This window comes from Ochotona princeps, chromosome 6, assembly GCF_030435755.1.
Source record: "Ochotona princeps isolate mOchPri1 chromosome 6, mOchPri1.hap1, whole genome shotgun sequence".
Taxonomy (NCBI): Eukaryota; Metazoa; Chordata; class Mammalia; order Lagomorpha; family Ochotonidae; genus Ochotona; species Ochotona princeps.
Genome location: NC_080837.1, coordinates 59,245,537 through 59,389,715, shown reverse-complemented (window position 1 = coordinate 59,389,715; position 144,179 = coordinate 59,245,537). Strand labels below are relative to the sequence as shown.

The following is a 144,179-nucleotide window of genomic DNA, read 5'->3' as shown; positions in this document are numbered from 1 at the left end:
AGCCATCCCTGCTGCTACGCAGTGTTCACAGTAGCAGTCGGCTGGAATGGAGAGTAGAGTGAGATTTTGAACTCAGGCATTCTCATATGGATGTAAATATTCCATCAGCATCTTAAGGGCTGCACAAAATGCCTGCGCTGGTAATGTGTTCTTATATCTTCTGTTGTTCCGAAAATATTTTTTGTCTAATTATTATTTTCTTACTTTGCTACACATACTGGGAAACTAGTTGGTACTATATCGACAAAAAATTTTAATTTTGTAGCACAACTGTTTTTAAAAAGTAGTGTTTCCTAAGATTACTGGAAGCATTTACTTCTGTTTCATTATTTTACATGGTAATTATTTTAAGTTGCAAGAAAAGGGGAAAAATAATTTGATGTATCCTGAGAATTGTTGAATTATTTTAGTTACTGTTGCCATTTTTTTCAATCCAGAGAGATGAATCATCCATCTTTTAAAGATTCATTAAAACATTAGAGAACCTCCTATAGTTCCTTGCAGAAACAAGATAATTCACTTTCATATTGCAGGTTATTTACTCTAAGGAACTCTGAAGCCTGTTTGGATATAATTACAGTATTCTTCAAATCTTTGGGCAAAGGGAATAATTTAACTATGTGGATGAAGTAGAAACAGCTGAAGCTTAGTGCCTTTCAACAGACAAATTGAAGTAAGTTTTCTGTGTGTTATCCTGTTTATTTATACAGGCACTATCTAGAATTAAAATAATGGTTCTGAGCTTCCATTCATTCACTCATTTCAAAGATTTATTGTGTGTCAACTAAACTTTGTGTCATATTATAAGACAAACGCTGGGTTAAGCATGGATGATGTAAAGATAATAGATAAAATATTTCTGCCTTTAAATTATTCAGAGTTTTATGGAGACCAGATAAGAGTAGGTGGACCATTATAACATATTATATTAAAAATAAATTCAAGAAATAGAAGGTCATTTCTAGACTGAAGGGTGAAAGAATGTTTCCAGTAAGCACTGGAGCAATGTTTTAAAGTAATACAAGTTCTTTCTCAGCCATAGCATTGTCTATACATACAAAGGCTATTGATTTTTGTTTGTTAATTTTATATCCTACGACTTTACAGAATTCTGTTATATGCTCCAATACTGTCTAATTTTTGTTACAGCTTCTATTTTTGTTCTTCTATATATAGGATCATGTCATCTATAAACAAGGCTATTTTGACTTCCTCCTTTCTAAGTTTCAGCCATTGATTCTTTTTTTTACTCCAAATATCTCTGGTTAAAACTTACAGAATAGCAACAGTGAAAATTGACATGCCTCTCTGATTTCTAATCTTAACGAAAAATATTTCCCCATTCAGTTATGATAAATTGTCATACATTGCCTTGATTGTGCCGAAGAATATTTCTTGATTGTGTTGAAGAATATTTCTTCTATACCCAGTTTCTTTAAGAGTTTAATCATGAAAGGATCGTGTATTTTATCTAATTCTTTCTCTGTATCTATTGGGGTAATTGTATGGTTTTTCTTCTTCAGTTTGTTAATGTGCTATATCACATTTATTGAATTGCACAAGTTGGGCCATTTCTGCACACTAGGCATAAATTCTACTTGGCTCAGGTGAATGACCTTTCTAACGTTGCTGGATTTGGTTAGCTAGCATTTTGTTGAGTAGTTTTGCATTTATGTTTATAAAAAATATTGGTACATAGTTCTCTTTCTTTGTTATATTTTACCTTTTACAATAACTACAAAGAAGTTAAATACTTTGGAATAAATTAGACCAAAGATCTATACAATAAAAATTATAAAGCATTAAAAAAAAAGAAATAGAGGAACAAAGCATAAAAATGGAAGAATCTTCCATGTTCATGGATTGGAAGAATTAATATCAAAGTATTCATACCATCAAAAGCAATATAATTTCAATGTGATCCCCATCAAAATACCAAAAATATTCTTGTCAGATCTAGAAAAAAGCAATGCTAAATTTCATATGCAAGCACAAAACTCCAGATAGCTAAAGCAATCTGAAAAAAAAATAAAGCCAGTGACCTCATAATACCAGATTTCAAGATATACCAGAGAGCAGTTATAATCAAAACAGCTGACCCAGCAGGGTAGCGAATAAAGTCCTCTCCTTGAACATGCTGGGATTCTATAGGGGCCATCGGTTGTAATCCTGGCAGCCCCACTAACCATCCAGTTGTCTTCTTGTGGGCTGGGAAATCAATTGGAAAAAAATGGAACCCTTCACCCGTGTCGGTGACCCGGAAGAGGCTCCTGGCTTCAACTTAGCTGTTGCGGCTGCTTTGGGAGTGAATCAGAGAATGGAAGATCTTCCTCTCTGTGTCTCTCCCTCTCTTTATATCTGAGTTGGTAATAAAAATAAACTAACTCTTTGAAAAGTATCAAAACAGCCTCTTACACACACACACACACACACTAATCAAACAGAATAGGAACCCTAGAAATCAATCCACAGAGCTACAGTAAACTAATCTTTTACAAATCAGCTAAATCTAATCACTAGAAAAAGGAAAGTCTCTTCAATAAATGGTGTTAGGAAAATTGAATCTACATATACAGATGTATTGAAATAAGACCCTTCCCTTACTCCTGATGCAGAAAACAAATCACATTGGATCCATGAATTTAAATCCACAACCTGATGCTATCAAGTCACAAAGGAAAACGTTATGGGAATTCTGCAAGACATTGACATAGGCAAAGACTCTTTTGGGGAAAAAACCCAGTAGCACTGTAATAAAATCCTACGTAGACAAATGGGATTACATCCATCTGTGAAGTTTTGCACTGCAAAGGAAATACAAAACCAAGAGACAAGAAAAGGATGGGAGAACATGTTTGCAAACTATGAAATTGATAAAGGATTAATATCCAGAATCTACAAGGAACTCGAGAAACTCAACCACAACAAAATAAATAAATCAATTAAGAAGTGGGCAAAGGATATAGATAGGCTTTTTTCTACAGATGAAATAAAAATGGCTAACAGACATATGAAAGAATTCTCAGAATCAATAGTCATCAAACAAATGTAAATAGAAACCAAAATGGGGTTTCACCTCACCCAAGTTAGAATGACTATCCTATAGAAATTTGAAAAAATCTTGTGCATTCCAGATGAGGATTTTAGCCACTAGGCCAATGCGCCGAGTTCTTTAATTGCTTTTTTAAAAATTTCTTCGTTATTATTATTTTTGGCTTGCTGGGAATTGGTATCATTACCTAATAGAGTGTTAAACCTGTGAAATAAATAAATAGACTCTGAGATGATAAGATGTTGGTTTTATTTTACTATTGGCATTTATATCCATGAGCTTTAGTGCAACTCTGTATTAATATTGCTGAAATAAAAGAGACAAATTTGATGTTGAAGTCAATGAAAGAATGCAACTACTACTAAATGCTCTTGTTTTCATATCTTTTGTCTTATATCCAGCCTTCTTAATGACTGAATCTATAATAAGTAACAAGTTTTAACTGGAGTTTATGAAGATACATTTGATGTTTTATTTTGAAATTTTGGGACTATCTATGGGATCTTTTTTCAAAGATTATTTCTTTTGGATAGCCTGTGAAAATCTAAATGGCAAGATGAAACAAAAATAGGTTATCTTCCCTATTGTCTTCTTGATCATTAGCATCATCTTTATCAATAACAATCAATATGCTAATAAGGATAATAACCAGGAATTAAAGCCTTAAAAGTCCTCTACTGCACAGCAAGATCAAGCAGAGTGGGACAAAAACATTCCTGCTTCAGAAATGGAGTCTTCAAAGGAAAAGCAATGCATTCGTTGAAATCATTGTGGTAGATATTTTTTTGATCAAAATATAAGTCATTTGAATTATATCTTTCCCAAATCTCTTCTAAATGCTAATTGATCAAATAAAATAGCTGAACTCTTAGTATTTATCATAGATGTAATTTTGATTTTATATCAATTTTATAATGTTTTATTTATAAAATGTACTTGTATATAGATTTAGTGAAGTCCTCTAAATTATCTAGATAGGTAAGTAGACATAGATCACTGTATGTTTATGTCCATGTTATAGGACAGAAGTAAAATCATACAAGTAAAATGGGCATATAGTAGTACCTTTTATTTCATTATATGCCTAATATATATATTAGATATACATATTCTTTTTTTTCAACCTGGCCTATCCTGCTTTCTATTATAACAGTTTTCACTTTTCTGTGGAAGCACATTACCCATCTCAGGGTAACTCATTTATTGATGTGCTCTCTAGTTAAACACTGCTGAAAAATGTAGGATCCTCATGAGAGTATTTGCAACTAAGATAAACAGAAATTTTTTTTTTAAAGTGACAGTGACCTTTCTACTTTTTTCTTGTTAAACTCTTTACTTAGCAGAGCATTCAGACTATGACTATGAAGTAAATGAAAACTATGTAACAAAAATAAGAAAAGAAGGGAGCGGAAGGGAGGTGGGAGCAAGAGATGGAAGTATTCCATTTTTCTTAGAATTGTAACAATGAACCACATAAAATTTGTTATCTTTGTATTGGTAAAAAAATTAGTGAAAAATACTAGAAGCTGAAACAAGAATAACAGTAAATAAAACTTGATTATATTTATGACCAAAAAAAAATCTGTCCATCTTGGTCTTTGGAAGTCATTATTGGACATAAAGAGGAATATTACCTGATAGAGATGTATCTGTATGAAATTCCTGCCCAGTCTCAAGCATCACTACCTCCTATTACTCAAGCCACATGAAGCTACAGCTGTCTAGCAACACCCTCTTGAACAAGATTCCTGTTCTTTTCTGTCAGGTTCCCCCATGGACATATTGTTTGCCAAGGTCCTGGCTGTTGGTGTTGGTGTTGATTCACTTGGGATCTTGGTAGGTGGTGCTGAGAGGCACATGTTGCTCCTTTATCTGCAACAATGGGCTGCAGTTAAGGTCAGAGATGACCATCTTGGCTCTAAGATGTCAGGGTATAGCTCTCCTGCTTGTTTTCTGTAGAGGCAATGAGAAACTGGGAAACATTTCTTTCCTTCTATCAAGTTATCTTGTCACAGTGACTTACAGTGTTTACCTTTCCAGTTACACGAATGTTGTTGAAAGGCCAAGGCATTTGCTTGAATGTTCTTTCTGCCATTCCTTTTGTCAACAAGGGACATATGCCAGAAGGCAGCGGTAATCCGCAAGCCATGTACATGCATTGAACATTGGGGCGTATGTTATGTGACGTGCATTATATGTATTTACATAGGAACCTTGATCTTAAAACATAACATTGACAACACTTTTAGTATACGCTCCAAAATAGTGAATCTCCAACAGTTTAGTTTCTATGCAGAATAAGTGGATTTATGAGGGGTTCAAATATTTTCCTCACTGGATGCAGTCGTTTCTAGGCTAAATAAACATCTGGGAAATGTTATTGGGAAAGTTAATCTTAGTCTACTTGTTTTCCCTCAGCAGTTCTATGCAAGCCAGAGGGAGGGGAGGAGGGGGAGAAAAGGGAAGTTGGGTATCACAAGAGAGTTGCAAGTTTGTCAGAGATGTATTTCTGTGATTTTCACTGGATGCTTTGTTTTAAAATTAAGGACCATTCCCTCTATACAAAATTGGAACCAGAAAAAAAAAAAAAAAACAGGAGGGGGGAGCATTCAGAGATCCCTTTCTTCAATAAGGTGTTGGTTCTTGTGGAATTTTCAAAAAGTCTGCAAGGTCCAGCCAAGTAATGCAAATGTGCACGTCAGATCAGCTGGGGACTGTGGTGAACGGATTATCAGAGCATAGGTCCCGTTTTGAAGTGGCAGCAAGGCAGATCTGTGGAGTCAAGTGCTGCCAGATTTGCTGAATTTCCAAAGCAGTGAGCAATTTCCCCCCTGTGCTCTTTTTTTTAAAATTTTTATTAATTATTTATTACATTGCATTATGTGACACAGTTTCATAGGCTCTGGGATTCCCCCATCCCCTCCCCAAACCCTCCCCCATGGTGGATTCCTCCACCTTGTTGCAGTATTACAGTTCAAATTAAGTCGAGATTCTTTCGTTGCAATCATATACCAAGCATAGAGTCCAGCATCTTATTGTCCAGATAAATCCAACAGTTTCTTGAGGAGACCATCTCTGGTCTGAAGGCAGAGCTGGCAGAATATCGTCCCGACCAATTAGAAGCCCCAGCACATCAACAACAGTTTACAACATTATGGAATTAATTGACATGGTATTGAGTAATCAATATATAACAGTGCAAGTTCTTAACCACATCCTGTGACTACTTCATTGACCCTTCAATTTTTGTTTGTACACAGAACCAGCTGCTATACATCTTTAAGTGGCTATAGGGTACTATTCAGCTGTCTCGTGTCTCTCTCTTAAAGAGAAAGTCAGCTACATTTTTCACACCGAGAAGACCAGCCGATCCTCTCTGAGTTGTCATGAGAAATGCCAAGTACTACAGTTTGTATCAGTGAGGATGTTCCAGACTACACATTTGGTGAACAGCAAGGATACCAATAGTTGGCTTTCACAGTCCCAAAGTTGATTCACAGGCAGCTGAAAGATGTCTTCAGGGCTCAGACTATGTCTTCAGTTTTCTTCTATTCTCGTAGTCTTAACCATCTGATGTTTCCCCCCTTGAATTTACTACTTCAAGACTGACCATGACATCTTTGTCCATCCACATTGGAACAACCAAGAAAAGAGCTTCACTGTGATGCCTCTTCTCAACAAGGAACAAAAGAAACAAACTCTTATTTTCCAGTGTAGCTCAAGAGGATAGCTCTCATGTCTTAGGACTGAACTGGAGAGTGTAAGAGAAACTGGGAAAGTGAATACCTGGCCTTTTCCATCTTAAAATAGTGGGAGATGATAAGTTGAAGGTCTGCTGAGAGCAATGCTAGGTAGACAACTGCAGTGATGTCCACTGTGCTGTTCGTTAGGTATAAAGTCATTTATCAGTTGGATGCTTGTAGCTCAGTTAGGACTCATATGCAGAGAATGTGTTATAAGTTTCTTTATCTCAAAGAGATAATACTGCTGTTAAGGAAAATAATCTCAACTACAAAATTCTAGAAGCTTTGATGGAAAGGGTCAAGGCAAGTTTGCTGACATAATTTTATTATAATCAACTTGTACTTATTTAGAAGGCAGAACCACAAAAACAACCTGTTTCAAAGGCCTTGAGGCAATCTATTAATTTCTTTTTTTTTTTTTTTAAGTAAGTGGGTGTTCTGAGAAAGCACTTCACCTCTCTGGGGTTTTTTTCATCAAAAACACATGACCTTGAGCTAACCATTAGAAAAAGGCATCATAAAAATCCAAAGTGAGAGACATTCAAGAAACATTCAGCAGCAGCAACAAGGGCAGTGGCAGGAACAACAACAAAGAACAATGCTCCTCAAACCTGCCAGGGTCAGCAGGGACAAGGAAATTCTGGGAGATTGTCATAGCCCAGAGGAGGCTAAGGAGATAAGCTTGACAAGAGAAATCGCATCCTGGATGGGATCCTGGAACAGAAGAGAAGAGTGAAGAAAAACCATGAGAGTTGAAAAAAGTTGCAATTTATCAGTATTAGTTTCTTAGATTTGACACATGTACCAGGGTAAACTGGGCAAAAGGCATTTGAACGTTCTCTGTACTGTCTTTGCAACTTTTCCTTTTAAAATTATTGTGAAGAAAAGAGATTTTTTGAATTTCATAGGTACAATTCTAGCAAGATGACCATACGTCCTTCCCTCCATCACTCAATCCTGGCTATTCTCCCCTCAGCAACACCCGTTTTCCAGTAGTGCTTAGTTGTCAACATTTCTGTAACACAAGAATCTGGCATAAGCTTCATTTTGCCAGGAAGCTTCTGATCAACAAGTGCTTGTGTTTTAGGTCATATTTATTGGTAACTACTATCTTATGATGTAACTTCTGTTATCTGTCTGGATGATTTCACTTTAGGAAGTTTTATTGATATTCTTCTTTCCTACATCTTTTTCTGGTTTGAATTCCTATAAATCCCCTTAACTGCTTTATAAATCTAATTAATAGATGCTTAACTTTACCCATGTCATCTTTTATCCCTGGAACAGCTCTGCAGGTTTGCACATACCCCTGACAGATTTCAATGACAGTCCAGCAAAACAAATCATTTTCCACGGTCAGTTTATTTAACCAAAGTGACTGGGTTGCTGACCAAGGTTCTTTGCTTTCTTTTGGTAGAATCTAAAGCCACAAAAGATAGTGGCTGAATTTTATTAACTGAACATTCTGAGGTTCTAGGGGAAAATGGAGCCATAATAAACAAGGTAGCGTCGAAATAGAATGACTTAATATTTCTGAGGGAAAACATAATAGATTAACAAATGAGGGAAGGATACCAAAGAATATAATCAAATGTAAAATCCAAGTAATTTCTAAACGTCTTTGTTTTTAAAATCTGTGTCTCCCTTTGTCTACTTGCATTTTCTTCTTTATCCCAGAAGGAACATTCTTCATTTTCACTGCTTGGCGTAAGTGAACCTTACTGAAATGTGTGGGTAGTGAAAGAACTAGTCATTAGTAGAAATCACTCCTACAGGCTCCTGATTCTGACCTTCTCTTTCAAAATCCTCCGTAATTGGAGTAGACATCACCTTAAGAAATCAAATAGAAGGCAGGCATTTTTTTAAGCACTACACCAGACTGAGCAAGTCATTTAGTATGTGTGTGTTACACACAGACAGCAGTGAATGTGTGCTCCAGAGGACTTTTGTCCAGGTTCTCCGTAGTGCTAAACATTGCAGTTCTGTCCTCCTGGATGAATAGGAGGAATGCTACCACACTGGGAGAGCCTGCAACCTCTTCCTTCCCCTTCTTTGCAGATTCAGCTTCTATTGAAGTAACAAGGCTCAAAGTCCAGTTCTTTCCCAATGTGTTTGCATATTTTGGAGACCAACATCTTCTGTATGGATTGACTGCTTTCTCAGAGCATATTAGGTTGTCATTTTTTGAGGCTCCAAAATGGGTTTTCAACAGAATGAATGTCTCTTAGGAACGCTCACAAGTGATCACTGACAGGAAACATTGTCTGCCATTCTTGACTTACCTGATAAATCTGTCTGCGTATCTGAGACAATTTCAGCAGTCCTTTAAGTACACATGTGTTTTAATTTTCTGTGTACTTTACATGACATTCAATGTAGCTTTGTCAGTATCTTAATTTTTTTTTACTATGAGTGTGCATTTTAAATATAAATCATTGTTTCATATTAGTTGTCTTATGGAATCTTTAAAAAGTGTATTTAGCTATATGTATGTAAATATTAAAATCCTTAAAAAGCATATACATTTTGACTTAGCAATTTTGCATGTAAGGATATATACTGTATAAATAATGAAGCAGGTCCACAATATTTAACTATGGCAAGAATGCTTGTGATAGCATTATTGTGAAACAGTGAAATATCAAATTAATAATAACTCAAATCTCCAGTAATAGGGAAATACTGAAGTACACAGCAGAACAAAATATTAGTTGATACTTTAAGTTTCAGTTTAGATATTCAATATTATTTGTTTAATAGCATATTGACTAAAATGAAGATTAAAATATGTGTACATAAAGCACACATATAAAAACATGTAGAACATGGAATTTAAAGGGAAGTTTACTTTGGTTCAAGACAAGTTGAAATCCTTATAAACAAATAGTCTCCAAAACATTCATGAAAAATATGTATTATAAAAACACTAGTCATGGAATGAAATATTTTGCACCAAAATAAACTTACCTTTTAATTATGCACTTCCATAAGGTTTTTGAAGTACCCTCATATACAATTTCATTTTCTTTAATCTGGACAAAACAGAACACTGAAATAATAATGAAATTTTTATATTCTTTCAATGTGCCTGAACAAATGCAGTAGTGTTATTACGTGAATACAGTTTTTGTTGCTTACAATGGCTTTTAACAGACAGTGCTTTGTAGTTGCAGGTGATAATATTTATTAATTCTGTGACCTGGCCCTAGATTCCATTCATGAGCTGCTGGCAGTAATTCAATGATCCTCCTGGGGTGTGAGGTTCTGAAGTGCTCATTTATTTTAGAACTTTCTGTACTTACTGCTAGTACCTTGCTTTAATTAATTCACAGTTCTTGGCTGTAAAATCATTTGTAGCATAGTTTCGTCTTTTAGTGTAGATAGGCAGGAGTGATTGTTAGTTGGCTATCAGACTAAGCTGATTTTTCTTAGAATACGTAGGTTTTCTCTCTATGCCCATTCTTTTTTTTTTTGTTCCAACCATGGCTCTTAACAATCTGAATAATATTTCAAATTCAACTCAAAGCATATTTCCTCCAAAAAAGTCTTCCTGATCACACATTCCCTCGCTGTTATTAGATGTTACGTTTCTTGGAGAAAAGCAGGTAGGCAGTAGATCTCTGTTTAGGTCCCAACTCTCACATCTGTCCCATTATTTCATAAACATTTGCTCAATAATCATTCTGTGAATTAATTCTACTTGATGATGGCAATGACTGAGTGGTCAAATTAGAATAACCCCTTGAAAAGGGATGCACTGAATTATAGTATGTGTTAAATGTAGTTGCTGCTTTACTAATAATAAAAACTCTAAATGTGCCCCTGGAGATTGAAATATGATTTGTTCTTTGGGCATTAATGAATGGATATTTGGAACTTTTCATTCTGCTGAGATCCTGCCTTTTAGTGTTATGTAAAAAAAAATCTGGGAGGAAAGAGTCTATCTGCACTTAATAAAACCACATGCTATTATTATTACTTGGAAAAGATCCAATGATTGTCTTCACAACCTTTAATCCAAGATTCTCTTTATTTCTTCTAGCTTCTGGACTAAAATTACTCATGTCTCATGCTTATTTTAATATTCATCTACCAAAGATGGAACCTTAAACAAATGAACGGGGGCTGGAATCCCACTGCTTAATTATAAAAGTCAGAAAAATATGTCCCAATACCAGTCTGAGTTTTTTTTTTTAAATAACAGATGCATAATCACATTTAATTAAAATAATTATTTTTGTCTCACCAAATCCTTTCATCATCTGCTTCCCTATCTCACACTTACTCTGTCATTTTTAATTTTGTGTTCTTGCCACTAATATGCAGTTTCCTTATCCACCAATGTCATCTACCCATTTCCTTCAGAAGCTCATAGTCTCATCCAAGTCTCTCGCTAATAACACCATCTGAACAACTGTTATGAGATTTTTAATTTGGCAGACAGTCCGTATTGTTTACGTGATGGTGATAAGGAGCAAAGCATATGGTTGTGTTTCCTGAGGAACTTAGCTATTGAACACCTCCACAGGGCTGAATACTCTCAAGCACAGCTTACCCGAAGGTTTTGCTGTTCCGCTGATGTTTTAGAAAATGAGACAAGTTAAGTGGAAGTCATGGAATATTTTTGTAGTTTTGAAGCAGTGCTTGTATTATGTAGCTTCAAATAACTTAAGCAGATGCCTACGGTCTTTTGTCAGTTTTGGGGGGACATGTTATGTGAGATTAAAAATCAAAATGATAATCCATTCATTTTGCCTCTCAATGTTTTGGTTCCCTATGGACTGTACAATGAAGTCTGAATTCTTTGTCATCAGCCTCAGAATCCTTTGTTGTAAGTCATTATTTTCACTTCTTTCATTTGAAAATAATATTTATTTATTAGTACTACTATTAAAAGCAAACTACAGTTTAATATTATTCCCATGATAGCTACCTCTGCAGGGTCAGCAAATCCTATGAAACAATAGCAAATAAAATAACCATTCTCATTTTTAATATGTGCATTTTATCATTTTACTCTAGTACTATGTGGATGTAATATATGTCACAAAAAATAACTTTGCACTTCTGTAAACTAACATCTTTTTTCAATCATTATAGTTGATCATTCTGTTGAACTTGTAACAACCTCAACATTACGCATGTGTTATATGGATAATTCATTCTAAACTCCTTTACTAAAGAAAATTTTATTGTGTTTCTTCTGTATTAATTTACTGTAACATTATATGACACACTTCTGTGATGTTTAACTGTCTTCCAAGCTGAATGCTAATAATATTTAGAATTTATTTTGGACCACAATGGTTTATTTCATGACACTTGTGCTATCAATTACTACTTTGAGTTCCACTAAAAATTCAGACACTGGTAAAATATGATATTTAATAGGAATTTGGATCTTAGTTTTCTCAGGTGGGGTTAAGAAAGTAAAAAAATGGCATAAGCTGCATAAATAATATTTCTTTTGGGAGTGGTAGCAGAATGGTAATGAAAGCTAAGAAGTGAAGTATACTCTGTCTTGGTTTGAAGATGCTGAGTTAAAGAATGTGTGAATTTTTAATATTGTAACTAAGGATTTAATATGCTAACAACAAGTTAAAATTCGGATCTAGACATAACAGGCTAATCTGTGGCATTCCAATGAATTTCTTTCCAGATATCTGGTATCTGAGTAGATGATATGGACGTTTTTTTTTAAAAAGGTTTATTTTTTGAGGGGGAGTGGGCACAGTGCAATGGTGGTTCAGTGGCTAAATCCTCACCTTGCAAGCACCTGGATCCCATATGGCCACCGGTTTGTGTTCTGGCTGCTCCACTTCCTATCCAGATCCCTGCCTGTGGCTTGGGAAGGTGGTTGAGGATGGCCCAAAGCCTTGGGACCCTGAACCCATGTGGGAGACACAGAAGAGGCTCCTGGCTGCTGGCTTAGATCAGTTCAGCTCTTGCTAGGACACAAACCAGCACCCATACAGCATGCTGGCACTTGAAGAAGGAGGGTTAACCAGTTGAGTTATTGTGCCAGCACCAATGTGAAATGAAAATGTTTGGAAAAATATTAGTTCACAGTTTAATTTGGAGTTACATTCTGATCATTTTCATTATCTTGGGGATCTGCTTGATACACTTATTGTACTGAATACCTAGTAGGGTGGAGCCAATGACTACCTTCACAAATATAAGAGCTTATCCGAACTCATATGAAAATTTAAGAACATATTTTATAAAAGATTCTTTAGAAATAACACATTAGGATAAAAATGGATACATACTTACTAAAATGTAGTTTTTTTTCTGTGTGGATCATATTGTACGCATTTGTGCACTGAAAGAAATATTATAGTCTTGAGAATAAATATGATTCTCTCTAAGCTTACTGAGACTCACCCTTCAGCTTCAGACATCTTAACAGTCGTGTTTCTCAGAGACCTCAGGTTACATATTCTCTGACTGCTGACATACCAGAAAGGCTCAATTTCTCCTTATTTCCTTACTTCTTCTCGTTATCATAGGAGAAAGCTGTGGCTGTCAAATCCCAATTAGTTGTCAGAATTTAATAACTCACCTTGATGGTGCCAGGGGAAATTACAGGAGCTCGATGCATGTAAAATGTTCAAAACTGTGCCTGGAACTAACTTGTTAATGGTTATGAGGATTATCTGATACACTGACTTTCAAAACAATAAGCCAAACCAAAATGAAGCACATATTGGGAAGGACTGTAACAAAGATGTCTCTCACACCGAGGCTGCTGCTGTGAAGTGGGTAGGATAGCTTCATAATCCTGCATGAGCAGTTGCACATATCTGGTTTTCCTTCTAGAAGAGGAACTGCTCTGAAAATTAAAGCATTACGAACGCATTTATTCATTCCCACAATGGCTGGCAATCTGTGAGTAGCAAGTGAAGATGTTTCTTAGTTGGGAAAGTTGTAGGATAATGGAGTTTCTAGTCCAGCAATTTTATATCAGAAGGCCTGTACAATTTGCACGTGTAAAAATAGTACTTCTATTGAGTCCCAGAGGGGCTTAATTTCAGCAGTACCAGCAGTCCATGCAAGTGCACAGAGAGAGATTGTTCTAAGAAATGGGCTCTGTGGAAATGTCACAACATTCTCCTGCAGCATGGTCATTTGCCGACTTTTTCATGTTGTGTCTAGGCTTCTTAATACCAGGACCCTCTTTAAAATGCCAAAGATATTCCTCCAAAAATACACATGAATTGGTCATTTGCATTTGTTCATATTGCCTTTTCAAAGAGTGTGAAGTCTGAGACAAGGGTGCCTTTCTGCCTTTTCACTGAGAACCACTCAATAAGAACACCACATAGTTTCCCTAATTTATTTATGTGAGTGCCTCGTGGGGCACTGCGCCTTCCTATAGTTTCAAAGACTGAAAACCTATTAAGCATTTAAATATCATCTGTCTTGCCCCTTGATATTTTATGCACTATGTGGAAGACTATTGTGATTTTCTCCTAATTCTTTCCTATGTTCAGCTCTATGAAGTTACAAGTGTATGTCCATTTTCTCTTTAGCTAACCATTGCCTTCCCAAGCTTCTTTTAATTAGTTTCTCCTACAGAAAGAATATTTTTCTCATCTCTGTTTTAATCACCACCATGCCTCCTTGTATATCCAGCCTGGCTCTCATGTTTAGGTGTTCCATTCATCCTTCTTGCATTGATTTCTTGCTTGGTTTTTCTCTCAGCTATCACTTGTTTCAGTGATAGTTGCTCCATGACAAACGGTTGCTATTTGCAGCAGACCTGGAAAGCAGGAGCTTGCCCTCTGTGCCTATCCTGTACAGAGTGCATCTTCACCAATCAGTTCTTTCTTTATGAGCATCCAAGGCCCTGGAAAGTCATTGCTTGGAGAGCAGAGCAGTCTGCGATGCTCATGTGTGGCATAGACAGGGTTGATGTCTGCACTCTGCTGTTGGAATAGGGGTAGTGCTGGGGCTGAAGCTAGCAGCATTTGTTGATAAAACCGTAAGCAGTGATAAGGAGGTTAGGTGCTAAAGTTCCTCTGCCTCTCACAGAGACTTGGGGATTAACACAACAATGAAATAAAGTGTGAGGAACCAGTGCAATAGCTCAACTGCCTAATCCTCTGCCCTAATGTACCAGCATCCCATATGGGCACTTGTGGACTGGGACAGCAATGGAGCCCTTGTACTTTTATGAGGTTCCTGGAAGATGCTTCTGGCACCTGGCTTCAGATCAGCTCAGGTCTGGCCATTGCAGGCATTTGGGGAGTGAAGAAGTGGATGGAAGGATCTCTGCTTCTGTCTCCCTTTATCTCTGTAAATCTGCTTTTCCAATAAAAACAAACAATACATTTTTAAAAAATAATTAAATGAAGTTTGATCACAGAAAAGAAATGAGAATAAGATGAGAATAGGGTAGGTACAGAGACCACACAGGATCCATGGCCTTCCTTGGGTCTCCCAGAGGCAACGATGTTAAGCAAGTGTCCTACAGTTTAGGGGTTTGTCATGGGCACTACCAGGGCAGCACACTGGCTTACATCCCATTCCACACTTGAAAGGAATTTTGCTTTACAGTGAACCCCAGAGGGTGAGGACTGGCTTGGTCCAGAGATTGGCAGCCAGCAAGTTGGCTGTCTATAGCACTGATTTCCTTCCTTCTGACATCTGAAATACAACAGCCTGAGCTGTGAGTCACCCACACCAAAACCGAACTGTCAGCCTTTGCCCGAGTTCTGGTCCTGGATGACAATCACAGCTGTCTAGTAGGGTGTGAGAGACTGGTCATTTTCACTGTTTTCCCCCTATGTTATTTGACACATGTTAACTCTTAAAAACAAACTATATTGACTGAACAGTGAAATGATGAATGTGATTGTAAGGGTTTTTGCAAACATATAATTATTACTTTACACAAGTGGAAATGCTAATTCTTACATTTCAAAAATCAGGTAGTCACTGGATTTCAGGAAAGGAGATGACACAGGCCAGAAACCTGAAAATAATAATTTTAATCTGTGTGTGATTAGGCATGGATCTTATTGTAATAATAATAATAATTTATAATGTGCAGAAACCAAGATTTATGGAATTATGTTTTTACCTAAGAAGGAAGGCATGAAGATCATTTTTATTTTAACACTAATTCTTTATCATTTTCTGTGGGAAATCAGCCCCTGGATCTAAGCCTAATTGGTCTGTGTGGGAGGTCATAGGCATACAACACACGATGCCCCTGGGAGAACCCCTGACAATAGCTTTGGCTAACCAAGACCTCAACTTGGCCTGTTCAGTGTTCATACAGATGAGGGCAGTGGGTTGCAATCCAGTTTTTCTTCTCTGTCGTTGGACGAACTGTGCTGGGACTTCATTGATAAGCAACTCTGAGATGTCAGGTATAGCCCACGTTATCTGCCAGCCTAGCTGGTATATGGGACTCACAGCCTATCTGCCAACCATGAGTGTTGTACGTGACTGATGAGATGATTGGAGGGGCTAGGGAGATAGACATGACTTCTAGCCAATTACAGTGCCATTGTTAGGTGCAAGGACTGTCGGGAGACGCCCTTCTGCCTTCCTCTTTCTTAAGCTATGTAAGTTTGTTCTTGCATTACAGTAAGCAGACAAGCTGATTATATGCCTCCAGTGGTTCTTGTTGCTGAAGAACACCATTGCCTCACCCTTTCGGTGGTTATGGGGGCCTGCTGGCAGGAAAATCCCCTAGAAGTTCCCCAGGTTTTTTTTTTTTCAGATGGTTCATTCTTTTTGGAATTCTTGTCTCCCTACAAAAAATGTTCACCTTTGGGGTGCAGAGAAACCACACTGAATCTTATGGAACTCTTCTGCCCCTAGAATATTTACAGTGAACTCAGAGAACGGATACGTATTTTGCATTTTACTGCCTGCTGCTGTACATTTTAAGGATAATCCAATATATATATGAAATGTGTTTACAGTAAAGTACCCCTTACACTTGACATGTCCTTGGATGTCACTGAGTATGTCATTAATTTTTCTAATACCTACAGCTGAGAATACTCTAACCCCTGTGTAACTGTAAAACCTAAGTAATCCCTTTGATAATGTAAAGGGGAATGCAGAGTCATGTTAGGACCACTGCCCTTGAGGTAGATCTCTTTGCCGGGGCTTAGTACATGTGTAATGTAAGGTGTAATCAGACCAATTGAAGTCCATGTATTTTATTCATATGTAGAGAGGACAAGTTGTACCGTTGCTGTCTGAGCCCACTCTGCCCATCTATCCTCTAAGGAGAACATAACCAGTCATCTCCCTACCCCCAAAGCAACCAGTGCTGCTGTTCTTCTAAGGAAAGGCAACACTGACTACAGTTGGGGCACATCACCAATAGTCTTGTTTTTCCAAGTCAACAGAAGCATTACCCTTCTTCTTAAGCAAATGGCAGCTTGTGAATATGTAAGCAAGCATACAGGACCAGCACATAGAGAGGTACTCCCTGCTGATTTCTTGCCCAGATTATGGGGCTTTTGTATGGATTGCTTTTCTTACTTTAGCCAAATTGGAAAAGTATAGAAATAAGACAACTTTGTCTCAACATTGTTAAACATGTTTCTCTCTAGATGTTGGTGTATTGCTCTAGATTATGTGTCTTGTAGATACTGTGTAGTTAGATTAGACTTTGTGGTTTGATGGGAATTATTTTCTTTTCATAGGAAAATTCTGAGCATTGTTGACATGATAGAGATAATTGTTAAAGCTCTATTACTTTATTGGTGTCATATCTTCTATTTTTGTTGTATAGAAAGGACTCAATTCTTTCTTCCTAATTATTAAATTTGCATTAGTCACTGAATTCTCTACCTTTTTAGCTTCATATATAACCCCAAAATTATAACTGAGTATGAATTTAAGTTATGTCCATTTTGTTTTAGTTTGTTTTCCATGTTTATTAACAATATTTATATACATTTGTGGACTACAGTGTGACATTTCCTTTTTAAGGTTCTTTTAAAAATTTTTATTAATCTGTATCTAATAGCATTTTTTTTTAATGTGGACTTTTTCCAGTTGCTTTTCTCCCCTTTTTTTATTTTATTCTTACAAAGTGAGCAAATTTCACAGTACAGACTTAGGAGTATAGTGATACTTCCCACTCTACTGCCCCTTATTCCTGTAGAGAACAGAGTTCACGTGTTTCATAGACACAGTTTGAAGAAGATTCAGTACATGTGTATGATGCACACTGATCAAAGCAGAGTAATCAACATTTCTCCTTCTTTGACATTACGGTTGCAGGCTTAGAGCTTCTTTCTTCTATTTGTTCATACAATATCTAGTAGGTTACTGTGAACCATAGTTTCCTCACTATGCTATGTAACACCAGAAACTTAGTCCTTTGATCTCACTCTGATTTAATCTTTTTTTCCTGCTCCTCTGCTTTCAAAATATATATATATTAAAATATAGTTTATATTTTGTAATTCTATTCACTTATCTATTTTAAATGTCTCTGGTCTTATTGGTTATCTATTCTCACTTTTCCCTTCATTTCCCAAAAATTATGGTTTTTCTATTATGGGATTTAGATATTTACATTCTTGTGTGCAACCAAAAATTTATTATTTGTTTTGTAAATCCTGATGCAACATAGGGTTTGTGATCACAGCCATGCCTTTCACGGTGGAGAGCTAAGTTCAGTTCACTTTTACTTCAAGAAAAAGGTATATTCATGCATATTTTAAAAAGTTTATCTTCTGCCTTCATATCTGATATACATTTGCTTGGATACAAACATTCCAGTTTCTAATTTTTTTGACCGTTTTATATAGACTTTTCCTTTCTATCTTTGGGGAAGGGTTGGGAGTTCCATAATATACTTCCCCAGTTAATAGATCCAGAAATTGCACAAATAGGTAATAACCTAAGAGAAATGCAAACATGCACATGAAAATACTTGGGTATGAGTGTCCCATGTATGAGTGATAGCCTTTATTCAGAGCAGAATGGATGAACGAGCCAGCATATTTCTGTTACAGAATATTATTTAGCAATTACAAGAGTACTACTGCTAATGCATACATCAGTATAGTTGAATTATGCAGATATCATATATAGCAAAGGCGGCAGGCATAATAACAGAATGAAGTCTGATATCTCCTCATAGAAAGTTCCATTCTAGGCTTCCAGGGTCTTGGGTACTAAGCCTTCCAATGCAAGCTTAGCTAGAAATTTAACTTATGAAACCCAGTCTTGGATTTTGCTTTCATCATTTACAAATAGAGAGGATTATATGAAGCTATTTGCAACTTTCTTAAGATTCTATAATTCATATATTTTAGTCATTTGTAATCTACTGTAGCAAGCTAAGAATTTTGAAACTCACAAGAAAAAAAAATCCATCATTTCTTCCATCCCTTGTAATTTATGAGTTATAATCCCAAATTACCCTCTGGTTTTAACACTGTGGTTTCTAATTGCTACATACCCCAAAAATGAACAGTGCAGGGCTGTTAGTAATAAGAAATTAAATTATATTCACCAATCTATTTCATTATCATTAATCTTTCCTTTGCATTCTAATAATGGAAAAGCTTTTCATATAGTTACTCATTTATCAAGTTTGTATTGAATGTTTATCTCAGAAGTGTGTACAGCCCCATAAATCAGTCTGATTATTGGTTAAGGAACTGAGTTTATTATATCTGGGATCTTCTTAATGAGACAAGACAGATATGGAAAATTTCTACTCATTATAAATGATTTTAAAGTAAGCTCCCATTAATATAGTTTCTCCAAATGCTGAAACCTTTTATTTCAGTTTGTGAGATCTCTTATTGTATTATATACAACACACACATATCTATATCTATATCCATATCTATATCTATATCTGTATCTATATTATGAAAGATATAATTTGGGGGGAAAAAGAAATGAGAATAAATTAGCAACTAATCCTAAAATTTTAATGTCTTGGCCATTCACAAAGTACTATCCAAAGGTATAATTCAGATGAAATTTATGGCTACTTAAGTAAATTCTGTTTAGCTTTTAAAGTAGGTTTGCTTCATCCCAACAGCATTCTACTGTGGCCCGTGGGTCTGAGAAGTCCTACATTTTGTGCTGCTGCTCTTTTGCTCTTCAGAAACTAAAGACAGAGTCCAATTTTGGTTTTTTCACTGATGGTTAGTCTAGGCAACAGCAATCTCAATGTTCTTTGTGTGTCAGACTTGAGGATAAAAGCCTCACACAAAATAAGATAAAGAAATCAGTATCTTAAATCCTATATGGTTCTACCATAGAGGTTTCCCTCCAGCTTGGAAGTGATTTTCCTTCCGCACATTAGGACTTCATTTATAACTGTCCAAAAGTTACAGGCCAGTCCCCCTTATTCCTACTGAGGGCAATTAGGAGATAAATTCGAGGATTATAATTTTTCATTCTGACAGAGGATGAAATTTTCAGGGCCGACATCTAACAAAATACTTGAAAGATCTGTGGTGGAAGCTTCTTCCTGCTACAGAAATACATTCTGTAACATTCAGGCTCCTACTCTGAAGCTTTGGCAGTGACAAAGTATCATTTATTTCATTTGTGTAGATCTTCACTCCCTTCTGTCTGATTTATGACATGTTGGCTGTTCCATTAGGATGAGAGTCATCATATGCTTTGCTTTCCCATAACTCCTACCCAGTGGCTTATATGCCATAGGTAACTATTAATCAGTTGATTGACTTATATTCCCTAGTAACTGGTATGTATCTTTTAAATATAACCTAATTCTTGAGGATTTCTCACACAAAAAAGAAAATTTAGATTTCTGGGAAATATTTAATGAATGCTGTCAAACTTCATTTCTTTAATAATTAGTATCAAGCCTTTATTGAAGGTTGAATTTTTTTCAATCCATTCTGTCTTGTATTCTTGTCCCTTTCCCTGTGAATTTGAGTTTCTCCTCTTATTATATATAAATGAGGTGTATTTCCCTATTGAACTGAAGTTGTGAAGTGGTATGATGGGCAAAATGTGGGTGAAAATTACAATGGACCAATTTTGAGCAGGGAAGGTGATGCAGAGGTGCCCCGGGACATGTGAATCAGCAAGTGTGATTCTGTTTGCTTAGCATCATCTACCACGTTGCTTTGAATGTGGTTTATAACCAATAGATGACTGGTTGGGCTAGAATCACAGAAAAGACTGTCTTTTGAAGTTCATGTTAATGGGAAGTCCTCTTAGATATGGTACATATAGCAAGTAAATGAAAGGCATTAAACGTATGATCAAGACACTTTCATTATATCACGAAGGTAAAATATTCATTTTAACAAGAGGAAGTGATAGTATGATACTATCACTATGTAATTAAACATAATCATGATTTTTAATTAGCCATTCTTTAGATCAACACTAACCTAGTAGAATAAATCTCTAAGGGATGTTCACTTGACAAAACCACTGTCATGATTTTTCACTTTCCACTTTATTTTGCTGTTCTGGTCCTAGCTATTATCCATCCATACTTTTCCATGAAACAGGATGTAGTAATATATTAGGGATCTCATCTAATTCACACAAAATTACATTTTGCTCTTACTATACAATTAAAAGATATCTAGGACTTCTTACTAATTCTCTCACTCTGTCTCATTCTCCCTGGAACTTTTAGGAGTGCAATTTTAGATATTTTTATTATAACAGGTTTTCCTTAAAAACAATGTTTCATTTTACTTGAATGACCAGGAGACACAGAACAAGGGATGCAGGGGTAGAGAAAGAGACATAGAGAGACCTTCTCTCTACTGTTTCATTCTCCAAATGCTGTCAGCAGCCTGGTTGAAGCCAGGAGCATAAAGCTGAAACTGGGTCTCCCATGAGGTTGGCAGGAACTCATCGGCTGCTTCCTCCTAGGGTAAACATCAGCAAGAATCTGGAGTGAATTTTCAGAAAACTGTGGGAATTAAAAAAAAAAACCTCTTTTTCAAACTCATATACTCTGATACAAATGTGAGTGTCCCAAGTGGTGTCTTACCCACTGTGCCAAACACCTGTCCTAACAAACTCTTGATACCCTACCTTACAGCAAACATTATGCTTTCTATTCATTTATACAGTTTTCTGAACTATCGTTGATATATTTTAAGCCTTATTTTCCAAACCTAATTTTAGTAATTTTTAAATACTTCAATTAATCAAATAGTGTGGCATAATATTAAGACCACTAAATTTATGTTTATTTTGAATCCTAGAAACTGACTTTCTTATATTCTTACATTCATATGACTTAGAGATCAGTCAGCAGAAAAGCTTTTTATTATAATTGGGCCAGTAGCATTCACTTTATATTTCCTTACTGATGTGTTATTAATACTATTTACACATTTAACTGAGAATAAACTTTTTAAATGAAGGCAATTTGTGGTATATTAAATTACATTAGTCGTTCAGACACAAAACTAAAAAAGATCTCTCTAGGGGAAAAAAAGGCTTTTACTTCACCAATTGCATCGAAAGCTAAAGTTTTGCTTAAACTATTCCTGCGCAAACAAATAATTATTAATTACCTTGTCAGTATTGATAAAATAAACTTTATTTCAATATATGGGTAAATTGGGTAATATGGGTAAAATATTGAAATTTTTTCTACACCTCGAAATAAGGTATTATTTAACCTCTACTCACTGGACATAGCATTAAATTAGAACTGTACACATTGAAATGAAGCCAAGAAGAATCACTGTGTTTGCATTTAAGATGTACATATTCTATTGTCTCTTCTTAGGAAGATTCAAAACTATATTTTACACCTTTGTGGGCTGAAAACATGCCTCAGGCTTAGAGAAATTGATCTGACAATTTCAATTTCAAGGCAGGAACCAACTTCAAAGGAGACATCTGCAAATATAATTAATAAAATAAAAAAGGACTTTCCTATCTTTTGGATGGTTTAGAAAAATGTGTGTAGTTCAGAGAAAGAAAGGGACAGATTGATTTTAACAGGATGATGTACACAAATTTTAGCAAAATCTAAGAAACAGTCTTGGGAACTCTGATTGAAGAGAAAAAGAGGAATTAGCACAAAATGAAACTAGACCTTTGACAGTCAATGATACGTAAACAGGAAACAAAGGATAAAATGAGAGACTGCAAATACCTGACATGCAGGATAGCAGCAAGGATGAAAGCTTTCACTCGCTCATGGCTAATGGCAGGTAGCACAACTCATTAGTGCAGAAGAGAACATCAAAAGGGCCCAAATGTGGTCTAACATTCCTTGAGAGAAAGGTGCATCTCCACAGAGGCAGGGATTTAGAGAACTGTAAAAGACATGCACTGATGGGAAGAAAAGACTGTGCAAGATATGCTCCCCAGTTCGGTAAACAAAGACATTAGTGTTTATATAGGAAAGGAATTCATGTAACTGTAAGGCAATCAAAATACCAAGGACATTCTTCTCAGATCTAGGAAAAACAATGCCAAAATTCAAATGGATACCATGAATATCTAAAGCAATCTTAAACAACAACAAAAGCAAAAATACCTGGCGGTCTCAGAATAACAGATTTCAAGAAATGCTACAGGGCAAATTATAATCAAAATAGCCTGGTACTGGCACTGGAATAGATATGTAGACCAATGAACAAAACCTTGTATTAATCCATGCAGCTACAACCAACTAATCTTTGATGAGTTAGCTAAAATCCATCCCTAAAAAGGACACTCTCATCATTAAATGGTGTTAGGAAATTGAATCTACAAATATACACATATGAAACAAGACCCTTATCTTACTCATTATACAAAAATCAACTCAGTGGATTAAGGGTGTAAATTGTGATCTGATACCATTAGATTACCAGGGAAAACTTTGGGGAAACTATGTAAGACGTTAGCACTGACAAAAGTTCTTTGGAAAAGAATTCACGAGGAGCATAAATAGGCATTTTCCTATAGATGAAATACAAATGACCAATAAACATAAGGAAGAGTGCTCAGGAATGGTAGTCATCAAGGAAATGCAAACACAAAACAAGGGGTCTCACCACAACCTGGTTAGAATGACTGTCATCTAAAAGTCAAAAACTAATAAATGCTGGTGAAAATGTGTGGGAAAAAAAAAGATGTTTTAATGCACTGCTCATTAGAATTTAAGCTAGTACAACCATATGGAAGAAGGTATGGGAATTGGATCTAACCTATGGTCCAATATCCCACTCCTGGAAATTTACCAAAAGGAAATGAAATCAGCATATGACAGAGTTTTCTGAACCCCATGTTTATAATAGCTCTGGTCACAATAACTAGGACATGGAATTGACTCAGATGTGCATCAGCTGGTCACTGGATGTTGATATACATGATGCAATATTACTCAGCCATAAAAAAGAATGAAAATCCTGTCCTTTATAATAAAATGGATGCATCTGGAGACACTTAATGAAATAAGTCAGTCCCAATATCAGAAGTGTCATAATTTTTCTCTGGTTTGTGGTAACTAATACATAGTGTACAAAAACATTATGTCTATGAAGTTGACAATTTGAAATTTATTTTTTTATATAAATTTTGTCTATACTCCTGAGGTTTTTGGACTTACTACTTGTCAACTTGTTTAGTGGAAGATAAGGTTACGTTTATTTAGGAAATTGAAAGCCTGTTATTGCAAAAATTAAAATAAAAATAAGGAAGAAGTAGGAGGGAGAGTGGTAGTAAGGGGAGTATGGATAGAATAGGAAGTATCATTATATTCTTAAGACTGTGTGTGGAGGCTGGTGTCGTTCCTCACTGGGTAAAGTCACTGCAATATAGTGCCGGAATCCCATGTAAGTGCTAGCTGATGTGTTGGGTGCTTCACGTCTGATCCAGTTCCCTGTTAATCTGTCTGGGACTGGAACAGAAGATGGCCCAAGTGCTTGGGCCCATTCCATCCTTTTGAGAGACTAAAAGAAGTTCCTTGTTTTGGGACTGAACCAACAGCTGGTTGGTTCCCTCTTCTCTCTCCCTCCCTCTCTCTCTCTCTGTCTGTCTCTCTAACACTTCTTTCAAACAAATAAATGAATATTTATTTTAGAAATACCGTAGATATGAAATATTTCAAATTTATTCCCTTTATACAAATAAAGTAGAATAAGGAAGCAAGAAATTATTTTTGTGAACTGAAATGTTAAATAGGAGCAATATTCAAATAGCTATTCAAAGTTAGTAATAATGGATAAACAATATATATGGAAGACAACACAGCACAGAACTTTGTTATCAGTAGAAACATTAAAGATGTTTACAATAGAAATTTTAAACTTTTTTTTTTCAGAAAGAAATTAAGTTCTTACATCTCTTTGGAACATGTGTGATACTCTTTCCAAATATAATTAATACTTTTAAAACTTGCATCTATATCATCACTTTTAATGCCATATTTGTTATATTTGAAATTATTTATAAACAATAATAATATTTTGATTCTAAAGTATAACAATAAACTTAAATGTCCAAGTATATGTCACTCAGATAAATATATCAGAAGGCCATTGTAACTGCATCCACCAGTGGTGTTTCTTCCCCCTTTCTTCAGATCCCCATCATGGACTCACTTTATCTTGAACTTTCACGCTGCTTTTCTGCCCAATGTATTTCCAGTGTGATCTAAGAGTGTTCTAGGATTTATCTGCCATTTGATTTGGGTGCATTCTAATGTTTTTTATAGTTAAGAAAAGAAAAAAAATTAAAACCCAAGGTCAATCAGATATGTTCATATAAAATGCTTACATTCTTACTGTGTTCTGTTTAACTCACCATCCTTGTCCCTGGAATGCTACTATGGATATTGGCGAGGCTGTTCTACTGACCTTTACACAAAAGGAGTCCATACTTCAAGTGGTCTAATAGGCAGTGCCAAGCCCTTAATTTGAGATTTCACTGCTTAGTGTTGGCCAAGAAGAGTGACTTTTGGGAGTTAAGAATATTTCCTAATCAAATCAGAACAAAGTTTGTTTGTTAAATAGGGTCTTGCCATGGTTTGGATGTGGCTTTGATGATCCTCCATGACTTCTTGTTGAAACTTAATATCTCTGTGGCATATTGTGAGGTTGGAAACTTAATCTGACTAGGGCGATTGTAAGACAGAATGTTTGGGTGGTGATTAGGATTACATAAGGCCATCAGGATAGAGTCTCCTTGACTAACTACTGAGGGTTTCATAAGAAGGGGAGAGATCAGAAGACCCACAGGCATGCTCCTTCCATTCATGAGACACCCTGCCCTGCTTCTGGACTTGGCCAGCAAAAAGGTCATCACCAAAGGTGGCCTTGTGGTTTGGGCCTCCAGAAACGTGAGCCAAAATAAACCTCCTTTCTTTAGTAACTTACCTAGCCTCAAGTGCTGTATTGTAATCATGGAAAGCTGATCAATACTCAATGTAATTATTAAAAAGTGAATATTTGTTACTTTCTGTTATACATTTGATTCAGGTACATAAAACTAGAAAGTTCACAGCTCCTCAGCTGAAGACTGCTGTTTCTACATTTGCTGTACAGTTATTAAAAGCCTACATTTAAATCCATCATGTTTCCAATTGTCTGAGTTAAGCTTCTTAAATATTAAATGACTAGGCATTTAATAGTATTTAATACGTAATATTGTAGAGCTAGTAAAGAACTTCTCTAATAATTGTGAAAAAGAGCAAAAGAAAAGGAAGAAAAAGGAGTAAAGAGGGAGTGCTTTTGATATTTCACTGTAAGTTATTTCTTTTCAATTCAGTTGTTTTATATAATGCATCCTACTTTGCACAGTATTATGGTTTCTGGTATAGATGACTCACTTTTTCCAGAGTAAAATAGCGTTATTTCTGTTTATGAAATGTATTTGCCAAGAAGAGACTCAATTACACTGCCATTTTTCTCAGGACGTTTTCACTGATTAAATAATCACATTAGGTATGTCCATAACACGAATCAGATAACAAATATACAGTTACTACAATACATTTTCCTTAAGAGAATAATATTGAATCTTTAAAATATACAAAATGTGTTCCCCATACTTGCCTATTCATTCATGCTCATGCAGAATGTCAACTTCATTTTTTTGAGAATGTAAAAAGTAACTATAAAGTAATGCTTTTACAATAAATGATTATGTATTGCTTGCTAAAATGCTTAAAATTTAAAAATACATTTCTTTCTATATGCTTATCAGAAATAAAGTGCATTTCTCTGACAAAATAATCTCAGTATATTTCATGCATGGGTGTTCTAGCAAACCACATATTAGCCCAATATACTTTTGGTTCTATGCGGAACTTTTAAATCTCACCTTCTCGCCCTTGCCTTAATTTTTAGTGAGAGCGGAGTTGTTGAAACTCCAAGCTAGTGAAAATATAATAAACGCACAATAGGATGTGAAATATGCATTGAAGGATTAAGAATCCCAAAGCTATGACATAGCACAGACAATGCCAAACATAGCAGAAAACTTCCAAACATCTCCCAGAACTTAGAATTCCTCATAGTACTGCTAGGTTAGATGTAGCATAGACTCTGATTTTCAGGGCTAAATCTAAGCAGATATTTACTTATTTAAAACTTTATTTATTTATCTATTTGAGAGATAAATTCATTTTTTTTCACTCCCTAAATGCATGCTACAACTAGGACTACATCAGGAGCTGGGAAACCTGTCCCAATTTCTACTTAGAAGGCAGAGGTTCCACTACTTGAGTCCTCATTGCTGCCTCCCTTGACCTGTGTTAGAATGAACCTAGAGGCAGCATCCAGAAGAGAGCATCAACACAGGCTTTTTGGGGTTGGATGAGTGCGCATCTACCACAAACTTGACCGTGAAACCAAATATGTATCACATGGTTGATTTTTAAAAATCAAATTTCCTCAAATGTGCGTATTCCAACCCTTGTCAGGGAACCAATGACTCTTTTGACCTATACACTGCTCTTGACTATGTTCTGTTCCAACCCTCCTGAAACTTCCCATGATCACCAGCAATAGGGTACTCCATTGGACTGTAGGATGTTTAAGTCATCATTTTTAAACATGCATTACATGACTTGCTCCCTGGTAGGCTCCATATAATCCAACAGTAAGCTTAAATAACTTCAACTTTACAAAAGGCAGTGGCAGAATATATTAAGTTGTACAGTCAATAAAATATCAGACAAAATAAGCTCTTGGTATTATATTTGAGCTAATGTAATTTCGGAAAGACAATCTTTATTATTTGCTTTTGTGCTTTTAAAGCTTTATGGGAATCCATAAATACAATAATTGCTGCTTAAGTAGTTGTTCTATCTTGAAAGCACAAAATCTGTGATTGGGTTTTGCCAGATAATTATTGAAAACTGATAGAGAATGGTGTTACCTTTCTCATTTCATTTCTCAGAATGTTTTATCACCTAAGATTTTCATTCCATATTCAGCATGTAATTGAATAAAATGTAGTTTAAAATGAAAGGAAATCAGTTTCTGCTAATGAGAATACTCACCTATTAAAGGTTAAATAAAAAGTGAAGAGCATTTAACCTATTTTGAATACAAATGATTTAGTTTTAGCTATTTAAATATTTAAATATTAAGTGATCAGCTTAAACTAGTAGCAAAATTTTTCTGTTTTCCTAAATATATAGGCGTATGTCTTTTTAAAAATTAGATGACATGAGGCTTACATTGATTTTTTTTAAAGATTTATTCTTACATTGATTTTTAAAATGTCTTCTGGGGAACACTTTTAGGAAGTGCTATAAAGGACCCAGCACAATAGCCTAGTGGCTGAAGTCCTCTCGTTGCACACACTGGGATCCCATATGGGCGCTGGTTTTAATACAGCAGCCTCACTTCTCATCCAGCTCCCTGCTTGTGGCCTGGGAAAGCAGTCAAGGATGGCCCAAAGCCTTGAGACGCTGCACCTGCATGGGAGACCTGGAAGAAACTCTGGACTCCTGGCTTTGGATTGGCTCAGCTCCAGCTGTTGCAGGCACCTGGGAAGTGAGTCATCAGACATAAGATCTTCCTCTCTGTCTCTCTTCCTCTCTGTATATCTGACTTTGCAATAAAAACAAATAAATCTTTTTTTAAAAGAAATGTTATAATTAATCTACTCTACAATCTGTGTATGAAAACGTATATAAAATATTAGGACATATATTACACTTATGAACTCAGACTATTATAATTTAGTGAAATTTATGTAATATTTTATTATTTGCTAACATATTATTCTAAAGTTAAAAACTTAAGTAGAATGAATGCTTGATTTAAGAAATTCCTTAGAAAGATAATATTAGCTCCATTGTTGCTGGGCTAATTAATTTCTCATTTTTCCCAAGATGAAAATCTATTTAATTTTCTGGTTGTTCTATGAATTTTTCCTTATTATACATTTGTAAGAGATGGAGTTTCAAAAATCGGTGCATCTACCAAAAATATGAATGAAAAGCCGTGTGCTTAAATGTCACTGTGGCTTTGTGTGACTTCTACCACAACATAACTAATTGTAAAAAACTCTTCACAAGTACACTGACGGCAGAAACAGAAAAGGTAATCAGAAGCAACTGACAGGATGGGGGCATTGCAGATGCTATTTCCTTGCAATTAATGCTTGTTGAAATTGGACCTGGGTATTCATTACATTTACACCAACACTCAATCCTTTGTCAGGCTGACTATCACAACTAGAAGAGAACATTGTCACCACACATCTCTTCATACCTCCTAATTTGCTTTTATGACTTGGCTGTGACAGTCAGTTACCAGAGATGAGCTTATTTCTGGGGAGAATCTGTGTGTTCATTTAGAGTCTAACCCACCTTTCCAGACCTGTTCATTTGCAGGAAGGAGTAGAAACCATGGCCAAGTTTGTCTCAAGCATCCATGTGTGGTGCACAATTATCATATGCTGTCCACTTTCTTGATAAAAGGAAGGACTCACAGCAGGGCCACAGAGATGAGCAAGTTCTCTAGGGAGGTTAGCACAGCCTTGTGTATCATCTGTTTCATCACCTCTGGGTGCAGCTTCAGTGCTAGACCCCCAATTCCAAACACCATGGTTCTTCTTCAACAGCTTCCAGCAACAGCCTGTGCTCTCCCCACCTCAGAGGCCACTCATGAGATGGATTTTAGAAAAATATAATTAATCATACTGAAAATAATTCAGAAAGATTTAAATGACATTTGCATAGTTGGGTGGTGGATAAAATTAAAATAGTAGAACCTGTTTTATTGCCTGCATCTCCTGGAATACTGTGCCCTGAAATAATTTTCACATTTAGTTAAACTACTGCATAAGAGAGCAGCAATTAAAATGTGTGAATACATCATCGTTAATTATGTCTATTTTGTATGTTGCCTATAAACATGGTTGAAATTATCTCAATTGGAATAGAGTAACATATTTAAAGTAATAGCCATAATTTCCAAAATTTTACACTATAATAGTTCAGGTTGCATAAATTGTGTTTACTAACTAAAATTATTTTAGAGGAAACATGTCACAAAATCAGCAAAAAACTGTGAGGGCAAAGAAATTTTCCTGGGTTGTTAGCAAAGAATTTTCTTTTAGGTATATAGGTGTGGAAATTTTCCTCATGATAATTGCAAAACCTTAAGGAATGAACATGTTATTTTTTTTCTTTCAGGTGTTCAAATCCTTCATTTTGTTGCCTAATGTTTTTGTGATGAGGAAAGAGGGAGATATGAAATGTGTAGAGTGTAATAGTTTGTGATTAGGTCAGTTAGAATCACAGCCAGTGTTCAAAGAAAGCTTCTTGGACATCGTCATGTCCAGCAATCCACTGATACCTTCTACAGCATTGACTCTGTGCTTAATTGGAGAATGGCAGTGAACTTATTTCTTCATTAAAGTTTTTATGCAGTTGTGATTTTGGATATTTTTAAGGCCTCATTTCTGTATTTAGAGGTTTTTTTAATCTCTGAAATATTTTACTTCTTTTTCATTCATTTATCTTATCGTTGACTTCCACACAAATGGGTCATCCTCCATGCCCCCTAGAGACTGTACTCTGTTAGGAAGAGACGTGAACCAAACAGCACCCTTAGGATCATCCCCAAGTTCACCATGTTCAGTTGTGGGGCATGAAGCCAAAGGCAACTCTTAGTTCCTTTATCTATAGAGTGTAAGTAGTGGTGCCTGCCTACTTTCCCTCCTAGAGCTATACAGCAAATGTGACAGATGATATTAAGCAAATAGGTTATAGTTATTCACATTCATAACAATTTAAAATTCAAGTTTCTTTTGAACTCTTCCCTTCTTAAGAATTAATGTTGCAAGTACCTTTCATTGTGTGATATGCATCTTGGTTTCTTCAACAGGTCAGAGTCTTGAAAATTTTGCGTATCTGTTTTTCTTTCTTTTCTTTTCTTTTTTTGTTTTTGATAGGGAGAGGGAGAAGGACACACACACACACACACACACACACACACACACACACACAGAGCGATGAGGGTTGGGACAAGCCAAGGCCACCCAAGCCTCCCATGTGGGTGGCAGGGACGAAAATCGTTGAACCCTTACTTGCTGCCTCCCGAGATGCATATTGTCCAGAAGCTGAATGTTAAGTGGAGAAATGGGGACTCAAATACTGCCATCTAACATGGAATTCTGAAATTCTAAGTGGTAACTTATTTGCTGAGTCAGAAGCTTGCCCCCATATATTCTTTGTGATTTATCAGAATTCTATTAACTGAACTGAATTAATATCTGTATAATTTCGAGATGTTAACACTGCAAAATCCTTGCCTTTATTTTCTCATCGAATCTTCAAAGCATTCATTATTTCAGACCATGGAACTGAAGCTTAGGGAGGTTAGATGGTATGTGAAGGATCAGAATTAGTGCATTTGGGGGATGGTATTCAAACTTAAGCTTCTCATCAGAGCCTACAATCTCAATCCCGTGAAAGAACCTGTGCATATCACAGCAGTGGAGTCACCTGTTTTTTCACCGAGTGTTTGTTTGCTAAGTACATTGTATTATATCCTAAGGATATGAAGGATAATAGAGCAGATATTCTGTTTTCAAGGATGTCATGTCTAATGGAGAAATGAGATAAGGAAACAAATGAGTGTCAAATGTGCAGTGTTGTAATTGTTGTTATAGACACGGCAGTGATTACGCTATCATCCCTTGGGCACTCCGTTTTCGCTGATGCAACTAAGGACTTTATTTTAGGTTTTTTTTTTCTTGCCAAGAAGCACCTGCCTGACATTTCATGAAAGTGTTTACCCAGGAGACATATGTTTCTTATCGGGCACCATTGTTGAGATGATTTGTAATGTGCTTTCAAAGTTCTGTGTTCTGTGAGTTTGGCTAGTGTCAGATAAACTCTGGAGTCCTATTTACCTAAACTAATATTCCACAATCTTACATGTCTGCAGTTGATTGTTTAGAAGTTAAGTGCAAAACTTGACGTTTTTCTCTTATGAAATCCCTTCCTGTCAAATGTGATTCACTGTTTTTTCAGAAATTGCTTTTATCATCCACTGTAACTGCCATCAACTTCAACCCTGCACCATCTGTAAATGTTATCTGCGTGTCCTCTTTGACCTTATTCATCCAACAAAATTTATTAAGCATTTGTTCTGGGCCAGGTGCCATGTGATGTAGCTTTACAGGGACTTTCAGATTAGTCGATAGCATAGAATGTCGTCATTGAAAGAGATTTAAGGGAACACACAAATGGTCGGAGCTTGCTCAAGGCTGGCCTATGGAGCCATGACAATTGAAGGCAGAATTCTCCCCTTTTTTCTTAATAAAAATAAACAAACTAACTCTTTTCCAGAATTCTTGACTTGCCCTTAAGATAGAAGTGGGAAAATGGATGCTTCTTACAGAAAAACAACTTGCGAATCATACAGAGAGCAGAAAGGTAAATGAAATACAAATGTTTTTGAATGGGGGGTGTTTGACCCAGTAGTTAAGACACCACTTACAGTACCAGTATCCCATATTGGAGTGATTGGGTTCAAATCCTGGCTCCATCCTGAATGCCAACTTCCTGATAATACCACCTGGGGCACAGCAGGTGATGGCTCAAGGAATTAGGTTCCTGACACTTGAAGATCTTGAGTTCCTGGCACTTGATGCAAACTTGACAGTTGCTGGAATTTGGAAGATGAACCCACAGATGGGAGGTTTCGATCTGTTTCTGTTTCTGTTTCTTATCTTTTGAATTCATAAGTAAATATTTTAGGAAGTGATTGTGAATTGCTCTAATAAGGCTATATGGTATGAGATGTAAGGAAGAGACAGTGAGCGTGGTACTACGCAAGTCTTCAGAGTCACTGAATTGGGGTTACTAACCAAACTGAGAACTCACTCCAAACTCACATCAGGCAACTACTTTGTAGGTAGAGCCATATCATGTACTTGTGATATTGTGTAGGCCAAGAAGAGAAGAAGGAAAGGTTAACAAAAAGGGGTAGAAAACTGATGAGCACAAAAGTGGTTTTTTGCCTACACAGCCTGAAAATACGAAACTGCAAAAGAAGCATTTCAGGCAGTAGAGAGAGCACATCTTAAATGTCAGAAGTGAAGACTTATCTGGAGGGATGCCAAACTCATATCTTAAAAAAAAAAAAAAAAGCTACGGTCTGCTTCTAAGAAGCCTTACATGTTGTGTTTATTTATTTTAAATTTATGTAGGAAACTAGGCCTAGATCTGCTATAGCTCTAATTCATCCTAAGGTGAAAATAAATTCTAAAGACATCATTCTCATATGTTGTTTGACCCAACTTGGCATGATTGCAGGGTAGTTAGATATTTATTTAACTGGGCTACGTTTTTGATGAAGAGTGATGGGAAAATCTTTGGAAGGCATGATAGAAAACAATGGGAAAAAATTTAAAGATAAAGTATTTATCCTAAAGTCATTAAACATATCTCTATGAAAAACTCTAATAAAAAGATCACCAAGATATCTTGGTTTATTGAAGTTTTCCCAGCATTGTGACAGTTAGTGGAGCCAAAATTAATTCAGTAATAATTTAATCATTTCACTAGATTTAAAATGAATCTAACTTGTAATTCCATATAACATACTGTGCTGTCAGAAGTTTTGTTCAAGTGAGAAACAGAAGTTCAGGAAGACTCCTGGCATTCTTTACATTCTTGTGTATTTGATTCTTTCCAAGGGTGACTTGCCTGCTTTAGGAATTTCCTGCAATCTAACCTTACCCTCTAAAAATTGGCACATAGGTCAAAGTCTGTCATGTGTTTATATCAATTTTGTAAAATCTTATATAAAGAAAATGGATACTTTACCTTCCTCCCTAGATTTTTATCTTGAAAAATTGGGAAAACCTTCAGTACCACTGTGTGGCCCCTTTTGTTCTTCCTGAAATGCTGTCTAGCAATTTTTGTGCCTCCTTGGCTTCTCAGTAGCAGTTTGAAGATGCCTGGTTACTCTCTTTCTTCTCTGTTCTGGGCTCAGGCTGGGACTCCATGAGCTTGTACTCCTCTTGGCTTTCTCTGTTTTGTAAAACATGCTTAACCCAGATTGTTCTATTTTTTCCCTCTTAAGAAGTTCACAAAAAAATCTCATCAAGGTCACTGTGTCCTGCTTCTGAGAATTTGAGGGACATGTTCTTCTCATTGCCATTTTTCTAAGCATATTCTACTCAGAGTCTCCTGTGACACTTTGATTTTTTAGGTTTTTGCACAGCTGCTTACTCTGATGCAGATACTTCTATTTGAGATACATGAGAAAAAACTGGTAGCAAACATTAGCTTCATTTATGTAATTAGAGAGTAGGAGAGGATAATTTCTGTTACTTCAATTTCATCTTCTTATTAAAGGATAGCAAAGAAAGATGTTTGATTACTTCATCATCTATTTTAAACCTATCAATACAACTCAGTTTCTCTTGGTTTCTCTTCCTGGGTTTCTATTTTGTTTCATTGTCTTCTGCCTGAATCCTCAGCAGCTATTCACCCTGTATCTGCAATACCACACCCTCTTTTGGATGTGTTCCCGTTACACCCAGCATCCATATGTGTTTCTGCACAGAATAAGCCTTATTCTCGTTTGCTTTTCTATTGCAATGACCTTTATAGTGGTTACTACATTATAATAAGAATATAATGCATGCCTCCCAAATGGATGGAAGAATATTATTCTCAGCTGGGCTCAGACTGTATCTAGATTCTAATGTAACTTATTTCAGAAAAATATCTAGCAGTTTCATACCCCACGAACTGGTGCACAAAACCTCAGAAACTCTGATGTGATCCAATTTTACTAAGCAGAAGCATCTATTGTACAGATGGTAATTTTGCTACCATTTATTCACATGAGAGTACATTATCCATAAACTATAAAATACCAATTTTCACATATATTCAGCTACTTCTTTCAGGAGAAAAGAGTTCTAAATGTTTGATTTGCAGTCAGAAATAAAATAGGTGGTCTGATAGTGTATTTAGAATCAAAAAGAACAGTTATGCTATATGTATATACTGTCAACCTATTTGTGATGGGCTGGCAGGAAAATATAACAGGATATCTGGAATTGAATTTCTGAGCAAGATCTTTACTACTTGGTTTGTTAACTGTATGACTGCTGTGAAAGAATTGTGTCTTCAAAAATTCCTGTGTTCAATACCTAACCCCAAATGCGACTTCATATAAGGACAGAGTTTTTATGGAGGTAATCAAGGTTAAATGATATCGTAAGAGTAAAGACCTATTCTGATAAGAGTGGTTTCCTTATAAAAAGAGGTAGAGGCACTGAGATGTGTGTATGGGATGTAAAAGTGTATGTACATCTCTCTCTCCTCCACCTTTTTCTTCTTGTATGAAAAAAAAGTCATAGGTCAGCATGAGAGACATAAGCAGAAACAAATCCTATTGGCGCCTTGAGTTTGAACTTTTAATCTTCAGAATTATGAGAAAACAAACTTATGTAAGCAACCCAGATGGTGATACCTTGCTGTTGCAGCCCACACATGCCAACACAATGACCTACAACAAAATTCTTTAACTTTTTGGAAATGTATTGTTTTCTAATTGTGAAAATAGTACTACATTGTCTGTCATTTTTGCAATGAAAAGACAGCCACCCAATCTATTTGGTCTATAACATAGTGTCTTTAACACAGTAGAATCCACTAGTTATTATTGTTATTTCACTGCACAGTCGCTCACTGTGACCCAACTGCCCATGACAGAGTCTTAGACTCACACTTAGGGCAGTTAGGTCAAGGAAATCCAGTCACCAGGAATGCTCCAAAGTCTTTGTCAATCTAAGTGTATATACCCATACTTCAATCTAGTAGATTGTAGTAATAATTGATGATGTGCTTTATAGGCACAGCAGGTAATTAAAAAGATAATTTACCGTGGCTAAGAAGCAATTATGATTAATTAGTAATAAATTAATAAGGTTATAGTCATGGAAAAAGAATGAAAAGGAATTTGACTTAAGTTTTACAAAACAGCAATAAATGACTACAAATTCACCTTTCCTCATTTTTAATTTTCACTAGGACCTTCCTCATATAGACAAATCTGTGATTCTGTCTCACTACCCCTGCTTTTATGATTCTGTTGAATTGATCAAATGAATTGGACTTTCCTTGATGGATAGGTTTTCAGTCTATGCATATTACATAGCCCAGTTCAGCTAAAGCCATTCCTGTTTCTAGTTGGTCATCTTGCTTTGTAGGCGCCTCAAAACTCATCTGAAATATCTTTGTATGCTATTGAAGAAAGAAATCATTGTTCGTGGAGAGTTCTTATTCTTGATTTAATTATGAGAAAGCTTCTTGCACCTCCTTCTTGCAGTTACTTGCAGTGCCTGGGCTCTTATTCCCCAACCCCTGCAAAGACAGACAACTGTGAGTGTTGGATTACAGTGTTCTCTGTTTCCTGGTAACCCTTTCTCCGTTACAGCACATCACTGTGGGCAGGCCCTACTAGTGAAACAGGTAACTTCTACCTGTTTTCTTAGGTCACCAAGTTTGTATCCAGGGCTCTGCTCAGAAGTCAGTCCTGAGACCATGCAACATATTTATGCATTTCTTCTTCAGATCAGAAAAGGTGTGTTAAGAGTCAGCATCTTTCAAGTAAACACTTGTTTTTTCTGAATATGTTAACTGTGATGGCTTTAGTGACATCACATTTTTTTTTTGTTTATTCCTCACATGGTTTTTCTTTTTCATACTTACTGGTATTGGTAATACTCTTCTCTATGATTTTTTTTTAACACGTGCCCTGTGAAAAATACTTCCGTTTCCCCACACTGGCCCCTTAAGGTCAGTTTTGCTGACAAAACTAGATCCACCTTCATGTGTTGTTTCCTGTCTGAGACCTGGGCACATCTTCCTCTTTTTGCATCTTACACATTTGTAAAACTGTGTGTTCAATGTGCTATTCAGTGGGCCTGAGGCACCTTGAGAGTGAAGGAAGGCCACCCTTGACAGTCTCTCAGTTTCTGAATGTTTCTCATTTTAAAAACAATATTCCAAGCTCTCCATGGTTTCACTTAGTATTGTATATTTTGGCTAAATTCCAAATATTCTAAATATTTGGATTTATAGTTAAGTGTTTGTTAATTTCTGGCATATTCTCTATTTCTGTAAATAGGCTGGAATTTTCCACTTCATATTCCACATCTTGTCAAATGCAGGAATGATCCCATATTCTTAAATAAATGTTCTTTTTTAAATTTGCTTGGAGAAACATAAATTTTTGCAAATTTTATCTTCTCCTAATATACTTTGCGCTTCAACCTTACCTTTTCTGAACAAGACAACTTAGTTTAACAATATTTATGATGGTCAATAAAGAAAACAAATATTTCCATGGTTCATCCTTTGAGGGAAGGTTATTTTTTAATAAAGTCTTAGGAGAAACTCTTATTCCTTTAATGTTCCACTGAAAGGAGTTTCAATTCATGCAAAATTTATTTTAAGTGAGTAAAGTTGAACATCTTTTCTTTGATGATTGTGTCTAACTCTCTTTTCTGCTGGACCACATTCTTTTTTTTTTTTCTATTTATTAAACTCTTTACTAGAACATTTAAGCCTTTGGCTAATAAAAAAAAAGAAAAAAGAAAAAATAGAAATAGGATTTTTTAAAAAGATAAGGACAAATGGAAAGAATATTTCTCAACGTTTTCTCATTCATTATCACAGTGAGGCAAGGAATACATATCCACGAGACTGGGAACTAAGTAGGGAGTGGAAAGCTGGACATCCACTGAGCCTTCAAACTGTGTGCTGACCAAGGCTTCAGTGTGTCCTTCTTACGCTAGTTCAATTACATTCAGAACAGAACTGAAGAATGCCCTAAGCAGCCCACACCAGTTAAGCTTCTTCATAAATGACTTGAACTTTGCTTGATTTTCAAACATAAGCAAAACCTAAGCCATTTCTTGTAATTGTATATGTTAATGCAAAAACAGAGCACAACCACTTGAAAGCAGCCAACTAAATGATGTAACCAGGGACTTTCCAATGGGATAGACCAAAGAAGACAATTGTACACCTGTAATCAGGTATTTCCTTTCTTTCCCTACCTTGTTCATCTAGAAAAGCCTTCTTTCCTCTTGGGTTTCCTCAGCAGAGCTCCTTGTGAATGTCTTATTTGGAGCTGGCCAATTTAAATTCCTGTTCACGGGCCTGGCATGGTGGTCTAGTGGCTAAAGTCCTCACCTTGCACATGCCAGGATCCCATATGGACGCCGGTTCTAATGTCAGTGGCCCAACTTCCCATCCAGCTCCCTGCTTGTGGCCTGGAAAACCAGTCAAGGATGGCCCAAAGCCTTGGGACCCTGCACCCATGTGGGAGACCTGGAAGAAGTTCCAGGCTCCTGGCTTTGGATTCGCTCAGCTCTGGTTGTTGCAGCCGCTTGGAGAGTGAATCATTGGATGGAAGATCTTCCTCTCTGTCTCTCCTTATATCTGTGTATCTGCCTTTTCAATTAAACAAACAAACAAAAAAGCCTTTTAAATTCCTATTCACTTACCACATTAAATATTTTACTGTTCCAGTTTACCTTTACAACACCTCTTTCAATTGTTTTGCCTTTAAGTCATGAGCTACTGCTGAGTAAAGCTTATGTATCAACCATACATCTCAGTTGTTTGTGAACTCATAGTGTTAACCAGAACTCCGCAGTAAAAGTCAATGATTTGGAGGTTTTTCCATAAGCAATACTTGTCTCCTCTTCCATATCAGTATTTGTTTTGTGCTTGGGGCACCAAACCCAATGAGTCTTTAAATTTTTTAAAATTATTACTTACTTTAATTGATTGACTTTTATTTATTTGAAAGGCAAAGCCATTGCCCACTATGCTGAGCTACCATTAGGCTGTAGCCGAGAGCCTGGAACTCAGTTTAGGTCTCCCACATGGGTGACATGGACCCAAGTGCATGAGTATTACTTTTTGCCTTGAAGAATGAGCATTGGCAGGCAGATGGACTCAGAAGCAGAGCCAGAACTCAAACCCAAGCACTCTGATATGGTTCAGGCATCCCAAGCTGTGTCTTTAAGAGCTGCCCAGATGCTTGGCCCTCTTATGTCTAGCCTCTGTGTTTTTATGATTTAACATGTTTTTTAAATTTTATGTTTGAAGTGATTTTTTTTATTGGTTACATTGCATTATGTGACAGTTTAATAGACAGTGGGATTTCCCCCACCCCTCCCCAAACCTCCCAGCCCCCCATGGTGGACTCCTCCACCCTGTTGCGTTACCACAGTTCAAACTCAACTGAGATTCTTTCATTGGAAGCATCTACCAGGCATAAAGTCCAGCATCATATTGTCCAGATAAGTTCATCAGTTCCTTGGGGAGACCATCTCTGGTCTGAAGGTAGAGCTGGTAGAGTGTTTTTGACATTTCAAAGGATCTGAATTGCTGCCACTCTCACCACTCCAAGCACAATGCGGTCTCTGGAGAATCCACTGATTGACATAGTCCATCATAGAGTCTCCATTTGCCCAGCACTTACATTGCCAACACATAGCTGAGGTAGTTGATCGACCTGCTCTGTCCTTTGTCAACTGATGGTTAGCGTTCTGAGTCCAAAAGCTCGACTGGAAAAATCCCCATAGAGCCTTTCTCCGAGATGTTCCCAGACCAAACTCCTGTATGTACCGGCAAGAACCAGTCCCGTCACAGTCCATCGCCCCATCAGCTGGCGGTTGCAGTTGCTGGGCTGGTTCTGTCTTCAGCCCCGCCTTCCACTGGAACCAATGGGTATCCGCAGTCCAGACTGGCTCTACCCAGCACATACTCAGCCCTCGCCCAAGCCAGTGGGGGCTGCCATCCAGTTGGAGCGACCCACAATAACCCCACCAGACCCGCCCCCTGCGCTGGTCTGCCAATATGTGTGTCCAGTCTATCCCACATCCCCTTCTGCTCTCATATATGTCAATGGGCATGAGAACCATGTCCCATCTAACCAGCTCAACTACCCAGCCCTCACGGATATTGTTGGGTGTCTCTCTGTCTAGCCACTCCAGCCCCTGTCCTAGTTTTCGTGCCTTTCCATGGGGGGTGGTAACCCAAGAGAGAGGAGCCCACTGTTTCCCTCCCAGGCCACTCCCCCTCCTGGATTATGTAGTCTCCGGGTGGTTCTGTGGTTTAACTTGACAGAACTAGCCCCCAGTGCCAGCTTCTGCCAGCTGATGCTGCGGCCAAGCCCCAACAACCCTCACCCACTCTAATTGTAGATTGCACCAGTAGGAACAATCGGCCCAGCCTGGTTCGTCCCTGATCTGGTCCACATGAGGCGCATAGGTGCAGTAGCCCTGCCTGGTCTGGTCTGCCCCCATCCCTGCTCATGCTCTCCAGTGGGAGTAGTGTTCAGCAAGGGGACCACCCCTTATTCCCCTGAAGTGATTTTCGACTTACAGAGAATTGCAGAGGTAATACGAAGAGGTCCCATGCACCCACTGCAGAATCCCACATTGTATTTAGCTGCCATGCCTCCTTAGTTGTCTCTGGTCTGTGGCTGTTTGTCTATCCTTGTAGTTTGTGATCTCAATGCTTAAAAAAGCCGCAGTCAGGTATTTTTATAGTGGGCATCTCATTTTGGGCTTTTATGATGTTTGCTTATTGGTGATAATGCCCCAATCGCTAGGCTTCTCCACTGCAATTACTATTTTCCTTTTTGCAATGAATAGATACTGGGAGAAGATACTGCAACTACATATATATATATATATATATATATATATATATATATATATATATATCCTTTCTCCATAAACTTTCTCACCAACTTTGGCGTCCACTTGCTAACTGTGCCTATAGCTGTGACTTTGGTGTTCTAATGGTGTTTTACATTTTTCCTGCATTTGTGAATTGGCATTCTTCTGTTAGGAATAGTTGTCCTTTTTCCAATTAATGTATTCAGATCAGTATGGAATCACTCATACTTACTGTATTCTTTGAGTTGTAAGCCAATTTAATGTTACTTGATCACTGGGGACTTTCTAATTGGTGCCTGTGTATTTTTGACATGCTAATCATCTTTTACAAAACAAGTTGTTCTAATTTGGAATAATTTTAGATTTACAGAAAATGGTTAGCATCTTACAGTTTTATGGCACATATTTCAGAACTAAGAAACCAAAATTAGCATACCCAGAGTTCACCAGTTTTTCTATTCATGCGTTTCTGCTTCAGAATGCAGATTCCATGCTCTGCCTTTTGTTTGTTTGTTTTCAAGCCTTTCTTCCACCAGTCTTTCCTGGGCTGTGATAATTTCTTAGTCTGTTTTTCATAACCTGGATACTGTTAAGAATTCTTGTTCAGAGATTCTGAAGAATGTTCCATGCCCCACTTTAGGTTTGATGATTTTTTCCGTCGTAAGAAAAATGTGTTGTTGGGTTTTGGAATTATTGGGGCTGAGCAGAAGTGACTCCAGTACCCTGTCAAAGTCAAGTGGATATGCCCATCCAAGAATGTTCGGCATGCTGAGTCTGTGCAGTAGATCAACATGTACCATGTGATCTATCCGCCACTCCAGAGGCACACCCCGAGTATGAAACTCCTCATCAAAAACATCTACAGAGACTATGTATTCTTGTGAGTCTTAGGAAGAATTCAAACTACTTTTCAAAAAAATATTTCTAATAAGTAGCCCCTCCTTCCATTTCCATGGATACTAGCCTCTTTGAACCTCCCAGCCCTCCCCAAACCACCATGAGTTTCAAGCCTAGAAAACACTGTGCCCAAACTCAGTTCAAAGAAGCTACAGAAGAGAACAACATCCTTTTTTTCCACTGTAGATAACAAAAGGAGGATAACAAAGGGAGGAATGTGAGGAGACATGCTCTGGAACCTGGGTAACTACTGCAGGCATTCCAGAATATGGAAGGAGGTCCCCTATGTCTAATCTGTCTTCCGCCTCTGATCTGTATCTCTTTCTTCTGCCTTTTCTTCCCCCAAGCTCTCTGTTTCTGAGGCAATTTGGAAGTGAGAACCACAGAATGACAGTCGAACACCCTGCCCCTGCATACTTCGCTACCTATCTGGGAAAACTTCCAGCCATGCTGACCTATGTGGCAGGACCCTGTCCATCATCTTGCTTTTTTCCCCTCTCTCTTCCCTTACTTCTCCCTATGTCTGAAGAGTTCTTGTTTGCTCTCCCCCATAGGGATCTGAGCTGCCACAATCACTTCTTCAGACCCCCAACTCAGACTACCTGTGAAAGAAACCTCTTACAGACTCTCAGCCACTTGTGACCCCCACATGCTAACCCAATCAGATTAACAGCAACTTGTTACTCGCTGCAAGTGGCGGGTGAGTGTTACCTCCCCTCTTCTCAACAGGTTCCTCTTAATGTTTCAGTTCTTGGGCTTTACCCCCTATGAAAATTCAAGGTTGCACAAATCCCTCCACCTTGAGCTCTGGACATCCAGCCAGGCTGGAGAGATCAAGTCTCCTACAGAGTGGGACTTGGCTGCCCAAGTCACTCACTGCCCAAGTCACAACACTCACTTGACTGCCCTCTAAAAATCAGTTCTCAGCTCTCCCTGTTCTCTGGTCTGCCTCCTCTTTCTCTTTCTCCCTTGGAGCCCACTCCTGTAGCTATGGCAGGAGACTTCTCTTCCTTTTTTCTCTCTGCTTTCTGCCTTCTCGCTCTTCCTGCTGCCATGTTTCTATGTTCTGCTTTCTCTTTTCCCCTCAGGCATCCTTCCCTCTAGCATAAAGCCCTTTCCCACAGCCACATCTCCTGCTGGAATAAAGACCTCCTGTGTAATTTGCTGTGTCTGGTGCCTTGGGCTAATGGCAAAAATACCTTACAGGAATAATAACAGGTAACTCAAGTGCTGGTCTCATCATCACATTGTTCTGGACCTCCATGACATTCACATGAAGTCACTGGTGATGTTGTGTTAATTGGTTTTCTTCTACTCCTTTCTAGAAAAACACATTATTAAGTCTGGCTTTAACTCAAGAATAAAGGGGAAGGGATAAATATCGTGTGGAAGGAGGAATATCCGCAACGTATTATTCACAGTTCTTCCATAAGCAATACTTGCCGCCTCTTTCTTATCACTCTTTGCTTCTGTGCTAAGAATACATCTAATTTTTCTTCTCTTTGTGTTATTTTCTTCCTGTCACTTATGCTCATTCCATGTGTGTTTTTAATTAGTGCTTTACAGGCTTCTTCGAAACTGTATTTCCTTCCCTTTTGACTCATCTGTTCCTTTAGTTTCAAGGTCCTTTCAAGTGCTCATGCTGTGACCCATTTAGAAGGATGTTCCCTCTGCAGCCACTGGGGTTTCTCCATTTTCTCTTCTCTATCATAACCCCAGAAGCCTTTGCTTGCTTCTTTGCACCTAACTGAGGACTTTAGTCCCAGACAGAAGTCTTTTTCTGACCAAGCTCACCTAGCATCAGCATGCTGCTTTTTCTATCTTTTTTTTTTTTTTTTGTACATCTGTTGTTTATCTCTACCATCTCTGTTTTCCTTCCTTTCCCACCCACAACACCATCTGGAAATTGGTGTGTTTATGTTCTCCTCCTTCCCCCTTTCTTGCCTTAGAGGTGTGCTTGAATTGACATTGGGCAGATGTTACCTGTTCAGTTGTCTGACATTGTCTTTCCTCATGGTGACCTGGCCTGGTGCGGTTCTATCTTCCTCCTGATTTACTGCTCTGGATTTCAGAAACACCAGTTTTCTGCACGCAACTTGTGCACAGTTTACTTTCTATGGAAGTTATGTTCTTGTCCTTCACTCTAAATTGTGTAAATAGTTAGTTTGGTAGTTTTCCTTGTAAATGTTAACATCGTTTCCTGAGCAAACATACTGTACTGAGCACAATGCTATTCACCACCTTATGCTCATAGACCAACTAAATCACAGCACATTATTATCATATCCATTTTGTAAATGTAAAATCAAGGCTCAGAAGGCTAACTATCTTGCAAATTCATGCGGTTGATTTTAAAATTCTACATCCATTTTCCTTTGCCATGTAATTCTAAGCAATTTAATTGTTATTCAGATGTGTCTTGAGCATTTCTCCAGTATGTTGTGGGATCTCTGGATAGTATTTGAATTCCTGATCATATTTAGATGAAAGCACCCTCATCTGGGGGCAAACTCTTACTACTCTTGCTTTATACATTGACGCTTCCCTCAAAATAATGACTTTGAACAATAATAATGAATAGCTCCATTCTGCATATAGATTATTTTATATAAACCTCCCTTCACCATTTTAAAATACTATTGTTATACACATTTTACATATAAGAAATTGAGTTTTAAAGAATCTTGTTAATCTAATTGCACAAACTGGTTAGTTTTCAAGGTGGAGCTTGAATTTAGGTTGTCTGATCAGAACCAGTTCTTACTATCTCATCTACATTGCAGTGTTTTGGGGGCTAATCCTAGCTATGCTGATGGTACATCTCATTTACCTGTGTGTATAGTGTCTGTTCCTTTTTCTGTTCATCCTTCACCTTAGGAAAGAGTTATCATTTGAGAAATAAAATTTTCAGTGCATCCGTAAGTTTATATGAAGCATTTCATTTAGGAAGTATTAAGCATCATGTCTGAGACTGTGGTGTCATACTCCTCTCCAGGCCACTGACTGGGAAGAGCTAATCATAATGGCACATGAAGAATTTAAAAAGGCAATAAAAGATCTTAGCATCCTGCTTTGATCTTTCTATTCCCTATAACAGAAAGAAGGTAGACAGTAAGTGCTGCATCTTCATTCCTAAATGATAAATTCTTAGAAATTTTCATGTATCAGTAATTTACAAGATGCTCGCCCTTGTCAAGCATTCTAAAATATGGTTTCCACAATTGTAACAAAATTCTTAGATTTCTGTGTTCCTTGGAAGTTCAGTGCATTAGCATGAGGAATAATGAGTGAGCCGTGGCTTAAGACTTGACAAATCTTTGAAATTTTATATATATATATATATATATATATATATATATATATATATATATATATATGGTTACTATCAGCGAATTGGTTGTAGTGTTAGAACTAGTAAGTGTACATTTATTTATTTTATTTTTATGAATATTTATTTTTTTGTTTTGAAAGTCAAGGTTACAGAGAAAGAAGGGGAGAGAGAAAAAATAGATCACATTCACTGGTTCATATTCCAGATGACTGCAATGGCCAGTTCTGTGCTATGCTAAAACCTGGGGTCAGAACCTTCATCCAAATTTCTGATGTGGATAGATCCACCTGGCCCATACTCAGTTGCTTTTTTTTTTTTTTTTTTTTTTTTTGGCTCTGCAGTATAGTTTGTTTTTTTTATTAATTTTGTTGTATTATGTGACACATTTTTTTTATGCACTGGGTTTTACCTAAACTGTTGACATATGTCCTGTTAAAGTTACAGAGTTAGACTACCCGAAAAACAACCAGGTTCAGCAAAATCATGCTTCAATGCTATAAAATGCTAAAAACTAACATTAAAATAGGCAAGAGACAGCTGAATAGCAATCTATAGCCATTTTAAGGTATATAGAACATGGTTGAATATAAACCAAAATTGAAATGTCTATGAGGAAGTCACAGGTTGTGGTTGAGAACCTGCATTTCCCTAGTAACATATTGGTTAATCAATACCATGTCAATTAATGCCATAATGTTGTAAATGATTGTAAATATTATGTTGGGGTTTTTACTTGATTGGGATGATACTCTGCTGGTTCTACCTTCAGACCAGAGATGGTCTCACCAAGAAACCATTGAACTTACCAGGACAATAAGATGCTGGACTTTATGCTTGGTCAAAACCTTCAATGAAAGAATCTCAACTGAATTTGAACTATGGAAATGCAACAGGGTGGAGCAATCCACCGTGCGGGGAGAGGGTTTGGGGAGGGCGGGGGGAAACCCAGTTGCTTTTTACAAGCCATTAATATGGAGTTGAATTGAAAGTGAAACAGCTGGGCTGTACACTGGCACCCATATGGGGTATTTGTGCTGCAGGTGGTGATTTAACCTGAAGTGCCACAATGCTGGTCCCTAGTGCACATTTTCTAAACATATAGAAAATGATTCATATAAAAAGTCAAGTCTTCCTAAATGCCACAAAGCAAAGTGAATTAGGAAATCTGAAGAAATCACAAGCTGAGAAGTGAGTTGAGCATGTCTTCCATTAGTTTGCTCTTCCACACTCCTTAACTCCTTTCTTCCTTTCTTCTTTATTTCTTTATTTTTAGAAGATTTATTTATTCATTTGAACGTCATAGTTACAGAAAAAGAGGGAAAGATATCAGAGAAAAAGGAGAGATTTTCCATCAGCTGGTTGACTTCCAGGGCAACCTCAACAGCCAGAACTGGGCTAGGCTAGTCACGAACCAGGGGCTAGAAGCTTTCTGTAGGTTTCCAACAGGAAAAGTAGGAGTCCAACCCTTTGGATCATCTTCTTTTGCTCTTCTCAGGCCATTAGCAGAGAGATAATCAGAAGTGGAGTATCCAAAACATGAATGGACTCTCATATGAGATGTCACACTTGCTGGTGGCAACTTGAACTTCTGTGCCAGAATACCAACCCCTGCTCTGTAAATCCTACAGTTATGGCATGTATTAGGAAAACAATATCACGGCCAAATGGCTGAAATACAACAAAGGGTGGATAATCCATTGACTCTAAAATATTGAATGCTCACTCCTGCATTAAATAAAGAAATAAACCTCAGACTTTCCACATAGCTTTCAACTGTCTCTCAGTAATGAAATGTATAGGAACTTTTGTCTCATATCCTGTATTCTCTCCCCTTTAGGTCTCTTGATGATAGGATATTACCACTCAAACCAGCATTTTTACCCCTTGCAAAGAAAGCTGTTTCTAATATTAGATGCTTCATCTCCTTTTTAGACAATGCTTTCAATGATCCCATTACCATTAATGATTTTCCAACTATCGACAACAGCTAAGTATCCCCTAGTAACCAAGAGGTGCAAAAGATTTTTGTTTTGTTTTTTTTTTTTTAATAATGAATACATGCACATGCTAGAAAAATCAAGGAGCATAAAACTATACACTCAGAGACTCTCAACCCCTCCCCCTTGCCTCTAGCTGTTTCTTTCCGAAGAGACAATCACTGTTGCCAGCTTCTGTGTGTGCTCCCAGAACCACACTACTCTTTTCCAGGAGTGGCAGCACTTCAAATGAGACTGCTGGACAGTACCTCAAAATTTAATAGCTTTTTTGAGGCAAAATGTACATACTGCACAGCTCAGTTGTTTCTAAATGGGCATTTGGTGACAGTAGGTACGTTTTAGAGTCATTCAGCCATTACCACAGTCCTGTTTCAGAGCATTGGTATCACTCCATAAAGATCTGTGATGATCGTTTGCAATCATTCTACATTCCAGTCCGACCTCCAGGAAACCACCAATCTGTTTTCTGTATCAATACGTTAGCCCTTTCCGGCCATTTTAGATAAATACAGTATGGTTTTTTTTTAAGATTTATTTATTTTTATTGGAAAGGTGGATGTGCAGAGAGGAAAGACAGAGAGAAGATCTTCCCTCCAATGGTTCACTCCCCAAGTGGCCACAACGGTTGGAGCTGGGCCAATCCAAAGTCAGGAGCCTCTTCCAGGTCTCCCACACGGGTACAGGGTTCCAAAGCTTTGGGCCGTCCTCAACTGCATTCCCAGGCCACAGGCAGGGAGCTGGATGGAAAGCGGGGCTGCCAGGATTAGAACCGGCACCCATATGGGATCCTGGCACGTTCAAGGCAAGGACCTTAACCGCTACGCTATCTTGCTGGGCCCACAATATGGTTTTTTACAATGATTAAACTGCTGCCTGGTACATCTGCTTCTCCTATCAGAGTACCTGGTGTAAGTTCTAGCCATTATGAGTTTTTGATGAAAAGTCAGCTGATGATGGTCCAGGTTCTTGTATCCCTTCCACCAGATGGCCACACCCAGCTCTTGCCTTTGGCCTCTTGCCTTTGGCCTTCCCTAGTTGCTAGCATTTGAAGAGTGGTAAGTGGATAGAAGATCTCTCTCTCTCTCTCTCTTTCTCTCTCTCTCTCTGTGTGTGTGTGTGTGTGTGACTCTGCCTTTCAAATAAGTATTTTTAAGTGTGGTATATTATGATGGGCTTCTTTCACTCAGACTAATGTTTTATTCAGATTCACGCACATTCTTGGACCTTTTGGTATTTCATTTATTTTTACTACTGAATACTGCTAATATCAGAGATAAGACTGCCGAATTCAGACACAGGTTGTCCCTCATCTACTAACTTTTGTGTTCATATTTACTGTCTGCTGTATTTTATGTTTATAATGACCCAAGTTCAGGTATGACCATTCCATCCAGTGTCCTCCAAATTCTTATACTCGCAAAACATTTTTCCAAGCTTTTAAAAATATTGATTTGCAAAGGAAGGATAAAGAGAGGAAAAGAACAAAAGGTGTGTGTGTGTGCCGGGGGTTAGGGGAGAGACAAAGATGCCGGAGTCCAGCTCCAGCCGAGAGTTCGGAGCTCGGGAAGGGTGCATGGAGTCGGCCATAAAGAAAGACACAGACACTGACACTTGGTGGCTTCTTGCTGTATGCTTTATTATCAAGAAGAAGCTGCCCTTTTTATTTACTTAGACACATCACTAGCCTCTGCACAAACGTTTGATTTTTTATCTTTAACTTTAGAACTAAGACAGCATACATAGATGTTCAATTAATTTTTACTTCATGGTCAACTAGGTGCTCTTAAAGATAATTCTGTAAGTTACTATAATCAGTTTCTTTAAAGCAAGCCATTATTCATTCTTCAGAAGTAGCCATTAGGTGACAGCCAGAACTCCAAGGCCGAGGCACAGATGGTTACCTACTAATCAGTAAAACATTCCTACTACATTTTATTTTCACAACGTAGCTATCACTTAATGGGAAAAATACATCAAAAGAGAAAGAACGTAAGGATCTAAGGCAAAAAGTTTCAAACATTAAATCCCCCTACAACTGCAGGCCCTACAACCCCATAAACAATTAAACAATAATCAAAAGTATATCTCTGTGATGTTAATAGAATCGCCCTATATTTCCTCTAGTTAAAAAATTATAAAAGTGGCTAAAACAGCTACATTTTCTATGTTCTAAAAGTTGCAAGGACGGGCTAACCTTTAAAGTCACAGTAACTATATTTTTTGCCATAGCAGTTTCCACTCATACTCCCATCAATTCTGTTAGTTTGTAAAATTCTTATTAAGCCATTTCCCAGAAGGCATGTTATATGTCTGGGCCAGATTTCAGGACAATGGGTAGGCACACAACAAGGTGTCCAGAAATGGCATGGGTTTAATTGTACTCCTGTGCGCAGTTAAAGGCCCCCTCACCAAGACATTATCAGTAACATTAACTCTCAAGCTCATATTACTTGCCAAAGCCATCTCACAGGGGCAAACAATGCCTCAATAGATTACAGGATTCTTAGTGGGGTGCTTGAGTGTCCATGCAAAAAGGTGGTGAGACTGCGTCGAGGTGGTCAGAGAGAAATCCACTGGGCCCTGCCAAACAGCTGGAAGCTCCCTCGGGCCCTGCCAAGCAGGGGAGCTGTTCTCTTCACACTTTCGTGCCATCCACACCTACTGCACGGTCCCCTGCACAAAGAGAGAAAGAAAGATAAAAAAAACAGACTGTCATCTGCTAAGTCATTCCTCAAAATATTTCCTCCTGAGGCTGGCACAATCCTCTGCCTATGGTGTTGGCATCCCATATGGGTGTAGGTTCATGTCTCAGCTACTCTACTTCCTATCTAGCTGCGTGCTAATGGCCTGGGAAAGCATCAGAGAATGAGAGAATGGTCCAAGGTGTTGGGACCCAGCAGCCACATGGAAAACCCAAAGGAAGCTCTTGACTCCCTGGTTTGGACCATCCCAGCTCTAGCTACTGCAAACTTCTGGGGAGAGAATCAGTGGTTGGAAGATCCCTCTTCTCTCTCTCTCTCTCTCGACCTGGCTTTAAAGTAAAAAATGAATCTTTGAAAAGTAAATAAATCTTTAAAAATATTTCTTCCTGACAAAAACAATGTATATTTATGGATAATGTATTTTTCATCTTCCTGTTATATTAACATGAGGGAGCTCTTGGGTAGCACAACAGAGAACTGACTGAAGAAGTTGGATAAGGTCAAATATAATGGCAGCCCTTTGCAGAAGTACTCAGACTAACTTGCCTAGATGTACATCTTCCATTTCATCCTTTCAGGCCTCCTGAATTTGGATGCAACAACATTTGATAATTGAACATTTTAATGTGTTGTGATAAAGTTTCAATTACAAAAAGGGAGGCACTTTAGAACTAAACAAATCTGGGCTCAAATCCCAGCTCAACAGCTTCCTAATTGAGTGAATCTCTAATAAGTTGAAAGAAATAATACACACATTGTTGAGTAAGTATCAAAGGATGAGATGTGCAAAACGCTTGGACTAGTTCTCAGTAAGTGTTATTATTTTGCACATCTCTGAAAAAAGAATGCCTTTTCCTATTTGCAAATTTTACCTTTTCCCAAAAGACTGTCTAGATATATTCCAAGATAATCATTAAATAGATTAAGCTCTCAGTCTTATCATGTAAAATGTCTGTAGGAACATTATTCCTTTAACTTAAATAGGCAGATCTTATCTATTGTTTCTCCCTCCAAGTGCCCATAACAAGTGCCAGGAGCTAGGAACTCAGGATTTCCCATGTAGAGAGCAGTGACCTGTCACTTGGGCCATGAGTTGTTACCTCCCAAGAGGTGCCTTAGCAAGAACTTGGAATCTGGAGCAGAAGTAGTACTGAAAACCAAGCACGCCCATCTGGGATTGCAGGTGTTTCAAACAATCCTTTATCTGCTGTGCTAAATGCCTTTCCTGAAGGAGATTTTAAAGTGCTTTTTCTAATTAAGGATCTCTCTTTTTCCTCTAGATCTGTGTAATGAGGTGAAGACTAGAAGAGATTTGGCCTTTATTGTGTTTTGAAAGCAGATTCCCCAGGACTGAGTCCCCAGCAAGAATCAGCTAAAAGCTCTGGAAACAGAAGGTACATATAATCCACTAGACTTTTGTGAAAAACGTGCAATTTGGGTACTACAATAATTAAGATCCAGTCATATATCCTGTGTAGAGTGAGATTTAATGACCTTATACTTCAACAGTGTTCTGGCCCTCCTTCAATTGTGTGTTGGACATACCTCCTTACATATCCAGGGTAAATTCTCTGTTCAGGTTGGCACAAATGTGCTATCTCCAGGGTCAAGTTTACCAGTAACTATTCAGCATTAAAGTAATCTGAAAGTGCTGTGAAGGCCTTTCCTCATTGTTTTTCATTGAGCTTTTGTGAGTCTACTGCTTTTATAGAATTTCTGAGAACTAGAAATGGATGTGTCTTTTTTTTTTTTTTGCTAAAAGCGTGCTAATTTTATTTATAGAAAGAAACTGGATTATTTCAATGCAACATTTTATAATCTTTTGAGAATACATTTACACAGATTTTTTTTTAATCTAAGATCTCCAGTATCTTTCTAACAGTATGCATTCTGAATTGAAGAATCAAATTCAACTGAAAATTGTGAAAACAAAGGCAAAATACGGACAGATGACTGTCAAATTAGTTGTTGCCTCAGAAGTCCAAGGGGAAACTAATTGTATGGTTATATATATATATATATAAACATCCACCACAGTGATAATAAGAACCAGGCTTCAGTTAGTCCAAGATTTTACCTTTGTTTATCAGTCGTGGATCTACCAATCTGCTTTCTAGTTCTGAAATGGGAGACACACTATCATCTTCTCATGTTCTGATACATTAAGTGTCCAGTAAGCAAAATTCATCATTATCATTTGTATATATTATATGGATAAAAGACAAGATAAACCTCCTATCTGGATCCTTCTCACATCTTGCCCTGCACATCTCTCCCTTTTACTGGTTGTGACTTGTATCAGAACTGTAGCCCTAAGTGAATCAACTGTTTGAGTTCCATGAGTTATTTCGATGAATTATCAAACCTGGCCTTCACAGAATGAACACTGGAAATGCTGAATTTGTAGATGACACCTGAAGTGAAGCTGTCCTGTGGTGACTGTGCCCCTAATCCCTGAAGTATGGTCCAACTCTCAGTAGCTGGTGTTAGAAGTTGTTGCAGCTTTTTCCTCCTTATCTCTACCCCAAAAGTTAAAGGTCGTTTAGCATAAATAACTCTGGGCTAAACATTGATGGATTTTAACCTAAGACATGTCTCCTTTGTTCAAAGATCATACTTTAGCTGTGACAGATTGATTTACGTTATTCATTTTGTGAGACAAATGAATTGCCATCATCCCTTGAGAAGATATTAAATGAGAGAGACCCAATCATATCTAGAATATCTAAGGACTTTGAATCTTCAAATGAATATAAAATAAAACTCTGATAAGAAGATATTACCACTCATAATCATTTCCATAGGAGACTGAAAAATTAGATTGCTATGGCTCCACTGGGAAAGTCCAAAATACATGAAGTATCAGTGACTTTACAAAATGTCTTTGAATTAACTTTTTGAGTAAAATTAAAAGTTGCATCATCAACATCAAGAAATCACATGGCCACTCATAAATAATGATAAAATGAACTTGACATATAATTCTCTTAATCTGATGGATTTGATTAACTGTAGCTTTGGGGAGCCTGTATACCTTTAATATCTTCTTTAAGGTTATTTAATGCATAGGAATGAAACGGCCATTTTGGCATATGATTGTTATGTTTAGTCCTTGTTTGTACTCTGTGTCACTGTGATCATCCTACTTTTTACTTGTTCAAAGTTATGATCGTGATAGGTTAAATCCTTAATACAGGGTGGATTAAAATGATGTTTTAGCAAAATCTGATGAAGAGAAGGGAGGGAGGGAGGGAGGTGGGGTAGGTCAGGAAAGTGGTGTCATCTTCTTGCAGCTGTACCCAAGGAATTAATAAAATATGTTCTCTTTATATTAATAGATATGTTTAAAAACATTTAGTGTCTAACTATCTATAATGAAAGATCAGTTTCAAAAGCACTTTCCACCCAATTGCACCGTTCTCAACATTCTTACACATTGAAGAAATTCTGAATTTTGTACGTGTGCAAACTCTGACGAGTCCTCAGCTCCCACCCAAGAAGAGTCTTTCTCATTCTCTGCTCTGGCCCTGGAGCCCTCTTCTTCACAATGAGCAACTGGACACCTAAACTTCTAAAGGAAGGAGGTGTTTAGGAGGGAAAAGGAACTCAAGTTGAGTTCTCTGTGTGCTCTTTTCCAGCCTGCTGTGGCAAGGTTAGGCCTGAATTAACCATCATCTTTTCCCCCCACTTTTTTGTATTTTGTCTTGGTGGCAGACAGATTTCATCCTTTCTGTTCTAAGGTACTTGTTCTCATTGAAATGTCTGTACAAAGGTATCTTATATCTAAATAAGAATAACACTCAATTCAGCCAACAGATCACCGATCAACCGATTAACATGGCTAAAAATAATTCTGCTTTTAAGAAGATTGTTATAATACATTTAACTCACCCATAGCTCAGCATCACCAGAAGAGGTCTGGCTCAATGTGGGCAACTTTGTTAACACATGCTGCCGACATTATTTCTACACAAACATTGACAAAACCCACTAGAGGACCAAAAAATGAGCTTACCTGGTGCTCACTTTTGCTTAAGTGCTTTGTGGAATGAAGCTATTATGTGAGAAGACTTTTACAGGGAAATGTACATCAGAATGAAAGGAGATGTTTTAGATTCAGAGGAGAAGGGTAACTCATTCCAAACTACTTTCAAGGGGCAGGCATTTGGTGCTGCTTTTGACGCCTGCATAAAAATACTTGGTGTTGAGTCCCAGCTACACTTTTGCTTCCAGTTTCATTTTAATACACACCATAGGCAGTATGCAAATACTTTAGTTTCTCCTATCCATGTAGAAGACCTGGGATGAGCTCCCGGATGCTAACTTCAGCCTCCCTGGCTCCTGCTGCCATGAACTAGGAATTAGAAGATTCTTGTTTGTCTATCTCTCTACCTTACCAAAAAAATAAGGAAAAGCATTAAAGACAAAAATATTTTGCATTGGCATCATTTCTTTAGTTACAATAGATGTGATTACCATTCAACAACTGTTTTGGCTCTATTGTTCCTCCCACTCAAGTAAATCACCTTCTTCCATACTATTATTGCATTCTGTGCTTTCTCCCAAGGAGGGAGAACATTTTATTCTTTGTTTTTCTACTTGATCTCTTTAGCATTATTATTTTAATAAACCTTAACTAAGTTCCAATGCTGTGAAGATTTTAGTTAGTTATCTCTACTAACATTAGACTTTTTGGTAATTATGTGGTTCATTACAAAACAGACATTCTTTGTTTGATTGCTGCACACTTTCTGTTGTTTATTTGTTTTTATGTTCGGTGCACTTAAAGAGAACTCTATTATCCTGGTGTCTCACTTACCTAGTGAATTAGCATGTAGTTTGTTTGCTTGCTACGTATTGCTGGTATCTTCTGTAAATGCAGTCATTAGAATGTATTCTGTGCTGCTTAATTGGGTGGAAATTGTATTCCTGGTTCTTTTACAGTCGAATGTAACTCATAATGTTATTTTTTCTAATTTGCCCTTTTTTTCCTTACTGGATGGAAATGCTAGATATAAACTGTTCTACCTTGAGAATCAAAGCTGTTCTAGGACTCTCAGACAGCTGGTAAATGAATTGGTAGAAGTTTAGGGGATTCAAAAGTGTAATCATTATACAAGGGGCTGAATAATGGAGGGTGTTCCAAGTGTAGGCTATGAAACTGGATTGTCCCAGAATGCCGAAAAGCCCTATTGTGTGAAATTCATAAAACCAGTGCAGAACTTTTGTTTCTGTATTACATACAGATAATTGGTGTTTGAATTACCTTGAGATGGTTTGAATTCTGCAGGAAATAGCCAAAAAAGTAATTATTTTCAAATTGTAGCATGTTTTATTTTATCACATTTTGAAATTCAGGATGTATGTTGTTTTCATATATGCACACAATACCACAATTCATATACTAATTCTTAAATAATGATAATGATATTTTAGTTACTTGGGCCAGATGAGTTTTCTATAGTGAACATGTCTATAATCTAAAGGAATCTAAAATCAATCTGTGTGCTACCAACCTTGTACTATAGTAGGTGTCATGTAGAATGGATCCTGATTTATTATATATTCATGTTTTCCTGACTGTAATAAATAATAATTACTGTTATTCTATATTTTAAATTCTGATGAATATGAACTAAACTCATTAAAATAATAGGAGACTCATCGACTTTGCAGTAATTGGTTCTTGATAGAAATTTCCCAGAGCTACAATATATGCCCATTTACATTGTTTTCTTTATTCATAACCACATGTGATTGGTCTCTGGTCCTTTCTGATGACTAACTTGTATTGTGAGCACTGAGTTAACTACCTCATGTTGTGCAGCCATAAGCAGGTGAAATCTGAAAACTTTTCAGCTGTATTCAGAATAGCTACTAGTTTCTTCATAGAAGGCACTCTCTTCTATTGATTAACTACCATCCTGGAGTGTCAATATGTGATTGGGATTTCAAACCACATGTATTATTTGTATATGGATGAATGTACATGGGTACCTGTATATTGTTTGGGGGAGATGGGAGCGATCCCAATATGACAACAAGCTGCTTTAAAAGTATTCATTATGTAACTAACTTTAAAACACAAGCACTATTTCAAAAATTGAAGAAATAAATGATAAAATGGTGTGCTAGTGCAGTATGCGGTGGCTTCCTTATGGGGAGATGACATGTTAACCAGACTTAGGCAGCAAAAGATTAATTATTGATTTAACAATCTCATCGTGAGTGGCAAGTGCAATGTTGTTGCTAATTGATAAGAGAAAAACTTTGTAAGGAAAGAAAAATATTATCTTATATATCTTTCTTTGTAGATTTTCCTAAACTGAACTTGCGTATACACACACACACAACTCATAGCCCCTTATGAGAAAAAAAAATGTAAAGAAAAAAGTATTATTGTATAGTTATTTTTTAGTGAAAACTGTGAAAACGCAGTGTAATAGGATCGTTGTGCAATAGGCCTGAGGAACACTTACCAGATGAATGGACACATCTGTAAGCCTTGGGATATTCAGCCTTTGCCGGGTTGTCTGAAAGACCCCAGGATCATATGTTCTAGACTTTCTATGTTTTCTAAGGCAGGGGGCTTTTATTGCAGTTAACTGAAGTTATCTACCTATGACTTCCTTTATTTTTAGGATCTACAGTAAGTTCAATTTACTTTGAACTGTGAGAAAAGAGTTTTCCCAAGTCAATGTAAAGTGTAACCTTTATCATCTTAGGGGAGCTGAAGAAACCTGCCTTCCCTAGTCCTTTTGATATCTCTATGGGCAACCAAAACTGTGAACATGCTTCAAAAACAGGTGAGGTTTTCAGAGACTGATTATGGCTCCTGTTACCACTGCTCCAGTGTAAGCGTGAACTTCATGTTGGGAGGTTTCAGGAAGAAGTCTGTTTGGGTTGAAGCTTGCTTAGTGCAGAAAAATGATTATCTGAATGGGGCAAACTAAATTGTATTGAATTTTCAGCAGTAAATATATCATTTTAATTTAGAGACTTCACAGGAAAGTAAGCTCATGGGATCAAGGCTGCATTTCATTATCTTTAGCTCTTGTGAATAAATAGAATTTTATTTACTGTAAACACACAAGTATTCCGTGTGATAACAAATTTATGGCAATATTCAACTATTTGAGAAACTCTTAAACACTCAATAGAATAATTTCTATGTCATGTCTAATACTATGACTATTATTTTCATAGTACTTATAATGTGTCAGGCACTGTGATGAATGTCTTATGCAAATGCTTTATTTAGTTCTTGGAACAACCCTATGAGTGAAACATCATGTTTGCTGTTTTATGGATGAGGATTGGAGGTTTCATAGAGATTTTGCAAGAGTTCTGCCTATCTACATAAAGAATCATATCATCTGCGTATAGTGAGAGCTTGACTTCTTCGTTTCCCATTTGGATTCCTCTGATTTCTTTTTCTTGTCTTATGGCCTCAGCGAGTACCTCTAGGACTATGTTGAATAGTAGTGGAGAATGATTCTTTATGTAGAAGAGCCAAGAGACTCAATACAGAGACTGCTAGAACTTGTACGAGAGTTTGGTAGAGTGGCAGGGTACAAAATTAATGAACAAAAATCAACAGCCATAGTGTATGCGAACAGCCCCAAGATGGAAAAAGACTTAACCAGCAAGATACCATTCAAAATAACAGAGAAAAGTATGAAATATCTGGGAATAAATCTAACCAAAAATGTAGAAGACTTATTTGAAGAAAACTACAATCTGCTTAAAAAAGAAATTGAACAAGACCTCAAAAGATGGAGTAATATCCCATGCTCCTGGATAGGTAAAATCAATATCATTAAAATGTCTATACTGCCAAAAGCAATATATACATTCAACGCAATCCCAATCAAATTGCCCAAAACATTCTTCACAGATCTGGAAACAATGATCCAAAGGTTCATCTGGAAGCACAAAAAACCACGGATAGCTAGAACTATCCTGAAGAACAGGAAGTTAGCAGGGGGAATCACAGTTCCGGACCTCTGGACATACTATAGGGCAGTGGTTATCAAAACAGCGTGGTACTGGCACAAAGATAGAGAGGAAGATCAATGGAGCAGAATAGAAACACCAGAAGGAAACCCACACAGATACAGCCAAATAATCTTTGACAAAAAGACAAACGACAACCCAGGCAAATGGGAAGGTCTGTTCAATAAATGCTGCTGGGACAACTGGTTGATAGCCTGCAGAAACAAAAAAATAGATCCACATCTCTCACCATACACTAAGATCAGATCTAAATGGATAACAGATCTAAACCTACATCCAGAAACCTTCAAACTTTTGGAAGAAAATGTTGGAAACACACTGCAACACTTAGGGGTAGGCCCTCACTTCCTAAAAAAGACTCCAGATGCAGTAGAAATCAAGACCAAAATAAACAATTGGGACCTCATCAAACTAAGAAGCTTCTGTACAGCTAGAGAAACAATCAACAAAGTAAAAAGGCAACCCACAGAATGGGAGAAGATCTTCGCACACGACATAGGTGATAGAGGGCTAATATCCAGAATATACAAAGAGCTACAAAACAACCAAAATGTCAAAACAAACAAGCCACTCAAGAAATGGGCACGGGAAATGGGCAGACACTTCACAAAGGAACAAACCCAAATGGCAAATAAACATATGAAAAAATGCTCAAGTTCCCTGGCAATAAGGGAAATCCAAATTAAAACATCAATGAGGTACCACCTAACGCCAGTAAGACTGGCCCACATGAATAAAAGCACCAACGACACTTGTTGGCGAGGTTGCGGGGAAAAGGGAACCCTACTCCACTGCTGGTGGGGCTGCAGGCTGGTACAGCCTCTATGGAAATCAGTATGGAGAATATTCAAACAACTCAAATTCAACATACCGTATGATCCAGCAATAGCACTCCTAGGAATATATCCAGAACACTTGTTCTATGAGAAACCAACATGTACTCCTATGTTCATAGCAGCACAATCAGTAATTGCAAAAACATGGAAACAACCAAAATGCCCATCAACAGAGGATTGGATAAGAAAGCTATGGTTCATCTACTCCATGGAATACTACTCAGCTATTAAAAAAAACAAAATGCAGTTCTTTGTGGCCAAATGGGCCAAACTGGAAACCATAATGCTAAGGGAAATGAGCCAATCCCAAAAGGTTAAATACCACATGTTTGCCTTAATTTAAGATGATATGATGTTATGTATAACATGTTATGTTTTGAATGTTATATGTTGTGTATAAACTAAAATTGAAGTATAGGTGAGGTGGTCACAGAAGGTGGCTGGGAACCCGCATTTACTTTTAACATATTGGTTACTCATTACTATGTCAATTAATTCCATAATGATGTAAATTTTTGCTGATGGTATGTTGGAGCTTTCAATTGACTGGGATGATACTCTGCTGGCTCTGTCATCAGACCAGAGAGGGTATACCTAAGAAACCGTTGAACTGGACGGGACAATAAGATGCTGGACTCTATGTTTGGTATACGCTTGCAATGGGGAAATCTCAACTGAACTTGAGCTGTGGTTATGCAATAAGGTGGAGGAATCCACCATGGTGGGAGGGTTTGGGGAGGGGTGGGGAGAACCCAAGTATCTATGTAACTGTGTCACATAATACAATGTAATTACTGAAGTTAAATAATAAATAATTAAAAAAAAAAAACAAAAAAAAAAACAAAAAAACAAACAAAAAAAAAAAAAAGAAAGCAAAAAAAAAAAAAAAAAAAAAGAGTTCTGCCTATCACTAAATGAGAGCCCAATTTATCCAATTTCTTAAACCAGAAATCTAGCACCTTGTTTACTTACTTATCCTGCATATAATTCATCATCAAGCCCTTCTTTGTCCTCTTTGCTTCACCTTTGTTTGATCACCACAACTTGCATTATTGGGACAGACTTCCCACCGTGTCGCCTCTGGTCATTACTTGGCTTCTCTTCAATTCATTTTCCACCTGCAGCACTAGCAATTTTTTGAAAGTAAACGGAATTGTAACTTGCCTAAAATCCTTCTGTGTCTTCCCAAAGCAAAGAAATGAAATCCACAGTCAGAACCATGTCCCGCATCATTGGCACTTTTGTACCCTCTTCGGCTTTGGACACAAACTGGTCTATCTTCTAGTCTTTGGGCCCCACACCATCTCACATGAAGATTTCAGAACAAATTCTGAATTCTGAATGAATTCTTCTTCTCTCTACATTCTCTCCATTGCCTTTTTTTTTTTTTAAAGATTTATTCATTTTTATTATAGCCAGATATACACAGAGGAGGAGAGACAGAGAGGAAGATCTTCCGTCCGATGATTCACTCCCCAAGTGAGCCGCAACGGGCTGATGCGCACCGATCTGAAGCGCGGGAACCTGGAACCTCTTCCGGGTCTCCCACGCGGGTGCAGGGTCCCAATGCATTGGGCCGTCCTCAACTGCTTTCCCAGGCCACAAGCAGGGAGCTGGATGGGAAGTGGAGCTGCCGGGATTAGAACCTGCGCCCATATGGGATCCCGGGGCTTTCAAGGCGAGGACTTTAGCCGCTAGACCACGCCGCCGGGCCCTCTCCATTGCCTTTTACCCAATTCCTTGTAGCCTCTGGTGTGTCAGTCTTAAATATTACACCCCCACACACAGGCCTTTTTTGCCTATGCATGTTTTTTTTTTTTCCATAAGCACACGTTCCACAAACTCTCTGAAGACCCTAAGTATGCACAGTTTTCATGACCTTTTTGTTACCAGGAAAGCTTGGTAAAGAAATTAAAAGGCCAGGAATTGGTTACAGAGAGAGAAAATTTTATTTGTAAAATGACCAGGTGAACGTAGAAACAAGAGTGAAGAAGAAAGCACCTTCTGGGAGAGAGCCGGGAGATGGGGTGCCTCTTGAGAGGAGAGAGGGAGAGACAACAAAGGTTTTTTTGGAAGGGTCTTGGGATTTTAAGTGTTCTCTGATCCCTCCCTGTCTGGGCAGAAACTTGCAGGGAGGATGTTCCACATTTGTGATCTCCCAACCAGTTAGGAAATTGCTGGGCAAATCTGTGCCACCCACTTGATTCTATGACCAAGACTTTAGCAGGCTTGGATGGTCTCACTTTTATAGTACTTATTTTTGTTATATATGTTACTCATATTTATATGTATATAACCCAATATACTTAGATGTAACTATGTATTGCTATTTGTGATGGTGATGGTTATGGTCTATAAAGAAAAATAAATTAACTCATATGGAGCCATTGCTCCTACAGAAATTACACTATTGGGTTCCTTTTGAATCCTCTGGTCACATTTTCCTTACTCAGTCAATATCTAAACTTACATTTTATTTTCTTTTTCTGTAGTGAGAACATTATTCTCTCAGATGGTTTCAAGTTTATATCATAGTTCCTTTAGCTCTAGTCACCACACTTAGTCTCCAAATTGTATTCATTATGCATAACTGAAACTGTATTCTTTGACCAGCATCTGCTCATGAACTCCATACCACTGAATTCATATTCATGAAGGCAAAGACTTTTACATGAAACCATATTACACATGTTTTAATATAATACACCCCATTTGATATTGTTGGTTAATTATCATTGAGGTCACAGACAACAGCTACACTAATTCAGGCTAAGATGATCTTAATATGTGTATTTTCTACGTAAGATACATCTCAGCCTTGTGCTTTGAACACTTGGTAACACTTCAGTACTATGCTTTGGACCATTGTAAACACCAAAATCACCTATAATACAGAGATTTTAAAGAATATGCACTAAGTGGACTGCCGGAAGGATTCTTCCTTGCGGTTTATGAGAGCTGAAACTAGACGACAGAGCATTGCCTTGCTTCACTTCACTCGAGAACTGCCCGTTGCAAAACTCAAAAATTTTCCTACTCTGTGTATGTTTTCAGATGATTATGGATGTATGACAAGTACTAATTTACTGATCTTTTGAATTACAAATAGATTTTAGTAAGTGAATTAGTACTAAGGAATCTGTGAATAATCTGTTCACTGTGCATGTGTACATTACATGTCTCATAATTGCTATCTTTAAAACTAAAGGAAATTTTGCAAAATTAAGAGACTGTACATTCTCACAAAGCTCCTAACATTTTTTTTAAATTTTTGTCGATTAAACAAGAGAGTATAAAAGCTTCATCTGGTAAGGAAGTGGGAAAATCTTGTTTAGTATGAGGCTAATTAGCAGCTCATTCTCCCAAAAGATCTTTTCAAATGTAACAAAAGCCTATTTTAGTAATGCTCATAGTGAACACTGATAAAACACATAGTTGCTTTACTATATCATTTATGTCTGAAAGGAAGACACTAACCTGTAGTTCTTCATATCCTGTATCATTGACTATTGCTCTGGACCTTGCCTCTGATGGGGAAGTGACCACTTTTCTTGACTGTGTAAATTCTCTGATTACACTATGATTGGCTATGTCGACCATCCCATAGATTTTTCTTTCTTTTTACATTTTATAATCTTTATTTTACAAAAGAAAAACATGTTCACCATAGAAAATTTTGCACATATAGGTAACCAAAAACAAAATCACTAAATGAGGTGCCCCTATCTAGCATGCAAGAGTAGCCACTGTTAATTTTATTTTAATGCTATTAATTTATTTGAGAGAGATAAAAGAAAGGGAGAGAAAATGAGAGAGAGAAAAAGGAGAGAGCACTGCCTTCCATTGGTTCACTGCCAAATGTCTGGTGAGCTGGACTCTTGATCCAGATCCTCTGTGTCAGTTGCAGAAACCCAAATACATGAAATAGCATTGCTGCCTCCCAGATTCTGCATTTAAATGGAGCTAAAATCAAGAACCAGAGTCAAGAATTGAACTTAGACATTCCTATGTGGGAGTCAGGCATTTTAATTGACGTATAACTGCTACTCTAAATGTCTGCTCTCATTGCTATTTTTAAGCACTCTTCTCTTTACTTTTTCCCCACGTCAACATGTGCTGGCTTGTGCGCACCTATCTTTTACTGAAAATGATTTAAGTCTGTGTTTTACTGTACATTTCTGGCACTTTCATTTTTTGGTCCTAGATAGTCATGTGATAGCTACACACTCAATGGGTGGAGTCAGAAGCAGGAACCTGTTCTTTTCCTCAGAATCTCTCATTCTAATTTTTTTTCTTTTTAGATTTATTTACTTTCATTGGAAAGACAAATTTAAAGAGAGAAAGAGAGACAGAGAGAAATATCTTCCACACACTGGTTCACTCCCCAGGTGGCAACAGTGGCCCCAGCTGAGCAAATCCAAAGCTTCTTAAACGTCTTCCACATGGTGCAGGATTCCAAGGCTTTGGGCCATTGCATACTACTTTCCCAGACCACAAGTAGGAAGCTGAATGGCAAGTGTAGCAGCCGGGACATGAACCAGTGCCTCTTTGGGATCTGGGCACGTACAAAGCGAGGCTTTAGCCACTTGCCATTATGCCAGGGCCCCTCATTCTATTTATTTTCTGGTCTGGTCTCGCTGACTCACTGGGGTATAAAGTTTGCCCCTAAGGGAGCCATGAATCTGGATTACCATTTCAAGTGAATTCTTACAGGAGGATAATATAAACAGTTTTCCTGGGCTGTGACAGTGAGTTTGTTTCTTCAACTGTATTTGTTTTTACTTCGATCCCTATGGCTTTGGATCTGGAGACACAAGTTCTATCATACTCTGAAAAGATGGGATAGGGACTAGTAAGCCACTAGGACAAGCAATTTCTTCCGGGGACCTCCACCAACAAGCCACTGACAGAATAATTTCAAGAACAGTGAGTCAGATAGTACCCATTTCCTGATCAAGGCCAGCTTTATGAACTTTCTGATTTCTAAATGTAAAAATCATTCAGTGAAAGCATTAATATGTTATTTTTGTTAGTGCTTTTGGAAAATTGATGAGGAGAGCAAGTATCCAATTTTAGGTTCTATTAGGTCATCCTTTTGGCCTACTCTAGTGACAATTTTACAAAAATCAATTACTAAGCCAGAATTGTTATGTAATTTAACAAAATTAGCTTCAGGTAAGTCTCATTTTGCTATCCTAATAAGGACCTAACCCACCGAAATGTCTTCTTGAAGTCTGCTGGAGATATTGATTACACATCAGGAAAGTGCTTAAACCATTTCATGAGTTTCTTGTCAAATCAGTTGCCTGGATGTACACATGATTAGAAAAACAAATGATGATTGATTAGCAAGTATTACGTTTAAATATAGAGGGTCTTCCCTAAAAGCCCTCTGTTAAATTGCATGGACATGCTGCCTTGATGAAATAGTACATCAATTTGTTTCTCATTATGATGCCTCACTCATATGTAACATGGAGAGGTCTGTTTACTTCTGTGCTATTCACCACCATGAGCTCCAGTGACCTGATTTATTTATGCTTCATCTACTTTCACTCTGACAATGGCAATTCATCATCTTAAAAAGACACAGAGAGGGGTAAGACTCCTGTTGATAATCTCTAATGATATTGCATATATTTACATTTTGTACATTTTTCCATAACATTATCTGATTTAGCCGACTTGAAAAGCACAGAGTAGGAGCTACTGATACCACTTTGATCACTTTACATAATGAAAATTAATGTTTAGAGGATTAAATGGCCTAAGATATTATAGCTGGTAAGTTTAAATCTACAATTTATTTCTGCAATAGTATGTTTTCCCTGTGTTATATTCCATCTTTTTATTTTTGAGACTAAGGACGAAGAAAATTTTTGAGTGTTGAGAAAAGCTAAAATTTCACCAAAAGACCTAATCTTCTATATTCTTAAGGGTAAGATAATTATTATGTAATATGCCACGGAATCTGTTACTTAAACATTCAAATCCCAAGATAAAAAGATAAAATACTAAAAGTGTACATGTATTATTATTTTAGTAATAACGCATGAGCATCTATGACTGAAATGACCCTCCCTCACACTAAAATAATTGTAAATATGCTGTAAAATTATGGATTCTATCCAGTCAAAACACAGAAATACTGAGTTAATTGTCAAGAGTATCCACAAACATTGAAGTATAGAATTGGTTAATGCAGTGATAAGAAACTCCTGAATTTTACTTCTATGGTACATATGTAGTGGAGAAGTTTATATAGTAGTAACTGGAGAAACAGGTAAAAGAAAGGTTATATTAGCAGCTCTCAATTGTATAAAGCTCTCAGGTTATATAAAGGGATGCTGTTAGATGCTCAGTTTACAACAAATTTCATTTCAACCTGCTGCAATCATGCCAAGTGCCCTATACAGCTAATAAATTGCATCTGGACTGCTTTTTGCAAATTCAAAATAATGATGTATTTATTTTTTTTACCACTGCAGCTAGTTTAAGAGACAAAATTAGATGTCAGTGTTTGATCTATGGGTATTTTCATCTGAGTTTCACAAATGAAATGTTTAGATTTAAAAAAAAAAAAGAAGAAGACTTTTGGAAGACCTTGCTATACTCTGTGATCCACTATCTATGCAGGATCATCGCTGATTAAACCTAAGCCAAGAAAATTCAATTAAACATTTGAATAGTATGGGTTCTAACTCAATGTTATGTGCTAGCTTGAAAGGCAGATTATGTGGTGCTGAGAAAGTCATCTTCATATATCCTCTGTGTAAGCACCACACCGGAGTTGCTAAACAGCAGTGAGAAGCAGAACAAAGGCAAAGTGAAATTTCTCTTGGACCAGTTCACAGTTTTCCTGTTTGAACTGCTCAACTTCTTGCGTTTATCTTTTCTTTGATTAAAATAGCCCTATATTACTTAGGGGATGAATGCGAAAGCCTATTTAATGAGCCTCTATTTGTTCCTAATTACGACAATAAAAATTGATTCCCCCAAAAGTAGCTGGGGCAGGTGTTTTGGTGAAGCCACTACTTGTTATACCAAAATTCTGTATTAAAGTACCTTCTTTACCTTCCCCTTCTTCTCTTTCCTCTTCCCTTTTCCCTCCCCCTTCTTCTTCTTCTTCTCTTGAAAGGCCAAATTACAAAGAGAGAAAGAGAAATATACCATCTGCCAGTTCACTTCCAAATGGCTGCAATGGCCAAAGTTGGGTTGGTCTGAAGCCAAGAGCCAGAATTCTAGGTATCCCATGCGAGCACCAAGGTCTAAGGACTTGAACCCTTCTCCATTCTGCCTCCCCAGGTCATTAGCAGGCACCTGGATCACAAGTGGAGCTGCACTTGAACCCACAGGGTATGCTGGGGCTGTGGGAGGAGGCTTAGCCTACTACACCATGGGGCAAGCCCTCTGTTCCTCTGCTTCTGATAGTGCTTCCTACTAATGTGCCTAGGAGGTTGTAATTGATAGTGCTCCTGGCTCCAGGCTCTAGCCTGTCCCAGTCATGTCTTTTGGTGAGTGACCTTACAGATAGAAGCTGTCTCTTCTCTCTCTCTCTCTCTCTCTCTCTCTCTCTCTCTCTCTCTCTCTCTCTCTCTCTCTCTCTCCCTCCCTCCCTGCCTCCCTCCTCTCTCTCTCTCTCTCTCTCTCGTGTGTGTGTGTGTGTGTGTGTGTGTGTGTGTGTGTGTGTGTGTTTTCATCTGTCTTTAAAATACATTAATAAAGCTGGGGGAAAATTTTAAAAGAAGTAGTAGAAAATCTCTGCTGAGGGAATTCTAGTTATACAACTTTAGCTTGTGAATCTGTAGCATTGGATTGAGAGTTGCCCATCCTACCAAAAAATCACGTTTATTCTTTCAGAAGGGCTTGAGCAGCATGGGTATATGTCATAGCCTGTGTTAATTATAAATTTGCACAGAGCTTTCTACCTGGAAGGGAGCCTCAGCTCTCATGTTTTGACAGAGAACCCAGAAGCGTCTGGGTTAACTCCTTCCTTCCAAGGCTTGGGCATTCCTGGCTCAGACGCCTCACTTTTCTCCACAAGACCCTTCTCTTGAGAGAAGCGTCTTTTGCATTTTCTTCCTTTGTAAAGGGTTAAAATGTTCTGCTGCCCAAACAACCTCCAGCTAACTTTCTATATTTAGTTAAAATCTGTTTAGTTGCATACAACAAAATGCATGATAACAGTGACTTAAATGTATGAGAATGCATTTTATCCCTCGTAAAATATGTTTCAAGACATGCAACTCAGGGAGACTCCAAAGGTACCCATTCTCCCATTCTTAGAACCTGATTTTCACCCACAATTTCTCCCTAATTGTCCCATATGGTGTTTAGAATGCCATCAATCAAATATGAATTCCAGGAAGCATGGTATGGAAAGAGTAAAGGGGTAAAGTGGAATACCCCGGCAATCTGTCTTCCTCATCTATTGCTGTTGTTTACATTGCCCTATTCATGGCTCAGTTAAATGATCACTTTAATATCCAGGAAATCTGGTAAATGTATTGATCTGTCTCTGTACATCACCACCTTCAATAAAACTGTAGGTGTATTGTTAGCAAAGAAAGGGTAAATGGATGTTGGGATGACATTGAAGTTATATGTCATATCTTCTAGAATTTCTGTCTCCAGTGTCTTTGTCAAAGCTACCTTTAGTGGGTATCTTAGCATAGTCTCATCATCATTTGGCATTCCAAACCATAAGGGCTAAAGAGATGCCTTGTAAGTGATCTATTCCTGTTGCAACATCTCTCTCCACTCTAGATCTGAAATTGTGCTGTTTCTGGGCTCCACTCCCCATCAGCTTGACTCCTTTTGTCTTCTCTTATTAGATGTTTTCCCGCGGTACATATTAACACCAGCAACACTAAAACAGATACCCCAGATATGCTCTCCTTGTGATAAAAAAGATTTTGTATGTGATTATAGAATTGTCAGCAGGAGAGACTCATAATTTAGTGGTAAGATGATCGCTACACTCATTGGAAGATTGTCTTCAGATAGTAATAATAATAACAATAATAAACCACCTAGGTTTTTTTTTATGAGTAAGTGAATTAAAACATATACAAAGTACTTCGGACACTGGAAAAACAAGTACCCTATGAATGCTTATTATTATTATTCATTATTAGTATAATTTTTATCACCATATGGCTTTTTTTCCTCCTGAGAATTAGTTCATGAGTAGCTAAGAAAAAGATGTTCTTGGAACAAAATTAATCCCAGGAGAATCACTAATGGGTGTAGATGACAAGACAGAAACATGGTGCCCAGGGAACCACTGTTCCAGTGGCTTGTACAGTCCATAGTTTATCAAGTTGCTTAGTTGGTAAAGCAGTGCCTTATAGCAACTGTGGTTCCTGAGAGAAGAGTTTTTCATTTGCAGGGGACCTTCTGAACCATGGTTAGTGGTTAGGTGGCTAAAATGATGCTTAGAAAAGAAATGGTGCACTAAGTCAGGAGGGAGTTGTGCTAAGCTAGCTTCTTCACAAGTTTGCAGAGATCCACTCCTGGTAAATTGGTATCAGATGTCTCTAGATGTAGATTTTGCCCAGCTGACTGGATTTTCTAGCTACATTTCAATAATTCATACATCCTTTGGTGAGTTGCATGGAAATTTAATGTTCTAAATTAAGTGGGGGAAGAGAACAAGAATGTGTTAATTATATGCAACAGTGAACCAAGTGTAAAAGCTAAAGTCTATAAAGATATTCTTTGAAACAGAATAAAAAGCTTATTTAAGACCTAACAGGAAACCAAGAAAAGGATTAGATTTCTTAGTACCTGAAAAACCTGCAGCACCATTGGGGTAGGAACTGTTCTTGGAACACTGTTAACTTGGACGTTACTTAGAGGCTGCTGTGACCTGGGTAGTGATTATAATTAGAGCCTGATTTAAGAATCTTTTTTATCTGATATGGCTCAAAATGTGTGTGAAAATGTCTTAGGATTGACATTTGGAAAGAATCAGAGTGACTTTCTATGTTCTGAGTAAATCACTTCCAATGAACAGTGAAAATTAGAGAAAAGGACAAGGGTAAATGATTTAAAGGAACTGAGGATCCTAGTTGAAAAAGAATCATGTAATTCTATCAGAATGATTCATATTGACATGCTACAAAGGCACAGTCACCTGAAAATCACCTTTGCAACAAGTCTAGGAGAAAGAAATTGCAAAGCTTACGGGGCCTGAAATTCATATTAGGCACCTCTTTGGATTTTCAGTACTGGTAGATTGCTTGAAAGCATACAAAAGTAGACCATTGAGTATGATTTTCCATTTCCCATGGCTGGAAAAATTATAGTGTGTTTCACATGAAGATTACCAATGCTATGGCTTTTTAGTTGAAGGGAAAGAGGGTCAAGATTATGAAGGAAGAAGAACATGGAATTGGCATTCAGGAAATTAGCTTGTTGCTTTCAAGTGTATCTGCCTTGCTCTCAATCTGTCAGGTCTGCCTGCGTCTTCCCCCATATCCTGCAGCAGAAAATGAGAATCATTTCTAACATCGACCATCTATTCAAATCAAATAAAGGTTCCGTATATGTAGTGCTGTGCATATTTTATAGTGTTTCAAATTAATAATAATTTGAGGTATTTGCAAATTTGCAGTAGTCTAGATGGCAGATTATGGATCTAAAGCACACAATAAATATAGTTAAAGTTAGCATTGTTTGTTGATCAGCCAGTAATTTGTTGTTTCCTTGTCAGTAATCAAGTTTTTGCATAATTCATAAACAGGGTTTTGGGAGTGGGATAGATTTTTAAGTAACTGCTGTCTATCTACTGGCAGGGTAAGACGTAAAAAGATACAAATAGTATCAGTAAACTTCATTTGGATTCTAAAACTTGGTTGAAGGCACTGAAATGACTCTTTCCAAAGAGAGGAGAACATTTCGGGAGCAGACAAGCAAAGGCTTGCTGGTTTACAGTTTGATGCAGGTGGACGAACTTTGGCAGAGGTGCGAGTAGAGGAAAGAAGTTGTGGGACAGATCTGATGAGCCACATGGGCAAAGAACCAAAAGCTTATCCTGAAGTGACACTTGAGAGTATCTGTTTCCTCCATGTCAGTTTCAGAACCTGCATGACGATAAAAACAAGGATTATTTGAGATAAAATTCCAGGCAATGTAAATTTGTTTATGGTCAACATTAGCCTGATGATTTTGGTCTGACCTAGGTTGTGTATTATCTTGATGCCATCTCGTTAAGGGTTTCAACCTTTCTGGGTCTGGGCTTTTCAAAGTCCCTTTTCTTGGAACCTTGATCCTGCCCAGTTACCACTTGACAAAACATGGGAGCCTGTTTAAAGTCTCTAGGGAAGGAAAGACCAGTAAAAGTGCTTTGTTGTTTTCATGTGTTGTCACAAATGCCTATACTGGGAGTCCAAGGGTGTATCGGGACTGATGGGTGTAGAAGATATGATCATGAGAAGTAATAGCACACAACTCATTTCTTGGGTAGCATTTAGAGTTGCATGAGCACAGAGATCACTCGAAGCAGGAGACCATGCAAAGGGTTTGAAAGGAAGGGGGAGGAACCGTCCTTCTGAAGGGAAGAGGCCAAGGAAATTCCCAGCACCTGAGCCATCAGAAAGGATACACACCTAGGAGATTCATGCAGTACTGCCACAGGAACCTCTGGGTCAGAGAGCTCCAGGGGGCCATGATAGCACAAAATCTGCTATAACCACAAAGCTTGATCTTGTGGACAAATAACAGCTGTCAGGTAAGGTTTCACACAATATGCAAAGCAGGCAGCTCTGAACAGCTAAAATCTGCTGGCTTGGGCTATTTTTAACGCAATTGGATGTGTCGAAATTCAAGTTTGGTTCTGGCAGGCGTTTGTGCTTCTGGGTCTCAGTCTGAGGTGAAGGAATAAATAACCCAGCCGACACTGAGGCCATTTCTGCCTCATTTATATAACACCTAGGACAAAAGCTTTCTCTAAAAATTCAAATACAAAAGAAAGCAAGCAAAAAATACTTGTATCTTTCAGTTCATGGAGGAGTACTATTTCAATCTGTAACCATATCTGTGCCTCTATTAGAATACATAAGATGCATGCAACATTGTATAGTATAGGCCTTCATCATAATTTAGAATTTTTCCAAAGATTTACTTTTAGCATGCTTGTTAGTATATACTGAAAACACTACATATACTATATGTAGTTTATACATTGTATACATATAGTTTATGTATAGCATTTTAATATAAACTATTTTAATATATGTTTTTAATGTAAATATACTTTTACTCACTTTTCATTAATATCAATTACTGATACATATATAGTGTTTTAATGTAAATATATATACTTGTACCCATTTTTCACTAATATCAATTATTAATCTTATGCATATTTTTCCAGTTTCCATAGTTTTCTGGAAGTAGGGTTGCTGAGTTAAAGTGTGTGCACATTTAATATTTTTGACACCAATTTCCATATTGCATTCCAGACTTTATCAATTTACACTTTCATGTGTATTCATGAATTTGAGATTAAGTTAGGAGGAACTGTAAGAAAGCTAAGACATGAAATGAACTCAAGCATGTGAAAGTTGCTATTAATGAAACTTTGCTCTTAAAATTTTGTTTAACCATGGTAATCACACAAGGGCATAAATCTTCTATCTCTTCACTCTTAGCAGATAATATACTTTAGCTGATCAGAGAAAGAAAGAAGATCCTTCACAAAATTCGTGAAAATGGAATTGAAAGATAAGTTTATTTTGGCAATAAAAAAGATGCTTGATATCTACGTATAGGTTTTTAATAGTATGTATTTTTCCCTAAATTTTTGGAGACTCTGTATGCATGGCTTCCAAAATCTTTTGCACCAAGATTAATGTACTTTTTACTTCCATTTCCGTTAACTCCGAAATATCCTTGTGGAAGTAAACAAGAGAGAATGAAGTCTTTCAGCTTTCAACCTTATTTCCACTCTGTTTACTAGATTAGAGGAAGAGATATTTCCCTTTCTGAAGTTCTTGGTCTCACTCTGTTTCAGAGGTTTGTCTCTCTTTTTCTTTCTCTCTCTCCCTACCTCTCCTTCTCCATTCTCCCCTTTCAAATTCTTCTCTTTCCAAAACATCTTGCTTTTATAAGCAGCCTCCTCAACTGTGCCTTTTCTTCCAGTGCTCATGTAGGGCGAAAGAATGTGCCAAGGCTAAAGCCCATGAAAGTGCTACACAGTCGCTTAACAAAGCGTTCCCAGGGCTCTTAGATGCTTCGTTCTGCTTCTGTGAAATAGAGACATGATGAGTTCTGTGAGATCATTCAGTCTTTTCCTTAAAAAAAAAAAAAAAAGTGTATTCCTTGCATAGACTCCCTGCTGCAATGGAAGAGACTTCCTTCGTTACCTCAAAACTTGCCCTTCTTTCAGCTTGTGGAGATTCACAGAAATCTTCCTGGGTGACATAGTTCTCTGTGGCCTGGCAAGGAAACAAATTCACTCTTATTTTGTCATGACAGGCTTTATGTTATTCTTTGACACCTGCCTGCCTTCATGTCATCACAACACTCAAGTGTGTTTTATATGTTCCGCCTCTGCTTTCAAACACCCACTTATTCTTTAACTCACTGAAATATGTTTTTTACTTTGACCAAAATGACCGAAGCTATTTTGGTAAACAAAAAGCTGCCTCCTAATTTTCAAAGCCAATGGCTTAAAAAAAAATTTTTTTTTTTTACTTTGTATCTTGTTTTTGCTGTAGAATTTGACTGTGTCTGTCCTGAAATGTTTCCTACTCCTGGTTTCCTCTGCTCTGTTTCCTCATTTTCCTTCTATTTTTCTGATTTATCCCTCTGAATCATTTTCCCCCTTTATTTCTTTTTCTAAGCTCACCGTGTAAGCATTATTTTTCCTCAAGGCCTCTGTGTTAGTTTTTGCTAGGTAATGAACCACTTCAAAGCTTAGCATTGTAGAATAGCACAGGTTTATTCTACTTTCAGATATTCAGGTGGACTCATATCATCTGGATATTGTTCAACTGGGTTTAGTTCCAAATGCAGGTTTTCTCCCAGGCTAATCCAAATCTCTCTCATCCTCTTTTGATCAGTAGGCTGGATGATATATATATATATATATATATATATATATATATATATATATCTCCAAAAGTGCCAAGAGGGTAAGCCTACATATGCAAACACAGTACATACACATGCATTCCAAGCTTCTCCTTAAACTAAATCTATAAACATCTTTACTAAATAAATAGCACAAATTCCTCAATGAATAGATGAACCTAGATGAACTGTTTTTCTCTTGAAATTATGACCTGGAGTGGATGTGTAATGTTTCTACCGGTTAGTGAGAAATTGAGAACAAAAACATAATCAGTCAAACACAAGTCAGTTTATGTCAGGCCCATCTGAGTTTAGCTACCCCTGTGGTCTTCTGTGCTGAGACTTTTCTTCATTACTGCAAAATTGCAGAGAAAAAGCAGCATTCAGCTTCTCTGATGCCATACTCTTTTCTTACTGTACATGTGCCTCAAGTTTTGTGTCAGTGGCATTCTCTCAAAAGGTTCTTCTCAATCATGCTACTTAAGTTAAATTACCTTTTTATATGTCCCTATATTTTTATAGTTATTCTCGTTTGTACTTACAATGTTTCTAGCAGAACGATTTTATTTTGTTCTTAATTATTTGGTGTTTTCTATTTCCCTAGGTTTTACGTTTCTTAATGAGAAGAACATCTTTGTTGTGTGAGTTCTTACATTTTTAGTGCTTATTTGCCTTTAATATAAGAGATGAGGAACGGGTGATATGAACTCAATCTATGTGCTTTGTTTGGGTAATGACATCCATTCATGACTCCAACTTCCACCAAACCTAAATCTAGAATATCAGAATCTTTTCTAGGCTCTCATCAGTGTTTCCAAGTGGATATTGCATGACTGCTTCACACTGTGCATATTTAAAAGTCAAATCTTTATTCTCAATTCTGCTAGTGAAAATGTCACGATTCACCTGACAGCCTGAGATGCTTAATTTTATGTTAACTTGATTGTGTTGTAGGGTGCTGAGAATTTTGGCAAAACATCATTCTGAATGTGTCTATGAGAATGTTCCTTGGTGAGATTAACATTTCAATCAATAGACTGAATAAAGCAGATTGCCCTCCCAGTGTAGAAGGACCTCCTCCAATGTGTTGAAAGCCTGATACAATAACAGACTGAGCAAAGGAGAATTCACTCTGTCAACCTCACAGTCTTTGAGCTAGAGCACCAGTCCTCCCCTGCCTTTGGACTTGTACTTGGATCATTATCAAAAACATCACTCTTCCTGTGTTTTTCAGATTTTGTATTTAGAGTAGAACTATCCCGTCAGATCTACACATTGGGACTTCCCAGCTCCCATAGCCTTGTGAACTATTTCCCTTCTCTCTCTCTCTCTCTCTCTCTCTCTCTCTCTCTCTCTCTTTCTCTCTCTGTCTCCTCTCTCTCCCCCTTCTCTCTCCCTCTGTTGCTCCATCGATGGCTCTGTTTCTTTAAAGAGCTCAAACTACCCAAGTTAAAACATTGGAAACTATCTCCAACCCTAGGCTTCCCTGATCCTTTGCACCAAATTTGTCTCTGAAATCTGCTGTTGTTTTTACTTCTGAAATATCTTTTTAGTTGGCACCCTGATTTTCTTCTCTATTATGAATAATATTGGCACTAAAAAGTATAAAAATACTGTTAAGAAGCAAAGGAAGTCCAAGACTGGAGAGAACAATCTAAGAAAACACCTGGCAGTTCTAAATGTGCTCCAAATTTCCTGACCAGGATGAGTCATATCCTAGAGTGAAGAACACATACAAATGACACCCACATGCAGGATTGCTGAGGAAATGTAAAAGAACACATGATAAAGTAAGAGTTGAAAGTCAGAGATGGGGATCATGCAGTTTCTAAGCATGATAACACAGGACTTAAGCTACAGTGTCCCAGTCCACACTGGGCACAGGACAGATTTGCAAAGATTGTATATAAGAGATTGTCCGTATCTCAGCTTGTGAGCTTTCACGAAGATGTAGACAATATGACATTGCCCAGGAGTGATGATATAGAAATCATGTAAAATAGCCTAGTGGCTAAATTCTTACCTTGCAAGTGCCGGGATCCCATGTAGGCGACAGTCTGTGTCCTGGCTGCTCAGTCCCATCTAGCACCCTGCTTGTGGCCTAGGAAAACAGATGATCCAAAGCCTTGGGACCCTCCTGGTTCCTGGCTTTGGATTGACTCAACTCCGGCAGATGGAGATCTTTCTTTCTCTATATATATCCTTCTCTTTGTAAAAATCTGACTTTCCAATAAAAATAAATGAATCTTAAAAGAATGGTTTTTTTCTTGCTAAAATATACAGTATGGAATGTGAGTACATTTGCACTTTGACATTATTTGTCTATATCAAGGCAAGGTTGAAGGACTAGATAGTGATGACACCTTTTCCTCTAGTTTGACAAAATTAACAACCATCACAATATGACACAGTCACAATGTTTGCATAGATTCTGGATGAAATCTATCATTTTATGATGAATAGATATTTTATTTAAGCAATAAATGTCTTTATAATGTGCAAATACATTAAGAGTAAAAATGTTGTGTTAAAGCAGTATCCTAAGGAAGACGTTGTTGCATATGGGACTGAGCTGTTATTCAGGACACCATACAGCCCATATTTAGTGCCAGTTCAAGTTCCGACAGCTTTTCACTTTGAATTTCACTTCCTTTTCATGCAACCTAGAAGGCAGCAGGTGACAGCTCAATTATTTGCATCTCAGCTATCCATGCGGGAGACTCCGCTGGTGTTCAGGCTTCTTGGCATTAACTTGGGCCAGTCCTGGCTGTTACGGGCATTTGAGGAGTGAACAATAGATAGAAATTTCTCTCTATTTCTCTCTTCTCTTTCTCTTTTCCAAAAGAGTTGAAAAAAATCAATATATAAAAATGATACCCTTAGAAATATAGACATTAGGGATGTCAGCATGCCTGCGTATATATAATCAGTGTGTGATGGTGGGGGATTATAAATGCAATATGCTTCATGCTCTTTTAATGTTTAGTATACATTAAAATGTCTTCCTGAACTGGAAACCAAATCATCCTTTTTTCTTTTTTTAAGATTTATTTATTTTTATTGGAAAGGCGGATATACAGAGGAGGAGAGACAGAGAGGAAGATCTTCCGTCTGATGGTTTATTCCCCAAGTGACCGCAACAGCCAGAGCTGAACCGATCTGAAGCTAGGAGCCAGGAGCTCTTCTGGCTCTTCCACACGGGTGCAGGGTCCCAAGGCTTTGGGCTGTCCTCGACTGCTTTCCCAGGCCACAAGCAGGGAGCTGGCTGGGAAGCGGGGCCGCCAGGATTAGAACCAACACCCATTTGGGATCCCAGTGTGCAAGGCGAGGACTTTAACCACTATGCTACCACGTTGGGCCCCAAATCATCCTTTATTAGTTAAGTAACATAACTACCAAAAGGAACGATGAGTACTAATTAGAAGGGGACACAAGGAAGAAGCTTTATAGTTATGAAAACAGCAGGTAAAAGTTTAGAAAAGGGGTTACAATCTGTTCTCTAGCATATCAATTATTTAGTCTGGGAGTCAAAAATTACTTTCAGAGACATCTCTAATATGTACAGATTAAGCTGTGACCTCAATTTGCGTTTTTGTTGTCAATAGACACAAATATGAATCATGACAGAAATGACATGTTGAGTGATGGCTCAAGAAAAAGGAATCTTAGGATCATCATGGTCGCATTGCATGCTAACTTGCTACGTGTGACACCAGTGTCCCATTACCTACTGCTATTTCAAGTCCTGGCTTCTTGGCTTCTGATTTCAGTTCCTGTAATATTCCTGGGAAAGCAGCAGAAGATGGTCCCAGTGCTTGGGCTCCTACCACTATTGTGGGAAACCTGGAGGGAGTTCCTTGATCCTGCTGCTTGGTTTCAGCCTGGTGCAACCCTGCCTCTTGTGTCTACTTGAGGAATGAGCCAGTGGATAGAAGGACTCTCCCCCTCTATCTCCCTCCCCCTGCCTCTTTTCCTATTTGTGACACTCTGCCTTTCAAATAAATAAGTAATCTTTTTATTTAATTTTTGAATATTTTATTTATTTTAATTTGAAAAGCAAGTTTATAGAGAGAAGGAGATACAGAAAAATCTTTCATCTTCTGGTTCATTCTCCAAGTAACCATAAAGGCAGGAGCTGAACCCTTCTGAAGCCAGGAGCCAGGAGCTTCTGGATCTCCCACATAGGTGCAGGGTTCCAAGGCTTTGGGGACGTCCTCTACTGCTTTTCTGGGCCAAAAGCATGGAACTGGATGAAAAATGGCACCAGGACACAAACCGGCACCTGTATGGAATCCTGGCACATATAAGGTGAGGTTTAGCCACTGAGGCATTACTCTGGGCCCATAAAAGTGATTACAAGTGTATTTTAAGAATCTAACAAGTCCCTACAGGCGTTGCTGGACTTTTTCCCCTGCCTTTTATGGTGTGTTCCTTTCTTCTTTCATGTATTAATTCATTCATGTGGCAACTATTTGTCAGGTGCATTCTACATTCAATCACCGTCCTAGGTAGTACCCTTGATCTTGGCCAAAAGGCTGAGAAGTGATTTCCTAGGTAGTAAATAAAAGGCTTTCTTTAAAACTTTACAAAACCTTGCCCTCCTAGAGTTTACTTTTGAGCAGGAAAACAAACCAGTCTGGTGATGGCCTCATTGAGGCCTTTATGGATCTTTGGAGAAAGAAAGTTTCAAGGAGAGGAAGCACCAGCTAAGGCCTTGGGATGGGATCATGTCTGGTACGGTGAGAAATACCAAGGAGGCCATCATTGCTGAATTAAGTAGTAAGACTAGAGCTCAGATAGCATGTACAACAGTATTATAGAGGGCCCGGTGGCGTGGCCTAGCGGCTGGAGTCCTCACCTTGAATGCATGGGATCCCATATGGGCACCGGTTCTAACCCCGGCAGCTCCACTTGCCACCCAGCTCCCTGCTTGTGGCCTGGGAAAGCAGTGGAGAACGGCCAAAGGCCTTGGGGCCCTGCACCCGCGTAGGAGACCTGGAAGAGGTTCCTGGTTCCCGGCTTCGGATTTGTGCAGCATCGGCCGTTGCAGTCACTTGGGGAGTGAATCATCGGACGGAAGCTCTTCCTCTCTGTCTCCTCCTGTCTGTATAGCTGATTTTTTAAAAAAGTACTATAGAGAAACAACATGCTTTCACAAGTATTCAAATAATCAACAAAATTAAAAATACATAAAATTAGGCATTATCTAGCAAATATTTATCAGAATATAGATTCAGAAAGTTAGGTTATATTCTGAAAAAAATTTTCTGAATTGTACAATCACATATTTTTAAAAAAATGTGTTATATTTTACTTGAAAGTCAAAGTTACAGAGAGGGAGAGAGAGAGTTCTTCCCTCTGCTGGTTCTCTCCTCAAATGACCACAATGGCCAGTATTAGGCTATTCCAATGCTGAGAGCCAGGAGCTTTTTTTTTTTTTTTTTTTTTTTTTTAATTGGAATAACAAGTACAGAGAGGAAACCGAGAGAAAGATTTTTCCATCTGCTGGTTCACTCTCCAAGTGACCACAGAACCGGAACTGAGCTGATTTGAAGCCAGAAGCCAGGCACCTTTTCCCAGTCTCCCAAGTGGGTGCAAGGGTCCCAAGGCTTTGGGACATTCTCTACTGCTTTCCCAGCCAAGCAGGGAGATAGGTGGGAAGTAGAGCCGCTAGGCAAGAACTGGCATCCATATGGAATCCCAGGACATGCAAGGTGAGGACTTAGCCACTGAGCCATCATGCTGGGCCCACCAAGAGCTGCTTTTGGTCTCATGCATAGGTGCAGCAGCCTAAAGACTTGTACCACCCTCTGCTGTTTTCCCAGAACACTTGCAGGGTGCTGGATAGAAGGTGAAGTACCCAGAACTCAAACTGTCAACCAAATGAAATCCTGGCAGCACAGGTTCAGGAATAGCTTGTTATATCTTTGTGTTGGGCCCTGTAATCACGTATTTTAAGTATTAGCCCTAGATCCTAGCACTGAAGAATTATGTCTCCCTGTTCTTAGACATCTTGGTGTCTTTTCTGACTATGCTAATGGGTCATTCTGTTTTCCTGATATATTTACCTAGAGACACTGTAGCTGTCCAACTAATGGCTTCCGTATTTCTTCAACATTTATTTCTGAGATTTACTTGTCTTTCAATGAATTGCATTGACCCTCTGGTAGACATTTAGTGGTGATATGGATAAAGTATAACCTTCAAAAAATGGCATACATAGTATCCTATAAAATGTATTTGGTTTCATATTATTTTTTTCTTCAGATTATTGGCATTTATATGTTTGGCTACCAACTGTGGATTGCATAGTCTCAATATTGCTTAACAATTTCCAGAAAATATTCTACTTTTTATTATGGTATTTTCTTACATCTTAACATAATTTTTACATTGCAAATATAGAAATCTCAAAAGTTTTACTTCAGTTGAAAATGGCCCTATCTATGCGTAGTTCCTCCCACTTACATGATAGGACAGTGACGTTGCAATTCTGAGATCTATCAAAGAAAAGCTCTCTTTTGTAATATGGATATGTATAATAAATGGCTGTGATTGCTTTAAATTTCTCCACTTGAATAAAATTAGGAAAGCAGTCTTTGGAAATTACTACCACTAGGTAAGCTGATTTTGAAAAATTATGGAAATGTGATCATTAAAACAAATAATAAATCCTTGAAAATTTATGAAAAATCATGGTAAAATTTGAGGTTACTCAGGATTGGTCATGGAAGCCATGGTTCTTCCAACAGTTGTACTATTAAAATGTGAATTGTATCTTCTTTGGGGTGAATGGCTAATTTCTCATAGTGTTTGCAGAAAGTCCTTCTTACCTTTAGATTTTGAGCATTGACCTGACACCTCCCTGTCATTGCTCAGTATCTGTGAACGGAGTCTGTGAGTTACAGTATCTGCTCTGCTAGATGATCTTTATGAACTGGTATTGTGTTTACTTTTTTCTCTGAGTAGACAAAAGTGTTGAATGCTTGTCTAAGAGAATGTAAACTCATTGAACTCTGGTTCTCTAGTAAAATCTTAACGTGCATGTAAAACAGCATTCTCAACAATTTTGTTCCACAAGAAGTCCATGTGGAAAACTGATTTGCATTAAAAGTACAAGCACTTCTTGGAAGATACTGAATTTAACTTTGTTTGATAAACTAACTGGTCTACATGTCATTGAAATTCTCAAAATCAAACAAGAAGAGTTATATATATATATAAAATCTTATATATATATCTCTTGTATATATATAATCTTAAAATATACAAACCCACTAAGATCTGTATATCTTACTGTGTTTAATGGCAGCTGCTTTTGAAGTAGTAAAAACTGTCTCAGATGTTCAAACTGTATCTGAGACAAATTATATTTATGCCTATCTGTCATTGTTACCACTAATTTGAAAATCAATGAAAAATAGTTAACCTGTGTAGCTCAGTATAATTCTGGAAGTTTTTCAAATTATTTGCCTTGTGCATCAAGTAGTTTACTAAATTTCATGGGTTTATTTTCCCGAGATGTCTATATATAGTACTTGCAATCATCTGTTGGAATGACAAGAAGATGCTTATACATGGTGGTGAAGTGAACAACAGTTCTGTGGCCGTTACATTAATGTCTATATTCACACAAATTTCAAATATAAATAAGGATGTTTTTACAAAAAAAGTAATATGTATTAGGAAAATTGACATTTTCAGATTTGATCATTATTTATAACCCTCGTCTGCACTCTTGAGCAGCACAGATTTTTCTATTTAATACTTGTTGAATTTGTTATATAGTGAGTGGGTAGTTAAGTTTATGATTATAACATAGGTTGAAAGGATGTCATTGTCAAAATCAAGAGACAAATAGGGTGAAGGAGTGAGAGTGGACTCAATCAAGGGATGGTGCAGTTGTGCGGGGGAGGTATCATTGTGCTCTTAAATCTATATACTATAGATCTAAAACAGTTTTCTAAATTTGCTAGAAAAACTAATCTTCTGATGTTTGCATATAGTTGCTTGTAATGGTTCCTGATGATTTTCTGTATTTCCAAAGTATCTGTTGTTATATCTCCTTTCTTGTCTTTGGTACTATTGATGCATATCTTCTCCCTCCCTTTTTTGATTAGTTGTGCTAGTGGGGAGTCTATTTGCTTAATTTTCTCAAAATCAGCTCTTTGATTCATTGATCTTACGCATAGTTCTTTTGGTCTCTATTTGGTTTATTTCCTCCCTTATTTTTATGATTTCTTTTTTCCTGCTAATCTTAGGATTGCTTTGCTGTTGTTGTGCTAGCTTCTTCAACTGTAAGGTTAGCTGATTTACTTGATGCTTTTCTAGTTTCTTGACATAAGCACTGATTGAGATGAACTTTCCTCTTATCACCGCCTTAATTGTGTCTCATAAGTTTTAATATGTTGTGTTGATGCCTTCATTTGTTTCAAGCAATTTTCTAATTTCCCCTTTGATTTCCTCTAACCCATTGCTCATGTAATGGCATATAATTCAGTCTCCGTGTGTTTGAAATTCCTCCTTGGTGTTTTGATTTCTTGGTTTCTAGCTTCACTCCATGATGGTCTGAGAATATGCATGATATAATTTGGATTTTTAAAAATTTGCTAAGGCTTGTTTTGTGGCCTATTGCATAGTCGATTCTGGAGAAGGTTCCATGTACTGATAAAAAAAAAGTATATTCTCTGTCTGTAGGATCTAAGTTTTCATTACTTTAGAGAAATTAATCACAATGATTTCTCTTCCTATTTTTTCTGATACAGGATGACAAATAGGTATTGACTGAGCCATAGACAAATAAAAGTGAGAGAAAGATAATTACTTTCCCAGTTTGCAAATAGTTAATGACATGTGAATTATGCTTGATACATCGCAATTCAATTGGTCTTTGTGAAAGAAAGAAAATCACCCATCTAATGATGCTGAGTGTAGCTAACAAACAGAAAAATATTGGATGGATTTTTAAAAATCACATGTTAGTTATCAGAAAATCCCATTAAAATAAAGTAGGTAGTTGGATATCGTAGGATTTTAGGTCAAAGTCTATTTTGGCATTGGGATCTGTGTGATCTTAGGTCCAGTACTTGTGTTAAACTTTTATAATACTGCATAAAAAGCAATAAAAATGTTGGATGACTGACTCACAATCAGAAGTCTTAAAAAAAAACACATTGCCTTAGTGAGAATTCTCAACTTGAAAGCAGTAGTAGAGTTTTATCCATATTTAGACTTTGCATGCATTTCTTTCTAAAATGTCCAATTAAGCTTTTACTTTTAAAGGAAAACTGCCATCTTTGAGACTGAATTATGGTGAGTTAACAAATAAGAGGTTTTTTTTGTTTTTTTGTTTGTTTGTTTTGGTTTGTTTTGTTTTTTGTTTTTTCTGGAAGATCCTATTCAGTGTGGTATGGATGAAAGGTGCACATTTAGCATCACCAGAATTCCACCTTCCACCTACTATACCTAATTCTCAGCGTATTTGTAAAATGAATTCTAGTATTTGTATTTAATAATCCCTTATAATGTATTAGGATCAGCTCTAAGTTTCAGAAATATGCTGAAGTCAATTTTAATTTATGAAAATCTGATTTTATTGGACCATCCTACTTAATAGTAACTCTTTTTTAGCTATTGGTCTCAGAACATGCTCTCTCAAGCAGGTTGGGGGGAGACTGAGACAGACAGAAAGAGAAAATGAAATCTTCCATCCACAGGTTTCCTTGCAAATAAGACTGCAACTATTGGGTTGGGCCAGGCCAATGCCAGAAAACAGGAGCTTCATCCAGATCTGCGACCTGGGTGACAGGGGCCCTCGCACTTGGGGCGTCTTCTGGTGTATTAAGTAAGGAGCTGGATCACAGGTGGGGCAGCTGGGACTCCAACCAACACTTATGTGGTATGCCAGCATTTCAGGCAACAGCTTAAACCGCTGTGCTACAACACCAGCCCCCTATATCATGCATTCTAATGGATGTGGACATGGTTTTCCACCTTCCAAAGAAAATACATGTGCTGCTTCTTGAATTTTATGCAACAAGCCCAACATGATTAATATTATTTGAGCACTCACATTAGTCCTCTTCTGAAGCTTCTCCAAGTTTATTTTTTTATTTTTAAAATTTTTATAATTTTTAATTTTAGATGATATTAATGTAGTTGATCAGAGTCGGATGGATCAAGGATTAAGGAAAAGTGGGTGTGATCATTGTTTACAAATTTTCTGTTTATTTTTCTTGTTTGGGCGATATGATGGGGGTTAAAGGGAGAAGCCACACCCAGCCTCCCAGTCACTGCAGTTCGCAGAGACTGAGAATGTCCACCGATATCAAGATAGAGTCCCAGTGCGGTACATACTCTGAGGGTTCTGCCGGGGTGGTTTCGATAATTCTGAAATGTCGTCTATCTCGCCATTCCCAGGATGAGGGACCCGTTTCAAGTCCATTGGCTGACATAATCGGCCTCAGAGTCTCCGTTTGCCCAGATGTTTGCTGTCATCGTTTGGCTGGGACTGTTGTGCAATTTGCTCTGCCAGACGTTTAATAGGTCCAATCCTCCAAGTACCCAGAGCTCGCCTAACATGACCCAAGAACCCACCAACACATATCGGCATCTGATGGGGTGAAAGTCCCCAGTCATGGGCCTAGGTTGCCTTCTCTCCCCATAGCCACCCACTTACATGCTGTTATGGGGAATGGAGCTCCTGTTTGGTGCGCCTAGAGCAATCTCGGACTCGCCAGTGCCACAGCAGCTGGAGGGGTGAAATTCCCTGGTCACAGGCCTAGGCCTAATGCTACATGCTGCTGGGGGCAATGTAGGGGTTGGGGGATGTAAACCCTGTTTGGCGCAGCTAACACAGACCAAGGGCCAGCCAGTGCCTCTCAGCATCTGGCCCATAACTTCATTTTGCATCTCTCTAAACCTCTAAGGAGGCTCTAATTTACAAGTATAGGGATCTGTCCATGATAGTCCCTCAGAAGTCATTCCTCACCCGGAGGAAGCCCTCAAGTCCCTGCACACCCCACCTGTGCCATAACCCAAACCACCTGTGAATGCAGAACTTCAAGCACTCAGAGGGTGCCAGGGCTCAGGCGGGGATCCCAGACCCCACCAGACGTCCCACCCCTGGAGGTTCAGAGACCCAGCCCAGTGGCACTGCACATGCTGCTTCCAAATTTATTTTTATTTTAATACTAGTCTGGAGAGTCTTTAGAAAATCCTTGTGAAGAATAGCATTAGGAATATGCATTTATGGCAAAAAAAAAACCTTATAAAATACCTCACCAAAGAGGACATACAAATGACAAAAAATATATCCTGCATCATGTGTCATAAGGGAAATGCAAATTAAAACAATAATGTAATTCAACTACACATCTATAGAATGGCCAAACTCCAGAATAGCAGCAACACCAAATGCTTGTCAGCATGTAGAGCTGTGGGAAATCTTATTCTTTCTTGGCGAGAATGAGAAATAATACATTCTGGAAGAGCATTTGGAAGTTTCTTACAAAACTAAATATACCTTAATAATGTAAGTAAGTAATTGTGCCACTTGGTATTTACCCATAGAAGTTGAAAACATATGGCCAGGAATCACCTGATGTTTAAGGCAGCTTTATTAATAACTGCTAAAACTAGGCAGTTATCAAGATGTCCTTTAATACGAGAATGGATAAATAAGCTATAGTAATGCAGATAATGGGATAGATTATCATTCAACTCCAAGACAAAGTGAAAGATGTAGAGACATAAATACATACTACTAAGCAAAAAAAAAAAAATCTGAAAAAGCTATGTGTAAGTACTATATGATTCCAAATAGGACACATCATGGAATAGGTAAAACTAGAAAGAGCTGAAAGATCAACACTTGTCAGGGATTATGTGGGACAGTAAATAACAGGGAGAAGATAGAGAATTTTCCAAGCACTGAAACATTGTGACACTGTAATCATGTATACATATACTGTGTTAATATTTGCCCTAACACCAAGTACTTACAGCAACCCTAATGTACAGCATGATCCTTGAGTTATAATACTGTGTCAGTGCAAGTTCATGTGATATACCATTCTGATATAGCACAAGTTGTTGAACATGGAGATGAGCATGCATGTATGCAAACAAGGCATATATATAAGCTCCATATACCTTCCTTTCAATTTTACTGTGGACTTAAAAGCTCCTCTTCAAAATATGAAGCCTTCAATAAACAAGCAGGAAAACACACAGTAAAGGGCACTCTGCCAATGAAGAAGTGGTGATCATTTACCCTGGACTGGGGTTCAAATAGGAAGGTCAGGACAGGAGAGTCTGAGTCATAGCCTTTTGTTAAAGTTCTAAAAAGGTAATTGATTGATCTGAAGGTCATGCAATAATTTTCACAATTTCCTGTTAGCTTTGTGCCAGGTGCTATTTGTCACCAGTCTTGGGAAGGAATCACTAGGTTGGAAAGTAGGCATGGGAGTGTGTTAAGTGACCTACAAAAGCACTTGTGAAGTAACAGCATGTGCGTGAGTGTACGTGTATGTATGCATTAACTAGTCAAAAGTTGAACAAGAATCTAAGCAAGAATTTGCAATAAATGTTATTAAACTGCTGCAAGAATAAATGTATAAAGTTGCTTCATTTTTCCCAGGCCTTAGTGAATGATATCTTTGGCACTGATGTTTGAAACTTTCTGCCTTTTCTGTTTCACCCAAGGTAATATGATGCAGGGTTTTAATAGTAACATCAACTACCTTTAGGAACAACTTTTCCAACTGATTCAATATCTGTGGATAATATTCCCTTGGGAAGCTTTTGCATTTTTTTGTGTGTGTTAAAATTCTTGGCTTAATATTTACTTAGGTTGGTAGTGGGTATATGAAAAAAATGCTCACATCATTAATCATGAAGGAAATGCAAATCACAAATACAATGAGATATTACTTCACAGCTGTTCAGCCACCTATTAACAACAGCAACAAAAAGATAATAAATGCTGGTAAAGATGTAGAGTAAATGAAACTCTTGCATACTCTTTGTTGAAATGTGGAGGGAAAAAGATGTAGCTACTATGGAAAACTGTATAGAAGTTCCTCACAAAATTTAAAATATACTACCATATGGCCCAGCATTCCCACTTCTGGGAACTTACCCAAGCAAGTTGAAATTGTGGTGGTCTGAAAAAGATGCTAGAAATGTCATGTTCATTGTAGCATTATTCACACTATCCAAGATGTAAAAACAACTTAAAGGTTTGTAAAAATAAATATATAAAGGAAATGTAGAATGCACATATAAGGAAATAGTATTTAGTATTTTAAGGTGAGGAAATTCTATAATATGTGACAATGTTGGTGGACCTATGGGACAATATGTTAAGAGAAAAAAGTTGGAAAGACAAATGTTACACTGTTTCATTTATTTGGTATATAAAATTCACATTCATAAAATGGGAGTGGAAAGATGGTGAGTGAATGTGGCTGCCTATGATCTACTCAAGCATATCTGTCAAAATGTCTTTGAAGATCATTTTGGGCCATCCCTACTTGGCTAAAACTATGTAATTTAAATGACATTTAGAAACAAGCGTGTGAGGACATCAGTGGAGTGGCTGTTGATTGCTGGCACTGCCGTCAAAGCACTTGAACCCTCAGAGTCTAGCCCAAGTCCCCTGAAAATAAGAGGCTAAGATGACATTGGTTTCCTAAGTTCGAAATCTCCTAAAGCTGCTTTAAATATCACTGCAGACCCTATCCATCAGTGTAATATATCCTCCAGTATTCTGTTTTACTATCCGATGTGCAGCCGGAAGACCCGACTATTGCAAACTTATAAAGGAAAGCTAAAAAATTATACAGAATTGCTGATTGATCTTTTTACATTTAGAAAAAAAAGTTTTTCCCCGGAAAGTATATTAAATAATATCACAGTCATGAAAGGAAAAATATAGACAAGTAAGAATATGACATTTCATTTAGGTATAGAGCACTTCCAGTTATATCAATAGCAGAATCCATTCAATTCAGAAAATATTTACCAAACTCCTACTCTGTGGGAATCATCATAGTAAGCACTAGATGTATATGTAAACAAACCAGACACTCTGCTTACCCTTATTTGGCTTATGTGTACCTCACTGCGTTATATGGTTATTGAGATGAGGAAGGCATTTGGCATAGTGCCTGGCCCTTCAGTACTATGTAATATGCAGGTAATCTTTCTTAGGAAATAGGGAAAATGGCAACATTTCACATAGAGTTTAATTTAATCATCATTTGTCTTTGCTATGACAGATATTGTAAAAATTAAGGATTAGATTGATTCTAAGTCAAAACATGCCAAATGTATCCTCAGAGTCAATTGTAGAGTGACATTAATCTAATTGTTGATGTGATAATTTTTCAGCAGTATTCTAGTGTATTAACCTAATCCTAGCATAATTTCCAAAATTTAAATATTAATTCAGCTATGGATGCTTTAATTCATTTTTGAATAATGCTGAGATCTCATCCCAAGATTCTGATCACATCTCTTTCCTGGAAAAAAAAAAAAAACACATTTGCTGAAACTCATCCTGTGAAATACTTTAATGTGCTTGACAAAAGGAAATTTAGCAATACTGTTTTCTATGATTAAAAAAACAAGCCTCAATCTTTTAACTAATCCTTTCAATTTTGGGGTGAGATTCATGTAGAAATTTTGGTTCAATTACCATTGTCTCTTAAATTGAAAATATCTGTTAAACAGAAAGACAGATGTACACAGATCAGAGTGAAGGATCTACAACAACTGGAAACAGACCAGAATGGCCAGGAGGACAACCCTGGAGGGAACTCACTGCACACACACTCCCACTGCCCGCTCTGCTATTGCCTTCATCTATCATGGCATCAATAAGCTGGTTCTGTCCCTGGATCTTTGTTTTGGTTGCACTTCTGACCAACAAAGCGAGAGAGAAACAGTTAGGTGGAATGAAAGGTCTTCAGTGATAGAAAGAAAAAAACCTCAACACAGATAGACTTGTCCTCTTGTCCTCCTCTTTGGCTGTGTTGGCGGTGGATGTTGGCTGAGAAGCAGCCATTTTGTAGCTGTGAGGCAACAAGCATGACCGTAAGCTTTGCAAGGATGCCAGAACAGAAAGAGTGAGTCAGTAATGAAGCTGAGCAGCTGGGCCATCGCTCTCCCCTGACATTATATATATATATATATTTTTTTTTTTTGGATTGTGTAAAATTGACATTATATTTTTTTTAATTCATTAATTACATTGTATTATGTGACACAGTTTCATAGGTACTTGGATTCTCCCCACCCCTCCCCAAACCCTCCCACCATGGTGGATTCCTCCTCTTTGTTGCATAACCACAGTTGAAGTTCAGTTGAGATTCCCCCATTGGTAGCTTACCCTTGCACTTTCAGCATTTTTTTGTGTGTTTTGTGCTGTTTAACTTTATTTTGTATCAATTTACACATTTCCAAATTGTATTAATGGTACATGTTTTTAGGTGTATAGAAATCTCTCTTCATTTTACTTAATCTTTTTAATGTTATTATTATTTATTTGGTCTGGAATAGCTATTTCTACATCTGTAATAATTTTGTTGACTTTTGCTAGCCTGTCTTTTTCTATCTTTCTTTGAAATCTCAATATGTATTACTAGGTAATATGAGTAGCACTCATTGGATTTATCTAAGCTAAGAGTCTTATCCTTTAGCAGAGGGATTTAATGAATTCAAATGTGTTTCAATTGTGTTTTACATGTATTGATCTATTACCAACATCTAATTTGACATTTATGTATATCATACTCTTTTTTTCCTTGCTTTGTTGGTTTCATAGAGTTTTCCTTGAATCAAACTTTTCTAGGATCTTGATAGTTATACAGTCTTGTGCTTTCATCCTCTTAATTAATAAGCAAATTTTTACTGCAATAATTCAGGAAACTCGTTTCCTTTTTCAGGGTGTAACAAGAAGTTTAACACATTATTTTCATCATCCTTTCAGTCGCTATCATGTTCTGATCATTATATACATACACACTTATATAAATATTTGCATATACACATTCATATGTAAAGACAATTTAAAAATGTGTGGAAATGGAAACAATGAACAAATTTACTGAAAAACATTTGGAATCTATGAATAATTTATCATTATAGTTATTGTGTAATGGTTAATATTAAAGTCTTGAATGTAAATTAAAAAAAAAGAAAATATCTGGTAATTTACAGAATTGTGCAGAGTTCTTTTTTTTGAAAGAATGACAGATTGACAGCTTTTAATAATAATCAATATAACCTTGGATTCAATTCCACAATTGTGTAACAAAAAATAATGTTCTTTACTGCTAAGTAAGCCACTAATTGAGGCATTAAAAACAGAAAAAAAAGCATGGTTGAAAGAATGAAATTGGCAGTATTGCCAAATAAAAGAAGAAAAAGTCTAATAAAATTTAAGTTTTATCTAAAGATTAGAATATTCTAAAGATATGCAATGCTATGCAAAGACATACATGATCAGAGATAATCAACATTAAATGAGAAAATAACACATTATAATATGCTTCATGAAATTAGTACTAATACTGTAATCTATGGTAGAAATTTTTCTTAAAATGTATTTTTATTTAAAGGGAAAGTAAGAAGCAATCTAATAGAGAAAACTGATCATAGAAACTGAAAACTTCTGTTTCTCTATTACTCTTTGCGACATTCATATAATACTTTTCTCAAAGATGCCTTTATCTTTCTTGATATGAATTCAGACAACTTCCCTAAATATTATAAACAATTTGAGATGACTCTGAGATTTTCATGAAAGGCAGTGTCTTGAATTTTGTGCCCAGGTTTCTATCCTTAGTCAATGGTTCATGCTTCCCTCTGCCTACTGAAATTTTTCCATCTGTTTATGCCTCCCCAAAACATTAATGTGCCACATACTTAAGACGAAATGGCTGCATCTTTAAGACCCATCTTACAAAGACCATTTTGTGATAAGTTGCAATGTCTCGTTAACCTCATTCCACAGATGGAGGAAATGAGGAAGGAGTTGTTTGTTTTCGCTTTTACTGTCTTCTAGCAAACATTTCCAGGCAAACTAAAAATGAAATAACATTGGTAAGAGACGATGTGTCTAAAACTCGGAGATGCTCTATTTAGTATCTTTGAAATGTAACAGTATCATATATCTTTGCGCAGAGAGCGTCTTTGATTTAGACACAGTATTCATTTGTTATATTATAAGTTGGACATCTTTGGTACCCTAAAAATGCTACTATTTCACATTCACACATTAGTGCATTTAACACTAGCATTGCAATAGCTAACATTAATTACTAGTAAGTGCTAATCTTTGGGCTGAATGCTTCTAACATGGATTTCTACAAAAAAAAACCCTATGAGAAGACAAATATTATTCCCATTTTAAACATGCAGTAACTAAAATTTTCAGAAGCTTAATAATATGTAAGTGGTACATGGCAAGGAGTGGTAGAAAATTGAATTTAAATCCAGTGATATCTAACTCCAGACATAATTTTTACAATGATCCTACAATATTCTCCAATGGGAGATGGGATAACCATGATAACTAGAAGGACATAGAGATAACTAAGAAAATCCTAGTCAAAACATCACATCCTGCTATTTCAATTGTGTTTGTGCTTATCATGGTTGTTATTTTTCAGATTTTTTTTTTAAATTGAAAAGTCAGGTTTACAGAGAGGAGGAGAGACAGAAAGAAAGATCTTGTGTCTACTTGTTCATTCTCCAAGTAGCTGCAATGGTCAGAACTGAGCCAATCTGAAGCCAGGAGTCAGGAGCTTCTTCTGGGTTTCCTATGGGGGTGCAGAGTCCTAAAGCTTTGGGCCATGCTCCACTACTTTCCCAGGCCACAAGCAGTGAGCTGAATAAAAACTGGGGCACCCATACAGGATCTAGTGTGTGCAAGGTGAGGACTTTAGCTACTAAGTTACCATGCTGCACCCATGCTTGCCATTTTTTTAATTGATTAATTTACTTCGGAGGGTTTTTTCCTTTCTCCTTTACAAGTCTGTAAAAAAAAAAAAGGCTACTTTCTGAGGAAATGTCATTTCAACATTCATTTTACAAGAATTAAATAGGTATAGGGATAAGCATGCCAAACAGAAAGATGAGCTAGGAGTTGTAATTTCAATATTTAATACGAAAAAACCAACAGAGTGTTTAGAGCATATTAGTGTAGAATACTGTGCGAAGAGCATGTGTGATTAGACAAAGATCTGGTCACATGGAGCTTGGTGAATCAGGATTATGAGACTGTATTATAAAACTCTGTGTGGATCGGCGCGCACCGGCCGTTGCGGCTCACTTGGGGAGTGAATCATCGGACGGAAGATCTTCCTGTCTGTCTCTCCTCCTCTCTGTATATCTGGCTGTAATAAAATGAATAAATCTTAAAAAAAAACCTCTGTGTGGTGGAAGTCATTACAACTTTTCAGTTGCAGTGATAAAATCTGTTTTAAAGCATCTGAATTTTGACCCTATAGGAGCAAAGTGAGGCAGGAATAGGATCAGAAAGATGGTAAGAAAGCATTGTAGCATTGATTTGAGTTGGAAAGATGTTACAAAGTAGAAGTATTTGAACTCATATGCTTTGGGAGTTGAATCTGTTAGGTTTACTGATGGAATGGATGTGAGAGATGAGGGAGACAGTCAGCTTCCATACCCTGTCATACTCTACAAACATCCTTTTATTGTAGTGAAGCAAAGCTTATCTACAGTAAAGTATATTAATATTAAATGTTCAGTGTCATCATGGATGTAACTGGATGGCATTATAATACTGAAACATCCAGCAAATGAAGGCATTTACTTCATATTCCTGCTTTTATGTGGAGGATTTTAAAAGTCTGACCTCACAGAAATAGAGAATAGAATGTTGGTTACCAGAGATGGGGATGGGAAGATTGGAATATGGGAGCTGGAGAGAGAGACAGTGAACAAGTGCAGGGGTCCAGTTGAATAGGAGGAATAACTTTAGTGTTCTAGCACACAATAGGATCGCTAACAACACTTGATAGTAGGGTATTTGACAGCATTGGATTGTGTATTTCAAAATAGATAGAAGAGGAGATTTTGAATGTTCTCACCACAAAGAAAAGGTAAATGTCTGAGGTGTTGGACATAGTAGTTACTCTGATACGATGTATGGCAATGAAACACTGTATTTTGTAGAATACGTAATTGTGTCAACCAAAAATTTTGAAAATGACAGTTTTCCATACCCTACAAAGGCTCTCCAGAGCTTTTTCTAAGTTGTATGTTCAACCCTAACCCATTTTTTGGATATGCCCAGATTCCTTTACCATAATAGTTTTGCACAACAGAAATAGATCAATCTTTTCAGATCAATTTTTCCTTCATTCTACCCTTCTGTTTGGTAGCTTTAAATATTATTTCATTTATTTTTTAAACAGAATGTTAGAGTGGGAGAAAGAGATATTCTATCTTTTGATTCATTCTCAAATTGGCCACATCAACCAGGTGTGGACCAGGCCAAATCTAGGAACCTCGAACTCCATTCTGATGTCTCACATGGGTGGCAATGGCCCAACTTTTGCTGCTTTCCCAGGTGAATCAGCAGAAGCTGTATCGGAAACAGAGCAACCAAGACTCAAACCATCACTCATATGGAGTGCCAATGTTGCAGGAGGAGGCTTAACTCCCTGTTCCGTGACACCAGCTCCTGTTCGATGATTTTAATTGTGCCCCATTGCAAGTGAGACACTAAACAATGAACCAACACAACCTCTTTTCCCCACTGTTTCCCGTGTCACATACAGAACGTTTAGCTAATTTCTCTATCCTAGTTAAGTTCTTTCCTGTTTTCATCTTCTGTAATGTTATGCATAGTAAATCCAAAATATTTTTTCTGGTTTGTTTATAATCATTCTTTAGGGCTACAAGCATCTTCTGCAAAAATACCTGTACTAATGCCCAATTGTCATAGGTATGTGTAGCTTTTATGTTGCTCTAATATCAGTATTGCAGTCTTCTTGTATTTGTTTTCATAGAAAGTATGTAATCTGGGCCTGGCATGGTAGCCTATTGGCTTAAGTCCTTGCTGTGCTTGTTTTGCTAGGATCCCATGTGGGTGCTAGTTTGTATCCCGGCTGCTCCACTTCCCATCCAGTTCCCTGCTTGTAACCTGGGAAGGCAGTAGAGGAAGGCTAAAGCATTGGGAATCTGCACCCATGTGGGAGACTCAAAAGAAGCTCCTGACTCCTGGCTTCAGATCAGCTCAGCTCTGGCCACTGTGGCTACTTGGGGAATGAACCAGCAGAAGAAAGATTTTTTTCTCTGTCTCTCCTGCTCTCTGTAGATCTGACTTTCCAATAAAAATAAGGAAATGTGTAAGAAGGAAAGAAAAAGAATGTTACCTATATATCCAGCTGTACAACTTTTGTGTCCCCCTGCCTAATTCACTTATTGAAACCTAATCCCCAGTGGGGCAGAATTAGGAAGATGAATCTTTGGGATGTCATTCATTCACGAGGGTGCAGTCATTATGAATAGGGGTTTAGTGTTCCTGTAAGGTACTAAAGAGAAAGAAGTTCTTCCCTCCTTCTGTATGAGACTTCAGCAACACTGAGACCAGTGGTTTTTTTCATCTTTGCCTTCTCAGCTTCCAAGAACAAATATAATTCTGTTGATGATAAACCACCAGTTAAATTTTACTATAACAACCTGAATTCCTAAACCAACACTGAATAGGATGTATATCATTTTACTCTTTGAAAAGGTATGGCATTCATGTTGCTTTAATATCAGTAATTCAATTTTCTGCTTCTTATCACGAATTGCACCTCTCAAAGAAATGATCCATTTCTGACTGTCCCCTTTCTCATTAACAATAGTTGTCATGATTCTTGTCTCAGATCCCAGAGAGCTGTTCCCCATTGTCTCTTACATTCATCTGGGGTACCCTCCATTAGTATTGGATTTTAACAATTATGGAAGTTACATGTCATCCTGTTTAGTATGACAGTTGGTAAACATATTGCATACTTAATTTTGTGTCATAGCTCTTGGTGCTTGGGAAGCACCAGATTACAAGCAGCAATTGCATAATTCCCTGCATTGTCTTGACAAGCCACATGTGAATGGTCCAGAAAACTACTTGTAGTACATCAGACACCTCTGATCTGTTTGGTGTAAATGTGATAATCTTGATCACTCAGCTGCTGCCTATTGTAAAACTGCCTATTGTAGTTAAGCTTTTTCCTTAGTAATTCGTACTCAAAGGTGTGAGAGAGTGCTCCTGGATTTCTGTTTGCTTGGTCCATGTGGAAACTCACAGCATGTGCCCGGGGGAGCCCCATGGCAACTGTCTTGGCACACCAAGACCTCAACCTGACCTGAGCACTGGATATGCAAATGAAACCACTGGGCTGCACCCCATTTTGTCTTCTCTGCCCTTGGACGAATTGTGCAGGAGTTCCTTGATCCACGTGTGGTGTTCGTGACCTTCAGCATACTCCCCAGGTGTTCATGGTATATATGACCTTGAGCATGACTGGAGAGTCCAGAGAAATAGAGGTAGATGCCTTCTAGCCAATTACAGTGCCATCAGTGGGTCAGAGGATTGTCAGGAGATGCTCTTCTGCCTTGCCCTTTCTTTATATAAGTTTATGCTTGTTTTACAATAAATGGACATGCTTGATCAGACTGTCTCCAGTGGTTCTTCTTGCTGCTGAGGAATGCCGCCCACCTTATCCCCTCAGTGATTGCAGGGGCCTGCTGGGCAGGAAACCTCGAGGCAAAGGAACAGAACAAAATGGAGATTGCCAGGGGAAGGGTAAGAAATGTTGATCAAGATACACAAAGTGTTCATTGCGCAAACTAAAAGAGGTATAATGTACAGCATAGTAACTGTGAATAACAATCCTATATCGTTCATGTAAAATTTGCTTAGAGTAGATCTTAAGTGTTCTCACCACATACAAAGAAACACACACAATAAAGGAACTGTCAACTGTGTGAGATAATAGAATTGTTAATTACCTTTATTTTGGTAATCACAATGTATACATATATCAAAATGCCAAGTTGTATACCATATATATATATATATATATATATATATATATATATTCACACACACACACACACACACACACAATTTCTGTCCATCAATTCTGCCTCAATAGAACTGAAAGAAAATAATTTCTTCCTTACAGAACAAAACTTTAAATAAATGTTGTATTTTTTAATGTGTAAAAAAATAGGTTAATAGAGTGTTATTCCAAACATTAATTATATATATTAACTAGTATGTAAGGTAATTCTATTAAGTTTAGAAAGGAGTTCAAGGTTAATATTATTATTAATTGCCCTTGGTCATATTTTGTAATAGCAGTGGGCATATAATCTATCAAAGTAAAAAGAAAGCTTTAAAGCAATTTAAAATCATTTTAACAAGGTCGGAAATTAAGTTTTCAGGTATTCTTTCCAGAGCTAGTACAATGTCATGACGTTAATAACAACTAAAAATAAATGTAGACTTTTGAGCATTTTTCCCCAGAGGGAACACAGAACCTTGAAAATACCTTGGGACAAATTACTTAACCTCCCTGAAAATAAATTAATCCTTACAATAACCAAAAAGGGTAATGGGTAAAGGCTTTTAAAATGCTGTATTCAAGATAGAAAAACAAAGAAATTTAACCTTTACTTTCCAGTTTCAGAGGTGGGGTATCAAGATTTAAGTACCTAACATTCTTCCCTTTTCAATTTTTCATCAGTTGACTGTCTTTATTTTCCAGATAAAAATTTCCTTATTCGTTATTTTAGGATCTTCTGTTAGTACCTGAAATTCCATATAGAGCACATTCTCTGGACTATGTAGAGGGAAAATATCCCCACTTGTGATCATGTGACACATTGACATCCAGCTGGGCTGTGTGACCATTTGCCCAGTGGGCTGCAAGTTGAAGAGACATATATTGTTACCACACAAAAGCTTTATGGGACATGGAGAGCTTCAGCTGTTTCTTCCTTTTCCATAATGACAATGATATGCCCAAATAGAGAATGTTCCTCTTTTGGCTTGGATCTCAGAATGAAAAGATAGGTAGTGTAGTGCTGTAGCTGATTCACAAATGAAAAAATAAAAAAATACATCTTTATCATTATAACCCACTGAGATATTACCATGGTTTGTTAATGCAAATATCCCAGCAAAGATTGCTAATACATGGTTTTTGCCATGCTGTGACAGACTTAAAATAAATAGTTATTTTGTATCTAATGTGCAGGAGTATTGTTCATCTGTAAATTTAAATAAAAGCTTGATATTTGTGCTGGGTTCGTTGTCTCTGGAGTTTCACCATCTTCAGTGCATAATTGTCCAAATGAAATAATGTGTATGACCTGAATAAAGGCGGCCAAGGTTAAGTTTTAGTTTAGCACTCCATTGTAAAGAGGCAGATCAAGCACAGTAGGTTCTTGGTTTTATTGGTTTAAATTGACTTCTTACAAGCGGGAATCCATGATCTTGGGTGATTTCCAACTTTACAGAGACATCAATTTGAATGTTTTTTTTTTCTGTGAACCTTTGGTAAGAGTCTGTCACTCCCATCTCCTCCCTCACACATATGTGTTTTTTTTTTTTTGGTAAATTTATGCTGCTTCTCTCAAGAGGATCTCTTAAATTGTAAAAGTGTGCATCTTCTTAAAAATAGATGAATCTCTGATTAAGTAGTCATATATTAATATAACATGGTTGGACAAAGTATTAAGAGATAAAGGGGAAGCAAAGATAACAATGTTTAGGAGAAATTGTACTTGATGGTTCACTAGATTGTTAAAGGAGGAGCAAGGGAATAAAAAAAATACACAATCCTATTCCTTTTGTGGTGAAATTATAAAGTTCAAAGATAAATCACTTGTAACTGAATAGGATATCTGAATATCAAATGACCTGAGAAAGGCATCTCAATGATTTATTACTTGCCAAAGTGAAAAAAAAAAAAACAGCTAAATGCTATTACAGTTAGGTGAGCAGCAAACTTGTTGAAAGACTGCATTAAATGGCACCGATTGAAGGTTTAATATACATTCACAGGTGTCTAGAGATAGATCAAATGCTTAAATTGCTTTACTTCCTTTCAATATGTTTGTTAATGGCTTGGACCACACTGTAAGCATATGTTCAACATGTTTACATCTGCGGCATGATTTTGAGAAAACCAGAGGATAAACTGAAACTGAGAAGAAAGATTCTGAATCATTTTAATTAGGATACTTGGCTTGGCAGCATCACTGTTAAAACTGACTTTGAGGTTACAGTGGCTCCTGAGTTCACTGAGTGTCTACTCATCCACACAGCTATTGTCATTTTAAACTCTATCATGAGAAATGCCTTTCAGACTCCAGGAAAAGGGCTTCTACTTCCTCTTTGCTGTTTTTAAGATGGTGGACTGTTGATAACATTCTACCTATAAGAGTGGTTTTACTTAACCACCCAGGATAAAGATAAATAAAAACAGGTTTGATTTCATTGAAAGAACCTGTTAATAGAACTATAAATGGAAACATGGTAGCGAGTTGCTTGTTTTATATGTTCAATTAATAGGCCAGAAAGTAGCCACTTGGCTGATATTAAGTAGAAAAATTGAAGTATTAGGTAAATACTTGTTTCATGGATACTAAGGAATCTTTTATGAAAATTGTATTTATTTATTCTTTTCCTTGATGCAATTTTATCAGCATAAAGGGTTCATGATACCACCTCCCTTTTCTGGCTTTCTATATTCCCTCTCACTGTTCCTAATACATCACAAAGGCATAGTCACTCAGTTTATCATTACAAGTGTAATTTTCTGATGCATAAATATCTCATTACATGGTAAGGAAGGGAAACAGAAGAAAACATAGTATCATGGGGAAAAGTATATGCGTAAGTATCAGTGGGAATCCTACTATTAATCTGAAGTAGAGATGCTTGCTGTATTCATGCATTACATCCATTTGTGTGTTCTTTGTCATCTATCAGAGACAAAGTATGATCATTGACCTTTGCGGAGTGGATTATTTCACTAAGTATAACAGATTCCAGCTGGAACCATCTTGTTGCAAATGAAAAGATTTCATTCTTTTTTACAGCCGAGTGTGTTCCATGGAGTAAATGTATATGGCTTCTTCCTCCATTCATCTGTTGATGGGTATCTGGGTTGTTTCTTAGCTTATCTATTGTGAATTGTGCTGCTATAAATATGGATTAAGAAATCTTTTTTTTTTTAATTTGGAACTTTCAAGATTCTATTACTCAGTGAGTCCTTGATCATTTTTACTTTGTTTCCAGGTTGCTGGTACAATTCCTTCTGCGTCATTCCTTTAACTCTTTATTGAACTTAAAGTCACTCATACCATGTTCTTGTCTATGTTTTCAGTTACATTTTGGGGATCCAAAAGGGACATTTGTACTGAAAACTTATCTACTGTTTATTTTATGTTCAAACAGTTTATATGCATTTGTCTACAAAGAAGCTGAAGAAAATACAGTTCTGGCTTAATTTAATATATTTCAAGAAGTTCCTGCCACAAAATAATGTATAGGTATCCAGAGTAAAGGGCCTTTCCAGTTATAAACCATATCCTTACGGTTCTAAATCTTGCAGCTTTAATTTTCTCAAAATAAACAAAAAGCTTTGCGGTAGTCATGCTCACAAAATTCTCAGCCAAATACTATTTAATTTACATTAACAAATTAGAAGATCAGCTACCTCTCTGCTACCCTGCATCATTAAGAAATTATTTCTTGGGGGCCCAGCGCAATAGCATAGCAACTGAAGTCCTTGCCTTGAACATGCCAGAATTCCATATGGGTGCAGGTTCTAATCCTGGCAGTCCTGCTTCCCATTCAGCTCCCTGCTTGTGGCCTGGGAAAGCAGTTGAGGACATCCCAAAGCCTTGAGACCCTACACCCCCATGGGAGACCCGGAAGAAGCTCCTGGCTCCTGGTTTCAATTGGCTCAGCACTGGTTATTGCAGCTACTTGGGGAGTGAATCATTGGATAGAAGATCTTTCTCTTTGTCTCTCCTCTTCTGTATATATCTGACTTTCCAATAAAAATTTTATAAAATAATAAAAAAATTATTTCTCTATTTGATACAGAAAATCCATTTTCAATGTAAAAATAAACTTAGGGCTTGTGTATAATTTTTAGTAGTAGAGTTCACCTTTTCAATTGTCAATAAATAAATAAATCAAACCTACAGTCAGATTAACTTTAATGAAAAGTTAGTATTTTTTCAGGAATTTTTAAATAAAACTATAAAGTCAAGCTGACCAAATTTAGATTACCTTATTGTTGGTTCTATAAAAGCACACTTAAAATTTCAACATAATCACCAAAATTAAAAGGGAATTTTAATTGATTAAAACTGCGTTAGGTTCCTAGTGTGCACATTTTAGAATCTTTATGTTTTATTGAAAGTTTGGCTATAATGTGTCATGTCATGTTGGAGGTCTTTCTGATTATCTTAGGAGTTGTGTATGCTTCCTGTACTTAGATAGTAGGCTTTCTACTATTATTTTGTCAAATAGGCCTTCTAATCCATTCTCTCTATATATTTATCTTCAGGAACTCTCAAAATACAAATATTTGGTCATTGAATAGTATACCATTGATTTCAAACACTATTTTTCATCTTTTGCATTTCTTCATTTTTTTCATCTGACTGACATATTTTAAGGATTTGAATTATAGTTCAAACAGTTTTTCTTCTGCTGCACTGAATCTCTCGTTAAAGCTTTCCACTGTATTTTCTGTTTGACATGTGTAGGCCTCCACCTGGAAACCACAGTGAGGGGCCTCGCGCAGTAGTCTAATGACTGGAGTCTGTCTTGCATGCTCCTAGATCCCATATGGGTGCCAGTTTATATCCCAGCCGCTCCACTTCCCATCCATCTGCCTGCCTGTGGCCTGGGAAGGCAGTAGAGGACGGTCCATGACCTTGGAACCCTGCACCCACGTGGGAGACTTGAAAGAGGCTCCTGGCTTTGGATCAGCTCAGGTCTGGCCATTGTGTTCATTTGGGGAGTGAGCCAGTGAATGGAAGATTTTTGTTTCTGCTTCTCCTTTTATCTGTAAATCTTCCTTTCCAATAAAAATAAGTAAATCTTAAAAAAAAAAAGAAAAGAAAACTACAGTGAGGTTTCATCTCTCTCCAGTAAGAATGGCCATCATATATAAATTAAAAAAAATATTGGTCAGGATGTGGGGGGAAAGGTAATCTAATCCACTATTGGTGGGGATGTAAACTAGAATAATCGTTAAGCAAAATAGTTTGGAGGTTCCACAGAAGTAAAAAAAATAGTTCTATTGTATGGAACCATCCATCCCACTCCTGGAAAGTTCTCTGTACTTCATGTTTGTGCAATTCAAGTTGCAATAGGTAAGATAACAGGATCAACCTAGATGCCCATCAACTGCTGACTGGATAAAGAAAATGTGGTGTGGATATATACTGTGAAATACTACTGATATGTAAAAAGACTGAAATCCTGTCTTTCGCAACAAAATTGATCCAACTGGAAACTGTTATGTTAGTGAAATAAGCCAATGTGCGAAAGACAAATATGTTTTCTCTGCTATGTGGTAGTTAGTATAGAATAAAAAGAGAGTATAGGAATAAAACAGAGGTGACTTTAGTGTCTTTTTCAGCCCTTATTTGCATGTACTCTTTTTGAACGGTGGTTTTCCTGCTTTGTATTTGCTAGATGTTATGGTTAGTGATGAACTAAACCTGTGGTTGTAGAGTGGTTTAAGATTACGTCTTTGCAAAAATTACAGAACAAAAGAAAAGGAAGTAGGGATGAGGACTAAGGGAGGGAGAAAAAAGAGAGGGCAATACAAAGGATTAGAAGGAAAAAAGTGTTATCACAGTATTTATAATGTGTTCCCTCCCTCCCTGCAAAGTCTTTGTAAACCTGGATTTTCGTTTTTGCTTTCCCTGAAGTCTTCAGAGGAAACTTATAAATACGACCGTACATCTGATCGCTAGATTATACTCAGAAGTTTCCTGTTTGCAGCTGAGACTCACATGACCCTTTCTAAAAACATGTGCAATCTAAAAGCAACTTTCAGAGGAATCAGCAGAAAGATGTTCATTAAAAAACAATAATGTTGTGCTCACATGACTCAGTCTTAAAATAGACCTCCATATGTATCGCAGGTTGCTACAAAGCAGTGATCTACCATTTGCCATTATAACCGACATGTTACACAGGCTGAGCAGGTCATAATATTTACTTTTATGGAAATAATGGCAATAGGAAAATATCTGGAATTTTAGGATCTAGCAAAATAACTAAAATAAGAACAAACTGTGTCCTTACAGGTTTTGGAAATTTGTCTTAGGGTGACTTACTTTATATTAGAGTAAAATAATTATTATACTAAGATCATAAAAACTAAATGTTGATTTCTTAATTCACCTGTAGTATAGCAAGCTTGACAGGTTTTCAGTAACAGAGCCATTCTATTAAATGGTGTGATAGGCTCATTTAGTGATATAGGACTTGAGGTCACTCTTCTGATGCAACAGCAAAGCACAGAAGCCAGTGACAGGCTCAAGAATATCAGCTCAAATGAATAGGAGATACAGCATTTAGCAAATGATTCCAGAAGATAGCACAGATCAATAAAAGTATAAGTTGATGTCTTTGCTGTAATATCAACTTCTTCAAGGAGCCTTTCCCGACCCGTCGAAAATCACCCTTTTGTAGTCTAGTTCCTTACCATGTCTATTTTTTGTAGTACTTATATTGTGACGCATATAGACTTTTTGTTATCTGTTTGCCCTTTTAGAATTTAACCTCCTTGAGGACTAAGAATGTGATTTCATTTGTTCACAATCTAAAACGATGCCTGAAAAAAATATTTTCTGTTATTGGATGAATAAAATCCAAAGAAGGCATGTATCTTTCAATGGATAAAAGCAAAATCCTTTCTTAAGAGGAATTTGGGATACTGGACACTACTTACCAGGACAATGTGAAAAATAACACATGTGAAAAGCAATGTGAAGAATAATACAAGTTTCCTCAGATCAGTTTTTTCCATGTGAAGTGGGAGACATAAAGTGTCTCAAAATCCATAAGCCACTTTATAAAACACAATCAGACTTCAGGTCATATACCTAAGTACAATATTGAAAGTGTTGAGTCTCTGCTTTCTACTGAACCAATTATAAAAAGATTATAATCACCAAATGTTGAAAGAATTGGATACACGCAGTAAGAGATACATAGGCAGAATATTCTAAGCAATTAGAATGCAGTTATAGTCCACTGCTCTATGAAATGAATTTAAAAACAAATTCAGACATATCTGGGGATAATTAGGACCAGAAAAGTCGAACTGAAATGTTGAAACAAAGCATTTATAAAACATGAAATACTTTAAATGTGTTCATGAAATTTTCAGCATTTATGATTGTGTTGAGATTTTTTATTTTGGCAAAGGGGAGGACTTCAGTACTGTAGCAGTAAAATCATCAGTAAGCCACAGGAGACTGCTTACTCCATTGCTTAAGGTTTTCACTGAGTAAGGTTCGGTGTGTAGTGTTGGGAGGATTAACAAGCTTCAGAGGTTTGTCTCACGGGGTCCAGACCACTGTGGAGAAGGGCAGTTCAGTCCCACAGCTTGTTGGGGGTAGACAGGGTGGAAGACACTGAAAGTAGGTGTTGTATGAAATATGGCAAGATCAGCTGGAAACATAAGTAAAGACAAAGGTAACTGCCTTGAAACAGTAAAGTTTTTGTAACAATCACTTTGAATGAATAAATGAAGTTGTGCTTTCTTAGAAGGTAAAACTGCTGTTTTTGTTTTTCTTCCTATTAAACAGTCATAAATGTTGCTGAGAACTTGGTAATAATCTCATCTCCTTGGTTTTTACTTGAAAGACAATCACATATAATACATTATAGTGTTTTTTTTAAAATCATTTTGCATTTGAAGTACAAATGACTCACATACCCTGAGAAAAGCAATGTGTTCTCACGAGCAGTTAAATGTATTTAATGGCAGAAATTGCAGGCCACTGAAGCTATGACCTATTTTGTGATTGAATGTAAACGACAAGCTCGTGAAAGGGGTGTAATTCCAATCCAATGACTTTGCTTGGTTCAGTCTGCTTCTATCTTTTGCTTTATGCTTTTAAAGCACTGGTGTCTTTATCTATTCTTTGTTCCGTTTAATTTATTTAGTAGTGTGCACCCTTTTGTTACACGTAAGAAATACTCATTTCCCCTCAGTCTCTTATTTGTCTTATTCAGTGTCAACAGAACAGTTTTGTTTAAAAAGGAGGCAGCCCAGGTCAGTGTTTGACATGCAATGGGCAGATTCTAAGTTCATGTGTACCACATTCATTTCTAATACCCTTTTCTTAATAGCATTTCCTGCTGAATATAAACATAAGCTTCATATTTAATGTCAAATGTCAAAAGGAGTACATGCTATGTATAGCAAGGCATCATTATAAAAGTGAATTATTCTTTAGTGTTTTAACTAGAAAGCTCAAATGCCTACCCATTTTCATCACAAACCCTAAAAACAGCTTCATACATCTAAAAAGCAAAATGAAATTCCTGCCTTCATTTTGCCTGATGCCCGATGTTCCAACATATACTAACACATTTTTAGCCTATTTTGCTTTCCTTCTAGAAAATTCAGTTTTAGTTTAGTCTTTCATTTGACTTCATTGTCTATTCATTTGGTCCTTTTTCATTTTCCTGATTGAAACTTGATATATTCAAAGCAGGAAATGAAGAAGAATGGCCTTCCATGTTATTTCCTGAAGATAAAACACAATTTTAAATCTAAGGAAGATAAAAGTAAATTCCAATACTGAGTTAAGGATTAGGAACAACAGAGCAATCTGAATTTTTTTTTTTTCTGAGTAAATTTACAATGCCTAATGATTCTTCAGGGTTTGGTATCTGGTTCCTTACTGGTGCTCTGTGCTTTGCAGATCGATGAGTAACTTTGTGTTTTGACATCTGAAGGCTTTGAGAATCATTTTTCTCTAAGACAAACCCGATGGATTATGAAGAAGAGTCTGTGTTTTGCCACTAAGCTTCAAAACTTGCTTTTCTTGAACCCAGCTAGACACATTTCAGAGGTGCCCTGTTGATTAAACCTATGACAGGGCAACTCCCAGTTAATCCCCACTTCCCCTTCCTTCCCAGCCTCAACTCCTCTCTTAGTTCCTCATCATCCTCACCCATAAAATCACTGAGTTAAGATCAGACTAAGGACCTTTGGTAACTATGTTGAAAGGATCTGTTCTGCTGTTGACTACCACGATGTTTGGCCTACTCAGACAATAATATTCTCTTCCTTGCTCAAGAACATGTAGGGTTCCCAAGGGAAAATATTTCCTTTCCAAGTAGGGCAGAAAACATTTTTAAAAGGGGTACTCTGAGCTGCGGGGCGATAGAATGAAATGGCTGGTAGAGTGGAAGAACAACAGAATGCAGACAGGAAAAAATTCCAGGGAGCTAACCAATCTAACACGATCCAGAAACTATCTCCAATCCTTTCCTAAAATCTGTATTTTCAGGAAAGATGGGTTATATAAAATATGTATTTTATAATTTTTATTTTAAAAATAATTTTTGTTGAACCTGGCAAGGTAGCCTCGTGGCTAACGTTCTCACCTTGAGTGCACCAGAATCACATATGGGCGCTGGTTCGTGTCCTGGTTGCTCCACTTCCCATCTACCTCCCTGCTTGTGGCCTTGGGAAAGCAGTCGAGGACAGTCTACAGCCTTGGGACCCTGCACCCATGTGGGAGACCTGGAAGAGGCTCCTGGATCCTGACTTTGGATCAGCTCAGCTCTGGCCATTGCAGCCACTTGGGAAGCAAACCAGCAAGTGGGAGAGTTTTCTCTCTGTCTCTCCTCTCTGTAAATCTGATTTTCCAATAAAAATAAGATATTTTTTTGAAAAAGATTTATTTGCTTATTTGATGGCAAGGAGGAAGAGAGAGATTTTCAATCTGCTAGCTTACTCCCCAGATGCCTGCAACAGCCAAAACTGGGCCAGACCGAGCATGCAGTCAGGAATTCCATTTGGATCTCCTTTATGGGTGGTAGGGACCCAAGTACCAGAACCGTCTCTTTCTGTATTGCCAAAGCTGTCTTAATCTTCTGCTCTACAATGTTGGTACCATGGATCATTTTCAAAGTAAAATTTCTTTCCTAGACTTGGGAATTATTGTCAAAATCATTTTAGCACCTAGATATTAATCATTGAAAATTTTAGGTATCATTTTATTTTTCTTTTATTCTTTTGTTGGACTCAGGTAATTTAAAACGATGCAAACATTACTAAAGCAAGAGATTATGCTTAAATACATCTTAGATGTTTTAAAATTAGTGTTTCTAAAATTATCTAGAGATTGAGCTGTCATTAGAAAAATAAAAATTGCAGTTATTTTATCATACAAGTGCAGAATTATTGCACAATAGAAAATCTGGGATGTGTCTTGTCTACTTAAATAAAGAAGATAAGTCAAATTATCAGATACTAGAATGTAGGTATTGTGTTTTATTTTTCTCTCTCCCTAGAGTCTGGGGAAAATTGGTTCTGATTCATTCACTTACTCATTAATTCATTTAACAAAACTTGCAGCAAATTATTATGCCTAGTAGTTCTTGTTAGTGAATAATAGTTATTTTGACACCTGAAAAACGCTGCCTATTATCTGATAAAAAAATCTTTCCCAATAAAGGTTCAAGAAGTGATTTTTATAAAAAATGGCTAGACAATTCTAAAATTTATGATACATAAAAGTTAATTTGAGTAGCTATAACAATCTTGAAGAATAAAAATACAATACATGTAGTACCTTATATTAATATTCCGTAGAGCAAGAGGACAGTGTTTTAGCACAAGGGGTTAAGCCACTCACTGTCTGTGACACTTGCATCATATATGAGTGTCAGTTAGCTTAATGGTTTCACTTTTGTCCATCCAGTTCCTGGCTAATTGCTCCTGGGACGGCAGTGAAAACTAGCCCAAGAACTTGGGCCCCTGCCACCGAACTGAGAGAACTGGGTAGAGTTCCTAAGCCTGGCTTCAGCCTGACCCAATCTTGATTCATGTGGCCATTCTCTCTCTCTCTCTCTCTCTCTCTCTCTCTCTCTCTCTTTCTCTCATTCTACCTTTTAAATAAATAAATATTTTTTTTAAAGAAAAGAGATATAACAGAACTTCAGAAATCAGGCCAGAATGTAAGTACAAAATAGACACATGAACCAATGGAATAAAATAGTCTCCAAACAGCTCCAAACACATATGACAAAGACGCCAAAACAATTTATCAGGGAAAAGCATAAATGTTTTAATAAATATGCTGAATGTCTGCTTTAAGGAGATTATCTGTCTTGAGTCCTACTTTAAAATAGGTGTAAAATCATTTAAAATATATAATATGCTTAGATGTGAAAAGTGACGTAATACAGACCCACCCCACTCTTCCTTGCTTTCTCTGTCTCTATCTTTGCTACAGGATTATCAATTTCGTTCACTTTTTCAAAATCAGTTTTTGCTATTTAAAATTTCCTCAAATGTAACGTTATGATTACTACATTGTTGTTTTTTTTTTTTTGCTGTGATTTTCATTATTTTCTTTCTTTTGTTTACACTGTACTTAATTTTCTCTTCTTTTTTTTTCTAGTTTCCCAAAGTGGAACTTTACCTTGTTAACTTTAGATTTTTCTTCTTACCCACTGCATACATGTAATGGTAAATTTCTGTCTACACACTGTTTTAACTGCATTATACAATTTCTGACAAATTTCATTTTCTTTTAATTTAGTGATCCCACTTCTGGGAATAAATCTGAAAGATCTAAAACATACACATGAGAAAGCAACCTGCACCTTGTGTTCACTGCAGTACAATCGACAGTTGCCAAAACACAGAAACAACCTAGATGCCCATTGAAGGAGGACTGGATAAAGAAACCATGATATATCTACTCTAAGGAATATTACGCAGCTATTAAAAAGAATGAAATTTTACTTATTGCAACAAAATGGCCCCAACTGGAAACCATCATGCTAAGTGAAACGAACCAAGTCATAAAGGACAAATATCATATGTTCTTTCTTATATAAGGCAGCATTTATATAAAATACAAGATTAAAAGGTATGTAGGTAAATATATATACATATATATGTGTGCATGTATATATATACATGTATTTGTATATATATATATATAGTTTCATAAATGAACTGTGTAATGGAGACTAGTGTACTGGAAAGTGAATATGCAATGCAGTATGCCCTCCGTATCTCTCCTCTGACATTTAAAAACTAGACAACAGAAACCCAATCTATCCATCTACTGCCATGGCCATTTGTAATGTGAGTTGGAGTAGAATTCTAGGGTTAGTGCACAACTTTCTATCATCTGCATTACGTTTCAGGGCCTGGTGCTTTCTGATTTCACTCTGCAAACCAGTTCTCTGTACTGATGGTCTGCGGGAAAGGACCCTCAACCCAATATTTGCTAAAAAGTTATCCTTAGTTTGTCCCCTCATCTTCACTAATTTTTCCTCTTTAAAATAATGCCAAGGGTGGGTATGTGAAGAGAAGCACAGCCTCATGTGGGAGTGAAATGACTTTATATTCCTATTAAAAGTATCATCTTTCTTTCAGGACACACTTAAGAGGGGTGAGCCAAAGGAAAGTCACTGAAATAAAAAATTAGACAATTTTTTTGGAAGCAAAAATAGCCTTTCTAAAGGGTTGTTTTTATTTCCTTCCCTATGTATAAGTTTAATTTTCCCAGGATTGCTGTTTACAATACAGCACAGTTATTTTAAGATGGTCCATGTCTCCTTTTTTTCCCCCAAGGAGACTAATGATCCAAAAAAAAAAAAAAAATACTACAGGGAAGAATCTCCAGTTCCAAAACTTAAATCTACTGTTTTGCCCCATTTTACTGTTTTATGTAAAAAAAAATAAATAAAGGAGCAATCCATATAGCAACTAACAATGCTAGTGTCAATTTTAGTCATGTCCTAAAGAAGTTTGCATTCTAACGACTGTCAATGTAATTTATTAAAAAAGAAAAAAAACCCAACAATGTGATAGTCCAAAAGAATGTGCCAGAATGGTTTTCAAGAAACAAGTGTTTAACTGAAAATTGTAGGTACGCAATTACACCAGCACAAAGTTGGGTCAATACGTCAAATGTAGTAAAAAAAAATATTCCTAAGAAAATCTAATTCTTTCCAAACTTACCTTGTTCCAGTGTATGTATGTTCCTTAGTGTCAGATTAGAGAATTTGTCCTGACCATTAACAAACATGTGTATTCAGTTGTTGTGTGAACGTTTTTGATCTGGGTGCACCAAGACAAGCTTCCTAAGCACTGACATTCTCTTCTCCAGTAAAAAATATTTTCCCAGTCAGCACAGAGCTGCTTTGGAGCATGGTGCAACTGCTTGTCACTGTCAGACTCTCTGCTTCATGACTCAGAACACCAAGTTAAACTAGAATTTAAACAGGAAAGGTCTGTGGATTTATAACTGGCCAGTTAAGATGTCTAATCCAAATCTGACATCATCAAACACTATGGATTGATTCTCTTTAACCCATGCCCTAATTTTCCATCAAATGAGAATAAACAATTATAGATGTACTATTTTGTTTTTATAATATATTTTCTCTGAGTTTAAGAACAGGGTTGCACTTCCAAACTGGTAATTTGAACATTTCACAAGTTTCCTTGCCTGCACTGCAGGAATACCAAATACCAAGTATTTTCTTTCTTTCTTTCTTTTTTTCAGTAACAAAACAAGGACAAAGGTAATTGAGAACACAATAGTAATAAATGTTTGGAAACTGGAAATCAGACGGGCTAGCAAGAAAAATCCCAAATTGGCAATGGCCATCTGAAGAGAAACTTGTACTAAATAACTCTCAAAGAATACAAGTTAATGATATCACTAACCTCTGTAGATGCTGGGAGATCAGGACTGCAAATTAAACTACAGCTGAAAATCTTAAAATGAAAGTGTTAGTTCCTCTGAGCCTCTCTGTTCCCTGTGCAGTTTGATAACAGCTCCTTCCTCATTCCTGCAGTGTTCATCGCTGCAGAATATAAAATACTGTATCCGTAAAATAAAGGCCACATGCTAAAACAGAGGGTGAGCAAGCAGGCGTTTGCCCTTCAGGTCACAGGTTGGAAGTACATTTTCTGAGGACTATATAAACAGTCTATGTTGGCACTGGAGATTCTATTATAGAGCATGTCCAATAGTAAAGTCCTTAGACAACAAGCCAAGTGTTTGCAAAGAGAGTGTTCAAAAAGCCACTGCACTCATTTCTCTTAGACCCAAGAGATAAGAGACCAGAAAAATTTCTTATAACTTACGAGATTGAAAAGAATCTTTGAAAGTCTCAATGGAGAACTGAGAGTTAAAAATGGGAATAAATAAAATTCTAGGACATCAAAGGAAAAAAAAACAAGTTTCATAAGAAGGATTAAGAATGGCTAGGGACTTGGATATCACAAGCATAATTCTAAATTGTACAAAACAACCAAGTATTGTTTCACAATGTAAAGAAGAAATTATTTTTTTCCTAAAATTCCAAACATTAGCTAAGTACAACAGTATAATAAACTCAATTTGAGATGTGCAGGGCCTCCAGAATGTGCTCCATAAATATTAGGGATTAACTAAGAGAGAGAGAGATGTGAACCTGAGTCCCAGGTTTTCAGAGTTTGGTAGGGTCAGGGGTGGATCAGTCTGTGTACTGGAGTAGACTCTAAGGCACCTCTCAAAGGAGGGTAGGGTACCAGTATATGCAGTAACTAAGGAGAGTTAACAATACGGAAACTGAATTTAGGCTAGTCATGAACTCTGATGCAGCTTTTCTGTGAATCCACAAATATTATAAAATCAAAAGTTCATTGAAAAAATAAAACTCTATTTACAGGTAAAAGTCATGGATGTAAGCGTACACATGGAATTTACAAAAAAGTTTGTGAAAAATACAAATTATGAAAACTATGCAAGAACCTCAAAATTTGTGTACAAAAATAAATGCTATATTTAATTTTCTTTGACCTTTTAGAAGTACCCTTATGTACTAATGTAGAATAACAATCAGCCCTAACTTTTTTCAGTTTTGAACTGGAAGATCCAGATACTGAAATGTAAGCATGGTATTTAACAGTATGGAGGCCAATGTTAAAGATACAAAGACATAGGAAAGTGGGAGGCAGGATAGAGAAAATGATGGTTGGGGGAATGTCATTTGTAACAAGCTTGGAAACACCTTTTGATGATATTCTATGTATGTAAATTGAGAGGGAAAATGAATTTAAAGGAAAATACGTGGTTTCCATATATTACAAATGTTCTCCAAGGAAACTGTCATATGAAATAATGCTTTCCCCTCCCCCCTAAATCACATTGTTAAGCCAAATCAATTTGGTTTAGCAAATTTAGTGATTCCAGGAAGGACAAATGGTCAGTAACAGATCCATGTGATTACACATTAATGATTCAGTGTAAATAGATGCTAATTTATATCTAAAACATCATTATGCCTTCTTAGGGTAAAGAATATTGTTTATATCAAGTACTGACTCCATTTTCCTACAAGTACATGTAAGACTATCTCTCATTTTGTAAAACCAAGTTGAGGTATAAATTAAAGGAGTTCTCTTATATTGTGTTTATGTTACCAGCTATTTGAGAGTACATGGCATTACTTGTGTTACTTGTACTTACTTCTTCAAAAGAAACTTAAAGGACAAGCATCAGAGAACAGTTTTTTAAAAACAGAAACAAGGAGTGTTTACTGTAACTGTATCCATTGTGTGAATTTTGACCCGCTCTTTAACTAGCCTTGAATTATTTGCATATTGGTAAAAGAGAGATTCAGTTTCTCCCTCAGAAGCATCAGGCATGTAGTTAGAAAAGTTTTACTTATCTTTACCTTGTCATACCTTTCCTGCCTCTTGAGAAAGAATGAAGCCCTCATCTAAAGTCTCTGGTTCACATTCTTTGTTGTGTCTGTAACTTTTCTCATAGAAAACAAGATATCCTTGTTGAGGCATTCCTTTTTTTTTTTTTTTTTTACGTTGCATTATGTGACAGTTTCATGGACTCTGGGATTCCCCTAATCCCTCCCCGTGCCCTCCCCCATGGTGGATTTCTCCACCTTGTTGCAGTATCAAATTCAGTCAAGATTCTTTCATTGCAAGCGTATACCAAGCATAGAGTCCAGTATCTTATTGTCCAGGTAAATTCAACGGTTTCTTGAGGAGACCATCTCTGGTCTGAAGGCAGAGCTGGCAGAATATCATCCCGATCAATTGGAAGCCACAACATAACATCAACGACAATTTACAACATTATGGAATTAATTGACATGGTATTGAGTAACCAATATGTTAAAAAAAATTCAAGTTCTTAACTACATCCTGTGACTACTTCATTGACATTTCAATTTTTGTTTGCATACAGAACCGGCTGCTATACACCTTAAAGTTGCTATAGGGTACTATTCAGCTGTCTCGCGTCTGTTTTCATTTTAGTATTTAGCAGTTTATTGTGTTGAAGCATAATTTTGCTGAACTTGGCAGATATTAGGATAGTCTAAACTGACTTATAAATCTAACAAGGCATTTGTCAACACTTGAGATGCTAGAACAGTTTTAGGAGGGGTGTGTAGAGAAATCTTCAATACCCTAGTGAGGAGTAATTAATCTTTGTGTCCTACCTAGTAAGGTATATGTGGATCCGCGCTGACCGTTTCCTGTTTGGTTCTAAGCTTTCCTTGTATTTCTCTGACTGTGTATTCTAGATTTGATAACAATATGGTAATTTCTTACACTGATTCAAATGTCTTTCATTGTTTTGCATTATTTCAAACCTGACTGTCCTCTTTCAGTTCATGCCTCACTGCATTTGCCTTGATGTCCTGTGGTTACTGTTCTCAACCTGTGATTAAACCAGCAAGACTGAATTATAGTGGGTAGATGGAAGCCTGGTGGGGGACAGAGAAAATGAATTTCTAGTCCAAGTGAAATTTCATTCTGGGCTTCCAAAGGAATTAATGAACCTATGACCTTCAAAGCATTTTTGAAGGATCCACAAAGAATGACGATTTTAACTTATTTTTGGACAAATTGTTGTTATGATGATAATTAACATGAGTATTTTGAGAATTAGCTTTTAGTTTTTAAAATTTTTTTCCTTAAGAAGCAATTTCACAACCCATAAAAAGGAGAGCATCTGGATTCCTTAACACACCTCCCAGGAATGGAATAATGTCAAATGATTGTAGTTCTCCCCTGCTACTCCCTTTATTATTCTAGGAGAGATTTGTTGTGAGTTTGGTCACATGAAGAGCAACTCCTGACCTTCTTTCCCCAACACAGCTAGTGTTGAGAATAAAGGTTTTTAGTATGATCACTTTATGTAGTCCTGTTGATTAATGGAATCATTTAAGAAGTGGGAGAGACCTAGGAGATGGCACTACGGTTCAGCTTTAGGTAATTGGCCTACCCACCTTGGGCTCACTGTTTTTCAACATTCAACCTCAAGTTTCCCTTTCATACTACTGTTTTACACTCTAAACATTTTCTTTGTGTGTGTAGACAAGAGCTCCTTTTGTTGTGAATGAATTCTTCCATGTTCTTAATATTTTTAATAACACCCATTAAAATTCTAATAAAAATATTAGATACATTTTTCCATGTACTTGATTGCAACACTATAGAAATTACTATGATTCTGTTTTACAGATTGGAGGAGTTGTGCCTTTAAATGTTAAATAAGTGATCCAAAGTGAAACTGTCCAACAGTTGTCGATACTGGACCTTTTACTTCCATGTTACAGGTCAACCATGTCCCTAACCCTCAAATATAGTATGCCTAGATGATCGCCCCCATTCTCTGACAGCCGCCATCTGACCAAAGCTTCTGTAAAGGTCTTGCCTTTTGGGAAAAGTTTCACCTTAATCGTAAGCTTCATGAACCCTGTTAGTTTGATTTTCTAATTTCATAGTTGCTGCATCTTCTTGGTTTAAAATTCTTCATTTGACTTCAAAGGTACTAAAATGAAATACCAACCAACCAAGATAGTAGCTGGAAGATGTCTTTCTCTGTTTCTTCTGTCTGCAATTCTGCCTTTCAAATAAAATAAACCTAAAAATGTTTTCAAAAAAAAATCTTAGCTTTCCTATCTATTGCCTGGATAACATTTTTACCATAGATAGATATTACTTAATTTTTTATCCTTAGATTTCTTCTCTTTATTCTTTAGCTTCTGCAACTTCCAGTTTAATTTAACATGAGCACTGGAGGTTATTTATGCCACATCAACCATCTAATGTATGTCTGGTATGCTATTTGACAATATTTAAATCTGCTGTGAAGAACTATAACAAAGAAGAGAAGGATGAAATACACAGGAGGCATTTAGTATAGAAAATATGTTGGTAACTTACAATGCTGTTTCCATCTGTTCAGATTGCTAGTTACAAAATACCAATGACAGCCTGGTTTGTCAACAGCATAAGTGTATTTTTTCCAGTCCTGGAGGGCAGAAAGTTCAAGACAGGGTGCCAGCCAATTCAGTTTCTAGTGACAGCCCACTTCCCACTTGATCTATGACTACATTCTCACTGTGTCTACACATGGAAGAATGGTTAAGGTCGCTCTCCAGGACCCCCTTTCTAAAAACACTAATCTCATTTCTGAGTGTTCCACTCTCATTACTTAAGCACCTTCCCAATGCCCTATTTTCTAACATAGTTAGATTTATTTATTTTTATTGCAAAGTCAGATTTATAGAGAGAAGGAGAGACAGAGAGAAGTGTGTTCTGTTTGCTGGTTCACTCCCTAAATGGCTGCAATGGCCATAGCTGAGCTGACCCAAAGCCAGGAGCCTCTTTCAGATCTTCCACATAGGTGCAGGGTTCCAAGACCTTGGATAGTCCCTTACTGCTTTCTCATGCTACAAGCTGGGAGCTGAATGGGAAGTGGAGCAGCTGGGATACAAACCAGTGCCCATGTGGGATCCCGGTGCATGCAAGATGAAGATTTTAGCCACTAGACTACCATGCTAGGCCCAGCACTTACATTCTTTTAAAGGATTTTACCATCTTATTTGAATTTCTTGTTTGCTGTCCTTTCTCTACCTTGTATGTCACTTCTGCACATCTAAACTAAACACTCTCAAAACACAAACACAGTGACATAAATATCCTGTATTCCTGATAGTAGCTGACATGGGGATCCATTGCCTAATACATTTGAATGCATAATGGTACAATCTGTGTATCTTGGTTAGAAGTTTGCTGCTTTTCTTTTGTTACTATTTTCATAAAACTGTTCATCTGTGAAATAGCCAATATTTGAAGAAGTAGGTGTTAATGTCTTTGAATTTTTTTGTTGTTAAATATGTGTATCACCCAGGTTGTTCAGTGAAAAAAGTTTCCTGTTTTGCTAAAAACCAAATACGAAACAAGGCAATTTGCACAAACACATATCTGTGCATTAAACTTGTGCTTTATTTTTATGTAATAATGATGCCTTGTAGTATAGAAGCAATTCATTATAGCAGTAAAAACTTTGACTCAGTAGTCAAACACCAAGTGTTGAAACCTGGATTTATGATTTAATAGTTCTGGGACAATGGATAGGTCTATTTTATATCTAGGTGCCCCAGGTTCTCATCTATAAATGTTGTAAAAATAGAAATAATACAAGGTACACTAGAGTTGTTGCATGGAATAAGGTGGTTAAAGTGAGCACAACTGTTTGGAGCAGTGTCCAGCATATGGTAATCCATCAAAATATGTTATCTCTTAGTATTGTCCTACATTCCGTTTTAAACAGATTTCCTTTTTCTATACTCTGAATAGCCTTATCATAAGGCCTGAAAAAGCTGAAGTTAGGCTATTGGTCATTAGTTCTAATAATAATGCTCCCATTCTGTTTGTTTTGTCCTGTTGAGTTTGTGAGCCCTTTTCACATTCATTGCGTCATTTGATTTTCACACACCTCTGTGACAAAAGTGGTCAACTAGTGTTTCTCATTTTTTAAAGATAAAGAAACCAAGACACAAAAGGATTAAAGTGGCTTACCCTGCTCACTCAGAGGATGATCATGAGCTTGAGGCGGTATAATTGATGGTCATGTACTTGTCCATCACTGTAGAACAGTTTCTACGGACAAACAGTAAGAGTCAGTCCCTCATTGTCCTTTCTTACATTCTTCCTTTTAAAAAATAATTAAAACCCTAATGGAGATAAGGGCTTTATTGTTTATTCCACTCCAGTGTTGTTTTGTTTGTTTTGCTTTACTACAATCTTCCTTCTATTTAAGACACTCATTAAGTTCTGAGGAAATGGGAAGTAGAGCCTTCTCACAAAACTTTACTTCCTTCATTCACACCATGTTGTTTGTCATGTTGACTCGTGCCTTAACACAAGAGCTGGAACAGCACTGACCCAGAGGTCACTGTCTGGGTTAAATTCCTTTTGGTTAGTTTTCAGCCTCAATGCCTCAAGATAGCTGCCTCAGTTTCCCCACTTGCAAAAATAGAGAGAACACTATTATTTCCCTCTTAGAACTCTTACCAAGATTGCAAGAAATAATGTATAAGTGCAAAATAAAGTATGCAAGAAAACACCTTGTAAAATAGATATGAGTTTTTTTTTTGAAGATTTATTTTTATTACAAAGTCAGATATACACAGAGGAGGAGAGACAGAGAAGAAGATCTTCCATCCGATGATTCACTCCCCAAGTGAGCCGCAACGGGCCGGTGCGCGCCAATCCAAAGCCGGGAACCAGGAACCTCTTCCGGGTCTCCCACGGGGGTGCAGTGTCCCAATGCCTTGGGCCATCCTCAACTGCTTTCCCAGGCCACAAGCAGGGAGCTGGATGGGAAGTGGAGCTGCCGGGATTAGAACCGGCGCCCATATGGGATCCCGGGGCATTCAAGGTGAGGACTTTAGCCGCTAGGCCACGCCGCCGGACCCATGAGTTATTGTTTTTACACATGAGATAAAATAGCCTTCATCCTTTCCTACTCTGACTGGTATCACTGCAGTGAACCAATCAGACTCCACAATGATCAAATAGACCAAAGCTCCATATTGCATTGTTACAGAGACTTTTGACTCTCTCAGAGCTGCTTCCCCCTCATGTGTCTGAATGAAAATGTTCATGATTTCACACTGTCTTGTAACATATCTTGACATGTCTGTTTCCTGACTTTTACCCTCATCATCATGGTCACCCTCCAGTTTTGCCTAGGATTGGTTGCTATGGCAACATCCACCACCCAGTCAATGGTCAAATTTCATTTCTGATATGACTATTAGAAAATAAATGATCCGTGTAACATTTTGTGGTTGTTTCCCTGTTCTTTTATGAAATCTCTTAACTGTATGAAGCATCCGTAAATGTAATGAAAATGCCATTTTGAACATTTGAACAGTAATTTTTTAATCCAGAAAAAAATATTATTCTGTTTCTCAGTGTTTCCAAAATAGCTTTTGGACAATATAAGGTTGAAACAAGAAGGCACTCATCATCTACTGCAACCCAGATTTTATTTAGTCAGGCTGTTCCTTGTTTCGTATTAGGAAAATGAAATGAACTGTAACGTTTTATTTGCAAAAATGGAATTTCTCCTTTTGTTTTTATACTGAAGGCAAAATGACAACTCAACTATTCCAAAAGCAAAAAAAATAAACAAAGAAAAGACAAAAAGAAAACAAAGAAAATAATTTACCTTTGGCAGCCCACCACTGATTTCCAATTGTGCCCCCAAAAATAAAATACATGATATACCTGCTGGTTAAGGCTAGAACCATACATTTTCATGATAATTTTCCAAATGGATGGTTAAGGTTAAACCAGTCTGTGTTCCAACACTGGATGTTATATGTCAACAACAAGCATATTCATTCCTTTTAACCTGACTAACTCTGAAGCCTTGTATTTGAGTTCCTCAGTCATAGACAACTAGGAATGGAGTTGAAGAAGACCTCTTCCATGTAACGGTATTACATATTGGGAAGTAAATATGAGCAGTTAGAAATATGACCAACCTTCTGCCCACACCCCTGTTTTCTCCAGCTCTTGAACTTCGCCTACCTCTTCCATCTTTGATAATACCCTTTAAATGACTGGTGACGGTTAATCATATTTAAAACAGCATTTATCAAAAAAGCACACATAGATGTATAAAATAATACTCTAAATTTAGTGAAGGCAAAACTAAGTAAGATTTCGACAAGGCTCTTTTTTTTTTAAAGATTTATTTATTTTTATTACAAAGTCAGATTTACAGAGAGGAGGAGAGACAGAGAGGAAGAGCTTCCGTCCGATGATTCACTCCCCAAGTGAGCCGCAACGGGCCGGTTCTGCGCCAATCCGAAACCGGGAACCAGGAAGCTCTTCCAGGTCTCCCACGGGGGTGCAGGGTCCCAAGGCCTTTGGCCATCCTCTACTGCTTTCCCAGGCCACAAGCAGGGAGCTGGATGGGAAGTGGAGCTGCCGGGATTAGAACCGGCGCCCATATGGGATCCTGTGCATTCAAGGCGAGGACTTAAGCTGCTAGGCCATGTTCCCGGGCCCTAGACAAGGCTCTTAGAAGATGTTTCCAGAATAAAGCTTGGGAACTTTTATCAAGTATCAGTAGCCATCAGTCTATACAGTACAATAAGTGATTTTAATTAATAGACTTCCTTTTGGAAGGAAATCTCACTTGATTCGTTTAACAAAATGAGGATTTGTTTATATATGAAGACAAATACAATTTGTAGAAATCAAAAAGCTTTTTAAAAATCTGTCCATTTTAGGTTATAGATGGGATATGCAAGAATGGATGACTTAGTCTCACTCTTTGTTGAATAATAGTTTCAAAGAAAATGATTTAGGGAATCTCGCAAAAATTCTAAATATCAAACAAGTTCTTCCTGCCATATTGACATTTTCCACAAAATAGAGTAAATATTAAAGCCAAAAATCAATGAAGTGATTCTTTTTGGAACAATGACTTATGTGTATGTTAGAAGGATGGTGGATATGTATCAGGAAAACTGATACGAAAACCAGAAAGGAATCCAAGGAGAACAACAACACAGTATATGAGATAATTCTCTATTGTGATGAATCTAGCTTCCTGGAAATGGAGATCCACCAGTGGTTTCTCTATAAACAGGAAATAGTTGAAACATTTACAATGTTGAATGTCATTCTGGGGTATCAGTTGAAATGCTACTGGAAACACTTGAATTCCATACTGAAGAACCTGATTTTGAGTCCTGGCTCTGCTCCTAGTTCCAATGTCCTATTTATTTGCACCCTGTAGCTCAAGTGTTTGTGTCCCTGTTGCCTATGTGGCAAACCTGAGTTGAGTTTCTCATTTGCAGCTTCAGCCTGGCCCAGCCTTGGCTGTTGCAGTCATTTGAGTACTGAACCAGTGGATGACATCACTCAATATAAAAGTTATTTCATGTAAGTTTTTAAAATACCAGCTAAATGTGATCTTCAACTTATAACAATCTATTTGCCATGTTTTCCGGGACATTATATACACTGTGGAAATTATTATTTTTAATAAATTAAATGGTACTTTTAAAAAGATAAGATTTAAGCAAAGGTCAAGGAAAAATAATAATGTATTGAATTTTCAATGAAGAGAGAGTTAAACAGTTTCCTGAAATGAAATTGTACATCTACAAATCGAAGGAATTTTCCTACTAGTGAAATCCAAATCAAGCCAAAGCTCAGCTGTTAGTATTCTAATAGGTGTCAAGTAGAGTCGTTTATGTTTGTATGCATGTGGTTCAAGACTATAGAATATAAAGGATATTAGTGCAATGCCCACTTACACAAGAACTAAAATGCTTAAACATTGTGGCTAGTTTTCATTCAGTGCTTTGAAAGAAGAGGTTATCAGTGTGCTGAACTTTGAGCAGCTTTTGCTGTACCTGCATGGATGGTTCAGGTTAACAGTCATCCTTATAAAAGCAATCTCCAGTGACTACTGCTAAAAGAACAAAGCCAGGAAAGCTTGCCACTGCAAGTGATTCGCTGGTCAAGTAACACAGGTGTTTAATTACTTTAATTATGGCAATACAAATAATAGCTGTGACCAACTTCTACCAATAAAGCAGAGCACTCATGAGCTCAATTTAATAGCTGTTGATGCTAATCACAGTGTGCTCACTGCTATTCCATTTGCTCTAGAGGGTATAGAGACAGCCACATTACAAAGAATTAATGGCCTCAAGAAATGTTGTGAGGAAGCAGGGTGAACACATGGGAAGGAATAACAAATACTGCAAGGCAGTATGTCCATGGAGCAATGGCTTCCTGTTCTCTTAGTGGCAAATAAGAAGTCACACAGAGCTTTTTCACTGAATAGATTCAAAGGGAGTGTAAGTGGAAATGTGATTTATAATAATCCTGGAAGTACTGTGGAAGGCAAAGGGTGCTTCAGCAAGAGCAGAGAAAGAATTGCAGGGTTAGATACAAGAAATCAAGGTGATTTAACATTGAAGGGGTGAGAACAGAGAGAGTATTCAAGAGATGTTTCTGAGCTGGAGTGGTCAGAGAGAGTGCCCTGCTATTCATTGGAAAAGGAAAGATCCAAGTGTATCTTGTGAGTTTTTTTCCCCTTGAAACAGCATCTTATCCTGAAATTGGCAGTCCTTGCAATTTTAGTGTGAGATGAAACTTCAGTCAGGGAAAAGACGTTTTTGATGTCTAAAAACCCATGCAAATACCATGATCAGACTGTGACAGAACTGAGGGCTCTATTGAATGCTCAGGATACACACACACATGTGAAAGGCAGGTTCCCCCTCAAGCATTCTCAGCACTGTCACCCCTGACAGGGGAGCTCAAATACTCACTTGGGTGGAGCGTAGCCCAGCCTGGATACCAAACATTCATTTTCACTCACTTCTCCTTTGGATTTGGTCCTGTTTCTCTTGATAGGACACCTGTTGACCTTGGACCTCAGCTTCAGGAAGGCATCCTTACCCTCCAGTCCCTGTGAAAATCTCTGTTCCTTCTTCCCACAGGCTTGTCACACTTTCTAACCAGTCAGCTGTTCATTTGTGTTTGAATTCATGACATGATGCATGCCTTTAAAGTGGGTAGTTCTACTCATTAGATTTATCACCGTAACTCAGGATGGAGCCCAGCGCCAAGGACAGAGAAGGTCATCAGTCAGATGTAAAGTATTCAAGAAGTTGATAGAAAATGTGAATCAGGGGGAAAAAAATCTGCATGGATTTCAGTATTTTGCTGCAAAAATTTTGGAGTACCATTTTATAGGTTGAACACAATGGATGGATTCTCCATTTCAGCCCCATCAGATGACTCACCCACACTGTCTCAGTGAGCAGGAACTGGACAGTCAATCTAATGTGATTACAGAAGAAGTGAACGATGAAGAAAAATGATGAGAAAATCTAAATGGATGAATGTCTAACTAGATTTACAAGTTGGTGGAGGTAGATATCAGACTCAAACCTAGGTGGCTACAAGCTTGGTCTCTGCTCACGCTCTGCTTCTGGGAACTGCTACACTAGAGCCACAGGGTTGTGTTCTGTGAGAGCAGTTAAAGTGGGACTCAAAGACAAACTGAGAAGTGCTCGACGTTAGGATAGTTCTATTTCTAATGTTCTCAGGTCCCATCATAGTGTTTTTCCCTGGCAGCTGTACCATTTTACATTACTTTCGGCAGTGTATAACACATAAATAGACCTAACACTGCTCAATAGTGCACTTAAAACGGTTAAGACTGTAAATTTTTGTGTTATGTACCCTTTAAGCCAGGATTTTAAAGATTGGGAAGATATTCTCAACTGCTCCTTGGGTGCCTGATAGGTATTGCTAAGCGCACTGGAAGAACCAGCTGACAAATTCCATGAATGATGTTGGTAATTCTAAAGCTCGTGTGTCGCTGATGAACTAGAAGGCAGAAGATAACAAATCTAACAGTATCACTATCCTGAGTTTTTATCCAGTTGAACTCAAGTATTGTACTGATTCCAAGGTACAGAATGCTGGGGGAGGGAAGCCTGGAGGAAAGTGCAATTGAAACTGCAGGAGGAGACTGTTCATTTCAAGAGTTCAGCAAATTGAGTTTCTATCTGTTACCTTTATAATCCTCAAAGATAGAGTTTATCTGCCGCTAGATGGAAGAATCAGAGAAGGACCAATAGACGTGCTGCCTGGTTTCCTAGGTATACCAAAGCGACACTGTATTAGTCCCTTGACAAAGGGGATCCTGCAAAGCATTTACTGAATTTTCTGCATTCTTTGCTGGTGAAGTTTTCTCTGTGCTAGGTTCTGCTTTTCCATTACCTTACTGTTCCTGCAGGAAGCACAGGCAATGAGAAAATTTTTCCATGGCTGGGAAATTCATACAAATGTGCAGAAGATCCAAAGCACCTCAGGGGCCACTGAACCCTCTCCTGTCTTCACCATCGCATCCTGATGCACTCATAGACATTATTCCAGCGATGCTGCAGTTGCTCAGTGCAAGGCTGTAAAGAACAATGCGTTGCTGAGCTTCCTCTTTGCTCTTCACTGTCAGCTGCTGGGAGTCAGGTGACTGTTAAATGGAACAGAAGAACTGAACTGATCAAAAGGATCCCCCAAATAGATCCTCCAGTAGCACCTATCCACACACACATAGACAATTTGAGGTTGGGTTATTATTGAACAATTCCATATTTACACATGTGTTTTGTTGTAAATCCTTATATGGAATATGAGATATTGAAAGAAGGTTGGCACAAAGATTTCCAATCTGCCAGTCAACTATAGAAGCAAACTCGCAATAAGAGAACCCATGGGTGTAGCAGGTTAACTCACCATTTGCAATGCTGGTACCCCAGACAGCTTTGAGCCTGTTGCTCCACTTCTGAAATCACCTTCTTGCTAGTGTGCCTGGGAAAGCCGCAGCAGAAGATGGCCCTAGTACTTATGCCCCTGCTACCCATGTGGGCAACCTAGATGAAACCTCTGACTCCTGGCATCAACTTAACACAGACCTCACCACTGAAGCAATTTGATGAGTAAACCAGCATATAGAAGATTTCTCTCTCTCTAACTCTGCTTTCAAATAAATAAATAAATATTTTAAAATATCAATCTTCAGTTTTTCATAGATGTAGATGTATTATTTAGTATACCTAGAAAGCAGCTCTTTTTCTTCTCTCCTCACTGTGTACACATGTCGCGTGACTTCAGAACAAAATAATGTAAAAGGGTACCAAAACTATACAGGGCTTCCACTTTTACTGACTAGAGTTGTCTAAATCATAGTTAAGTCTTTGACTATGAATTAAACATGTTATTGAAAACAATTCAAGAAGAAAGAAGGGGGAAGGAAAAGTATTATATTATTTCTTAGAATTGCATTGAGGAACTACAGATAATCTGTTCTCTTTGTATTAATAGGTATGTTAAAACCTTAATGCTAATTCTGCTAAAGCTAATTCTGAAGGCCAAACAAAAACCTTATGAATATATCAGATTTTAAATGTCTTAGGATAGTCAGATTACATCATATGTTTGGAACAAATAGACCAATATAGAACATGTTGTACAGGGGTGAATGAATATATCAGCATCAACCCTCAAATGAGTCACATAATAAGTTTAACTAACAGTCATTACAGGGTTCCACTGCTTCTACAAAGTAAATGCTAAGGTAACTGCTGATTATCCCCAGTGTTAACAATGTGATAACAGGGCCTGGTGGCGTGGCCTAGCGGCTAAAGTCCTCACCTTGAAAGCCCCGGGATCCCATATGGGTGCCGGTTCTAATCCCGGCAGCTCCACTTCCCATCCAGCTCCCTGCTTGTGGCATGGGAAAGCAGTTGAGGATGGCCCAAAGCTTTGGGACCCTGCACCCGCGTGGGAGACTCAGAAGAGGTTCCAGGTTCCCGGCATCGGATTGGCGTGCACTGGCCCGTTGCGGCTCACTTGGGGAGTGAAACATCGGATGGAAGATCTTCCTCTCTGTCTTTCCTCCTCTCTGTATATCCAGCTTTCCAATAATAATAAATCTTAAAAAAAATGTGATAACAGATAAGCTTAATAGGATTTGAATGTAAGTACCTGTGATTTTCTGTTTCTTTTTTCAGGTCTGTGAAGTGGAAATTCTATAGGCAATAAGAGAAAAGGCAGACTTTGCAACTTAAAAGTATATCCTGATAATCAGGTCCACTTTTCATACAAATCCTCCAAGACCAGATCATAACATGAAGCCAGGACTTGAATAAGCATGGTGAGTTGTCCAAAAACCTAAATAAGAAAGCTTCCTATTCTAGCTATAGAAACTGTCTAGGTTGCCTTATACCTAAGCAAGTGTTGACACTGCTGGGAGAAAAGCAGCCACTAGCTGGCAGGTATTCTAGGCCTGGTTAATGTCAAATATGTGTTAACTATACCAGTGTGCCAGCATAGTTGCCTATTCTACTTTTTTAGAAGATATATGGGGAAGGTGGGGAACACTGAGCCAGGACATGCCACTCTGGCCCCCAGACAGAGGTCTGCAGATTGGGGAAGGAAGTCTGGGGACATATTAGAATGGGAACAGCTGAGGATATGCTTGGCAAGGGAGGAATGACTCCTGCATGGACTGGCCCAATGCACTTGTAAGTAGGAGAGGAAGCTGAGACCTAAGACCGACTGGGCTGTATCACAGTACCTACTAGTGAGTGAGTGTCAGAGTAGGGAGTGTAACACGTCAGGCTGGGCTAAAGCACCCACCAAAATGCAAGAGACCCAGAGCTGGGGACAAATTCTGTAGGGGACTTATGAGATTGCAGCACCTATCTGTTTGTACAGAGCTGAGGGTGGTGATGGACCATGTCAGGCTGGACCACAGAACTCAGAACTCATCTGACAGGAACCCCACCTCATACTCATGGTAGCTGGGGCTGGAAGGCGGCCAGTTGGGGCCAGACTGCTGCACCTGCCAGCACATGCAAAGGCCAGTACTGAGGACAGATTGTGCTAAGCAGGGATGCAGTACCCGCCAGCACACATGAGATTCTGGGCCTGATGGGGGAGCTTGGGGGAACACTCCTGCTAGGCTGTAGCTCTCTTTGGGGAGCACAATAGCCATGACTGGGGGTTGTAATGCCATGCTCATCAGCATTTGTGTGGGTTAGGTCAGGCCCTAGCATCTGTCAGCAAGCACCAGGGTCAGGACAGAGTGTGGGTTATTCCCGTCTGGACCAAGCTGCAACACCTGTCAGCAAGAACTGAACTGCAGACGGGCCATGCCAGGCTGGGTCGAAGCACCTACCAGTACATGTAAGACATGGGGATGGGAACAGGACTGGTCTACAGGGGAACTCTGGTGACTTCCCTACTGGGCTGCACCTCCCACTGTGAGTGTGAGAAGTGGGGCTGTGGGTAGACCAGGTTGGGCAAAGATGCGGCGCCCATGGATATGTATGTTGGCTAGGTTTGGGAGTGGGCTGGACTGGGTTAGGCTGCAATACCCACTGGCACTCATGAGAGAATGGGTGTGGGATAGGCCAGGTTAGACTGCAGCACCGGCCAAGTCACATGAAAGCTGGGTCTGAGTAGGCCACACTGGACTAGACTGTAGCATCCATTGATGAGATATGGAATGGGTGGAGACCGGTCAGGCTGGGCTGCAGTACCTACCCGTGAGTGCTAGGACTGGGAGTCTAGGCATGTCAGTCTGGGCAGCAGCACCTGTTGGCACACATGAGATCCCTTGCTGGGAGCAGGCATGTGAAGGAACTTGGGGAATTCCCCTGCTAAACTCCCACTGGTGAACACATGAGCTGGGCCAGGGAGTGGGCCAGACCAGATTTGGCTGCAGCACCTATTGGCATATCTGTGAGTCAGATCTGGGGACAGGCTGGGCAGGTAGCACACCTTGGCACAAGTGAGAGCCAGAACAAGTGCTGGCCAGACCAGTTTGGATTAAACTACAGTATCTGCCAGTTGACATGAGGATTGGGACTAGGCTAGACTAGGCTAGACTAGACTTCTGCAGCTGCTGGCAAAAGCTGCACTATGGGTGGGTTTGGCAGAGTCAGGCTGTATCATCTGTTGGTGAATGCTGAGACTGGGGGCAGGCCATCTCAGACTGGGCTGCAGCCATCCTCTGACAGCTGCAGGACCCAGGGCTGGGAGCTGGCCTAGTAGGGGGAAATTCAGGGACTCCTCTGCTAGGCTGCTGCTTCCATGGTGAACATGAGAGCTTTGGGGAGTTACTGGGGGTCACTCTGGCTAGGCTGCAGCACCTGCTGGTATGTGTGACTATCGAATCTGTGGCAAGCTGGCTGCGCAGGGCTAAAGTACTTATCAGTTCACCTGAGATGGAGTTGGAGGAAGAACTGACCAGACAGCTGCATCCACTGGTCTATGTGTTGTTTGGTGCAAGTGACAAACCAAACTTAACCTTGTACTGGCTGGCATGCACAAGAGTCAAGTCTGAGGTCACTGTTTCTTGGGGTACTCCCCACCTAGACCATTGTACTCAGACCCTGGCTACAGGGAAAATAATAGGATGTGTGGTCCAACCTTGTAGTGCATATATCAGGACTGGACCTCCTCAGTTACTGACGCCTGTGAAGTAGACAGCACTAAAGACATGACAGCCAGCTCATTTAGGCCAGCAGACACACCATCTGCCTCATCAGAGAATGGAAAGCAGAACAGATTGAACAATTCTCCAGGCTCAAGCTTTGTGGATGCACTGTGGTGGACATTGCCAACCAATAGACTTTGGAAAGATTTTCTCGACCTTGGAGCAACAAAAGCAGTGACTTCTTAGAACTATCAAAACTACTCAGGCAACATCGTGGTCTCTAAGGCATCATCACGTGACTGTCCCCTAATCCTAGAGGCTGATGTAGTTGACAGAACAACTCCTTGCCCATCATCCTTTGTGGACACAAGCGATTTAAAAAAAAAAACAAAACAAGAAAGGAAAGAAAACTGAAACATTTGTCGATACATCTTCCATACTTGATCCTACCCATCCTAATCAGAGACCCAAATGGGTGTACATCCCTCTCAACTATGTAAACAACATTAAAAAGAAAATTTAAAAATCTTAAAAAGAAAGCTAAACAAAACAAAAAACCTTCCTACTTTTTTATGAAAACTTCTCAAGAAGTCCAAATAAGTACTCCAGATCAGTAACGGAACCCTAGCCATTGACCCTAGAATGTGACTGGTCCTACCTAATACTGATCTGATTCATTACAAAAAGCTAGAAAATCCTGTGTGTTTAATTGCTAACGTACAGCATTTTTTTTCCTGAGGGAAAAAATGATGGGAAGATGGCCTACATCTACTGGTTCACTCTTCAGCTGCCCAGAGGTGCCAGGGCCAGCCTGAAGCCTAAACCTGGGAGCTGAGAACAAAATCCAGGTCTCCCAAGTGAGTAGCAAGACCTTAATCACTTGGGCCATCACTGTTGCATCCCAGGGCTTGCCTTAGTAGGAATCTGGAGTCTGGCACAGGACAGTTACAAAACCCATATACTCCATTACAGGATGCAGGTGGTGTAGCCACCAGGCCAAAAACTCATTCTATCATAAACTGTGTAAGGTACCCTTGTATATACACCTGGGAGTGAGGGTATTGAGATAGACAACATATAGATGTTCACTCACAGAGAAAATGTCAAGCTTTGCCAAGATGGTACCGTACACCTCTCTCATAGAATACCCTGTAGTTCCACGCTGCTTGTCAGAGTTTTATGCCTTTGGACTGCAATGGAGCTAACATGGTATCTATAATAGTATGATATTAATAACATATACTTTGAAAGTAAAGGTTTTTCTCCATTTATAATTTTTCAGATATACTGCACATTTAAAAACATATTAATGATTATACATCAAGACAGTGATTAATTGCAAAATGATACATGAGTTAGTTTGAGCTAATTCTCTCACATGATTCCAGGCATAGGCAGAACTGTGGTGCAGAGCTGTCATGGTCAATTTGCCTGCTCTTCTACTAACTCCTCACACACTAGCCTTCATAAGCAAAATACCAAAGAATGAGATCAGATATTTACTATAGCTTCCACTTATTTATTGTGCTTTAGTATAGAAACTTATTTCCTATAAAGTGAATTTTTAAATATGTGAGAGATCCCTATTGACTACTTGAGTTTGGAAAACTTTTTAAAACATTTGTTGCTGTATGGACACATTTATCAACACTGAGTCATAAACCTGGAAAAGCATATAGAGTTGGCCCAAGTAATGAAGTATTTTGAAGATTCATTCAAATCAGTTTTTGGATTTTCGTTTTCCTGACTCATAACACACTAGGTTCCTTAGTTTGAATACCAAGTCTTGTCTAAACGTGTCTGCCCTTTTCAAATAAAGGACTAATGAATACCCTTTTAACTTGGGGGACAGAAAGGGTAGGATAGAAATTCTGCCACAAAACTCCACCGTCAGCAAAAGCAAGGACAATGTGATGATGATTCATGATGTTTACCATTGTTGTGAAGATACATGAAATTCCCAGGAGGAAGAGTAATGGTTAAGAGATCAGCACGTGTAGATGTGATCCTGAAGCCTTCCTTCCCACCCCTCATCAATCTGAACAGTCCAATGCAGCCTGGCAAGGTGAGTTTGAGTGGGCCATGCATTATTCATGCAAGGGCCACTCTCATTCTGATAACAGATGTTTAACAGCATCAAATATTTTTGAGAGGACTTAGTTGAATTCTTTTTATATATCTCTGATTACAGTGAATTTGGTCACATAAGTCACACAAGATCTGTGCCCCGAAGTGATGTAAGATCATCTAAGGTGGTAACCAGAAACTCTTTCTCATGGTGAATTATCTTTCCTTCCTTTTTTCTCCTTGTATTACTTCCCATTGTAACTTAAGGTGGTGTTTATAATAAAGCTCAAAGCCCACAGAATTCCGCAAAAATTGGCTCACCCTTTCCAAACAGAGGTTTGCTTAAAGAATACTACATGAATTGTTGTATTCACGAAGTGTTGTATTAAACACGTTCATCATTTAGGGATGCTGGACCCCTAAGACTCCTGAAAGGAAACCTTTGCAGCCTATTCTATAAATACTGCCACTCATCCCAGAAGCAAATGACACTGGAACAGTTCACAGATGAAATGATACATAGGCTGATTGCTCCGCAGATGGAGTAGAGCCACAAACTCTTTTCTTTGTAATCTGGTATTTGAGGTCATAGTGCTAAGGACCCTCTGGCAGCCTGCAGTTGTCATTTTTCAGTTATGCCAAAAAAATGCATTTCTTTTCCTCAATGAACTAATATCAGGCACTTCAAAGAGAAGCAAAGGGAAGTGCACAACAAACTTTTAAGGCGAATCCTTTCCAAGGAAGAGTTTAGAATTTTAAATTCGAAATTCTTTGACTAGCAGTCAGAAGGTCCGGCTTTCCCCGCAGATCCCCCAGGAAGAGCTGTGCTGTTTAACAGCTCTGCCTCCTGGTGAAGAACCAGATATGAAGATTTCTCACGAGATTGTTTATTTCCTGTCCACTCCACCCCTTTTAGCCCACGCCCACACACAACCACACAAACCAGAACTCTCCCGAAGCCTGGAGCCGTCTGCGAATGATGCTGACGCCAATTCCAGGACTCCGGACAGAAACACAATGGGCGGGCGTGGGCGCCTGATCCTTCCTGCCAGCATCCAGCACTTGTGTTTGGGATCTGAGGTGCTGCCGCTCTTTGGGCGGGAAAAGCGAGCCACTCCACCCCAGTAGTCACTTTCTGTTTCTCCTGTTCTAAGCGGGGGGTGGGGTGAGGGGTGGGCGGTTCTTGACCTTCTGGTCCACTGTGTTTCTTGTGCCCTGGCGCCAGCTGTGTCCCTGACCCCAGAATAAATCAGGGCTGCACCGGGCCTGGCAGAGCTCCCGATACATTTCCTGTCACGGCCTAAGGGAGACTGTTGACCGCTGCGACTCTTGTTTGGGATTGTTGGCGGATAGGGGGCCCGGAGGAGGGAGGGGAGAGAGGACTGGGTGGAGGCTGGCAGCTGTGGAGGGAGGGCGGTGACCGGGCTCGGAGGCAGTGCTGCGCCCTCGGGCGGGACAGACCCAAGTTAGGAGCAGCTGCAGGCACCGAGCCTCGAACATGAGACTAGCGCTCGCCCTGTGCTTGCTGGGGCAGGTTCTTTGGTTTGGGACAGGCGCGGGCGAGCACCCCCCCGCGGATCGAGCAGGGTGCTTGGCGTCGGGGGCCTGCTACAGCCTGCACCACTCGACCATGAAGAGGGAGGCGGCCGAAGAGGCCTGCAGCCTGCGCGGTGGGGCGCTCAGCACCGTGCAAGGGGGCGCCGAGCTGCGCGCGGTGCTGGCTCTGCTGCGGGCAGGCCCGGGACCCGGAGGGGGCTCCAGGGATCTGGTGTTCTGGGTGGCGCTGCAGCGAGAGCGTTCCCACTGCACCCTGGAGAATGAGCCATTACGGGGCTTCTCCTGGATGTCCCCCGACGCCAGTGGGGCCGAGAACGACACGCTGCCATGGGTAGAGGAGCCGCAGAGCTCCTGCACGGCGCGCAAGTGCGCTGGACTCCAGACCACCGGGGGAGTTGAGCCCGCGGGCTGGAAGGAGATGCGGTGCGGCCAACGTGCCAATGGCTACCTGTGCAAGTACCAATTTGAGGCCTTGTGTTCCGCGCCACGCCTTGGGGCCGCCTTTAACTTGAGTTACCGCGCACCATTCCAAATGCAAAGCACTGCGCTGGACTTCAGTCCTCCTGGGACCAAGGTGAGTGCATTCTGCCCTGGGCAGCTCTCTGTCTCAGCCACTTGCCTCGTGGATGAAACGGGCACACACTGGGATGGGCTACCCCTGGAGGCCATGCTCTGTCCTTGTCCTGGGCCTTATCTCCGTGCTGGCAAATGTGTGGAGCTCTCTGACTGCCTTGATGACTCCGGAGGCTTTGCCTGCGAATGTGCTCCCGGCTTCCATCTGGGGACAGACAGACTCTCTTGCGTGACCAACGGCGATGTTCAGACAGAACATAGGGGGACTAACGTGTCCACCAAGCGCCCGCCCCGTGTGCCTGGACCAAGCAGTTCAGCAACGTCTACTCCTGGGATTCTTCACGGGGAAGCACTGAGCACCATGCCCACCTTCCAAATGTCCCCTCAAACCAAAGCAGAGAACACCACCACCCCAGCCGGAAGTATTGTCCGTATTATCCCCATTAATTCTACGTCTTCCTCTGCCATTCCGACTGCTTGGGACTCCTCCACCGTGGTCTTCATTCTCGTGAGCATAGCAGTGGTAGTGCTGGTGATCCTGACCATGACGGTGCTGGGACTTTTCAAACTCTGCTTTCACAAGAGCCCTTCCTCCAGGCCCGTGAAGGGGCCTTTGTCCCTACAGGGTGTGGAGAGTAGTACTGAAGCTCATTCACCTTCCAGTTCTGCACCTTGCACGGACAACGGGGTGAAGGCCGGGGACTGCGGTCTGCGGGACAGGGCAGGGGACGCCTCCCTGGTGGAGTCCTGTCTTGGCTCTGGTAGTGATATATAGGGAAACAAGATGTGGGCACTCCTGGACAACACAACTGTTCACTTTCAATGAAAGGGAAGCCGGAGAGGAATTTGTGAGTGACGATTCCTACAAAAATCCCCTTTCCTCTGAATTCCCTAGGCTCTCCTGGGGAGCAAAAACTGAACTGCACATTCTTCCCGAAAGGTGGAAGAGGTGGAAGTGCCTTAGGGTGGTACTGGGCAGAATGGCAGAGTGGGAGGTGCGAAGGTATGCTGGGAGGAGGTAGTTTCTCTTGCTTATTCTGGGAAATTTGAAGAGGTTATTGGACATTTAAGACACTGGAAGCAAATAGAAAACAATGCAAGATTTTTAAATGTCTATTTTTACAAAGACAAGAAGGATCTTTCAGTTTATATTGTCCAAGTTGGAAGTATATTGGTTTGAAAATCCCAAGCCAAAAAAATATATGTAAATAAATAAAGCATTGTTAACCTAGACTTGAATATGATTGGCTTGTTCCTAGCATGATTACCCAGGAAGAGCAGCTGCAGAACACGGAGGAATTAGCAATAAGGGCACATACTTCTTTTCAGGTTGAAGGGAGTGTCCTTAAGTCCTTGTAAAGAGGAACTGATCTTCAAGAACTAGTAACTTTACCCTGTGATAATTTATCCTGTGCGTTCAAAGTCACTACTGCCTATGTGCACTGCTATAAATCCAAAGTGTAGGGTTGCCAGAATTGCTGGCTCTAGAAGCAAATTATAGCTGACCACCAATTCAAGTGTTTACTGTGTGTCCTTGCCCGAGGAAACAAGTGATTTGTGATTTCCCCTTCCAATGTTTGTGCTCGCTGGTGTAGTGACCTCCTCAACCAAATAGCCCTCTTCTAAACATCAGGATGTTGATCCATTCTCCCAATTATGGTGGTGTTCATTCTTGATTAAAGTGTTAATGCAAAATACTGACTTGAAATCTTACAGGTGCCTTAAAGCATACGCAAGCTGAGTTTTCTTCCAAACTTCCCAGGTCTTTGTGCATGTTTTAATCCGTGGAAAAGCCTGAACAGTAAACTTTTTGTTTCCTTACAGCAAGAATGTGTTCAATGAAAATATATGCTCATCTTGGAATGATTACAATTTAACAAAAGTCTACATAAACAAAAAGCACAGTAAACAGCTTTCCATAAGAATAATAATATAAGACATAAATTATGAATATAAAAATCTAGCATTGTGCTATGACCGGGGGTGTTAGAATACAATATAAATGAAATATTTCTCTGAAAAATGAGTAAAACATTATTAAAAATTACATTTAGTTAAACTGAGCTTCCTAAAAATATTCTAATTTTATTAGTATGCTGATAGTGTTAAGTGGGTGGACTATGGAGAGAGAGAAGCAAACTTCATAACCAAAGTGTGAAATCAAGAACTTATTTTCACAGACTCAATTTGATGTACTTTAGAGTACATGGCATACAACGCAGGTCAGACAAATTAGAAAGTGACTAATAAAAGGATCTACTAAGTAAAGCAACTCAATCCATAAATCCATGTTCAAACTGTGTGTGTTTGGTACTCAAAAACTGAAGGAATACTTTACTTCATGTACCATATTTCTAAATAAAGTCTAAATGAAATCACAGTTATTTAAATATAATGTTCATGATAAGCCCTGGATTGTTCACTCTCCAAGGCAATATTGTGGGTCCATTAACAATGTAAGAGAATCGTTTTGGAAGACATCTTCATCATTGTACCTTGCTTGCTTTAAACTATATTAAGATGATAAAAATACAAAAATCTGTTGTTTCCTTTTATAGGTCATTTGGATATTTATTTTAAGGAACAAACTAAATGATCACAGATTATTCTTATATATTGCCATCAATAGCACTATTTATAGATCCATAATATCCACACAGCAACTTTTTTTGTCATTTTTTAAAGATTTATTTATTTTTTTATTACAGCCAGATATACACAGAGGAGGAGAGACAGAGAGGAAGATCTTCCATCCGATGAGTCACTTCCCAAGTGAGCCGCAACGGCCGGTGTGCGCCGATCTGAAGCCGGGAACCTGGAACCTCTTCCAGGTCTCCCACGCGGGTGCAGGGTCCCAATGCATTGGGCCGTGCTCGACTGCTTTCCCATGCCACAAGCAGGGAGCTGGATGGGAAGTGGAGCTGCCGGGATTAGAACCAGCGCCCATATGGGACTTTAGCCACTAGGCCACGCCGCCGGGCCCCACACAGCAACTTTTTATAGGCAAAATATTTTTACATGAGCTCTTGTTTTTATCTATCCTCACAAAAGCTCTATAAAAATGGCAAGTGTGTAGATGGGTGGACAGCAGCAGTATCTTTAGCACTTGTTCTGAGGCCAGAGCCTGCAGAATTATCAAGAACTACAATCAAATCAACAAAATTTGTTATGTTGACGAAGAGTTATTTATCCTTGAAATGAAGAGAACTGTGGAGTTTCTTAAGGACTGAAATGTCTACGTTCCTGAGGCTAAGCTATAATAGACTAAAATACTAGTGGTTATGTCAAAGCCAAATCAGAATTACAATTTTTCTAAGACCTGTTTGCTTATTTAAAGGCAAAATTACAGCGAGAGAAGGAGGAATAAGAATGAGAGCTCTTCTGTCTGGTGGTTCATACCCCCAAATAGCCATGGCAGCCAGGGCTCCACCTGGCAGAAACCAGGATTCAGGAACCTTAACTGGGTCTCCAACCTGGGTGGCAGGGATCCAAGTACTTGATTCACCTTTTAGTGCTTTTCCACATGCAGTAACAGGGAGCTAGATCGTGAGTGAAACAGCCAGGACACAAACAGCCATTCGTAATGGAAGCTGACTTCACAGATGGTAGCTTAATCCCTTACATGCCTGCTTTGGCTTCCAGAATTTTAACTCATTCTTCCATAGTAGTCAGCAGGTAACTGAGAAGCTGAGACTGAAGCTATAGAATTCTTGCCCACAGGTATTACTAGTGCTTTTATTTGTGCATGTTATATCACCTGTCAAAACAATCAACTAATAATTTTAATTGACAAATAATAGTTACATAGTTTATAAGGTATACTGTGTTTTGATATATATGTGCATGGTAGAACATTAAACTAATTAACATATTTATCATTTCAACTGTCACTTTATTATGATGAGAACATTTAAAATCAAATCTTTTTGCATTTTATGTTAATTTTCAATTTGTTTTTAACAGATTCAATGTGATTTGTAGGTAAAATTCTAAGAATGTAATGACATTTACATTCCCTCCCTCCCCTCTCTCTACCTCCCTGTCTTTTATTGATTTATGTATTTATTTTATTGGAGAGGCAGATTTATAGACAGACGTAGAGACAGAGAGAAGCATCTTCCATCCACTGTTTTACTTCCCAGATGGCCACACGACTGGAGCTGAGCCATTCCAAAGCCAGGATCCAGGAGCTTCTTTTGGGTCTTCCATGTGGAAGTAGGTTCCCAAGGCTTTGGGCCATCTTCCCCTGCTTTCCCGGACCGTAAGCAGGAAACTGGATGTGAAGTATTGCAGCAGGGACACAAACAAGCACCCATATGGGATCTCAGCGCTTAGAGACAGAGGCTTAGCTAATTGAGCCATGGCACTGCCCACCCCCCTTTTAAGATTTATTTATTTTTAATTGGAGAGGCATATTTACAGAGTAAAGGAGAGAGATCTATCATTTTTTCATTTCTGTGATAACATTTTAAATGAATATTACAGTAAAAGGCTTAAGACTTCAATGAGTAAGTTCAACAAGTTGAAGCAAAGTGACCTTAGTTTAGCGGGAATACAGACAACTGTTATAAACAATAATTTAACAGAAAAATGACTATTTTACTCATATAGTCAATTTTAAAGTAATTATAGATAATTAAAATATGCCATTCATAGCCATTTGTTGATAAAAGTATGAAATGAAATTCTACAAAACTGTGTTTGCAGCAATGCTAATGCACACTAGCTCCCACATACAAGAACATCTGGTATTTGTCTTTCTGGGTCTGTCTTTTTTCAGTCAACATGGTGCCCTCCAGTTAAAACCATTTTGCTGCAAATGGTAGAATTTCATTCTTTTTTAATAGCTAACAAATATATTCAGTTGTTTATACACATCAAATTTTCTTTATCCATTCATCTGAAAATGGACTCCTTGGTTGATTCCAAATTTTCTCTATTGAGAGCAATGCAGCTATAAATATGATGGTGTGTGGGTATCTAATTGAATTTTTTTATTTTTATTTATTTTTTTAAAGATTTATTCATTTTTTTTTTATTACAGCCAGATATACACAGAGGAGGAGAGACAGAGAGGAAGATCTTCCATCCGATGATTCACTCCCCAAGTGAGCCGCAACGGGCCGGTGCGCGCCGATCTGAAGCCGGGAACCTGGAACCTCTTCCGGGTCTCCCACGGGGGTACAGGGTCCCAAATGTTTGGGCCGTCCTCTACTGCTTTCCCAGGCCACAAGCAGGGAGCTGGATGGGAAGTGGAGCTGCCGGGATTAGAACCGGTGCCCATATGGGATCCCGGGGCTTTCAAGGCGAGGACTTTAGCCGCTAGGCCACGCCGCCGGGCCCTATCTAATTGATTTTTATGTCTGTTAGATATATCCCCAATATGTCAAGTCTATCTCTAGGTTTTTAAAGAAATTTCCACACTGTTTTCACAGTGAATACACTAAGTTACATTCCTACCAACTGTGTATAAATGTTCCCCGTTAGCCACATACTCACCAGCATTTGTTATTCTCTGTGTTTTTTATTTCAGCTATTCTCACAAAGGTGAGGTGATATATCATTGTGGCTTTGACTTGTATTTCCCTGATGGCTGGTAATATTGAGCATTTTTTCCATATATTTGTTCCATATAATTGCTGGTCATTTGTACTTCTTTTGAGAATTCTCTGTGGGAGTCCTTTGCCCATTTTTCAACTGGATTGGTTGGTTGTTGTTGAGTGTTTTTTAATTTGTTGATATTCTTGGGATATTAATCCTTCATGAGAAAGTTTATTTGCAAATATTTTTCCCATTTCTATTGGATGTCTCTTCACTATAATCATTTCATTTGCTGTGCAAAAGCTTATGAATTTGATATAACCCCCTTTTTAAAGCTTGCTTTTGTGGTCTACTCTTTGGGTATCTTATCCAAAAAGTTATCCCCGACATCGATGTCTTGATTGTTTCCCCTACATTTTCTTTCAGGAACTTCAGATTCTCAGGTACTAAATTTAAGTCTTTGAGCCTTCTTGCATTGACTTTTATATGTCATGAGATAAATGAATCTAATAATATTCTTCCACATCTTTACCTTCAGGTTTGCCAGCATCGTTTGTTAAAAAGATTATCCTTACCCAACTATATAGTTTTAGCAAATTTGTCAAAAACCAGTTGCTATATGTTTTTGGACTAGCATCAGGGCTCTCTTCTGTGTCATTGATGTGGATATCATTTTTATGCCAGTACCATGTTGTTTTAATTACTCTTGCTTTGTAGTTTGCTTTGAAGTCAGGTATTGTGATGTTTCTAGCTTGAAAGTTTTCTTAATGTTTGCTTTAGGTATTCTGGGTATTTTCTGATTCCATATGAATCTTGAAATAGTTTTTGCTCATTCTGTAAAGAATGTCATTAGTATTTTAATAGGGGATGAATTGAATCTGTAGATTGCTTTGGATAATATGGGCATTTTAGTGATATTCATTCTTCAAATCCATGAATAAGGACTATGTTTTCATTTTTTTGTGTGTCTTTGATGATTTTTCATCAATATTTGGTCATTTCCATTGCAGAAATCTTTCTCTTCCTAAGTTAAGTTTATTCCAGATATCTAAACTTTTTGTGCCTATTTTAAATGGGATTTCTTTCTTGCTTACTCATTCTGTGAGTCCATTATCATATTAAAAAGCTACTGTATTTTGTAACTTGCAACTTTTGTGAGTTGGCTTATCAGGTCTAACAGCTTTTTTGATGGAGTGTTAGGTTTTTCCAATGCATAACAATGTTATTTGCAAACATGGATACTTTGGCTCCCATTTACCCAATTTTGAGTCCCTCTATTTCTTTCTCCTTCCTGAGTGCTCTTACTAAACATTCCAGTACAATATTGAATAAGAGTAGTAAAGGCGGTGATCCTTGTCTTGTTCCATCCCGAAGCTTTTCCCCATTGAGCGTGATGCTGGCAATTGGGTTGTGACATGCGGTCTTTGTGATTTTGAGTAATGTTCCTCCTATGTCTAATGTTGGATTTTTTTTTTTTTTGTAATGAAGGGGAAATCTAATCATAGCAATTTTGGAATATATTGTAAATTTCTTCAGTTTCTACTATTTTAAGTCTCAGGGTTACCATGGATGTGTGCCTAGCACATTCGTGGTCTTGACATCTCCCTCCATCATTGAAGACATTTTATTCTTACCTGTGATTTTGCTCTCCTCCCTGGTCTTTTGGATTATGCTACATCCAGTTAGTCATTCCCATTGTCAACCTCCAGCACAAAGAGAAATAACATTACTGAACTTTTTTCCATTTACTCTTCATCCATCTTCACCAGCCTACTCTGAGATTTACCTTCCCAATTCACCATTGCAGCTGTCAGTTTCACTGCTCAAAATGTTCTTAATCCTCTTTGGTATAAGAAACCCACAGACCTGTAAGTTTGCCCTCCAAGGTCTTGTTAGGTTAGTACACATTGCATGTTGCCAAATTGAATTACCCACTCTTGCTGTATTGTAGCTCCATGATTTTTTTTTCGGTGTAATTTATAATGATATATAAATATCATTCATTCTTTCATCACATACCAATTTATTCAAACATTTATTAGCTTCTGCTATATGCTAGGTTGCACCATCTTCTGATAATCTCCAGTTAGGTGTTATAAGGACAAAACCCAAGGGAATTAGGAATTATTTCTGAAGCAGAGTAGTGTTGTCCCACATCACTCATATCTGTTTGTGCCTTCCTGGGCCTATTCGCATTCTCTCTTTCTCTCTCTCTCTTTTTTTTTTTTTCTAGAAACATACAGAGCTATTATCCACTGGTGCATTCCCCAAATGTCCACAACAATCAGTACAAAGCCAAGCCAAAGCCAGGCATGGGAACTCAATCCAGACACCCCTCACTGTTGACAACAGTCCTATTACTTGAGCCATTGCAGCCACCTGGCCGGCCTGCATTGGAAGGAAGCTGGACAACAGGAGCTGGAGCTAGGATTCACACTCTCCAATGCAAGACAAGGCCACCAGGCTAACTGCTCAGCCCCCCCATTTAACAAACATTCATAGCAGACGAGGTCTAAGGCAACAAACCAGAGCTGAATAGTCACTTTGTCCTCATCACCTCACAGTTCAGTGAAGGAAACAGCCCACAAATGAACAAGCTTAAAGAGGAACATGACTCTGAACTGTGTTAAACTCTGTGAAAACAAGATCAGAGAAGACTATAACACACATTTCTTCTCTCTGGAATGCCAGACCTTAACAGCTGGCATATAAATATGAAAAATCCCAGTTCAACTGCTACCTCCTCCAAGAAATATAACTCAGTTACTTTATTCTCAAGCCAATTCTCTAAAATCCTCTATCACTTTATGTCTCTCTATCACAATACATGCTGTTAAAGTCAGAGAGTGTCTTACACTTTGTGTAGAATACGAATTTCTTTAACACTGCAAGCTATCAACAGATGTTTTCTAACTAAATCATAATTCTGTAGAAGTGATAATAAATTTGCCTAATTGACTATTTATTTTTATTCTGAAAACCAAATTTCAGCAGTTTTAAATCGCTGCATATAATTTAGTCACTCTATTATGCATTATCATTGAAAGCCCCTTGGATACCGCATGCATATTTTCATTCCATAATATATACATGTTAACTTAGCTGTATGAATCTGTATTCCCTAATGTCTACCTTTCTGTGCAATTACTTTCTTTCCTACTTGGTTAAGAGGTGAGACTCTTTTCCCTTCCAAAGCATTTCTTTTACTACAAAGACACCCAGTAACACCCAGAAGGTACCCTACTCCCTATTCCATTGCTAGTAAGAATGTAAACTAGCACAACCATTATGGAAGACAGTTTGTGGATCTGAAAAATAGATCGGTCATAAGACCCAGCCATCCAATCCTGGAAATTTACCCAGGATGAAATAAAATCGAATCAGTATATGAGAAAACTATTTGTACACCTTTGTTCACAATATCTAAGATCTGGAATCCATGTGGAATCTATTCCTCCCAATACTCTTTCAATACAAGCCCCTCTGCCAACGCCCTGCCAAACACCTTTTTTTTCTGAAGACCAAGGTCAGAGATCCTGACAGATCAAAACAGTAGGGATTCTGCAGTAACAAGGTGGGATTTTTTTGTGGTGCTGGCGGCGGGGTGGGGCGGGGTGTAGGCAGGAGCAAATTGAAGATTTGCTGTGAGTCCAAAGCTGAAGACAATGACAGTAGACTCTGTCCCTAGGGATAAAATTGCCTGCTAGAATGGCTTGTTCAGTATGATTTTCCTGTTTCTACAACTAGGACTTGAGGGATGCCTGATTATACTGGTTCTTCTACTTCAGGGTTCTGAGTAGCTGGAGTTCTAGTGCTTCCAATCAGCAGCACCATTCCTGCCTCTCCTACTCAATAAATCTTTGCTCCAATGGGAAGGAAGAAAAAAATGGAGAAATGACAAATCAAAATAAAAATGATGTAAAGATTTAAGTCTTTTGCTGTCACCCCAGATTTTCATTGTTGACTTTCTTCCCCTAATATATACCACTTCCCCTGATATATACCACTTGTATCATCTTTCTGCTATCCTTAGTTTATTCTTAAGCCCAAGGAGTTATAGGCATAAATTAGAAGAAATCTAAGAGAATGCTAGGTAAGCATTTCCAGATTTCCAAAGCTGCATGTAGACTTGCACTCTCATTGAGTTTTCCTGGACCATGCTTGGCAGATGTGGTGAAAAAGAATCCAAGTATCCATGATCAGTCCTCCCTTTCAGACCATCAAGCTAGTATCTTCTCAAATGAACTATTTTCAAAGTATTATATGATCCATGTACTAATTTTTGCAGGTTCTACCTAAATTCTTTTACTTTGAGAATGTATAATTGGTAGAAGTAAGAATACATAGTTTCTTCATTTACATTTACCATAACTTTAACAAATTAATTTTCAGGTATCCATCAATAATATTTCCTTTAGTGTAATGATCCTATGAGACCAAAGACATATCTACCTGAGTTTTTCCATCTCTCTAGTGTCTTACATTACTAGAATGCCTTGCACTGGAGCTACTTAATAAGTTGTTGCTGAATAAATGCAGGAGTGGATAGATGGTTTGAAATATAGGTCAGGCCAGACTTAGTGAAGGAGACACATTTTCTGAATTTTCTGAATATAAATGCAGTTGACTGTGTATACCTGTGTGTATGCACACAGCTACATACCCATCTCCATGTACTCTTTACCTTTGTAGCTCTGCAGACATTGCTCCGGTGTCTATCCCAGCCATCTTATGTGTTCCTGGAATCCTTTACTTCAGCTGCTTTCTGTCTCTATAACCAGCATTTGCACTCGCTTCCTTTTGGAGGATTTTATATTTTCTTTTCACTCGCCATACATTGGCATGCACTAATGAATGACCAGCGACTCTACAGGCAAGGAGCAAAGTCCATAAGAGGGCAAGACACTTTAGAGTTGTGCTGAGGACTGTCATATTTACATTCACATATACTGGAAAATAACTGAGCTGAGCAGGTGTCTGTTCAGATATTGCATGTCCACAAAATGTAGCTTCCAAGGCTACATCTTCATTACTGACAACACCTGCTCTCCAGGCCTCAGCTGGCTGTTCAACATTCCCACACAGATGTCCTCCTGCTGCAGCAAATGCAACAGCCCTCAAATTAAACTCATCACAGCTTCCTTTTATAAAATACATTTATCTCCTTAAAGGTACAGTTTGCATTCCAGAGTTGCAGGATGGAATCTACAGTAGCTCTTCTACATCTCCCTTTTCTGCCCCAAACCTTATTTTCTGTCACCAGTTAACCCTCCTTTGAAATGTCCCTTAGATTTGCCCTTTTCCATGCATGTCTGTCATCTCCCTCCCAGCACAAATTTTCATCATCAAGTGTTCACCTAATCTTTTTTGTTTCAAATCCAAATCTACTTGGAAATTTAGTTTCATTTTTCTGCAGCTCATTTTTTAAAAAGATCTCTTGCTTCTTGTTTTCTAGCTCATGAAGTTTGAAAAACACGTGATTGTCTTCACATTACTTTCTTGGTCAATGACATGTCCCAAAATCATGCCAGACATAATCCTATCACACCTGTAGGTCCTCCTGCACCATAGTTCTATGCTATCATATATTTCATCTTAAACCCATTCAGATCATTCATAAAGGCTTCCCTGAGTAATATGTCCTTCCTCAGCTGAGCAGAAAATATGTTTTAAGGACTTATTTTGTTCCAGGAGCAGTGATCAGCTCTCGAGATAAGGAGAGGCCTGAATCAGACATCATCCAACCCTCACATACATTATCATACTTTCTGCCTTGAGATTTTTCTGCCTTCTGTTATCTGCCAAAGGTGTCCTGCCACACAGTTGCCATGATATGCTAAGGTAGTGATGACTTATTCATATATTCAGTGAAGAATTGTTTATTACCTGTGAAATTTGCATAGGGCATGGTTCCAGGCAGGTATGGGTAGGGGCTCTGGAAGCTGGAAATGTGTCCCCAGAAATGAGTCCATAACCCCTTGGAGTGCACCACATCTCAGTGTTGATCAGCCAGAACTTGGAAAGGAAAGTCAATGTCAGTGAAGTTGAGCAGGATGTGCAGCCATTGAGGAGTGGATGGAGGACCTTCCAAACAACTGCATGGATAAGCAAAGATGTAATGCAGTCTGATGATTTTCGTTCCCCTAATCTCCATTAAATGATCTGTTTGTGTCATCAGAGAATAGGCAGCCCCAGTAGCCCTTGAGTCAGGTGTAACCCATATAACTGTCTTCTCAGCAATAAAACATGGAACAAAATAATGTGTAAAATTTTCACATCATCTACTGAAAATAATCATAATCTTTATGTAATGGAGTGTTAAACCTGTGATGGCTAAGTGAAATTAAAGTATGCTGTTGCAAAAGCTAGGGAAAAGAAGAAATAAGGATAGAGGAGGTTAGGTGGTTAATGAGCTGGGGGGGATGGCAGCGCAAGAAATATCACTAAGTTCCTAAATTTGTATTGTGATATATGTGAAATTTGTCCAATTTATAAAATCAATCAAAGTAGGCAAAATAAATGTTAAGACATTTGGCACCAAATGGTAATGAGTTTGATTGAGTAGGAAGTTGTTCTGTTCCTTTAAGATCTAGCACATTTCTATATCAGAAAGGCATTTATGAATAATTGCTGAATGATTAATGGTAAGCAAAAAATGTGAGAAATCGAAAGTAAAGACACATAGATTTCTGCTACGTGACACACAGTGTGCAAACTGAGTAAATATCCCTCTTTGATGTGTGAAAAAAGTTAAGAAGATTAGTGCTTTAATGGGAATGGAGGTGGTAGTGGAGTTAAAACATCCACTGATGCTTTTGTTCATCCAAATGTACAAAGTAAAGCAGCTTTATCTCTCTGGGTACTGCTATAAGAAACAAACATGACTACATGGGAGACACTTTTGTTTGCTCTTCATATCCATTTTATTAATTTTTTATTGTTTGCTTTTTGCTCAACTTATAACAATGTGGTGTGTGAGCTTATTAATATAGTTATGTGTTTGTCTTACTTTTTTATTTTAACTGAGTTTATTTCCTTCTTACTTCCAGGACGACCAGGAAATGCATTACTTTCAAACAGCAAGATCCCAATCTCATACACTATTTTTTTAAAAAAATACTTCTTCTTATCTTAGAACAGGTCCTATTATTGGCCTATTAGGAACATAATATCACCAGTGTTAAATTACAACAATCACAAAGGAGAATAAAATTCTTTTCCTAGCCAATGAACAACTGAAATATGTACCATCAAGAGGCTAGCAATCTGATCTCATACCCAGGTAAATAATGCATGAAATGAGTGCTTCAAAGAGGCTGCACATAAACTAAAGCAAAAATGTCAGAGACCTGGCTAAATCATATGGGAAAAATTAAACATAATCTATTGATGATACAATACATATTTAGAATCTGGAGAATAGGGTGAAGATTTTGTATTTATATCAACTGCCCGATCACATTTATTTTCCTATGAGATTTTATTTAAAACATCTGATTCATGAGTCTCAAAACATTCTTGCACAAGTTATTATAAACACGTCTTTAACAAACAGCAGCTTGAAAAAAATCAGGGATTGGATGAAAGCTTTGTTTTTGCAAGACGGGGTCAGCAAATGATGGAGTGGTTCCCAACTATAAGAGAAACAGGTTAGGGAGTCACTAAGAAAGGACTGGCCATGGAACTGGTGGCAGTGTGAGCACTGTGCAGAAAAACAAAGGGGCCGGAGCTCAGGAAGACTTAACTTTGGTCTTAACTCGGAGAGTGATCAGCTGTTAGCTTTCAGGGTTCTTTGAATGCTTCGCTTTACTAAGGTGAAAGTTCTAGGAAAGGGGGCGAGGACTTGATCTGCTTTGTCATTCTATTCTCCAACACATAGAAGGAATATAATAGGACAGAATAAAGTGTGTGGATGCCACAGAGTTCACATCCAACTGGCTCAGGACAATATTCCTTGCTCCCAGTGGCTATTAAGCAAACTCTAGGAGCACCATCCTCTTTTCGTGAGTTTTGGGCAATGACATGCTTGCAATATTAGAAGTATAAGATACAATGGAGTTATTAGCTTAAAAATGGGAAAATCTGGGGGCTGGCATGTTGGCTTGGCAACCTAATCCTCCTCCTCCCATAGCACTGCGAGCAGCACAGTATGACTCAAGTCCTTGAGCCACTGCACTCACATGGGAGACCTGGCGAAGGTTCCTGGCTCCCGGCTTCAGATCAGTTCAGCTCTGACCATTGTGGCCATATGGGGGAATGAATGGTGGAAGGAAGATCTCTGTCTCTCCTCCTCTCTCTGTATATCTGCCTCTTAGACAAAAACAAATTCATCTTTTTAAAAAAACGAGAAAATCTAAGACTTATAAAGCCAAGTGACGTACCTTGGGAGGGATTACTTGTTTTCCACTCTTATAAGTTCTTTACCAGGGGATTTTTTTTTCTTCAGGCCAAATATATATGTATGTTTGGCATTATATATATATATATATGTATATATATACACACACATATATATATCTCTCTATATATATTTGTTCTACATATCTATTTATGTATTGACAGACATTTACACTTTAGCTACTGTGCATAGTGTTGTAATAAGCTTCTATTTCCTCAAGATTCTTATTTCAATCTTCTTTTTATAAATACCCAGAAGTGAATTGCTGGATTATGTGGTCACTTATTTAATTTTTGGATTTCCATCTAAGTAAATAAAAGTCCAGTGAAGAATTTTAAACTACAGAACCACATGATCTATTTTTATATTAAAAGACATTATTCAGCTATGCAGAAATGGGTTTGGGACACAAAAGATCAATAACCCCAGGGAATGATGAAAATCATACAAGCAAATCATGGAGGGGACACGGTGCTCGGAGTTTCATGAATGTAACCCCAGAACATTGGAGGCCTCAGCAAATCAATACAGACACGTCAGCTGCTAAATGGCTGCATGGTGTGAGATTAGCCTTTGATTTTCCATAATCAGGTGAGCACTAGTTCA

At 38.0% G+C, this 144,179-nt stretch overlaps 1 protein-coding gene and 1 long non-coding RNA gene across 2 annotated transcripts; both read left to right on the top strand.

Annotated features, from left to right (window-relative positions):
- The first annotated feature begins 36,452 nt into the window (after positions 1-36,452).
- On the top strand, positions 36,453-118,464 carry LOC131480468 (uncharacterized). The gene is made up of 4 exons (XR_009245555.1): positions 36,453-36,616; positions 51,146-51,259; positions 56,591-56,671; positions 118,266-118,464. It is a non-coding gene; the product is annotated as an uncharacterized LOC131480468 (long non-coding RNA).
- Positions 118,465-128,473: 10,009 nt separating this feature from the next.
- CLEC14A (C-type lectin domain containing 14A) lies at positions 128,474-130,867 on the top strand. The gene has a single exon (XM_004584944.4). It carries the CDS (start codon positions 129,003-129,005, stop codon positions 130,407-130,409), a length of 1,407 nt encoding a protein of 468 aa, XP_004585001.2. The 5' UTR covers positions 128,474-129,002; the 3' UTR covers positions 130,410-130,867.
- Positions 130,868-144,179: the final 13,312 nt, after the last annotated feature.

Excerpts from the sequence above, each read along its gene's own strand:
- CLEC14A (XM_004584944.4), top strand. The coding sequence starts at position 129,003 with ATGAGACTAGCGCTCGCCCTGTGCTTGCTGGGGCAGGTTCTTTGGTTT.